The sequence below is a fragment of the Oreochromis aureus genome, linkage group 22, assembly GCF_013358895.1.
Source record: "Oreochromis aureus strain Israel breed Guangdong linkage group 22, ZZ_aureus, whole genome shotgun sequence".
NCBI lineage: Eukaryota > Metazoa > Chordata > Actinopteri > Cichliformes > Cichlidae > Oreochromis > Oreochromis aureus.
In genome coordinates this window covers 36,390,780-36,534,958 of record NC_052962.1, presented here as the reverse complement: position 1 = coordinate 36,534,958, position 144,179 = coordinate 36,390,780, and the positions used below count along the sequence as shown (strand labels likewise).

The following is a 144,179-nucleotide window of genomic DNA, read 5'->3' as shown; positions in this document are numbered from 1 at the left end:
ATCAGTGGAGTCCAGGCTGAAGATGCAGCAGTTTATTACTGTAAGAGTGCTCACTGGTTGAACAGTCAGTATCTGTTCACACAGTGAAAAACAGTCGTACAAAAACCTCCCTCAGTCAGACTGAACAGAAACTGAACTGAGTGCTGCAGCTGGAAGATACTGCAGAGACTGATACAGTTCACTGAGGACACACACACACACACACACACACACACACACACACACACACACACTTTACCATATTCTCCATGTTCTTTAAAGCAACCATCAAATGATTTCAATATTTTAAACCCTGTTACAATTTCCATGAATGAATGCATCTCGACAAAATTAAAGACAGTCTTTCTATGTGGAAATTCCAAAGACAGCAAGACAAAACACGAGTGACCAACTAACCCTACTATACCAACATGAACACACAGTATATAAAAGAATTCTGGGTAAGCTCCTAAACTGCTGATTCATGATGCTACCTCCTGTCAGTCTGGAGCTGACTTCACTCTGACCATCAGTGGAGTTCAGGCTGAAGATGTAGGAGTTTATCACTGTCAGTAGCATCACAACTACCCACTCACACAGTGAAACAACACTGTACAAATATGTCTGTGAAGGTTCTCAGTCATCCAGGTCATCGTAGTCAAAGGAGTTTGCAAAGAAAAGCGTCTGGACTTCTTTAAGTTGCTTGAAGACGTTTCACCTCTCATCCGAGAAGCTTCTTCAGTTCTAAGGTCAAATGGCCAAGAGTCCCAGATTTAAACCCAGTGGGAGTATCCCCCCAAGGAGGGACAAAGGACCCCCTGATGATCCTCTAATCACATGCGCCAAGGTGTGAAAGCGGGTGTGGGACACATGGACCAGTACCTCCTCTTTGACTCCCATCACCCTCTGGAACACAAACTTGGAGTAATTAGGACCCTACACCACCGGGCAGAACTTGTTCCCTCTAAGCCTGAAGGGATAAAGAAGGAACACACACACGTAAAGGAAGCACTGAAAACATGTGGTTATCCTAACTGGGCGTTCATAAAGTCAGCAAAGAGGCACAGAAAAGAAGATCAGACACCAGCGAGGGAGGATAAGAAAGACAGACGCAACAACATTGTCATCCCCTATGTAGCCGGTGTATCAGAGAAACTCAGGAAAGTTTTCTCCAAGCACGACATCCCAGTGTACTTCAGACCCAGCAACACACTCAGACACAAACTGGTTCACCCGAAAGACAAAACTCCAAAACACAGACTGAACAACGTGGTGTATGCTGTACAGTGCAGCGAGGAATGCCCAGACCTCTACATTGGAGAGACCAAACAGCCACTTCACAAGCGCATGGCACAACATAGAAGAGCCACCTCCACAGGACAAGACTCAGCAGTCCATCTGCATCTAAAGGTCAAAGGTCACTCTTTCGAGGATGCCAATGTTCACATTTTGGACAGAGAGGACAGATGGTTTGAAAGAGGAGTGAAAGAGGCCATCTATGTCCACTGTGAGCGACCATCTTTGAACAGAGGCGGTGGTTTACGACACCAACTGTCTGCCATCTATAATCCAGTTTTGAGTTCCCTCCCAGAGACCTTTAACGCCCACTCACATCCTGGGCCATCTGACCTCAGGAAATCACATGATAGGGTGGGGCCAGGTTTCACAATGAGCTCACCTGAAACCCTGGCTGATTAGGTCCCACACCCACTTTCACACCTTGGCGCATGTGATTAGAGGATCACCAGGGGGTCCTTTGTCCCTCCTTGGGGGGATACTCCCACTGGGTTTAAATCTGGGACTCTCGGCCATTTGACCTTAGAACTGAAGAAGCTTCTCGGATGAGAGGTGAAACGTCTTCAAGCAACTTAAGAAGTCCAGACGCTTTTCTTTGCAAACTCCTTTGACAACACTGTACAAAAACCTCCCTCAACTGGAGAGGCCGTTGTTCTCCTTCACCACAGGGCTCCTGCTCTCCTCCCAGCTGATGCTGCCACTGCCATCCACCTTCCAGGACAGACTCCAGTCTGAGGGGAAGCCCTTGTTGGCCAGACATGTGATTGTTGCATGTTGTAGCTCCTCACTGGAGGGACCCAACACCTTCAGGGCGGGGCGGGTATCACCTAGGAAACACAAATCAGCTTAGAGGACAGGAACCACAATTTGAATTTCTCCGTTAAGAAGTTTCTGTCAGGTGTTTTTTCTGCTCCACCAGTCATTAACTCACACATTGTTTCACTTCCGTTTAAGAAACCTCTCATGCATATCAGCACAGAGAGAATCATCACACAGTTTGACCTGAAATATGTTCAAACTACACTGGAAATAAAAGAAGCAGATTTGGAAACATTTACAGCAGAAGTTTGACTTTAAAATGTATGTATGTACCACAGGCCTTCAAAGGTGGCTGTAGTTAAACCTTTACTTAAAAAGCCATCTCTAGACCCAGCTGTCTTAGCTAATTATAGGCTAATCTCCAACCTTCCTTTCATATCAAAAATCCTTGAAAGAGTAGTTGTCAAACAGCTAACAGATCATCTGCAGAGGAATGGCTTATTTGAAGAGTTTCAGTCAGGTTTCAGAGCTCATCACAGCACAGAAACAGCTTTAGTGAAGGTTACAAATGATCTTCTTATGGCCTCTGACAGTGGACTCATCTCTGTGCTTGTCCTGCTAGACCTCAGTGCTGCGTTTGATACTGTTGACCATAATATCCTATTAGAGCGATTAGAACATGCTGTAGGTATTACAGGTACTGCACTGCAGTGGTTTGTATCATATCTATCTAATAGACTCCAATTTGTTCAAGTAAATGGAGAGTCCTCTTCACACACTAAGGTTAAATATGGTGTTCCACAGGGTTCAGTGCTAGGACCAATTCTATTTACATTATACATGCTTCCCTTAGGCAGCATCATTAGAAGACATAGCATAAATTTTCACTGCTATGCAGATGACACGCAGCTCTATCTATCCATGAAGCCAGGTAACACACACCAATTAGTGAAACTGCAGGAATGTCTTAAAGACATAAAGACCTGGATGGCCGCTAACTTTCTGCTTCTTAATTCAGATAAAACTGAGGTTATTGTACTCGGCCCTGAAAATCTTAGAAATATGGTATCTAAGCAGATTCTTACTCTGGATGGCATTACCTTGGCCTCCAGTAACACTGTGAGGAACCTTGAGTCATTTTTGACCAGGACATGTCCTTCAATGCACATATTAAACAAATATGTAAGACTGCTTTCTTCCATTTGCGCAACATCTCTAAAATTAGAAATATCCTGTCTCAGAGTGATGCTGAAAACTAGTTCATGCATTTATTACTTCCAGGCTGGACTAATGTAATTCTTTATTATCAGGATGTCCTAAAACTCACTGAAAAGCCTTCAGCTGATCCAAAATGCTGCAGCAAGGGTACTGACAGGGACTAGAAAGAGAGAGCATATTTCTCCTGTTTTGGCTTCCTTCATTGGCTTCCTGTTAAATCCAGAATTGAATTCAAAATCCTGCTCCTCACATACAAGGTCTTAAATAATCAGGCCCCATCTTATCTTAATGACCTTGTAGTACCATATCACCCTATTAGAGCACTTCGCTCTCGCTCTGCAGGCCTACTTGTTGTTCCTAGAGTATTTAAAAGTAGAATGGGAGGCAGAGCCTTCAGTTTTCAGGCCCTTCTTCTGTGGAACCAGCTTCCAGTTTGGATTCGGGAGACAGACACTATCTCTACTTTCAAGATTAGGCTTAAAACTTTCCTTTTGCTAAAGCATATAGTTAGGGCTGGACCAGGTGACCCTGAATCCTCCCTTAGTTATGCTGCAATAGACGTAGGCTGCCGGGATTCCCATGATGCATTGAGTTTTTCCTTCCACTCACCTTTCTCACTCACTATGTGTTAATAGACCTCTCTGCATCGAATCATATCTGTTATTAATCTCTGTCTCTCTTCCACAGCATGTCTTTATCCTGTTTTCCTTCTTCACCCCAACCGGTCGCAGCAGATGGCCGCCTCCCTGAGCCTGGTTCTGCCGGAGGTTTCTTCCTGTTAAAGGGAGTTTTTCCTTCCCACTGTCGCCAAAGTGCTTGCTCATAGGGGGTCATATGATTGTTGGGCTTTTCTCTGTATTTATTATTGTGCTATCTACTGTACAATATAAAGCGCCTTGAGGCGACTTTTGTTGTGATTTGGCGCTATATAAATAAAATTGAATTGAATTGAATTGAATTGAATTGAAAAATGATTAGAAGTCTAAATCATGGATGATATATACATATATATATATATATATTTCCAAATCACAGTTAGAAATTACAAAACTAATAACAGGATGATGAACTTGTTTCTTGTATATAATAAAAGTTATTTCTGTTTCACTTTGACAGAAGTAAAGATAAAAAAAAAAATATTAATGTTGCAGAGCTCATCATAATTAGCCCTGTCAAAGAGGGCAAACATCCACCCTGAATCTATTTAAAATAATTAAACTGTGTTTATTAATAAATATTAGGTTTTTTTCTTTACTTGTTAGAATGCTTGAATGACAGAAATGTATTTTTTAACTTACTTCCAAATTCCAGTCTGGTTCCTCCACCGAACGTGTACCACAGTGATACAAACTCATTGAGCCGCCGTACAAAAACCTCTGACTGTAGAGAGACACGGCTCTCTGACTCTGAAACAAACAAACTCAACAAAATAATTCACTCCTTCCTTTCCAGTTTTACCAACTAATCTAAAAAAATGAAATTATTGCAGTGCTACACATTTAAAGAACATAGATTTTTATTTTGAATATATGAGTTTTGAAAATGGATGAAGTGGATTTTTGGGGGATTTCTTCCTCTGATGATATCAAATCAATCAATTATGAAATCATCAACTTCAAATGGAATTTAAAACTTGATTGAAAATGTGTCAGTATAAACTGAGACCTTTTTGATTCTCAATTTTTTTTTTTTCATTTTTCACATGTTATACTGTGTAGGTTAATTGTAATAAGTCCATAAATACTAAAAAATACACAAAGATATATTTGCCTCCAATAAACTGAAATATATATACATTAATAAAAACAATTCTAGTGTCTAGTTGCCACTGAAAAGAACAGCTTCAGATTCTCAAAGAATTTGAACTCTACTGGAGGGATGAAGCCCTTTCTCCCAAATCATGCAAACGGAGAGCTCTGTCTAGCACATCAGCCCAAAAATCTCCTTGACATTTAGATTAAGCTTTAATCATTGTAAAAACATAATTTCACATAATTTCCATCCTCATTAAAGCATTAACTGATCCCTAGTGTCAGGGGCTGGGTCTGTGACCCAGTGTTTTGAGTTTATTTAGTATTTTTGATTTCTTAGGTTATATTAAAATATGTAAAGTTCTTGTAGTGTTATTCTTAGTTAGGGTTTAATTGAAGTTTAGCCTAGTTGTGTTACCACCTAAGTCTCCGTGTTTGTGAGTCTTTTCCTGTCTTCCGTGTTAGTCTATCATATGTTATCATGTCTATGTCTCTCCAAGTTTCCTGTTTTACTTTGAAGAGTCTAGTATTTCCATGTTCATAGTGTTTTGTTTTACTTCCCCTGTTGCATCGTTATGTGTATTCCAGTCAGCTGTTTTCCCAAGTGTTTCCACTTTCCCTGATCACCTCCTGTGGGTATTAGGTCTGTTTTCCGTCCCCCACATCACGTCAGGTTAAAAGTACTTATTTCATCATTCTGTTCAGGCCATGTTCATGTTCATGTTTTCTCATCATAGTTTCTTGCATGCTCCTACTCAGAATCATATTCATATCACTTTGTCATAGTTGTCAAAGGGGGGGGGGGGTAGCCAAATAAAGGGCTCACCTTTTGTTTAAACTTCTCTCTTCTTCTGTGTTTGCACTTGGGTCCACTCCACAAACACACCGGCTGCTCAGCAGTGACACATAGTTCCTCCTGTCATCTTGGAAAAGCTCACTCAACTCAAGATTGAAAAGTTTAATGAGAGTAGTGATCACTCAGAACAAATATTTGGTTTAAGTCTTTATTCATGAAAAGGCTCTACATCGTCCTCTGCATTCTTCAGTAAAATATTGGCTTTTTTATATTTATTGATATGACACTGACAGCATGAGAAAGCTTTTGAATATTCAACAGCTGGAAAATCTTTGGCTCACAAAATCGATTAACGAAAGAAAGAGTCATCTTTAAAAGAGCAAAACAGACAAAAACAACCTTTTTCTATTTAGTTTTGTTAAACGTCAGGATAGGATCAGAGAAGAGAACATTTTACTCAGAGAGCTGATCCAGACTTTCTGTATTGGGGTGCTGGTCCTGCAGATTGACATGATGTCTTTATTAGGTTATGGATTGGCAGTGGTGTGTGGGATTGTAGTATCAGGGCTGATACATTTTCAGGAAAGGTAACAATTAATGCATTTATGTATATGTTTCAATAATTATTTATATTCATAACTACAGAAGCATGAGTCATCACACACTCTCTGAAAGTAAATGATGGAAGAAATTGGAAAAGAAAAATTGGTCAAGTTTAACCTTTTAAACGCAAATTGATAAAACATTGTGGAGATTTGGATACTTCAGTAAATATACATGTTCCTGTGTGCTGACATATCTTTAATTAGTAAATGCAAATTGAATGAATAAAAATACAAAGTAAAACAAAAAAGCACTGCACTAACTAAAGGATGAACGTGTCACATGACACAGGATGACACGATGAGGAAAGATGACTGACTCTGTGTTTGCATATGTGTCCTGCCTCTATGCTCTCAGCTGTTAAGAGGCCAGTGTTGATCAGTGGCTGTCCAGGCCTTTCAGAGCCACTCACACACCAGCAGCACAATGATGATGTCACTGACTCTACTGCTGGCCACCCTGGGGCTCCTTGTTCAGGGTGAGACTCTCTGTGAAAACTTTGCTTCAGCATGCAGCCAGGTTCACCACAATGATGTTCTGCTATGATGGAGAAACTCTGAAACAAGCAGCACTGACCTTCTTCCATCTGTTCTCCATGTTAAACAAATGACCCTTTAATGTTTGATCATCTTTCTCTGAGTTCGATTTGTCTCAATAACTCTTCTCTTCTTTTCCTGTTTTCAGGTTCATCAGCAGAAATCATCCTGACTCAGACTCCTGAAGCTCAGTCTGTTGTTCCTGGACAGACTGTCTCAGATGTAAATCCAGTACATCTATAGGTGATGACATTGACTGGTACCTTCAGAAATCTGGAAAAGCTCCTAAACTCCTGATAGCTGATACTAGAGCTCGTCAGTCTGGGGTTCCAGATTGTTTTCGGGCGACAGCAGTTCAGACTGACTTCACTCTGATCATCACTGGAGTTCAAACTGAAGATGCAGGAGTTTATTACTGTCAGCAGCACAACAGCTTCCCACTCACACAGTGATACAACGCCGTACAAAAACCTCAAACAGCTGAAGAGGAAGTGATCAACAGCTGTACTCACACAAAATACCATAAAGTATAGAATTTTAAATACAGCGACATAACAATCTGATCAGATGGGTTAACATAAACAACACTGAAATAATTTCATTTCAGATTTTAAACATTTGTTTTTTTTTCATATATTTTACATTTGCTATATTAAACCAATTGTCAAAAGTTTTTATCAAATACTTTTTAAAACTTTCCAACTCTTCCGTGCTCTATGTTTTGACAAAAAAGATTATTTTTTTAAATTTAAATTTTCATCTATTTATTTGACATGTAATTATTCAGTACAGAGTCAAATATAAAGCATTTTTAAATGACATAAATGAATCATTACTGGCCTTTGATTAAATATCACTAGTTTACATTTTTGTGTCAAAACATATGACAAAAGTTATGAGTTCAAATGAAATATGCACGACCACAGTTGATTTATTAAATATCAACAGCAGCTGTTTTTTCTAAATCCCTTTATACGTGCTCTTTGATACCAAGAGTAAAATATTTTTATTGTTTTGACTTTTTAAATTCAAATATTCAGAGAGAAAGGTGAGGAAATAATCTGGATAAAAATAAAACAAATGTGGATGTGAGAACTTTGTAAACAGTCCTTAAAACATAAAAAAATGACCTGTGATAACTGAGTGAATTTGTCCTTCAGAACTAATAATTTAACCACTTTTACTATTGTACATAAAGTCAAACGTTTTGCACATATGAAAGATATTTATTATTTCAAAGTCTTAAGGCAGCCATCTACATCGACATTATGGATGAATCTGGAGTGTGACATTGTTAGAAACTGCAGACTGAAAACAGGAGTGTAAAACAATACTTCAACTGGGAACTGGGAACACTGGTCTCTCCTCAATCACTCTAGTGTGAGGAGGCCTTGGCTGACCTCACAGAGCCCACCTTCATCCGCAGGTTTGCATTGAATTCAGTGAACTGTCTTTCTGCAGCACCCTGGGACTCCATAAGTTTCTGTCAGGTGTTTTTTATTTTTTTTTATCTGCTCCAACAGTCACTCACTCTCACATTGTTTCACTTCCCTCTCATGCATCAAACCATCAAGTTTGTATTACTTGGAAACAGGTAAAGATAAGAAGTCTTCATTAGTACTTCACATAGATTCCAATCATTCTTTTTTGAATTACTTGTTTCCGATATGTCCAGGTTTAATTGTGAATAGTATTATTTAATTCACTCCACCAGTAAAAGTGTCACGATCCAGGTGGGATTGGATTTCGTTTTCTTCTATTTCTTGACATTTAAATCAAATCATTAAAAGGCTAAATATCCTCTGCCTCTAAAACCCATTAGAGTTCATCAAAGAGCATACCATGACCAGTTCTGACACCAACAAAAAGATGGAGGAGTTCCTAAACGTCTCATTAACTATGCTAGCACTCTAGAATCAGGGATTTCAGCTCGTTTTACAGGCAGTGGATCAAACTCTGACTTCACTCTGACCATCAGTGGAGTCCAGGCTGAAGATGCAGCAGTTTATTACTGTCAGAGTTATCACTGGTTGAACAGTCAAGCTGTGTTCACACAGTGAAAAACAGTCGTACAAAAACCTCCCTCAGTCAGACTGAACAGAAACTGCAGAGACTGATACAGTTCACTGAGGACACACACACAAAATATAATTCATGTGCTTTACACCACTTTTTGTTTCTGTTGATTTTTCCCTGCTGAAATACACATTTCCAAAATCAAGAACCGAAAAAACTGAAAACATATTTTTATTGAGGAAGCACTTCTTTTTACTAAACCATGTAATCCATTATTTTCTCAGATGGTTGTACAAACAATAACGATATTATGTCATATCCATATCATGGCAGACAACATATGCTCAAGTGTTGGGTTTTCTTAGTTATATTTTGTAGGGTCTTAAACCTACAATGTGAAGTGCCTTGCATTCATTTTGCTGGCACCATACAAATAAACTGAATTGTAATGAATATAATATCAAGCCCTACACTTCTGCCTTTATATACACTTTATCCAAAATACTGGCTCACACCACCAAATCAATGCACAAAGCAGGGTCCACAAGGACATGGATGAGCGTGTGTGGTGTGAAGGAACTTGACTGACCTGCACTGAACCCTGACCTTGCTTTGTGGACTGAGTTCATTGATTTGTAGGGTGAGCCAATACATGTGACAATTAAAGTGTAAGTAGCTGAAATAATTTTTAATAAACAGGTAAAAGAAGGAAAAAAAATCAAAACTGTTGCACTCAAAAAACCTATTGGACAGAGAAAGCTTCTTGCAAGATGGTGAGAGAGCTCGTCTTCATTGTTGTTCGTCTTGTGTAAATGTCCAGAAAGCATGGGCCATGGATCATCTGTGGAGACACAGATAACAACACATTGTTCACTTAAATTATACAAGAAATTCACTATAAATGGCAACAACAGTTATCTAATTTGAAGTTTTCCACTCAAATTCAGTAAGCCGCTGGAGGAAAGTTGTGACATGAGGGTTAATGTGAACAACCTTTGGCTTCACAGTGGTCCCAGTCTTTCTGCTTGTCCCAACCTTGGAGGTACATTTTGTTCCCTCTTCAGGGTTTATCCTTACAAAAAACCTTAAAGCATGCCACAATAAATAGTAACATACAGTAACATTGAGTTGTGATGTGAAATAATGAGTTACTTAGTTATAATTTATTTATCATCTATCACTGTTAGCTCACTGTTCAAACATACCTCTGAATTAGTTCCAGTGTTGCACACGCTGACTCCTGGTATTCCAGGTTCAATACATAGAATGAACCAAAGAAGACATCGCATCAGCAAAGGTGTTCTCTTTGTCCAGCTCAACAATTACACGCCCCTCTGCACTCATCATCCAGCTGGTGGCGGTCATTGAACTTTGTCCTTAAATGTATAGGGGCAACATGTTGTCATTATGCAACATAAAAGAATTTCAATACTTCACTTCTTCACACTGTCTAGATAGTCATAAAGCAAATTGCTACGTACAGTTAATTATCAGTGGCCTTATGTACATAAGTCCATTTTAACATATTATAATTGTACATAATTGGGAATTATTCTGCACATTAAACACACCTAACAAAGAGTCAGCCCAATTAAATTACCGGAGATGAATCAACTGTATGGTTAATTTGGAGTTTATAGTTTGTGCTGCTGTTAAACTTTACAGTATTGACTTCAGTATTTCTGCTGTTGGTGTAGCTAGACTACCATGTTGATCAGTAATATGTAATGTGAAATTTGATATTGTTACTTTGCTGGATTCACTGAGACACATGTCCAACAACCTTGGTTTATAAAGGAAATTACAGAAATTTGAGCTAAATAAACAGAGACTGGATACCTGTGTCCACGAAAAGCTCCTGTGCCAAACAGAAACTGTAATATGGTCTAATCAGCTCTATTTCATAAATGACTTCTTACCAAGCATAATCAGCCTCGGGGTGATTGGCAGGTTGCTCTCTGCTTCAAGGGACATACTGGTAGATGTTTCCTGCCAGAAAAAGGACCAGGACATTTTATGTAACAAACCCCCCCCCCAAAAAAAACAGGACAGCAAGCAACAGCATTAAACCTAGAGCTGTATGAAAAAAGCTTACATCTGCTGAGACAAAGAGTGAGTCTTCGTCTTCCTTGTAATACTTCATCATCAGAAGTATGGCTGCTGTGCCAACCTTGTTGTTGGTCAAAACTTCCTCACTTTCTTTCTGCTGGATGAGTGTCCTTATACCAAGGTTCCATTTGAGCTTCTGGGTGGAGAAATAATAATAATAATGATAATGGATTGGATTTATATAGCGCTTTTCAAGGCACCCAAAGCGCTTTACAATGCCATTATTCATTCACGCTCACATTCATACACTGGTGGAGGCAAGCTACGGTTGTAGCCACAGCTGCCCTGGGGCAGACTGACAGAGGCGAGGCTGCCATATCGCGCCATCAGCCCCTCTAGCCAACACCAGTAGGCGGTAGGGTAAAGTGTCTTGCCCAAGGACACAACGACCAGGCCAGAAAGGCCGGGACAGAAAGGCCGGGGATCGAACCGGCGACCTTCCGGTTACAGGTGCGCTTCCCAACCCCCTGAGCCACGGTAATAATCCTTCTGCCTTTGGTTATGAGGGCCTGACCTAAGCGCTCACTGATATCGATGCGTGTGAGTTTGTAAAAGTGGTTCGAAAGACCTTTCCGAGTAAACAAGAATGGCCACTGCTCCTGAATATCAGCTACTGAAAGTGAGGGACAACTGTTGATAAGCTGCCGCTGAGAAATACATGAAGTCATCCACATCAGGTCTCTCCACAGCTCCAGGTCCTTGTGAATTAAAAATTGTTAACATGATGTGTTTTTTTTCCTCTAAAGAAGCTGGCGTTTCCCCCTCAGGAAGTTCAACTGGCTGCCAATTAATACAACCATAGCTATCCACAAGGCATCTAACTTTTTTAGGTGAGGTTGCACTACTGTTGGGACTGCAGTCTTCCTCATTCCTGGTTCTCTTTGTCTGACGAAGTCTATGTGTTGTATTATCTCGATTAACATGTTCAACTCTAGATTTGATGCTTCTTAGTAGTGAATAATGTCCACAACCCAGTCTTTCTCCCTTTTCAGTATAATCTGCAAATGTTTGAGGGCATCTGTTTACAATGATTTTAGCAACTTCTTCACAAGATGCACGTTTAGGGTTCCTGCAGTGAACTTGCATGGCCTCCACAACAATTCTAACCATACTTCTCCTGTCCTCTGGATGAGCTGTGTCCCAGGACTGCAAAGGAACTACAAACTCAAGGTCTTGCATTGAAAAGTTGTAACACAAAAGTTGTCACAATTTCCACCCTTAGTTGTACCACTACCAATGAAAGGTTAATGGTGTTAGATTTAGTGTCTACTTTTGATTATGTTTTCCGTGTTAATTATCTACCAGACAATGTGAGCCCCAAAACGGTCTTCAATATTATACTGTCAAAGTACATGTGTAGTATGGTGAAGAGAAAAAAAAAGCTAATCAAGCTAATCACTCACATATGAGTTGTGAGGAATTGAGGTGTTATTTTTCTGCCATTTTTATTATTTCATTTTGTTATTTCTAGTTTCATTATTTTGTTATTGCTATTGCATCATAATCATATAACAAGCATCTGCATTGACACATTTATTAATAGTGATATTGCATTTAGATGTTTAAACATATTGGCACCCAATTAAGCTTTATTACAGGTGCAGTTATAACCACTTTAAACTGTTGAGTTGGATTTAAAATCTTAAATGTTTATATGCAGACTGCAGTGTGAAAGAGTAACTCTGTGCCAAAATAAGACAGGAAGTTATATGTTTTTGAAGTTACATGCTTTGCAGGAAGTGAAACCAAAACCAGAGTCTGAGTGAAAGTTATTCTGAGGAGCAGTTTCGATGATGCTGTTATCTTTTATACTTTTATATCTTTTGATTAAGCTTTTAGTAGAGGTTCTTCATTAAAACATTTATTCAGTAGAGTACACATACATAGTTTCGGTTCGGTTATTGCATACACGAGAGCGGCTTCTGTCTCTCTGTCTGGGGAGAGGCCAGGAGCTAGTCGGCGAGGTGAAATGGGGTGCGATTGTGGTTAGCACATAGACACACACGTAACCACACACACACACACACTTAGAGAGGTTCACTTGTAGGTGAAAGTTTAACCAGGTTTTGCTTGTGGCTGGAAAATTGTGCCTGCGTACGTGACTGTTTGATGAAGAAGCAGGTGCACGAGGCGAGAGCTGAGCGGGCTTGCGGGAAACCACCGGGGAGAAGATGGAAGCCAGTGTTCTTTTAATTGTGTCACAAGTTGTCAAACAGAACATTTGTGGTTTTGTGATGACGCAATGAGGGGGCGTCACTAAATATACTCTGATGCATATAAAATTGTATTTTGAAGTCTGGGCGATGAGACCTGATACTGTCGGCGTACAGTGTTCAGCTCCCACGCTGCGTGTTTCATTAAAATCATCGTCCGACTTTACCTTCTGGACCGGTGTGGTTACTTGCATTCCGCCTGTATTTACTTCCCTATATTTTTGAACCTTAACAGAGTCTATGAGTGACCTTCAAATCATAGACTCAAGTCTGTGAGTTGTACAGAACCTACACAAACCTTCTTTAAATGCAAGAAGTAGTTTACGTATTTGAATTGGTGTGAGAAAGGGTTTGAGATCTTCCGCCTCCACAAACAAAAGATCACTTTTTTGTTGTACACCAATGACGTCCATCAGATGTTGTACAATGCAGATTATTTTCTCTCTGTCTAGTGCCGGCAGGACACTTGTGAGTTCCTCTTCAATTTCCATCCCTGAAAAAGAATTAAGGTGTAGGGGGACAACAAAAAGGCCTGCCATGTTATAAAGTGGTAGTGGGTAATAATCCATCAGACTGTCAGCATTTACACACACACTTCTTTCTGTAGGGCAACGCAAGCAGTGAAGTCCAAGGTCAATGAGAAGTACTGAGTGATGCAACTCGAGCACAAAGTACAATTCAGAATCGTTAACAAGTATAACAGCTATCTTCCCAAAAACCAAGCCGTCATCAGTGTCATCTACAAAGGAAACATAGCCTTTGACATACTTGGTACCTTTGTAGACAACTGCTGACACATCCAAAGTGGTCTGATTAGTGCAGCCTGCTTTTGCCGCAGCTTCTTGAATGACAGCGTTGTAAAGATGATTATAATTACTTGCTTCTCCAGTGATTTGAACTGTAGGCGGAAACAGTTGGCCCACTGAGAGGTAGGACTGCAGTAACTGATGCCGTTCTGTCAGAGTCTTGCATAAGTTGACAAAGTTGTGCACTGTTCTTGTACATGCTTTGAAATACGAGTGCTTGCTCTCAAACCTAAGGGTCCACAAACGAATGAGTGGTCCAAAGTGAAGGATAAGCTCTGCATAATGTAACAAATAGTGATGTTTAGCTTTTAAAGCTTTGTCAGGAAACCTACTGTGTCTCAGATGTATATAGTCCTCTATCAGTATCTTTAGGTAGGCAATGTCATTGTGACTTATTTTGGGGGCACATACAAGATCAACAATGTCTCTAAGTTTAAGGCATAACTGCCAAACCTCACTATCCACAGGATGTTTTATCTTTTCACCAATGTACAGAGGCTGCTGAACCCCCCAGCCTCTGCCCTGTTTTCACCTCACGTGGCTTACTTAAAGCATCACTTCCTACGTGTTTGAACTGGACAATTGCTCTGTTTAACTGGTTGTATGTGAAATGCCCTTCCACTTGCACAAGGGTATCAATATATAGCGACAAGTCACTGGAAAACACTTCTTCAAATAAATCATGGCCCAAACATGGAAGTAACCCAGAGCACAGATGGAAATACTTCAGTGAATTAAACACAGAATCAAATTTAATGCCATTCACAACCGAGTGGTCACTTGTAGAGAGGACCTGAACACTGTCTTTATAGTTATCAGCTGTTCTTTTTTGTCCAAGTGATAGTGGATCATTGATAAAGCTTTCCCTGTCAATTAAGCAGTATCTGCAAAAATGTTTGCTGCAGCTGAAATTCTCAGTGAAACCACCTACACAGTGGGAGCCCAGATTGTCTCCTAAGATGGCTATCAAAGCTGCCTTCATTATGGTTCCATCCTCTATCAGAACCCCTGTCTCTTCCATGTCTTTAAGGTCTGCAATAAGACTGGAAAAAACTTTGTTATGGCCAAAAGTTTTGAAGTCAGTGTCCCTGCAAAGCAGAACAAGTTGCATTGCATCAACAGAGGACCGGTTGTGTGGTAAGATCTCACCTAGAGTCATGTGCACTGCCAGGATTTTATGTTTCTTTTTGCCAGACCCTAATGGATTAACCACTTCAAATGGATCTTGGTAGTGAATGAGTGAAAGAGATGATGGATAGTGCTGTAAAAGTGCATTATCCTTGACATTTTGACCGTCTGACACATCCTCTAAAACCATGTCTGGTGATCGGCGCAGTTTTGACTGTTTGTACTGTTCCCGTATTGTGGGTTGTCTCAAGAGAGACTTCAGTTTTTCTTTAATTGGCACATACTGAAAATAACGCTGTTTGCCTGTACTGTCAGATCCTAAAAAAATTTGAGTGGGTTCCACATAACTGAAATTTTCTTTGAAAAATGTCTTCCTTGTTTTGTCAGATCTCAACACACCTTTATTGTACAGTGTTAAGAGATCATTCTGTGAAAGTTCTTGAATGATGTTATCCACTTCTGCTTGCGGAATATTAAATGCAGACAGTTTGTCAGACAGTTTTGCCAGAACATCGTGCATTGCACAGCTGTGAAGATCCTGAAATTCCTCTATGGTGCACTGTATAGTGCTGGTTGGCAAGAGCATTTTAGCCTGCATTTTTAAATAAAACAAAGCCAATCGATATAGAAATAAATCTTCATCAGTAGTATTGTGCTGTGAATCCCTGTCTTCTAGTAGATTAACTGTGTCCTGTCCTTGTACCGGCCATTTACCATTTACCATTCTCTCAAATAAGTGAAAAAACACTTACCTTCAGACTGATTAGCTGGTGTCAATCCAACTTTAATGTTTCCCATGTCAGTCAGTATTAGGGAAAAAGTGTTAAGTTTAGATGTTTCATTTACTTTTGAGATACTCCCGCATTAATTGGATGAGAAATTTGGAGTCTAGCAGAGTTGTCACGAATAGCATACGATCTTCAGATATAATCCAATCAACTGTGCATTTAACCTGATTGAACTCCATCCAGTTACCTCTGACTACTTCTAAGTTGCACATCTTAACGGTCCGTAAATTGTCTCAGTTGTTCTTCCACCATCTCATCATCACTCTGTGCTGCAGCAAACTGGGACTGTGGCACAGAATAGTTGATGGTCATGTTGTTCTCCTGCTTTGCAGCTTTGTTTGAGTCTGAATCGCATCTTAAATGTGCACAACTAAGAAAAGCAGATCAATATTTTCTTCTTGTTATTTAATGGTGGTTGGCAACCAGCGAAAGGAGCATTAACCGCCTCGATCAATATCTTCTATCCGCCATTGTTGTTTTGAAAGTGAATACCCGACGTGTGCGCCATACGTCACGTTGTACGTCAGGTAAAGGTGTGGTGTCGGCTATGGCTCTCCCAATGAGATGTGTAACAAGTGCTACACACACCTGTCACATAAAACGGTTTAAAAACGTAACAGTCGCTTTAAAAACACAACCCAACGCGCTAAACATGAACAAACAGAAACACCCGTGTTACATTATCATGTATATCCAGGACATCTCTTCTAAACCAAGATGAAGTGGTGCTACAAAGAAATTATTTCTATAGGAGAGTGCATTTAATAGCAGTCTGGCCTGCCACAAAATGCACCGCTAAAAATACAGTTTCTGCTTGTCCCAGAATTTATTAAATTTGAGAGTGAAGCTGTAGGACTGATGCTGGTTAGTGGTGTAGGTTTCATGGATGTGACACCTGAACTTGTGTAAAATGACCACCAGAGCATATTCCGAGACTTCTGGTTAGTTCACTGTAGTTAGGCAGAGGTGTCTTAAAAGTACCACCTTATACAGAAAAAATGAAGTTCCAGTATAAGAAAGAATAAGAAGAGAAAAAAGCTACACCCTGCTCAATGAAGTAACTTTTAAACATTAGTCTAAATGTAACATATAGAAAGGAAATCAGTCTAAGTATACGTTACCTAGTAAGTATACTACTAATGCTTCTTGGGACTAAGATCTAGTGGATGAAACTGTGTTTTTGCATTAAGACAACGTCATCTGTCAGCTTGGAAGCTTCAGTGAGAAACTCATGTGTTAATTGTGATAAATTATAACGAACTCTTGAATTTATGCACTGATATTATCTCAGTCACTGATGCTAACTCATTAGCCTAGCAAGGTGAGCACCACAGAACAGTGATCAGCAGTGTGGCCGGTGGACATAATTTACAAGAAATACCTAAAATTGATATTTTTCAAATTAAATCTGAAATTATGCACAACATAATATTTATTACTAAATATGGAAATTTATAAAACAATCAGAAATACTGAAAAAAAGCTGCAAAACAATTTAATGGCAATCTCTGCTTCTACCTTTTTTTTTTTTAACCTTTCTCTCAGTCCTGGCTGTGGTTGTATCTGCATTAATTTTCTTCACTTCAGAGTCTCCTGAGATGAAACCTGCTCTTGCCCTTCCTTCCCTAAATGAAGCTTTATCCTAGAACAACTCAAAACTGGGAGAAGACAGATTTACTGGCCTCTCTTTCACTACATTACCATCTACTCCAGAGTAGAGCTGGCCTGTTTGGTTGGTGCCACATTGGATAAACAAAGTGGTCTTTATGTGGACAAACTGATCTCCTGGCTCTATCACTGTCTGCCTCTGGCTTCTGGGGGCGTTACTGTGGCTTCCCACAAACACAGAAAATCACTTTCTCACAAACACACCACAACAAGCTTGTTGATTTATGTATCTGTGCATTTTCATATTTTTGTGTTCCATGTGCTCTATGTTTTGTTTTTTCTACAAGTTGCAGTAGTTACATCCTCCCCCCTCCCCTTCCTTTTTTTTCTTCTTTGGCCTGTTAGCTCAGAAATTGTCATGGAACAGATATCATTTTAGAACTGAAATAACACCAATAGAAATGCATAAAGAGATAAAACAAACACATGAGCAGTGGCGGTCCTAATGTGTTTGGCACCCCGGGCGAACACTCCCTCTGCCCCCCCCCGCCGACATATACACACACACACAAACACACACACAAATGAAGAGCGACAGCCATCATAATTCATCATACAATGAGAACAGGACAAATCAACAACTGACACTGACTAATTAATATTAAAATCTGTAACATAATGTATTGTTTGGAGTTTAGTCTGTTACTGTTGCTATTTTTACCATTTCTTCTTGGAGCAACTGTAACCCACATCATTTCCTTCGGGATTAATAAAGTATTCTGATTCTGATTGTTTCAGGATGACCTGCCATTATCCAATGACACATCTGCTTACCTGTATCTTGACGTGGGTCATGTGACAGGGAGTAGTTGATATGGGTTACACTCGTTTCTCCTCCTCTTCTTTTCTCTTTTTTCTAAACTGAGCACCTGATGGCTTTGAACTTTTCTTTTACATCAACCATTGGTTTTAATTTTGCACTCCAGTATGAACACAAATCCACCAACTCGAGGATCACCACAACATAACCTAATAGACCTGCACCTTAGTTCACAGATTCGCTTTGTCTCGGGTTTATTTCTGGGATTTCACACAACCCAGGATTCAAATCATGAATACATAATGGGCTTGGATTTATAACAATATGAATGAAATGTGCTCTATTTGGAGCAGCCGGCCCCTCCCCTTTCGACGGGTTGTGTGTGAGACTTTAAATCATCAAACTGTAAATTATAAATTTTAAATTGTTATTGATCCCTTTAACCCTGGTCCTAAAGTGTATATTTATTTTCTTAGTCTTCTTATAAGAGTAAGAAGTAAAAAGTACAGACATTTGAGTTAAAATGTAGTTAGTAAAAGTAAAAAGTAGAAGTACAGATATCTAAAAATTCTTCTTGAGTACAGTAATGAAGTATTTGTACTTCGTTACTTACAACCTCTGCTTAATTTCAATTTGTCCAACATTTAAAAAAATGATTGTTGGGTCTGTGTTTCCAGAAGCCTCGCTAGTTTAGAGACTTATTCCTCATGAAGAGCGGAAAACAAGACAGAACATCTTCAACCGGCTTTTTAACCCACTAACGAGGGAAGTTTGGGTCAAAACCAGCTCGTGGAGCTCACGCTCCTCACCTGACTCCAGCCCAAATCCTTCAAAGAGCAGCTTCCTCGTAGCCTTTTTATTGACATGACAGTTACAATACACAATACAACACAACACAAGCACCTCCCACCGTAAAACACCCCAATGGTTCTAAGACAAGGGACTATGTGTGTGTATGTGTAAGCACCTGTATGTATGTGCAAGAATGTGTGTGTGTGTGTGTGTGTGTGTGTGTGTGTGTGTGTGTGTGTGTGTGTATGCATGTGAGAATGTGTGTGTGTGTGTGTGTCATGGGGGTGCGTTTGTGTGACCTCCTGCTGACCAAAAGGGTCATAAAAGCAGGAAGCTTCCAACAGAAGAAACAGATCTTCCAGATAGAATGTATCTACAATAAAACCTCCCCCACAGAGCGGCTGGAGAGGTGGTCAGACACAAAGGAATGTCTTGATCCTATAGACTGAACTAAGACTTTACAAATTTAAGAAACACAATGGTAAATGGTAAATGGCCTGTATTTATATAGCGCTTTAATAGTCCCTAAGGACACCAAAGCGCTTTACATATCCAGTCATCCACCCATTCACACACACATTCACACACTGGTGATGGCAAGCTACATTGTAGCCACAGCCACCCTGGGGCGCACTGACAGAGGCGAGGCTGCCGGACACTGGCGCCACCGGGCCCTCTGACCACCACCAGTAGGCAACGGGTGAAGTGTCTTGCCCAAGGACACAACGACCGAGACTGTCCAAGCTGGGGCTCGAACCGGCAACCTTCCGATTACAAGGCGAACTCCCAACTCTTGAGCCGCGATCGCCCCCGATCATGGCTGACAACATTCAACAATTAGACTTAACAATGATTTTCATCCAAAGGCATTAAGAGAAATTCCTCCTCTTCAGAAAATTCTATAATCAGATTAATCAACTCTGTGTTGGAGTCGGTCAGATGATTTCCATAGAGAGGCACTTTGCATCAGCAGCACCATGCTCCAGTGCTCTGGGAGAGTTTATAGTCCTGAGAGCTGAACACTGGATGACTGACAGCTGTCCTTCATCACAACAGAAGCCACAGAAATCCTCCTCATCAAAAACATGACTTTGATCTGCGTCCTCATCTGGACTCTCCTCTGCTGCTGCTTCACAGGTAAAGTCCAGAGAATCAAACTCCTCTCCTCTATCAACATCTGTCCCTCTGAAATGAAGCCCACAAAACCATGAAGTTGCTTTATGTTTTTGTCTCTATATCCTCAGAGTCCAGAGGACAGATCACAGTGACTCAGCCTGGAGCAGTGAGCAACTTGATCTAATGACTTTGGAGAAAACCAGGACGGGTCTCATCATGGGTCACATGCAGGTTACAATAATCTGTCACCATATTTTGCTGCCTCTGCTACACCCAACAGCAAATATCATCACAAAGTCCAACATGATGCAGCTACAAACAACTTGGAAACTATTAATAGCAGAAAGCAGCTGGTGGTGATTATATTATTATTTTTTTAAGTTTCTGATGTGATACAGCACATGTGATTCTCTCAGTCAAAGTTACTGAAGGAGAGATTTTCAGTGTATGGAAGCATCACTGCTGAACCTGAAGGATGATTATCAGACAGAAGAGCAGCTGAATGGAAACACATGAAAACCACTATTTGAAGACCTCAGTTTTTATTTGAAGTATTAAAACCATCAACAGTGCCACAAGCATGAAAACATGAAAACTATCAAAGCAATACAGACACAGAGGGAGCAGACTGAGAGAAGCTGCAGACTAAAGCCAGTATCAGAGTCCCAGTGAGTCAGCTCAGGACTGGGAACACTGGTCTGTCATCAGAGTCTCTGAGAGTGGAGTGTGGGAGCCCTGGGTGGCCTCACAGGTCACAGAGCCCACCTTCTCCCACTGGTCTGCAGGGAGCCTCAGGGTGCTGCTCCAGCTGTAGTGGCCGTCATTCTGCAGCGCCCCGGGGCTCCTGCTCTCCTCTCCACTGCTGCTTCTTCCATCCACCTTCCAGGACAGCCTCCAGTCTGAGGGGAAGCCCTTGTTGGCCACACACATGACTGTAGCCTTCCCCTGCTGCAGCTCCTCACTAGAGGGCGCCAGCACGGTCAGGGAGGGGGGGACTCGACCCACTGCAGAGAGAGAGAGAGAGAGAGAATAGATGTTAGAGAAACTGGGAGTTTGGGTGAAACTGCTCTCCAGTTGTTTCACTTCCCTCTCTAAACTTGGTAACTATGGTAACAGACAGGCTTCACTGCTGAACTATGGCAACAGATGAGTTTCAGTACCAAAGATAAAAATATTAAAGCATTTCTTTGACTTCTGATGTTCTCGTGTGTAATCTCTGTGAACTATTTCTTAGTTTTATAATTAGAATTAAAATAATCAATGAATTAATTTCTCAAAATTTTATCAAAACTCAAGATTTCAACATTTTATATATTAAACAGGTAAAAACAAACTTATTTTTTCTGTATTTGGGATCAATAAAAATTAATTAATGACACATTACATCTCATAAACTGAGCCCACCTCGGTCAGCATAGGTAACCATATTGCAGTGTAGTCATTTTAAATAGATAAATAAAATTGATCACAAAATATTTGCAGTTACTTCAGCAAAAGGTTAAAACATGGAATCAAAAATGTGCCATCTATGAACTGTTTTTGAAGATTCTAAAATTCAAAAACAAAAAAGTTTTAAAAAATTTGAGTTTCAGTGACAGAAAATGCTCAAGAAAATTTTATTGTGAAAGCATAACTACATAATAAATACATAATTATTAATTTATCTCTTAAGTGCATAATTGTGAGATAAATGAAGCATTTATATAACATTATAAAATCAAGATTAGAAATATATAATTTAGCTCATTAATGAGTCAAATGTACTTACAGTTAACATTCAGTCTGGTTCCTCCACCAAAAGTCCACCACAGTGATACAAACTCATTGAGCCGCCATACAAAAACCTCTGACTGTAGAGAGACACGGCTCTCTGACTCTGAAACAAACAAACTCAACAAAATAATTCATTGTTTGAATAATTTTATAAACATAAAAACTGAAACAAGAAACGATGCAACAATTTTCCAAATTCACTCTTTTTAAAATATAATTTGAGGCAAATAGTTCAGATTTCTATGAAGTGAATTATTTCATATAATGTTTCACATTTAACTAAAGATTTTAATAAAATTTTGATTTATAACTTTGTACTACATTTCCAAAGACATTTTGTGAAATAACTACGTTTGGAAAACAAGAAACATGAAAGAAATGTTTATTCTTTTCTAATGAAATTATTGTGAGATCTTAAGGAACATTTCTCCTCTAAAATCAGGTCAGATTTAAACAAATCAGCTTTCACCTTGTTAATTATGCTCCACAAAACATTCTTTGACATATTTCTCAATATTATCATGAAATGATTGATTTATTGATAAACAGCATCATCAGACTGATCCAAGTCTGTGTTGGAGTCAGTCAGATCATTTCCATAGAGAGTCACTTTGCATCAGCAGCACCATGCTCCAGTGCTCTGGGAGAGTTTATAGTCCTGAGAGTTGAACACTGGATGACTGACAGCTGTCCTTCATCACAACAGAAGCCACAGAAATCCTCCTCATCAAAAACATGACTTTGATCTGCGTCCTCATCTGGACTCTCCTCTGCTGCTGCTTCACAGGTAAAGTCCAGAGAATCAAACTCCTCTCCTCTATCAACATCTGTCCCTCTGAAATGAAGCCCACAAAACCATGAAGCTGCTTTATGTTTTTGTCTCTGTATCCTCAGAGTCCAGAGGACAGATCACAGTGACTCAGCCTGGAGCAGTGAGCTCTGCTGTGGGAGGATCTGTGAACATCAAGTGTAGGACCAGTCAGGATGTTTATGGCTCTAACCGTTTACACTGGTACCAACAGAAAGATGGAGGAGTTCCTAAACTGCTCATTCGCTCTGCTAGCACTCAACAATCAGGGATTCCAGCTCGTTTTACAGGCAGTGGATCAAACTCTGACTTCACTCTGACCATCAGTGGAGTCCAGGCTGAAGATGCAGCAGTTTATTACTGTAAGAGTTATCACTACACCAACAGTCAAGGTGTGTTCACACAGTGAAAAACAGTCGTACAAAAACCTCCCTCAGTCAGACTGAACAGAAATACTGCAGAGACTGATACAGTTCACTGAGGACACACACACACACACACACACACACACACACACACACACAGATATACATTGAGTGTATTGCTGCAAATTAAGAAACCAGTAAATACTCCGAACACACTGAAACCATCAGTAGATGCAAGCATTTGAATCCAGCCTTTGTTTCCTATTTCCCATCATTGTTTAGACTCCACTTTACTAAATTGCTTTATTGGAGCATAATTGTAAAATGTTTTTTAACCAAACTCTGTGCTCCAATAAATTATGTTCAGTTCTTTAACATGATTTGTCCTTATCAAAGTGAAATGTTTTGATTAGTTTGAACTTCAAGTCTTAAAGTTTAAATTAACATGAATGAAATGAAGAGCTACAGAAAATCCACATTACTGCTCACAGACATTCCTACATGATAGAAAACAAATAAGTTTAGAGTTCAGAGTTATCCCAGCACACATGTGTTTACACATTTTAATATTATTTTACCTCAGACTGAATAAAAACTGAACTGACTGCTGCAGAGACTGATGGATTTCCTCCAGATTTACCTTAAACACAGTCATGCCAGGACATCTGACTGATGCCTGCTGCCTCTCGTTCTCTGAGACTCTCACCCTTTGGCTCTGGGCGCCCCATCTGGGTTCTTCCTCCTTCTCCTGCTCGGGGTCCGACTGGCCTGAATCTCCTGGATCTTTCTCTGTTTGCCTCTGACTCCTTGGGGGCATTATTGCACCTTCCCACCCTCAGTATTGTCTACATTTTGTAATGTACACACACACACACATAGAGTTGGATGTCTCGAGACCGGTCTTGGTCTTAAGACCGGGTCATTTTTTCAGAAGCCCGGGGTCTTTTGGAGTGTGATTTGTTTCATAGTTAGATGCCTGACTGACAACTGTATAAAACAAAAACAACACACGAAGCACATAGCGCACCGTCGTAAATTCCCCCTAATTTTGGTATGATCCGAGCTCAGGCACTAGCCGACTGAGCACAGCACCCATGTGAGCGAGGGGGGAGAAGCTGCTGCCTACGAGTTTTCTGCAGACAGACGAGAGCTTAAGTTTGACCAGGTACCAAAGCAAATCATTCATACTGTACAAATAATGTAAATATGACGGTGTATCACAAAAGATTGATATCAAACTGATCACTTGACCCATATTACGTTACTTGCTCTTTGAGTGAATCAACAAATAGCGAAATGAAAAGCCGAACAACAGTGCTGTTTTTTAGAGAGTCTTAGCTTACATGTGTATTAGTGATGCGCGAATCATGAACGAATCGTTCAATACTCGAGAATCACTTTACTGACTCATGAATTATGATTCACAAGCCCAACTGTCTCACTGACTCATCCCTGTTGCTGTTAGCAAATTAATTTCATTAGTGTAGGTTTGCTTACAATAACCAGTCCGCTGTAACTGTATGCCAGGCGTTTATTAACAGCCAACATGAACGTCTTGTACCTTCATAACAGGAAGTACATATATCACAGCGAGAACCACCGCGACACCTGCTGGAACTCTCCGTAACAGCAGCAACAGCAGGCAGTAAGGACAAACATAACATTGCTGTTGTCTACATCCCCCTTTTCAGTTTTTTTTTCTTAGTATTGCACTTCTCAGGCAAACCCAAACCAAACAACATCACCGTAACGTAAGAACTGTTCAGGATATGGATTACACAAAAAAAAAACAAAGGTTCAAATGTCGAATAAAATTTACAGCAATCATTGTCATAACTGCTCCAAATATGCGATAACATAACACAAGATAAAACACATTTCAAAACAGAAATTACAGCACCAGTGTGCTTTTAATCCACATATTTACTATTTGGCTTAGACACTCTACCAGATCTGGTTCGGTACAAGTTGTCATCAGAGCGTACTTGGCATTTTGTAGGTGTTATCACCTGTTCTGCCTGTTTTGTGCCAAGTTGTGGTGGGTGAAATTGAACTTGAATTGTTTCACGTTCGTTGGTTTGTGTTTTGTCGAGCTCAGTTTCATCTGCTTGTTGAGATGCGTCCAGTTCGTTTTGTGTTGTAGCAAGCTGTTCGGGTTGAGACTCGCTCACCGGCAGAAGATGTTGTCTGTTGCGCCTGTATTCTTTTCCACCCGACTCAATGACATAAGAGCGAGGTTCAGCACATACCTTACTTACAACTCCAATCTTGTCATGTCCTCTCTGTGTTTGTAATCTCACCACCTGGTTTGGTGTTAATGGACTGAGCAGCTTGCTGGACTTGTCGTAGTGCTGTTTTTGAATTTTACGCTTTTATGTGAGTTGGGTTTTGATAGTGGTTGTCGCTTTTGCTGTTGGTGTAAGCAGTTTTCTGCACACAGGAAGGGTTGACTGTGTTCGCCTTGATAGCAGCCTCTGTGCTGGTGAACCAAGAATGTTGTCTTGTGGCGTGTTGCGTAGATGTAACAGGTTTAAATAGAAATCAGTTCCATCTCTTTTTGATGTTTCGAGGAGTCTTTTAGCACTCCGGACAGCTCTTTCACTGAGTCCATTTGACTGAGGAAACTCAGGGCTGCTTGTGACATGCACAAACTCCCAGTGTGTGGCAAACTCACGAAAGGTCTGGCTGGTAAACTGGGTGCCATTGTCTGAGTACAGTTTTTGTGGTATCCCATGTACTGAGAAGTGGCGTTTGAGTTTGTTGATGACTGAGGCAGCTGTTAGGTTTTCAAGTTTATCTATCTCAAACCATCCAGAATACGAATCCACGAGCACAAGGTAGTGGCGGTTGTCCCATTCGAATATGTCTGTGGCTGTGATGGACCAGGGAAGATCAGGAATTGGGTGTAGTTTCAGGGGTTGTTTTTGTTGGTGAGATTTTAGACTGTTGCAAATGCTGCATGATTTGACTTTGTTCTCAATGTCAGAGTTTATTGTCAACCAGAACACACTGTCCCTTGCTCTCCTTTTTGTAGACTCCATGCCTGGATGTCCCTTGTGTAGTTCCTGCAGATAGGTGTCATGTAGTGATTCTGGAACGATGGCTCTGTTGCCTTTCATAATGATGTTGTTGTCGAGGATTAGTTCATCGTGGTAGCTGAAGAATGGTTTGATTTCTATAGGTACACTACTCACTTGTTTTGGCCACCCCTGCTGGACGTAACGAGCAAGTGTCTGTAGAGTAACGTCCTTCGAGGTGTGTTCGGCAAGCTCTTGCAGGCGTCTTGGTGAGATGAGCTGAAGTGACATAACCTCGAAGTCGCGCCCCTCTTCCTTTAAAGGTTGCTAATCCAGCGTTGGTGTGCGAGAGAGTGTGTCTGCAATGTAAAGGTGTTTGCCTTTCTTGTACACCAGAGTCAGGTTGAACTTTTGTAATCGTAGCATCATACGCTGTAGCCGTGCCGGAACTGTGTGGAAAGGTTTGTTTTGGATTGTGACCAAAGGCTGGTGGTCAGTTTCAATCACCACTTGCTTTCCATAGATGTAGTCGTAAAATCTGTAACATGCAAACACTACAGCTAGTAACTCCTTCTCTATCTGGGCGTACCTTTTTTCTGTTGGAGTTAAAGTCCTTGATGCATACGCCACAGGTTTGTCGTCCTGAAGGCATGCAGACCCTAGACCATGCTGGGAAGCATCACATGTGAGAGTCACTGGCTTGTGCATGTCATAGTATTGAAGTACTGGTGGGCTGGTGAGGCACGCTTTAAGTTCGTCGAAAGCATCCTGCTGATATTGAGTCCAGCTCCACACCACATCCTTGTGAAGCAGCTGACGAAGTGGTGCTGACAGTTCACTTAAGTTTGGGATGAACTTGCCCAGGTAATTGATCATTCCCAGGAAACGTTGGAGAGACGTCTTGTCCTCTGGTGGTGGCATTTCATTGATCGCGGAGATTTTAGTTGGATCTGCCTTTAGTCCTTCGTCAGTGAATATGTGTCCCACATAGCTCACTTCTTTAAGTCTGAACCTGCACTTTTTTGGATTCAGTTTGAGGTTTACTTGTCTGGCCCGCTCCAGAACTTTTTTCAAATTTTTGTCGTGCTCCTCTATTCCTTTGCCTCCCACTAGGATGTGTCCACAATCACTGCGCTTGGATATCCCATGAATATCTGTTCCATGGCTCTCTGGAAGACTTCAGAAGCGGTGTTGATGCCAAAGGGCATCCTCAGGAATTTGAATCTGCCGAAGGGTGTTGCAAATGTAGTGAGGAGAGATGAGGCAGGATCTAGTTTAATTTGCCAGAAAGAGCTCTTTGCATCCAGAACTGAGAAGATGGTTGCTCCAGACATCTGAGCAGCTACTTCCTCCACAGTTCGCATGGGATGGTGTGGTCGCATTAGTGCCTTGTTCAGATCCCTTGGATCAATGCAGATACGAACATCGTCAGTATTCTTTTTGTGTGTTGTGACCATGTTGGATACCCATTCTGTGGGCTCCTCCACTGGTTCAATGACTCCCAAGGCCTGCATTCTTTGGAGTTCCTCTTTAACTCTTTTCTGCATAGGAACAGGAACGCGCCGTGGAGGGTTGACGACAGGTGACACGTTTGGAGTGAGTTTCATTGAGTAGGTTACAGGTAAGTCACCGACTTCATCTTTAAACAGGTCTGCATATTCGTGAAACACTTTCTGCGCCAGTGTCTCATTCTGATCTGTGTCAACATGGTAAACTTCCTTGCTGAAACTAACCAGTTTCATTCACACACTGTCCTTTAATCCGATGATGGATTGCACATCGTGTTTTACAACTTGGAATTGCAGGTCATATAACTGTCCAGCTAGCTTGCACTTGAGAGTAACTGTGCCTGTGGACTTGATCTTCGTGCCTCCGAAAGCAATGAGATTTACCTGTTTTCGTGACTTGGGTAGGGTTTTGTTGTTGCAGATGTTTCTGTAAGTGTCTAGTGAGATTACGTTGCACTTTGCCCCAGTGTCTACTTTTAGTTTGAGGGTCTTTTCAAAAACTTTGACTGTGCAGTATCCTTCTTTAATGTGATTGTTCTCGCCCTCCGTTGTTAGGTGCTCAATGCAAAATGTCTCATCACTGTCTGGGTCAGTATCCTCTGAAATTTGGTTCACTTGTTTGCCTCTTTGACGTGGTTTTGCTGATCTGCATTATTTTTTGTAATGATTGTATTTTTTGCAGACATGACACTGTTGTCCGAAAGCAGGACATTGTTCCCGTGTGGCTGGATGCGAACCGCCACAGTTTCTGCAATTTTGAATCTTCGTTAGCGGCTTATTTGTTTTCCTTTTGAACTTGCCATATTTAATCTGTACAGTGTCCACACTAGCAGATGTAATATGCTTTGGCGTAGAGAGGGCTTTACTATGTTAATCTGTGAGCTCGCTTATTTGGCATATACGCACCGCCTTGGCAAGAGTGAGTTCCGTCTCTTTAAGCAGGGAACGTCTGTCACTGTCACTGGTTATGCCACATACTAATCTGTCTCTGATTAATTCGTCTTGTAGCGCACCAAAGCTGCAAGTTCTGGCCATGTTCTTTAACGTGCTCACATATGCTTCAATGGTTTCACCGGGTTTCTGTTGTCTTTTGTTAAAGTTATGCCTCTCCATTATGACATTGGTCTCTGGGTTGCAGATCTCTCTGAACTTTCTCTTTAGACATGCGGGGTCTTCCCTCGATTCCGCGGCGACTTCTACCACGCCTTCAGCTGATATGACTGCGGGGGCATACGTGAATGATGGCTCTCTTTCAATAGCCTCTGGTCCCGCCAGATTGAGGAGTATATAGGCATTAGTCTTAGCATTTTTGTCACTGTGGGCAGCGGCGATAAAGATATCATATTCACGCTCGAACTTACGCCAGTTTTCAGCGACGTTGCCGTCAAAGATGAGAGGATCTGGGCGCCGGAATCCGTCCGCCATGTTGTGCGGGGATTGCTTTTTTCATCGTCCTTGCCGGCTCCCTTTTTCTTCTTGGACTCTGCAAGCTTTGTAGTAAATCCCACTTCTGACACCATGTAGGTTTGCTTACAATAACCAGTCCGCTGTAACTGTATGCCAGGCGTTTATTAGCAGCCAACATGAATCAGAATCAGAATCAGAATCAGCTTTATTTGTCACGAGCAGGTTGCCCTGCAGTGAGATGGGACCCCCCCCCCCGACCTTACACACATTACACAGACATCACATGGGGTTACAAGTCAGAGATCGGTAGTGTTGCAGAAAGAACACTGAAATGTACACAACAAAGGGATGGTACAAGAGGAAAAAAAGAGACCTCCTCTCATGCTGTGCTTCCATGGCAGGACAGCACGGGAGCAGGAAACAAAAAAACTCCTCTGCACAAAAAAAGCACATGAATAACCACAGCACAACATTATGAAAGACACGACAAGCCACAGGGTAGGGTAGGGGGATATCATGACACAATAAACACAGTGTGCACATCTGATCTGGGACTGCTGCAACCTTTCGACTGCGCCGCCAGCTAACCCGGTGTCCACATCATGGGGGAGGGAAGCATCGAAGATGTTGGGAGGGGAGGGGGGATCAGTGAGTGCTTATCAGTGTAAGTGTATGTGTCTGCATGTCCATAGTTCAGCAGAGACACTGTCCTTCGCCCTATCAGGCTAAGTAAACAGTCCTCCAGCCGATCCAGGTGGCCTTGGGATGGGAAGAATAGTCATCACAGTCGTTATCAGGGAGTAAGTGTTCGGCTCCAGCCTGTGGTGATGTCCGCATTTCGATATTGGTTTTGTTGATTTTTCATGCGAGCAGGCCAGGAGAATGTCAAGCTGCTCTTTAAAGGGTGTCAATAGCATTCAGAGACCAGTTGATCAAATCCATAATTCTTTTAGGTTTTAGAGAACGACAGTGAGAGACTGTTCCAGGGAAAGTAATGCACACGAGACAAGACAAGGACACAGAGGCTAAGCAGGGAAGATAAGGGTAAGGAGGAGAGGAGAAAAGTGCGACCGCCTTCGCTGAGAGCCAAAGATAGTCTTGTACCTAACAGGAAGTACATATATCACAGCGAGAACCACCGCGACACCTGCTGGAACTCTCCGTAACAGCAGCAACAGCAGGCAGTAAGGACAAACATAACATTGCTGTTGTCTACAATTAGTAGAAATATATCTAGCTTATAATTAAAATTCTGGAGAAAACCACAACATCCAGTATCTTAACAAAAACATTTCTGCTCTGAACTGGAAGAAAAAACCCTGAGTAGAAGCTCACATCAAGACAATAGCTCCTCGGTTCACAGTAGCATCGCTCAGCTAGCATGCTAACAGCACATTTGAGGTACTCACCCCCTCCCTTGCTGTGCTGAATCATAGAGCGAACGAATCACTCACTCACTCACCCCTGTCGCTACCCGATCTGTACCGGAAACCCGATCGGTACCCCGCATGCGCAAATCTTACGTCACTTCCTCTCTTTGCCAGCATTGCGACATTCAATATATTTGAATGATACAGTTAGTGCCCAGTTAGCTCCTAGCATTTCTCAACAGCTCTGCCTCCTTTTCGACTACCGGGACATTTAAACAATGGATAATCCGTATAGAAACAAATTCATGCTTTTCTCCTCAACAGACAGCGTCCCCCGATTGAACAAAAGCTCCGTAAAATAATAAGAATGGCGCCTAATTACAGACTTAATAATACAGACTTTGTAATAGGTCACGTGAAGATTCATCAGCCAGATTAAGTGTTTACTGACAGTGATAGCGGACATCATCATCACTATTCCAATCAATCCTCTCCACACAGACAAGCATAAACACACTTGACTATCGCTAAATCAAATTTAACACGCATTTGAAATGACGCTAATTCAGTTTATAACAGGGTTCATTCGCTCGGTCAGCAGGTGGCGATATCCTCGTACACTGGGGAGTAAACTGCCATTAAACGAACAGAAGAAGAAGAAAACATCTGCACATGCGCTGTACGGATCGGGTAGACCCGATTTATGCGGTCGGACTGTGCACATGCGCGCAGTAAGGATCGGGGAGTCCTGATCCGTAACTATCTTTTTATTTTTCGTTTTTGTCTACATTGTACTGAAATGCTTCATTATTGCAAACATTTGAAGATATACTTATTATTCTTAACATCTTAACAGATACTCTGACCCGTAACTATCGTAAAACGCTTCGACCGGAAGTAGACACCTTTCGCGCATGCAGGGTACCGATCGGGTTTCCGGTACAGATCGGGTAGTGACAGCCCCCTCCCTCCTGGCTCACAGCTTCTTCTTCTTCTTGGTTGGCAACCAATGTTAAGGCGCATTACCGCCCCCTGGCTCACAGCTCAGTGGACATTTAGATGAGAAAATATATATTTGACACATTTAAGGAAAATACTAATAAAATAAAAATAAACAATATAAATGTTCCTTTAGAATTTTTTTTTTTTTCTATAAAATAGTTGTTTTCTTTTAGAATCACTCATTTTAGCTGTAGGATATACATGAAAAGAGAAAAGAAATTAAGTTTGAGTGAAAATGTACATTTTTTGCATTCTCTGGTCAACTGACTCAGTGAATCAAATGACTCAAAAAACCCGATTCACTTTGGTGAGTGACTCATTAAAACTCGATTCAGTAAAAAGAATCAAATTTACCGTCACTAATGTGTATTTATTTCATATTTTCAGTTGTTACCCTCCATGGCTAAATAAACTCTCTAAATTGGTTTCAGTTGTGTACTGATGAACACAACAATGGACATAAGGAGCTTCTTTCAAAGAAGAAACTCAGGTAGATGCTATTTTACATATTATGCTTTGTATGTTGTTCAGTATATTTCTATGCAAAACAAAAGGAATTTCAATACACAGCAGTATATTCACAGTTGAAACTGGTCCAGGAGCTCTGCTGTAGGAGGAGATGTGAACATCAAGTGTAGGACTTAACCAGATGTATGTATATGTAAAATGTCCTCAAGTGATGTTTTATATCATTTGTTAATATTTATTTTAACATTTATTCTGAAGCTAACTTTGTTTCTTATTGAAAATTTATGTAAACATTATTTTACTGACTTTTTTCTGGCACACTGAGCAGAAAAGTAAAGATAAGAAAGAAATCTGTTGAAGTAAAAGAGGTTTAAGTTTGACTTACTTCCAACATCCAGTCTGGTTCCTCCACCAAAAGTCCACCACAGTGATACAAACTCATTGAGCCTCCGTACAAAAACCTCTAACTGTAGAGAGACACGGCTCTCTGACTCTGAAACAAACAAATTCACCAATATGAATTCTTTAAATCATAATTTCATAACATATTATTATAATTATGAAATAAAAATGAATGGAACACAATAAAACCATTTTCCAAAAATGTAATTTGCATTTATTTTAGAGTTTGCAAAACTATATGTTTCTGAATTTCTGACACAGTTTTGGTCCTCAGTAACCAAAAGGTTATGGCTGTGATATATTGTGTATTTTAGAGTTTGAAAAAATCTAAAATAGTGCTGTCAGCGTTAATCTTGTTAAAATGATGTTAACGCCATTTATTTCTTTTTCGCTTTTTTTTTTTTTTACAGCACATTGTGTTGTGCGTTTTGACCATGGTCAATCAATCTAGTGCCGTGTCTCCTGAACAGCAGCCGTCCCCAACACCCATGAGAGTTGAGGCTCGGCTGTGAAATGTATGGTTTTCAGGGTTTTTATCGTTAAGTCAGTTTCCCTGGGTCTTTTCCCGTGTTGTAGTCGTGTGTCTTATTTTGAAAGAACTATTTACGCGTTACCATAGCGACCAGAGAGCATCAAGAAGCAGAGAGGAGGATGTTACTGTTAATGTTGTTGGCGAATTTCAGGAGGATTCTGCTATTAAAGTTACACAATTACACAGCTGAATTCACGTTTATTATTATATTTACAAAATACCACAGTTTTTGTCTTGGTCGTATCATTTTATTTTGTTGTATTTATCCGCGACACCTTAAAGGCCGGTCCGTGAAAATATTGTCTGACATTAAACTGGTCCGTGGTGCAAAAAAGCTTGGGGACTGCTGCTGTACAGCACAGGATGCGTTTAGCTTGTCGAATTTATATAAATCTATGATCGCTAGCAGTGTGACGCTGTGCTTTACTGTATGTTTGTAAGTTTTCTCCCCAACAAAAACACAATGTCGACGAAACGTTTTGCACGGTTTTATTTTATAATACTGGACTTATGCTTCTATGAAGGTGTGAACCTTAAGAGTGTTTTTTTTTAAAAAGGAGAAAAGTGTGAAAATGTTCGTGCCTGTCTAAGAAAATTGTATGAGGCATGTAGTGAGGGGTTTTACAGTCTTAAAATATCTACAATAATTGTAAAAAATAAAGTTTGCTACTTTACGGGTTATTTGTAGAATGCAACACCAGTGATAAACGAGGGACCGCTGATTATTAATAGTCTGGGACATTTAACTGATTAGCATCAACATTATTATGCACTGTTATTTTTGTTCAAGGACAGCAAAAAATATAAAACTCTGTCTCAGCTTGTTCGTTGCCAAAAATGGCCACCTTTTGTGTATGTTCACAAAATGCTGTAAAATTTATTAAAACATTTATCGACTTGACTGTTTAAATTAGCACCAGTCCTTTTCATCAAAAAGGAAAATTGTATCTACATTCTTATTTTTTACTCTTTAAATTTAAAAGTAGTTGTATAAAATGCAATCAGTTTATCTAAGAATCAGATTGTACATATTAACAAAAATTTCCAAGCCATCCTCAATAATGAAAGCAAAATGGTGTGGATCACAAGAGCTGTCAAGAAATGTGGTGAACAGGAAAAAAAATATTTAATGAAAACACACTTTTTTCTCTCGCTGATGAATGCACTGAACTGTACAATGTGAAAAGCAACTTTTAAGTCAAGAAAGAGACTGCAGAAGTGCTGAACAGAAGTGCATATTTATAACTTGAGGAATATTTAATAACAACATACCTTTCAAAGGCATTTTTAATGTGTCCATTTATATGCCTCTCAATCTTTGCCCTGACAGTAGGGCTGAAATTGGGGCACAAAGGGCAGTGAAACAGCAAACACCTGGTGCATTCCTGCAATTCTGGCCTGGAGGCAGAATTCCAAATTGATATGTGCATCTAAAACAGAGAAAAACAGATAAACACCGTATATACATTAAAGTTCAGGTTTTAGCAGAAATGACACGTTACAGTTAGCAAAAACTTTACAAAAACATAATTTAGACACTTACAGACAATTTAACAAAGGCTAACTAATCAATGTTACTATTTGTAACATGTTGCATGATAGTAATGTTATTATAGTAATGATGTTACAGATAGTGAAAATTAGTGACGTGAATTTGTTCAATAACAAGCAAAAATCAAATATATTTGAAACTGACCACTAAAAGCAGAAATGTCAAAAACACACACATTACTAAAGTTTAGATACCTCGGAGGTCTGACCGCTCTTGTAACGCTAACAGAGTGCCAACATAATCAGTGTAAGCAAAGTAGATGATTCCTAGAATTATATAATTATTAACGGCAAATTTATACATGAAAGACTCTGTCCCAACCTTTACGATTCACTTGCAAGGCTTCCACAGTTGATGATCCATGCAGGAACGTATTTCCGCCTACTGTAGAGGTCATGTGCTTCCGGTAACTGTGGAGGTCGCAATATGGCGGTCCCCAGTGGCTGCAGCCAGACCCATTTCTGTGCATGGGGCTGGACGCTGCTAACACGTTAACGAGCTAACTGCGCTAATGCTTTGAAGCCGTGCAGCCCCACGCACGGGGCGATCTGCGTTAACTCGCTAAGAGAGATTTGTGGTGTTAATGCAGTTGTGGCGTCAACGTCATTTAACGAAATTAACGCTAACAGCACTACTCTAAACATTAAAATGTACTTTCAACCTACATTCACTAAACTTCAAACTGTATCAAAAAGCTATTTTGTGTGTACTCCCAAGAACAGGTTAAACACGATAATGAGCAGTTATTACACACTACATCACAAAACATGTTCAGGGCATGAAACTCAAGTCTGTCCAGTGTCACAGGTTTTCCTGTTATTCTACAAAACATATACAAATGTGAAGTTAAAACAGAGATGAATGATTCTGAGCTGTGGTCAGGTTTAACTTTTGCATCCTGTGGTCAGCATTGTACATCATTGTGAATCACTGAAAGTGTGTTTAACTGAGTGAGTTTTCTAAAAATCTAAAATAAGTTTTACAAATTGTACCTTTCCTCTGAATATTTTTAAAATGTCCTTCACTTTTGAGGCCCTGTTTACATGTGCAGGGGTCTTTTGGAAAACAGACTTTTCTATTTATTCTGTCCTGCTTACATGTTAACAGCACTTTAGTCCGAGACAATCCAATACAAAAAGCACATGGCTCAAAAATCTAAAGAATGATAATCAATGAAGTTTCAGTGAAACTCCGGAGGATGACCCGGAGGTCGGCAACACAATAGCCCATGATCAAATAGTTGTGGGGGTCGAGAGCTTAACAGTACTCTCGACCCCCACAACTCTGGGGGCAATCAGGAGGCCTGTGGTGGTGAAACAATCCTGGAGATGAACTGCAAACAAAGCGGTGACGTCGGTGAGGCCATGGCAGAAAAGCCCCCAGTGGCTTGGCTACACACACTCTGCGTAGCTGCATAGCATTGGCTTGGCAGTTGTCGGGCACTCCAAATGTCACGGCAGCACGAATAGTAGAGCTGCTGGCGACGGATTTGTAACTGATAGAACTGCAGGTGAGCAGTCGCGAAGACCTCTAATGGAGACAAAGCAGAAACGGCAGTCGTGCAGTCCACTGGTAGTGGGCAGTGTAATCCAACAACTCCTGGACTCGGATCGTCTACTTGGCTCGGACCAGATAGCAGATCAGCGCCGAAGCCGACGGGATCTCCAGCAGCTCCGAATTGCCGTGAAAAATCACCTCTATGGTGTTTACTCCCACCAGCTTTGTCCACACATCCGAGGTGCCAGAGATGCATGCTCACAGGTTCCAGAGACGGTGACACCCTCCTCACAAACAGCATCCACTGGGTCCATCTTGCGTCAGATTAATCTGTCACTGCAGGGTGTGCCGGTGTTTTTTTTAAACAGGACCCAAAAGCAGATGATGACAGAGGAGTTGCAAATTGTGTGGAGTGACAAATTGTGGTGGGTCTGAGGGGTCTGACAAAATGCTTTTGCCATTATGTAATCTGTAACTTCCACATAGTATGTTGATCAGTGTGATTTTCAATGATTAAACTGTAATGGAGACGAGCAAACATATTGGCAGATCTGAGAGGAAAAACCCTTTGTTATGAAAATGATTTTAATCTTTTATACATGATTACATTTGAGCTTATTAAAGAGCTGTGGCTCCTGGTCCAGTGAGGGTCAGAAACTCTTGGCAGGCATTAATGATCAGCCAATACAAGGTGAGGAGGACAGGAGCTCTGAAAGGAATCGCAACACACCTGCTTACATGACATACGCCTAGAGTTATTTTTATCTTTTATTACTTATATCCTTTAGAGCTAAGATTTAAGTTTTTATCATTTATCCCTTATAGCCTTTTGAGTAAGTTTTAAGTTTCATTTGAGGTTCATTTCAAGTAAGTTTCCTTCATGGTTTGAGTATCATCATTTGAGTGTGACATTTAGTCTAGAAGTCACACATAGTGTATGAGCGCAGGCCTTGTGTCTGGCGAGGGCGAGAGTTGTGAGGTGAGCCGGGTGCAGGAGAGGTCATGACACGCACACAGCACTCACTCACACACACACACCTACACACACACACACAGTAGTAGACTCATTTTAGTAGGTAAGAAGTAAGATGTGTTTTGCTGTGATCGCAGATTGTGTCGGCGTATTGTCAGATGGTTACAGGAAGTGCACCAGATGTTCTGGGAGATAAGTGTAATGGAATTTCTTTCACTTATGTATTAATCACGTTATTGTAATGCCTTGGTGATTTTAACATGTCTGACACTCATACTGTAAGACAAATGGTGGGGGTCTATTTAGGAAGTTGGGGGAAGCAGACAACTCCACAGGAGGGAGAGTCTTTTGTCTCTTCGAGGACTCTGGGAGGTAGCAAGGGAGTGTGAACCTTAAGGTGTGAAACAGCTGTGTACTGCCTTTTGTTCCTGGAGAAGGTATTTAACTGAGAGCCATGCTAGGCTCAGTGAGACTCTGCTGACCCTGCCCCGTGGTCATGCAGGCTCTCCATCAAGCTTGGTTGTCTGTTCTTTGTGTGTTTTGATTAAAGAATGTTGGCTACCGATCACCGCTCATCTGCAGGCTTTATTTAATGGAAAACTTCCACAACATAAGAATGCGTTCATGGTGCGACACCGGGATGGAGATGAGACGTAATGTTCTTTAAACTATGTTAAAAGTTAACGGAACATTTTGTGGTTTAGGTTGACGTAGGCTGTACTGTGTCTGCTTTGCAAAAGAGGGGCTTTGTTGTCTTACCCTATAAAACCTTTGTCTAATTATTGTAAGTTCAGTTCCATCACTGATTTTGCACAGTGTTGAACTCCGCGCGTGTAATTCAATAAATCTTCGCTTTGATCATACCTTCTGGACCAGAGTTGTTATTTGCTTGTGAGCCCTCCGTACTCCTTTCTCCAATTTTTGAATCCTAACAACAGACGACCTGACAATGACATTGTCTGAACATGAGCTGTGTGGAATTTAATAAGGACCCAAATGCAGGCAGCTGAGATGCAGGGAAGTTTTTATAGAGAAGGTGGAGATACAAACAGAAACGGCAGAGGAGTGGAGAAAACTAAACAAAACCTGAACTGGAAAAAAAACCTGAAGTGCTAACTGGTGACCGAGGGAAACATAGAACACGCGGGAGAAACACATGTTGACACAGGGAATAAACGCAGACAAACTAGCAACAGGCAGGAGAACACACATTGCTTTAATACATACAACTGTAATCCCGGGATGGGAGACAAGAGGGCAACACACCTGGGAGACATCAGAGCTGACGAGACAGGGGAAATGTAAGTGAACTTAATACAACGAACAAACAACACAAGACTCAAAATTAAATTGAAAATAAAACAAAATAAAACAGGGAACACGGCCAAAAAATACAATAAACAACGAAATAGCACTAAAATACACAAAACACTGGGTCTCAGAACCAGTACCATGACAGCGATGCCCTAATCCCATGGGGCACGTGGTCGTCTGCGCACCCACTGAGCTTAAACTGGCACCCTGCACAGTCCAGACTGGTCAACACTAATATTATATTACAATGTGGGGCTCAGGTTTGTCTTGAAATATTTTCTTGTCTTCTCCTTCAGCTGAGATGTTTTTTTAAGAGGATTACAGAAAATGTCCTATTTAAAAAAAACAAAAATACCTATGTGTGATTGTAACCTAAGACACAAGAAAGAAAAATAAAGTTTTTATTCACGCAAAAATATAATTATGCAAAATCTGAAATATCTTTCCAACTAAAAATAAAATCAGTTGATTCACCACCAGATCAAGATAAAAAGAAAATAAGTTTTCATAGAAGGCGGAAGAAATGTTATTTTTGAAATAATTTACAGTGAACATCATCAACAGCATCATCAGACAGATCCCACTCCCTGTTGCAGTCATTTCCATAGAGAGCCACTTTGCATCAGCAGCACCATGCTCCAGTGCTCTGGGAGAGTTTATAGTCCTGAGAGTTGAACACTGGATGACTGACAGCTGTCCTTCATCACAACAGAAGCCACAGAAATCCTCCTCATCAAAAACATGACTTTAATCTGCGTCCTCATCTGGACTCTCCTCTGCTGCTGCTTCACAGGTAAAGTCCAGAGAATCAAACTCCTCTCCTCTATAAACATCTGTCCCTCTGAAATGAAGCCCACAAAACCATGAAGCTGCTTTATGTTTTTGTCTCTGTATCCTCAGAGTCCAGAGGACAGATCACAGTGACTCAGCCTGGAGCAGTGAGCTCTGCTGTGGGAGGATCTGTGAACATCAAGTGTAGGACCAGTCAGAATGTTTATAGCTCCAGCTATTTATTCTGGTACCAACAGAAAGATGGAGGAGTTCCTAAGCTTTTCATTAAGTATACTAGTCAGAGAGAATCAGGGATTCCAGCTCGCTTTACAGGCAGTGGATCAAACTCTGACTTCACTCTGACCATCAGCGGAGTCCAGGCTGAAGATGCAGCAGTTTATTACTGTCAGAGTCTCCACTCTCTAAACAGTCAGTATCTGTTCACACAGTGAAAAACAGTCGTACAAAAACCTCCCTCAGTCAGACTGAACAGAAAGTGAACTGACTGCTGCAGCTGGAAGATACTGCAGAGAGTGATACAGTTCACTGAGGACACACACACACACACACACACACACACACACACACACACACTTGCTGTATATCTCTTAAACAACTACCATAATTTTTCACGTAGCTTGGAAAAGTTGAAGAAAGTCTAGAGAATCTCCTCTCAGCTTGCAAAATGATGATAAAGAAAGCTGGGCCATGTACTGAAAAAAGCTTAGCTATGACCTTTGAGCTCAGCTTGAAAATACTGAAATATCTCATCAACTTGGCTTAAAAGAGTAAAATACAGTGTAAACAGCATTGTTGATAAAAAAAAATCATTTTAAGAGTAAATGTAGCGAGTTCTTTCATTTTATTTTTATTAATCTTTGTTTTATAATGTCAGAAAAAGCTTATATTATAAATACATTAATTATAAAAAATGTTTATATTTAAAAAGCTTATATTTTATGATTTCAAAATGTTTGTATGCAGTGCCACTAATACTCTTGATAAATAAACATTTTGAATATCTTGTAATTTATTAAACATTCCCAGAAAACAACTTAATACAGCACAATTCAGTGTAGATACAAGTATGGCATTGTCTTGATTATTATTTGCTCATTGCTGTGATGAACAAGTTAATCCATTAACATGTAGTACAGAACAAAGTTACGGAGAGACAGACTCAGACTCTCTGCTTCCATAAAGTAACTGTTGGGTCTGTGTTTCCACAGGCCCCACTAGTTTAGAGACTTATTCCTCATGAAGAACACAAGACATAACAGAACATCTTCAACCAGTCTTTAACTCGCTAACAAGGGAGAGCTTTGGTCAGAACCAGGCAGTAGAGCAATGCTCCTCACCTGTCTCTAACCCAAATCCTTCAAAGAGTAGCTCTCCTCGCAGCTATTTATTGACATGACAGTTACAATAGACAATACAACACAACACAAGCACCTCCCAACGTAAAACCCCCCAATGGTTCTAAGACAAGGCACTGTGTGTGTGTATATGTGTGTGAAAGAACTTGTGTGTGTGTGTGTATGTGAGAATTTGTGTGTATGTGTCATGGGGGTGCGTTTATGTGACCTCCTGCTCACCAAAAGGGTTATAAAAGCAGGAAGCTTACAACAGAGGAAACAGATCTTCCAGAGGGGATGTATCTACAATAAAACCTCCCCCAGCACAGAGCGGCTGGAGAGGTGGTCAGGATCAAAGGAATGGCTTTGATGCTACTGCTTGAACAAAGACTTTACAAATTTAAGAAACACAATGACAACATTCAACAATTAGACTTAACAGTAACCTTCTGTTGTGATTTCATAGCAGCTCTGATCTCCTTTAAAACACACAAGTTAAACATGGACACTAGCACATTACACTGACTGAGTTATCAGACTGCAAAATGTTACAGAATCTGACATTTTGTTATTGAACTCATTAACACAAATGAAAAAAAACCCCAAACATTTTATTTAAACAAGCGAAACCACATACTGCATCTATTAAACAGCATGGCTTCATAGTAAAAGTGTACAGATGGTGCACTGGTCTACCTGCAGTCCAGCCCTTTCTTTCTCCGCAGTTCTTAGACTTTAACACTAGAATTACTGAGCCTTTTTTCCCTGGTGCAAGTCCCTACTACTAGATTTACTGGCCTGCGCAGATTTGCGTAAATTCCCCCCGACCTTAACACCTCTTGGCACCCCGCTGAGATTTTCACAGGTCGTCAGCTCCATTGTTCTCCTGCTTTTGTTGTGCAAACACACCTCCCCAACCCCTAACCATGAGAGAGATTCAAGTTTTTCCTTCCCTGCAAGGCTGCTTTCCTTCCTTACCTGCCTGCATGCCTGTCCATAAACATATATATACAGAGTTGTACATATATTTATATATTTATATAGCCACACCTTATATAATATGCATAAAGTCTAGTTATACACACAGACACATCTATATCATATATACACACACACACACATATATATATATATATATATGTGTGTGTGTGTGTGTATAACTATGTATATATATATATGTATTGTGGAGAAGGAAGTAGTATGTTTTGTTATTTTGATTTATTATTTTGTTATTATTGGTATTACTGTCATTACTGTTGCATCATAAACATATAGCAAGCATATGTATACAAGAAGTATTGATACAAGAGGTATTGATATTGCATTCAAATGTTCAAATATATTGGTATCATATTAGTCTTTATTACAGGTCCAGTAAGAACCACTTTAAACTGTTGAGTTGAATCTATAAACCGAAATGAGACAGGAAGTTATAGGCTTTTGAAGTTGCAGGTTTTGCAGAAGTGAAACCGAAAGCAGAGTGAGCGCAAGCCAAAGAGTAGGGTGTTTATTATGCATTTATCTTTGATTTAAGCTTTTAGTAGAGGCTTTTGATTAAAACATTTATTCAGTAGATTACATATATATTTCCAGTTAGGTTATTATATGTAAGGATGAGCCTCTGTTCTGGTGAAAGGTCAGAAGTGTAACGGGTGAGATGTGAGAGCATTTAAGGGCGAGACACACATACAGACACAAATAGTGAGAGGTCATGACACGTACGCAGTACACAGCATGCACGCGCCCCCGCACGTGCACACACACACAGACTCATTTAGTAGGTAAGAGTTTATAACTGCAAAGTTTGGGTGCGTACGTGGTAGTCCAGGAAGTGCATCAGATGTCCCAGAAGATAAGCGACAGCGAAGGCGGGCTGACAGGAAGCACCTGGCGTTGACCCGAAGAAGATGTTCTGTTTTAGACTATGTTAAGAGTCATTGTGGTTTTGGAGTGACGTATGCTTTGTTTAAATCTGCCTAGCAACAGAAAAGGGGGCTGTACTATCGTAACCCTATAAAACCGTTGTTTGAATATGGTAAAGTAGTTCAATACTGATTGGGTTGTTGAACTCACACATGTGTAATTCATTAAAATGCCGTCTAACTGCACCACCCGGCTGGATCTGTGGTTATTTATGGATTCCTCTCTCAACATTGAACCCTAACAGTATATATATATATATATACATATGTATGTGTGTTTATGTATATATATATATATACACACACACACACACACACACACACACACACACACACACACACGTAGATAGATAGATATGTGTGTGTGTGTGTGTATACATACACCAATATTTTTGAATACACGTGTCCATATTTATGTTTCCAGATTGTTTGTATAGTGCACTTTCTATAATGTGCTCTGTCCACTTTTTTGCAATGACAATGCAGATTTTCCACTTGTGGGACAAATAAATGCAGATTTGCTGTGTGTGTGTGTGTGTGTGTGTGTGTGTGTGTGTGTGTGTGTGTTTGTGTGTGTGTTTGTGCAACATTGGCATTTGTTTACTTAGATCCAAGGCAGGCCAAACCTCTGTGTTACAACCTACATACAAAAGACAGACATTCACAATATATGGGTACACAAGTCTGTTTTATTTCAAAGTCTTTCAAACTTTGAAGCGAACCTTGTAGGGAACAGCTGTTCCCTACCAAGCATTCTTGCAGCTGGCAACAACGGTCGTGCATTCAGTATAGTTGTGACTTCCGCAAAAATGTGGTCAAAATCTCATGAGTAAGTTGAAGCATTTCTATCAGGCATTTCTGAAAGTTGTAACACAGAGGTTTGGCCTGCCTTGGATCTGAGCAACTCTGAGTGAGCAAATGCAAATGTGCCAGGCCTCAAGGACAATGGGTGGTTTGCACAACAAAAGCTGTGGGAGAAACAAGCTGACGACCTGTGAAAATCTCAGCAGGGGTGCTTAACACCTCAGGACTTGCACCAGAAAATAAAAAAGCCAGTAATTCTAGGGGGTATTGGGTTTAGGGAAGTTACGCAAATTTGCGCAGGATAGTAAACCTAGTGTTAATAGACTGTTGTTAAAAGAACAGATTATACTACACAGTCCTGAACATGGCCCAGTCCCAATTTTTGTTTAGATGAGGTTTCAAGTGGATAACTGCTTTGGCCAACAATGAAGGCAACGCCTGCTTGAAACTGTCAAAAGACAGACTGCAGACAATCCTGTCAACAAAATATTAAATAAATTCTCACACATTCCTTAAGACTCTACAAGACAAGCAGCACAAGGAGGATTAACAAAAGAGTTAAAACTGCTAAATAAAGTATGGGATCTGTCAAACAATATCCGGAAAATACTTCATGATGACAGCCTCCTGAGAGTTTAAGAATCTTGTAGTACAACATATGACACCTGTTTCTCTTTCATCCACCTTCACTCAGCTCTCCTATATATCTGTCTGATTGGTTGGGGAGCTGAATTATTTAGTCAGAGCTCAGCTTTACAGTTAAGACTCTTGATTATTTTTGAGAAAAGCAAGTTCAGCCATCACAGGCATATGATTAGAAGAACAAAGATCAGAAATGTCAGTGCCACTGATGATATGAGAAATGCTAAAGTCATACAGAAAGCTATTACTTCAAGTTATTCCAGGTTTTTAATTGATTATGAGTGTAGTTTTCACACAATGTGTCACCATTACACCTCAATTCTTCTTTAATAAAAGGTGATATAGTTTAATATGTTGTGATGTTGTTCATCAGATATTGTATTTAAATAATTTTCTAACAATGAAAATGTTTTTTTTATGTGTGTCCTAGCATGTAAAGAATTAGAGCTGAAGGTGAATGTACTTTCTTTGATATCATCACCTAATTTTATTTTCTGAAATGACAGCTGTTAACTACAAAAAGCTGAAAATGTTACATTTGGTGAGTTTTAGCATTAACTGTACGTTACATATTAACCTGTGTAACGCAAACACATTTCGAGTTCTTGTTTTCAGTCAGGTGATTTCCATAGAGAGGCACTTTGCATCAGCAGCACCATGCTCCAGTGCTCTGGGAGAGTTTATAGTCCTGAGAGTTGAACACTGGATGACTGACAGCTGTCCTTCATCACAACAGAAGCCACAGAAATCCTCCTCATCAAAAACATGACTTTGATCTGCGTCCTCATCTGGACTCTCCTCTGCTGCTGCTTCACAGGTAAAGTCCAGAGAATCAAACTCCTCTCCTCTATCAACATCTGTCCCTCTGAAATGAAGCCCACAAAACCATGAAGCTGCTTTATGTTTTTGTCTCTGTATCCTCAGAGTCCAGAGGACAGATCACAGTGACTCAGCCTGGAGCAGTGAGCTCTGCTGTGGGAGGATCTGTGACCATCAAGTGTAGGACCAGTCAGAATGTTTATAACAACAACTGGTTAGCCTGGTAACAACAGAAAGATGGAGGAGTTCCTAAAGTGCTCATTTATGATGCTAGCACTCGACAATCAGGGATTCCAGCTCGTTTTACAGGCAGTGGATCAAACTCTGACTTCACTCTGACCATCAGTGGAGTCCAGGCTGAAGATGCAGCAGTTTATTACTGTCAGAGTGGTCACTACCCTAACAGTCAGTGGGTGAGCACACAGTGAAAAACAGTCGTACAAAAACTTCCCTCAGTCAAACTGAACAGAAACTGAACTGACTGCTGCAGCTGGAAGATACTGCAGAGACTGATACAGTTCACTGAGGACACACGCACACACACACACACACACTGTATATCTCTTAAACAAATACCATCATTTTTTGCATAGCAAGGTAAAGTTGGAGAAAGTCTCGAGAAACAATCTCTCATCTTGCAAAAAATTATTTCTCTGAAACGAAACTGACAAAACCATGATGTGTACAGTTATGATAAAGAAAGCTGAGCAGTGTATTGAAAAAAGCTTGGCTATGACCTTTGAGCTCTGCTTGAAAATAGATCCGTGAAGGTTCTCAGTCATCCAGGTCATCGTACTCTAAGGAGCCACCAAACCTATAAAATGTCTTGGGGGCAAGACATCATTCCCTCTCACTTACACGAGGATGAGGATTACAGTGTGGAAATAAGTGTGCGGTGTGTCAAAAGTCAAACTGTTATCCATTGTATCCTCCCTGGTGAACTTTTTATCCACAGCGTTACTGTGAGCAGTGTTACGGGTTCGAAATTGAGGATGAGAGTAAAACAATGATGGTCCAGAAGAAGTCGTTCAAACAATTGATTTTAATGAATGCACGCCGCGTGGAGAGGTGTAAACTGCCAAACAGTTGTACATCTCTGCCCAAAATACACTCTAGATTGCTTTTATAACATCAGGGTATTGTAACGCCCCTTCTTGCGTTTACAAGCACATAATTTGCATGTACAGAACATTCATGTATTTTAAGAATTAAATGCAAACACAGAGGTTCCTCCTTGTGGCATACTCTTCCGAATATGGTGATGACCTAAGGCCTTTGAGGTCACCATGGACTGGACATCCTTCCATCACCTGTAACTAAGCAAACTCAAATACCACAAGAAGCTGAATACATTCAGGCCTTTGCTCAGCTACTATTTTACTGTAACCATGTACTCAGCCTATGAGTTATGATACATATATTTAACTCAATCATTTTAAAGTAGTTATAACTGCACCTGTAATAAACATGTTAATATTTGATTATGATAACCCCTATAATATAAATTATAACATAATGCCAGCAGCTTCAATAAACACTTTGATGAAATGATAATTCCTGCAATGATAAGATGATGGTTATGTAAAATAATCCCTGTAATTCTACAATTCCCTCTCTTGACGTCTTCCAAAGACGTCACTACACCATTCCCAGGTCCACTACCTTCGCTCTGACCCTCTCTAGCCGCCCCTGACTCAGCAAATCCGACAACAACCTCATGTCCTCTAGGTGGTCCAGCAATAAAACACCAGCTCCCACTTGAAAACACTTCATGCTTAAGTGGTCTCTGCTCCTTTTCTGGGTCCCTCTCTAGTGGAAATCTTCTCCTGTAAGGGATAGAAAACAAACAACCTTTCTCTGCTACACCTTACTAACTTACTGTGTTCATCTCAGGTTCCTGTCATTATTCAAAGTTGGTTCACAATATCATATCAGGCAAAATCACAAACCCTACTGCCACGTCTGCTTTGTTAAGCTCTTCAGTTAGACTCTGTACCGGTTTGCCAATCTGTGTGTACATGTCTCTACACTTTTAATGTCTAAATGCACATCTGGATGTATGTGCACTTGTATGTCTATCTGCATCTATGAGTCAGTGGTTTTTCAGAAAAAAGGCGTTAAAGTGAGAAATGTTTCCTGACTATTAACTCCTGATACTCAAGGAACTTTCCTGTTTGCCGAACTTCCTAGGTTTGGCCTTTTACACTTTTACTAAAGAAATTTTAACAGAGCCCAAAGAGATTTTTATTTTACTCCTGTGCTTGACAGGTTAAGCGAAGTTGTTTTTTGTTTTGTTTTGAAATTTTTCCTTCTGTGTGTGTGTGTGTACATAAGTAAGAATATAATAATCAACATAAGATCCCTGGTTTGCAAATGATTTTCTGCCCCCGCTGCAGGGCAACATCCTACATCATTTTGTGGTGAGTCTATGTTGGCTAGTTTAATGCAAATATGTAACAATTGCTTCATTACATTGCCCACTCAGAGTTGCGCAGTTTCAAAGTATGTGGAGAGTGTTTTCACAGTTTAAACATAGGTTACTCACATTTCTAGCCTGATTATTTCCCAATAAAAGTGAAATCAAACATTGCATTTGATTTCACTTATGTATTATCATGTTCTGGGCTCTATCCATTATATTAACTTTATTCAATCTCAATACTCTTTATGTGTGTGAGCAACGCTTTTAGTTTTATTAAACACAACCCCAGTAAAATGCACCCCATCCCCATGTCAGCCTAAATCTCCGCTAAAAAGCACACTTCAAAGTTTTCTATCTGGATTTACGCCTCTTTTGGCCTCAAGCATATACATAACATGCCAAGGTTACTGTTAATGCCCGTTAGACAAGTTTCCATTATCTACAACATTTTGTTTCACCCGGCTCACCCTCACACATTTCCTGTTCACTTATTGCATATTTATCTTTAACACCATTTACCTCAGTAGTTGCTAAGCAGAAACAAAGCAACCTGTGGTCCACCTTTACCCTGTAAAATAAACCCCTGTCATGTTTGTGTCTGTAATCATGTTTTGCATTCATTCATTACACTCCCCGCCATTCCTGCAAGTTAGGAGCTGTAAAGTTAAAAGCTACATCAAGTCCAGGCCTTTGGCCTGGCCTATATATAAATCATGTGTGTTTGTAAGCGTGCGTGCAATTAACCTGCTATGTTCTCATCTTCTCTCAACATGTATCACCTGGACACTCTCACCAGTGAAGCTTAAAACCTGTTTGGACGGAACATCAACTCTAAACAAGCACAGTTATGCATTGTGTATAAAATTAACTCAACCTCATGCTAACCTACATAAGTACCTGTCTTAAGAGAGACCTCTGCACAGCTCAGACGCCAGTTGCAAGAGCTCTCTAACATTAGAATCATCAGCTGTGACTTATATAGTGTTATTTCGGTACTTTATACTTCTTTTGGTGGAGTAGCATCAGGAGAGAAGCTCCAGAGAGGCATCTTCCATGTTAAACACTAAAATATAACAAAAGAGATCTCCTCAACGTGTTGTATATTTTTAATATTTCCTTATTATTTTGTCATAAAATAAATCAACCAAATAACTTAAGCTGTGTGACAGCACCTTGCGTTTACGCCAGGCTGTGAACTGCCCTGAAGCTACACCCCCTTTTACCCCATTTACTTTCTCAATCTTAGTTTAAACTATTCCTGACCTTCTCCTTCTCTCATCTGATCATCTCAAGTACGTCCTGTACCAAATTTGCTTCCTCTTTTCAAGTCCCACATTTAATTACAAGCTCTGATACATTTGCCCTATATTGCTGTCTCGACGTGTTTCCTGTCAACTTAACAGAGTTATTCTCAAAACTCAAAGCTGAAGTTCCCCTTTTCTAAGTCTGTATGTTCTACAAGAGAGCAAGCCGGTAAACAAGTTTATCATCACAAAGGTTACTAGGTAAAGGTCACGTAGACATTTGCTTAGTAACCCTAAAAGAGCACATTTCATGTAGCTAATCGCATATATTAACACCCCCCTTTTTGTGACACATCTCATGTGTTACAAACTCAAAATCCTTCACTCAGGTTAGGCAATTAAAAGAAAAGTTTAGTCCTATCACATTATGTATAAATGCTCCATAACTTCAAACCTGTGTTTAAGGAATGAAATCAAATTAATCATCATGTCAAATCCTTTCTTGGCTCCATCCACAGCCTGCATCCTTGAAACGTCCTAGAAACAAAAGCCTGTGTGTTAACCAGAACATCACCTTTTATACTCAGTTTCTCCACTTATGATCCAACCTGTGTTATAACACAAAATAAACTTACACAGAACAGTTATTAATCATGTGTCCCCTCCGTTCATGGTAACTTAAGTTACATCAATGTTTCCCTTTTAGCATTTAGCATTCTATAATGTAATAACATAATCCAACCCCAGTAAATAATTTTCTCAACGCACACATCAATATCCCAAAATCAGCATCCCCAGATTTAAGTCTCCCACTTGTCCTGTTTGTCAACCTTTTATTTATTTCCCCTCTCGGTCCCATCACTCACATTCACACACATGCATTCACACATGATATTTTGCTGATCTGCAGCCCTCTGCGCACGTCATCAGATGCTCCACATCAGCAAAATGAGCTCAATCATTTGTTTTATTTCGTTTTCCTTTTTAGGAAAATAGTTCGCTATACTTTTGACTGGATTGACTCGCTGCAATCATTTTTAGACAGGGACTCGCCGCCACTCAGTCTCTGATTATAATCAATTATAATTCTGTAAAGCCCACCTGATTTTTGTACTTGGTAATTTTGTCAGCGCCGTCCGTTCACTGTCTTCCAGGCCTACTTAGAACAAAAATGAAAAAAGAGAGCTGATTATTAGCTCATCAAAGTACAAAACAAAATCACCTGACAGGTTTTTTTCTCTAAGTGCACTGTTACAAAAACTATGGGCCCCTTTAGACATGTCCATGTTTATCAAAACTCCCTCTCTTGAAATAGAAACAACAGCCTCAAAAATCTAAAACAATCTTAAATTTCACCCATTCAACACACCGAAAACCTCGCCAAAAGCTACACCGTTTCGTACACCACAATAACCCCGGTTAAGCACATCACCATACTCAGATTCAGCCTAACACCTTACAACAATGTGTCAACACTAATTTATAGACCTCCTAATCAAATTTGCACCTCTGAACAATCTACCCCTCCTTTAAGGCCTCAATCACACACACACAGCAAGCTCCTCTGTCCACATTCACACGAGCTCTCAAACTTTTTCCATACTCAGCCATATCTCAACAATTTAACTTGGCAAAAGAAATACATGTTTAAACTTTATCACATTATTGAATTATTTTCATTTTCTTTCTATACTAATCACTTGTTTTGATCACTCAGTGCAAAAGCACTGCTAAGTCACCCTTTTAAACTAGTTTAATCAGTTTATTCAACATTCACACCATTCTATCACTCATACAAGTAGCAAGCCGATCTTCATTGCGTATGTTTGTGTGTGCTATTTTGCATATATGGCTTCACAGTCTCACAGACACTTTCCCATTCTCCAGTTAAAGAGTCAGTTTTCTCCGTCCCCCAATCACTAACCCAAATTTTACTTCCCCACCTTAAATCACAGCCCTGCTGGTCTTCCACCACCAGTTAGGGCTTGCTGTCAGGTTCCTGGACACTGTAAACAATTCAACCAGAAACTTGCCTTAACATATCCATTCATGTTAACCTGTAGTTTCATCCGACTCCTGGATCTGGAGAATTGGTCCAGGTCTGCTTGCCCCTAAAAATAACAAACTAAAACATTCTCATTATTATCACGGACGCCTAAACGACCCATTTCTCTTTTTCTAGTCAAAAATACCAATTATGCCATGTATGTAAGCGTGTTCTTCCTTGCGTTATGTGGTCATGTAAATGCAGTGTAAGCTGTTTTCTTCATTGCATGCCAGGTGATCATCTTAATTAAGTGTAAGCAGTTTCTTCATTGCATGAGTGTAAGCTGTTTTCTTCATTGCATCCTTATATATTCATTGCATTTTCATGTATTCATATTTAATTTATGCATCTTTTCACTGAGCTCTAGATTCAAACTATCTCACTTCTGATTCATTTCAAAATAATCTCATGTAACAATTGGTATATGTGTGTTTTCTATTCATTAATATAATTGTCAGTTATTTTGATTATCTTTACCTTTTGTATTGTTTACCTCTTTGTTGTGATGTGGTGGACATCCCTAAACTATCCCGAGTTCAGGGTTCAATTTCAATCCAATCATCTCCTATCTTCTCGCAGTCAAACTCGTCCAGCTTCATCTCTCACTGGTCCTTTTTCATTCACAGTGTCCTGTTCGGGCTTCAGAGCCCCAGCAAACACAGTGTGTTTCTTCTGTGTTTTGATCTTTCAGTATTTCCTCTTCCTTCAGTCTTATTTTCATTTGCTGTGTTTTCTTCTGCATCCATCTTTTCAGTCTTTTCTTCCAAGATTGCTCCAAGCTTGGCAAATATGACAGTCAGTGCCTTCAAGCAGACATATCACGCTGTTCTTCACCAGCATGCATGTTGCATCACGTGCTTTCTTCCATGCTGCTGGACTCATCAGTCGTTGTCAGTGTTACTGCTTTCGCCTGCAAGGTCTTTTAGCTTCCATTACTTCTTCACGTCCACGATGTTCTATCGGTCTTCATCAGGAAATTGACTGTCCTTTACGTGTCTTCTCGGGGTGAAGGACAAAGTGAGAGCTCACGCTGCACAATTTCGAGCCAAAGACTGGCTTATTTTCTCCCAATTCTTTTAATCTACTTTTCTGCTGCTGAACTCAAGGTTGCAAAGTTGAAAGACGCCCACCTGTATTGACACACTAAACCATATAATTAGTAATATATGCATTTTTTCTTAAAGGCTTCATTTGCTTCATGTGCCTAGAGTTAACTCATCTATCTCTCTGTGTTCTTTCTGTACACACTCAGTTCCTTTTATGGGCATGCATTTCCTGTCCCAGACACACACGGTTTCCTGTTTCTACAGCTTCTGCAGAGACTTACTTTTAGTTTCACAGTCTACAAATAATCAGTAATTCTACTCACAGTAATTTAATCTAAGAGCCTTTGTGTTTTGAAACTAAAAAGAGGAAGGAACAGCGCCCAATTTAAACTGCGCGTGTTGTCACTCAACAACACACACACAGAAAATGTAACTGTATATATTATCTCAAACTGAAACAGAACCCATCTAAAAATCCTAAAACATCTTACTTCGACACCCCAAAACACACATCGCTTACAGACATCTTTATTAATTAACTTATCTCAAATTCAATTTCAGTTCTTCGAACCCAGATAACGGTCTTAAGTATCAACAGTTTATGTATCCTATCTCAAAACCCAGCAAAAGTCATACAGTCATGGCAAGAAATAAAAGTTTACTTACAATATTGTAATAAACAACTCCAGCGTCTTAAATACAGGCATCAGCCATGTGTAGCAGTCTCTATAAACTTCCTATCAGTCTTACACAGTTTTACCTAGTACAGACACGTGTCAAGCAAACCCCATACTCATATTCTACAGTTATCATGAAATACTTATCATAATCAACAACAGTCACACAAATATAATAAACATAAACTGCATTTCTTCCCTTAAAACACAGATTGAAGTCGTCCTTAACCCTGGCTCTGCAGTCAGTCATTAGCCACTCATTCGTAAACAGGAAATGTCACTCTAAATAAGTCACAGGCATCTCATTTACATAGACACAGACACACTCTCAAAATAACCAGCCTGCTGCAGTGCTCGTGGCAGACAGAGCCTATATACAAACATAAAAATTATAACACAGAGACGTCTGATAAATTAAATAATATTTACAAGGCCTTAAATTGCACAACCTACATAATTTAGACAAAATTTGAATTAACCCTCCAAGGGACAAACTCCAAGTTTTTGATAATCAATGACCCAGTATCAGGTCCAACCTGTGTCTGGTCTAATTGCTAAAGTTCCTAAGTCAATTTAAAAGCGTCCAACGCCCAAGGTCCAACCTTTATTACCCAAACAAAGTGCAAACACCGTTCCAAACGGTCAACTGATCCAATCAGTAGCTATTTTGGACCGTCCTCAGTTGTCCACGATTGCCAATCGAACTATCCCGTCCAACGGAAAATCCTGGTCGTCACCAGGAAATTGGGAGCGTCACCTCCGAACAATGCACTTTCTTAGAACTTCCCACAGTTCCGTTCTAGAATAATTTGCATGTATTTTAAAGACATCCTACGAAACCACAAAACCGACTGTATTGATGTCCAAGCCCAGCTTTATATTCAATTATAACTGTATGACCATATACAGATTTCAAATGACCTATTTCCTAAATTCAGTAGTCCAACTACTTTAAATTCTCTTTCCTTAGCAGTCCAACTGCATTTAAATCCTCGTAGCAGTCCAACTGCTTTTCCTTTAATCAGTACTGTCACTTAACCTTACATTATCATTACTTCAACTTCAATTCTCATGAGATTTTCACCAAAATCAAAACAGACCCTTACCAGTAATTTTCAGTGAGTAGACTTTCAATTTTGTCAGAACCAATTCAGCACTGTTTGGAAATAATTCAACAGGTAGTGCCTTACCTTTGAATAAGCCGGCTTATGTCCACTCACTTCGACCACTGACTCGTGTCTGCCTGTTTGAGCACCTTGGACCCTCTCAGTCTCAACCTCCACCTTTTCTCCCTCAACCCTCGGCCAATGCACCAAATGTTACGGGTTCGAAATTGAGGATGAGAGTAAAACAATGATGGTCCAGAAGAAGTCGTTCAAACAATTGATTTTAATGAATGCACGCCGCGTGGAGAGGTGTAAACTGCCAAACAGTTGTACATCTCTGCCCAAAATACACTCTAGATTGCTTTTATAACATCAGGGTATTGTAACGCCCTTCTTGCGTTTACAAGCACATAATTTGCATGTACAGAACATTCATGTATTTTAAGAATTAAATGCAAACACAGAGGTTCCTCCTTGTGGCATACTCTTCCGAATATGGTGATGATCTAAGGCCTTTGAGGTCACCATGGACTGGACATCCTTCCGTCACCTGTAACTAAGCAAACTCAAATACCACAAGAAGCTGAATACATTCAGGCCTTTGCTCAGCTACTATTTTACTGTAACCATGTACTCAGCCTATGAGTTATGATACATATATTTAACTCAATCATTTTAAAGTAGTTATAACTGCACCTGTAATAAACATGTTAATATTTGATTATGATAACCCCTATAATATAAATTATAACATAATGCCAGCAGCTTCAATAAACACTTTGATGAAATGATAATTCCTGCAATGATAAGATGATGGTTATGTAAAATAATCCCTGTAATTCTACAGCAGTGACAGATTTCACTTCTTGGGCTTCGATTTTGACCCAGGTGTCATCACCATATCTGTACCAGTGGCTGGGTACTGTCCCTTTAAAAAAAGAAAAGAGCCTTTCTTCCCACTTCCTCCATGTAAAGGTTGGCTACAATCAGTGACACCGGGGAGCCCATGGCACGTCCATGTTTTTGTCTGTAAAAACCCACTATCCTAACAATCAATGGGTGATCTCACAGTGAAAAAGGACTGTACCAAAACTTCTCTCAGTCAGACTAACGAGAAACTGAACTGACAGCTGCAGCTGGAAGCTACTGCAAAGACTGACACAGTTCACCGAGGACACACAGACACACACACATACACTTTGCCATATTCTCCATGTTCTTAAAATCAATCATCACGTTTAATTCCATTACAATCCCAACTCTTTATCTGATTTCTCTGAAACTCAAAAAGGAGCCAAAGTGGAAATGTTAATGTCTAAAATTTGGGTCATGACCTTTGATTTCAGGTTCAGACTGGGTCAAATGACTTCACTGTAAACCCTGTTAAAATACTGAAAAATATAACAGCCTCAGAAAACTTGTGAATCTCTTTAAAATGAAAGACAACCTTCCTAATGGAAAGTCCAAAGTCAACAAGACAAAGCATGAGTGACCAACTAACCCAACTACACCAACATGAACATGCAGTATATAAAAAACAAAACCTATAAATTTTGTCTGATGTACATTTTAAAGCTGGATTTGTCTCATTAATACTTGTTTTTCATATTTCCAGCTTCATCAGCAGAAATCATCCTGACTCAGACTGTTATAGCTCAGTCTGTTGTTCCAGGACAGACTGTCTCTATCAGATGTAAATCCAGCTCAGTGATGACATTGCGTGGTATCCAGGACCACGTGTTACTGTAATCCGATTATTTTTTTCAAGTAACAGGTAAAGTAAGGGTTTACTATTGAAAAAAAGTAATTAAATTACTGTTACTTTCCCATAAGCACGCTGTGTTACTGCGTTACTAAACCGTGATTTTATTTGTCAAAGTGTCTCATGACAATGACATAAGCATGTCCGATGTCTGTGGCAGCAACAGACATGTGCAGATCAACAATGGATAATATGGAGTACAAGCATGTAGCGTTTAAAGCGTGGAAGTACTGACCTTACTTTGAGTTTGAGTCCGTAAAGAGTGACAAAAACAGCGTCCACTGTACACTGCGTGGGAAGAAAAGTTCTTTTTACAGCGAACAAACCCCTAAACTTGTGAGCAAGCACCGAGCACACTGCCACGGAAATGTGACATTCACAGAGAAACCCCCGGATCCTCCCACTGACATGATCGCTGTGGCACCGGGCAAACCTGCACCAGTCCCACTCCTGCTAAACAGGTGACAATAGATTTAAGAATGACTCAGTGCTGCTGAATCATTGATTTTATTTATTTTCTGCTGTGTTTTACTTGCATCTATTTGAAAGAGTGAGTGTAAACACAAAACATTATTTTATTTTATACGCTTGAATATGCAGAAAATAGGTTTAAATGTTAAACAAATTTCTTCAAGTCAAAGACTGTGTGCATAAAATTAAAAGATTAAAACTAATAAAACAAGTTTTAAAAGAGACTTTTTCATTTGATTTAATTTTATATGATGGATTATGCTGATGAAATAGGATTGGGCTGAAAATTCTATTGCTTTATTACATTTTCAGGTTGTGTATCATGGTTTTCAAAAGTAACTAAGTAATAACCAGTGTTGGGACTAACGCGTTATTAAGTAACGCGTTACAGTAACTACGTTATTATTGTGGTAACGAGCACGGTAACTAGTTATTATGCCAAAACCAGGAACGCGTTACTCGTTACTGGGATTTAGATAGGCTCGTTACTCGTTACTTCGTGTGGTGGATATCGCGGAGCTTCCACAGATTCAATAACATTAGCAAGTGGTGGAAGCCAGCAGGTGGATGAAGGAAAAGGGAGGCAAGAGGAGAGACCCGAGGCGGCCGCCGGTCCGAGTGTCAGGTGAACTGAACTTCAGGTAAGAAGTTATGACCTGCAGTCTATCTGGGTCAGATATAAACCAAGTTTAGGTGGAGTTTATTTTCGGTATGCTGACATTTTCGTACTGTGTGCTAGCTAGCATGACGGAGTTTCTGTACAGCTGGGTGGGTGCTATGTTACTGATGTTGAACTTTATTTTGTTCATACGGTTAGTTATTAGAGTTGCAAAACAGAATCGTCTGGTATTCAGAGAAAATATTACGCGTTTCGTACTGAGGTGAAAAGGAACACAGTTTGTCCCGGACTTCAGCTACAATGAAAAAGACACAAAGCTGAAGCTGCACAGCTGCCTCTTCTTCTCTCATTCTCTCCCGTTTCTACTTCAATCATGAAACTGATCAATGATCAGCTGATCGGCTTTTCTCTCTTGTTTATTTATCGCCCACTTTGCGCCAGAAAGAGGAAACCAGCGGATGTCGCGTTAAACAACAGCAGCACGTTTAAGCTTGATCAGCTGTTGTTAGAATATATTTAATATTAATTTCTAGTATCAGCTGATGTTTGCTGGAGCCACAGCTGTAAAGCTGCTGGTCATGATATCAGTTTGTATATCTGGTGAGAGGCAAACATGCAGATGAAACCAGGAGATGTCCTTACTGAATCATCAGAGCTGAACAGGTGATGGAGAAACAGGTTTACCTTTTAGGTGACATGAATGAGTTGAAGTTATGAACTGTTTCTGAGAGACAAATAACACCAGGATCCTTTTCTACGTAGCTGACAGCTGGTAACTGTGCAGGGGCGGGTCTAGCAAAGTGTTGCCAGGGGGCCAGGTAGGGCATTAACAGGGAAAGGGGGGACAAGGAAATACTTTCTTATTCTCATTTAAAATGTCTAGCTTTTAAAAAAATAATTATCTGAGTCTTACAACAAACGATTGATAGATTGATACATATATACCATCAGAACAATGTACATCACTGTCACAACAGTGTTTGTTTTCATTCAAAGTATTTATGATTTTTCCTATAATGGTGGGCGGTCTCTAGTCAAAATGCCCGGGACGATTTTTTGTCCCAGTCCAGCTCTGTATGCAGCTCATCTGCAGTCTGGTGTTACCTACATCTTCCTATTCAGAAGGCAGAATTTCCAAGTTCTGAGTACAATCAAAAGCACCACGACTGCAGTTTTTGTGTTGGATGTAAAAGCAGGCTAGAATCATGGCGGCGGTCAACGACGGTCCAGGCGTGATTTTCTCTCGTGGAAATGTGCACATTATTTTTCCTTTCTATTGGTAGGTGGCACAGTGCACTTGTGGCAAGTAAGCAAGCTAGAAGACTGGGAACCTTGCTGGGTATCCAGTTACGGAAGCAACACATTAACAAGAGAATTCTGAGTAAAACCAAAGTTACTTTCCCTAGTAACTAGTTACTTTGAAAGTAACGAGTAACTTGAAGTAACTGAGTTACTTTTTTAGAGAAGTGACTAGTAATGTAACTAAGTTACTAATTTAAAGTAACTTACCCAACACTGGTAATAACGTATCAAATGCTAGGGTTCAGAAATTGAAGGAGGAATACAAAATAATGACCACTGATCCGGCCAGGTGCAATTAGACGAAGATTTAATGAATACACGCAGCGTGGAGCCAACACTGTGCAGATTCAGTGTTGAACTGTCTCACAATAGTCAGAACAAAGGTTTTATAGGGGTAAGATAGTACAGCCCCTTCTTTTGCAAAGCAGACACAATACAGCATACGTCAATTCAAAACCACAACTGTTCAGTTAACTTTTGACACAGTTTAAAAGAACATTATCTTCGGCTCGAACCCAGGTGCTTCCCCTCAGCTTGCCTTCGCTGTCGCTTATCTCTGGGACATCTGGTGTACTTCCTGGAACAGACTAACACGTACGCACCCAAACTTTGCAGTTACAGCAAAACACATCTTAACTTCTTACCTACTAAATGAGTCTACTTACATGTATGTGTATGTGTGTGTCAGCTTCTGCTGCCCTTTATTTCACCCTTCACTTCATCAGCTAAACCTTGTAACCTTTCCACCAGACAGAAGGCCAGCACGTACACAACTGAAACTATGTGTGTGTATGTGTGTCTCGTCCTTAAATGCTCTCTCATCTCACCCTTTGCACTTCCGACCTTTCACCAGAACAGAGGCTCATCCTTACATGTAATACCCCAATTGGAACTATATATGTAATATGTTGAGTAAATGTTTTAATCAAGAGCCTCTACTAAAAGCTTAATCCAAAGATATAGATACATAAAAGATACACGCAAAAAAATCAACTAGGGCATGTGTTTGATTAACAAAGTAGTAATATGTTTACATTACATGAAGAAATCATTTTTATAAATCAAAGAAAACTTCGATGAGTTAAATTCGTTCATGGCAATCCAATGAGAATGAGGTCCATCAAACCAACGGCTCTGATAGTGTCATGTATTGCGCATGCTCCACGCCCACCGGATGCGGAAAGGTCCGTTGAGAAGTTAACGAGCGCGCGTGGAGTTACTTCTTTGGCATACCTGATAGTGAGGTAAGTAATTCACATATTTCTTGATATATTTATTTAGGTTAGTGGTGTGAGAGATAAATACTAGTAGTTAAATTTTTTTTTACCTGTGTAGTGTGGTGACTTAGGAGTTTTATATATAGCAGGGAGTGTGTAGAGCCAAACATTTTTCAAATGTAACTTTTTGATTTTTTAAAAAACTTAACCGGAGTCGCTAATTGTTGCAACAGAGCAAAAACTGCTGAGGTTACTTTGGTAAGTTCGTTTTTTTGGTTTCTGTCAACTTTGAATGAGGTATGTTTCATGGTTATCTGCATGGTTAGGACTGTTTTTTTTCTCTGGAGTTAGCTAACTTTGAAGAGCGAGAAAGCCGCGTAGAGCCGTTATGTCTTCGCTCCGTGAATGACGGGTTACTTTCTGCTTAACTGGAGTTGGTGATTGTTGGTAGCAGTGGTAAGACTGACCGACATGGTTTTGGTGATTTTTATGAGTGTTTTATGATGCTCTATCTAAAATTCCTGTTTTTGTCAGTGAAGTTTAGTGGCGGGCAACCGCATTAACTGGATTGATGAAAGGTTTAATTCAACTAAACCAGCGTTTAGGGGAGTTAATAACAAGGAGTAGGATAAAATCTGTCACAATAATTGCATATGCATTTTCTTTTTTTGTAATATATTCATTTAGTTTTTGAATTCAGAATGATTTAGGTGGATAATTGTTCGGGTTATAGTTTCTCTGGTGCTCTGCATTAAGGCTGACTAACGGTGCGTTCACACCGAATGCGATAGACGCCCCTAGCTGATCGTGTGCACATTTGCACCTCGAAGCGTGTCCAGCGTGAACTGGTCGAGCTTTAAGATATGCAATTTTCACGCGTATGAAGAAGAGATCTGGAAGGAAGTAGTGCCAGATGGTATGTTATTAAAATGGCAGCTGTCAATCTAGCGTTTGAAGTAAGAGTCTCCCTTCTCTATTTGCTGTGGAGAGCAGTGCAGTGCGTAAAGGACGTCCTCACCGTACCTGGGTCCATCAGGTCTCTGATTCGGCATTTTGGGCCTCTTGTCCACAAATGGACAATGAGATTTGAGGCGAAACATAGTTTTTTTTAAACAAATTGCTCGCCATACAAACTGTTTTAAGAACATACTTGTTACACTTGCCAAAAAACATCAGCTCGTGATTGCCTCTGACTTGCACTCTTCTGACCATAAGACACCTTTAATGGTAAATGTTGGCTCATCAGTACCAGTTGATGTTCTGAAAAGTGATATCGCAGTAGCTATAAAGCAAAGATTACCAGATGAAACTGATGTCCATATTACAAAAAGCGTGTCATACAATGGCATGAACTACAGCACAGGAATGATAGTTGTTCATTCATGGGCAATTATTTGGTTTATGAGAGTTTGCAGAAATTCTGCAGATTTTTATTTTGCATGGCAGAATATACTTTTTGTAAAAAAGTTCTCTGCTTGGTAGAGCACTTCAGAGCTTTTGAACTTGACATGTCACATGTGAGAGGTGTCTCTGATTGAGCATGGGGAACTACTCGATGACTACCCGTTAGCTGCCTATTCAGTGGGAGGCCTGCGTCTGGTTACTCTGAAGAGACACACTAACTTGCAGGGTAAACAGGAGTGATGTTTGTAAGTATTTTCCCCTATATCACCTGGCACAGTAAATAATACATCATACTTTGCAGACCAATTGCTACTTAATTTATTGAGAGTAGATTTCTTTTAAGCATCTTATGCAAGAATTGTCATTAATTAGAAGAATGCAAGACAAATCTGGAAAATGCACTATTCACTTTTCCTTCTCCAGTAAAAAAAATTCCTAGAAGCCATGGTGACATCATCAAATTATCGTTGACATTGGGATTTGTTACACACACTCACACAATAGTCAATAAGTACATCTTTATTTATTTTTTAAATATTTTATATTTGTCCAGGTCAACATGATGGCCCAGCCCATAAGACTGAGGATCATTCTCGGAGAAGATGATGCCAGGAAACTAATTTTACCAGCTGGGATATCGGACTCCATTGAGGAATTGTGTCAGGAAGTAAAGACAAATTTTGGAGTGCAACAGGATTTTCGTCTTCAATATCAAGATCCTGATTTCGGAAATGAGTTCGTAAATCTGACTCACGATCTCTGAAATTAATGATAAAGCAACTTTAAAGGTTGTATACTTGGATAGTGTGCAGTTGCAAAGTTTTACAGAAGATGAGGGAGTGATGTGTCAACCAGTGCGAAGTCCAACACATTCCTTTTCAAGCTCTTCAGCAGACACAGACAATACAAGGCCCGTTTCATCGTCAGGTTCATCACCGTCTACAAGACTGTCAGTGTGGCCAAGTGTCTTCACAGTCCCTCGTTTCAGGTATGAGGCTGAACTGCAACTTGAAAAGGCCAATGCTGAGTTCATTGCTGGTGGAACTCATTTGACCCCTCACCAAAACTGAAATCCCACCTTTTAGAAAGGCTGGGTGAAGAAATAATAAAATTTAAAGTCTATCCAACTGACAATGACCTGAATGAAGTTGCAGAAGCCCTTGTCAAACAGCATCCTTGTCTGAGGGAGCAGGGATCCTTCAATGGCTGTTATGGTTGGAAAATTAGCCTCAAGTATAAAATGGCCAATGTCCGGACCAAACTGAGAGGCCTAGGCTGTGCTGAGGTGTTGGTAAATTCACTAAAGAACAAGGCCCAAGACAAAAGTCAGGCAGCATTGAATGTGAAAAAGCCTAGAAGAGCAGAAGTCAATTACTGTCCGCAGTATCCAAAAGGAGAAACTACTGACAGCCTGGAAAAAGAGAGAGATTGCACTGCTTTCAGAGGTTCAGAAGAGAAACAATGACAATATAGTGACAATGAAAATGCAGAAGACTTTTTCGTACAGAAGGCAAGAAGTTATTCAAGGACAGCCCTTCATTGCAGATTTTAAAAGCAGATGGCCAGCTCTGTTCACCGAGAAAGAGGTGCATGTCCTATATGTCTAGCTTTATGTCGCAAGAGTGTGTTTATGGTTGACCAGTTATTTCTTGCTTCACTAATATTGACATAACATAGTGATAAAACAGCTAATAATTCCTGGCATGTCCTTCCTCTGGTGCATATTGTAAGTGCATTGTTCATGTTTTCAGATTGACAAGGAATTCCTGCATGACATCGACAGTACCGCTGCTATCTAGATTCTTTTATGAGCTAGACTTGTACACTCCACGCATGATGGAGCTCTTTTCGAGGCAAAGGTGGGGTGGCTGGCAGAAAAATGAGACACATCATGGTGGCCATCTCCAAGGTGGGTTAGATCTGTGCTTAAGAACTTTTATGCCCATAATCTGGCAATTTTATGAGCAAAGATATCTATACATATGGTAGGCAAAAGTCCTAAGAGATTTTCATATTTTATACAAATTATATAAGCATCAGTCTTATATTAATAAGTAAATGATAAAATCGTATGGTTAATTTTGATCAAAATGAAAAAAAAAAACATTAGTGTTTAGTTGCCTCATTTTGTGTCTGATTTGGTTTAGACAGATGTTTCGAGGTGGCTGTAGCTCAGGTGGTAGAGCAGGTCAGCTACTAACCAGAAGGTTGGCGGTTTGGTCCCAAGCTCCTCCAGTCTGCATGCCAAATATCCTTGGGCAAGATACTAACCCCAAGTTGCTCACCGATGCATTCATCGGAGTGTGAATGTGTATGAATGTTAGACAGTAAGCACTAAACCCGGTGGCGCCAGTGTTCGACAGCCTCGACTCTGTCAGTGCGCCCCAGGGTGGCTGTGGCTACAATGTAGCTTACCACCATTAGTGTGTGAATGGGTGGATGACTGAATGTCTGAAGCGCTTTGGGGTCCTTAGGGACTAAGTAAAGCGCTATATAAATACAGGCTATTTAAACAGTTTAGAAAAAGTGATTGGGTGAATGAATTGTTGTATAAAGGCCTCCGAGTAGAAAAACGCTATATAAGAACCAGTCTATTTACCATGTGGCCTTTTGGACTGTTCCAAACCAAGTATTCCTTTTTCAAACTGCTGCCTAAAAGCTAAATATTGTCATTATGGATTCCCTTTTTTTCTTAGGATGACACAATACATACAAGGCGAGCATGCATCCTGAAGTCCTTGTGTGTCTACCTGAATGAAGACCATGAGAAACTTGTGAAGGAATATACGGTGAGTTACATTCACAAGATGTTCTGTGTTATGTAATTTGCTGCAGGAGTTATGGGTAATTTCGATATATGAAATGGTAAAATGTGACACCAGGTGTGAATAAAAGATATTGCAATTGGTCCTTGTTTTGTTTCATGTCAAATTTCTGAGGTGTGAAACCAGAGACATAGAATTTAGTAAATATATCAGCATATTCACGCTGATTGCTGAATTACTTTTTTTTCATATCTAGACTCAAACAAATGTATTATTATATTTTACGTCACAGAACACTGAGGCCAACACTGAAGCCATGGAACAAACTGTGATGGGAGTGTATGTCATACATCAGGAGGGTGCGGAGCCTGGAGATGACCCAGAGAACATCGGTGTCCTGATTGAAGGCGTTGAGGTTCTCACTGGTTTGAGGAGCATTGCAATTGCTTGTGCTCTGTTATTTGGACTGATATACTGTCTGAACCTAAGCTACCCACCGGAGCTCAAATGCACTTTTGAAGTCTTGCAAAGATTATCATGAAGCTGGATGGGCAGAGGTTGTCATCCAAGGCACAGTTCCTAAAAACAAGCTAATGGGGTGAATGAGTTTGAAACAGACTCAGGCAAGCCAGATATTTTTCAAGGTTTCTGCAATGCAAATATGTGTTTACCGTTTAAAAGTTTAAAATTGTAAGTTATAAAATGTTCATATAAACTATGCGGTTTGCTCTGTGGCTATTAGACAAAGATTGTTCGTTCATAACTTAAAGTCTTATACACTTGAAGTGTAAACACTGATTTTTGCCAGATGGGCAATTGTAACAAAGGCAAATGCACACTGGTTTTCATAAATTGTTTGAGTGGAGCAGTTATACTCAAAATTGAATGTTTTCTCCACACGTTAAATAGCATAAAGTCACTATTAATGGATACAGCCTGATTAAATGGAGTACTAATGTATGCAAGCAACATAGTAATGTTGTAATGTTATAGTAATGTTGAATGTTATGTCTGAGCTTTAAATTGTGTTAAAATTCATATTGTTGTTTGCAATGCATATTTTACTACATTTTACGAAAGTTGCTTTGGGGATAATATTTTTTTGTCTGCAAACTATTCAACAGACTTATTTCATTTTTATTATTAGGGTTAGGGTTATTTTATTGTATTTTTTTGTTTCAGTCAGCATGTCTTGATCTGGAAGTTCTGTGGTCTTAGTATGAGATGGTTAAAGGGGAGAAAGCTAGGCTGAACTGGGATCCTGCCAACTGTTTTGAGAATGTTCAAGCAAAATAAAAGAGATGGTTTTGCAAGTTATCATTTATGTATTATGTTTCATTAATTTAATTAAAAGTAATGTTTACATAAGCAATACAAACACTAACTGAAACATGATTGGTGTAAGTACTACAGACATAAATTACATTTGTTCATTCAACAAGATTAACATTGGTGTAACAAACAAATATTTTACTAGTTCATGTAACAAGACTGACTTTTGATGTGCCAAGGTGTTTAAACAATATAACATGAATTTAAATTAATTTAATTAGACTAACTTGGTACAAACATGTTAACTGAATAAAAATCAAATTAACTCAATGTTAATGTTTAAATTATGTTACACTTATAAACATATTTTGTGTTGAAACAACACAATCAATATGGATTAATATAACATGATTTGTTTAGATGGAATATAGGTGGCAAGATAAAATTAAGTTCATCCAATGAATTATTTTTTTGAGTGTACTAAAGATTCATAACCTACTCAAAATACTTGCACTCAGACTCTGCTTTCGGTTTCACTTCCTACCCTGCACACTCTGCAAACCTGCAGTTTCCTGTGAAGACTTTTAGGCCCAGATTATATTCAGAGGTGAGCCTTTTTCAAATAATGCAATGTACTCTGCCTATAAACATTTTAAGATTATAGATTCAACTCAACAGTTTAAAGTGGTTCTTCTTGGACCTGTAATAAAAGCTTAATTGGGTGCCAATATGTTTAAACATCTAAATGCAATATCAATATTAATAATTAATGGAATAGTAATAATGATCATAAAAATAGCAGCAAATAATAGCAGCATAATATTTTACTACTCCTGACACTCCCTCTCTTGACGTCACCACCCCGTTTTCTTGTGTCACTCCTCGGCCCACTCTGCCACCTCTAGATCCGTTAATGGCATCATGGGCACCGAAACCACCATTCCCAGGTCCACTGCCTTCGCTCTGACCCTCTCTAGGCGTCCTCTGACTTAGCGAATCAGACAACCTCAGGTCACCTAAGTGGTCCAGTCATAAACCGCCAGCTCCCACTTGAGAACACTCATGCTTGAGGTTAATCACACCAAAGTATTCGTGAGCCTAAAGTTGGTCAGAGGCAGGAGAGAATAAGAGTGCGAGCAGAGCTCAATCAGCACTCCTCCCTCACCCCTGAACTCACTCACACCCGGTGAGAGAACCCCTGCACTAGTGAATCTCCAGTGGTCTGTCCTTCTTCTGAGTCCCTCTCTTGTAAAAATCTTCTCCTGTAAGGTATATAAAAAACACTTCCTCCCTACTACGCCTTCCCTACCTGATATCCACCAGTTCTCTTTATTCAAACCTGGTTCAACCTAATGTTACTCAACACATGAACCTAATTACGTATCTGGTTTTTGACTTTTATTTCTATATATTATTCAACATTACTCATCATTTTAAAACTCTTAAGGCGCTGCTTTCACATCTCTGCCTATGTTTCCGGTTGCTCCCTTATCTGATCATCAACATCCTGTACACAAAACTGTCGCTGCTGCAAGGAGCTCTCACCTAAAGTCACCTTTCACAAGAAAATCATCATAAGCGCCTATTCTACTAAAGGATCAAAGAAAAAACAACCACTTTAATCAACTAAGTTTAAGCACATAATTAATTACTCCTCAATAAATTTCATCATAGCCAAAAGCTCCCTAGAAACAACTTCTATGTGTTAACACTAACTTCATTTTTTAAAAACTCACATTTCCTGTGTTATTTCGGTTCTTGGTATAGCATTTTATTTCATTTTGCTCCTTTTAATGTAACAATACATTCTAATTATACTTCATCTGGTTCAACCAAAATTTATGCTTTCCTTCCTTTGCTTCTGCTTTAAATCAAGAAACCTTGGTCACTTCGACAAGCGTTTGTTATTCTGTAACTGCATTTTATATAATAAGACTAATTTAGAGCTGCATGTGTTATCTCAATATTTTACATGTCACACAGTTTAGTTACAAGTAAAACTCCTATTCAGTTCCTCTTTTCTGTCACTTGTTATTAGGCCAACTCAAATTCAGTTAAAAGCTAAATGAATTTCAGGCCCTTTGCCTGGAATCAATACTGTCCTGTGTGTTTATGGACTATATGTCTGTAAGCGTGTTCAATCCTTCAATAACTCATATCATCCTCACAGAAGATTGGCTAATCATAGCGCTAACCAAAAGTTTATGACCCTCAAGAGACGACTTTTGAGCCACAACTCCTTTAAAGGCACAGAATGCAATGTGTATGAAATCATTTCTATGTATATAATCTTCAATGCTATTCATCTGGGTCAGTGACACTTTTAACATCCTCATAAAAAGCTCTCCTCCACCCTAGAGATAAATCTATTTAATATCTATTTCTAAAGCCTACATTATAACAACTTATTCTAAAAATCAAAAAGAAACCAAACATTTTCTACTCCTAAAATCTTCACTAATCTTCCCCATTATTATTATTCTCACAGTTTCCCTTTATGTTTTATATACAGCTTCTTATTAACACCGACATTTTATCTTCTCAACACAATTCAGTTCATTTTAATCCTTTCTTTAAAAAATAACCTTTTCTGCCTCAGCGCTACCATATCTAAGTTATCAAAAAACCAAAATAAACGTCATTTAATGATCCTAAAACTTATTTCAATCCCCCCCTTTTTATTTGGACTTCACCTGTGTGTCCAAATAAAACTCAAAATGCGTCACCTGGGCTTAAGAAATTAAAGGGAAAAAAGGTTAGTCTTGTCATCTCTCCAAACACTTTAGCCATCCTCCTCTCAGGTATTTCGCTCCGGCCCTAAAAACCTGTGTTTAAGGAATAAAATCAATTTAATCATCATGTCAAATCTTCTCAAAATCGTTGCTCCATGTAAAGTCTGGATCTTTGGAACTTCCTGGAAACAAAACCTGTACTTTACATTTCATACTCAACTCTCCCCCTTTATGATCCAATCTGTGTTATAACAAAAAATAAAACTTAAAACAAAACAGTTGTCAATCATGTGTTACTTCAGTTAATGGTAACATGAGTTATATCAAAAAATGTTTCCTCTTTAGCATCAAACATTCACCCAACAATATAATGTCATACCATAATCTAACCCCAGTCAGTAAAACAGAAATTTTCTCAAAGCAACTCAAAAATCAGCATCCCCAGAATTAAGTCTTCCACTCGTCCCGCTTATGACAAAAGCAAAACAAAGCATCCCATTTCTCTTCCTGGCATGGTAAATTGTTTGTCCACATTTATTCACCCCCACCTTGGTCCAGTCACTCACATTCACTCACACGCATTCACACATGATGTTTGCTGATATCGCAGCCTTCTGCTCGAATCATCAGATGCTCCACATCAGCAAAATGAGCTCAATCATTTGTTTTATTTCGTTTTCCTTTTTAGGAAAATAGTTCTCCATACGTTTGACTGGATTGAATCGCTACAATCCTTTTAGACAGAGACTCACAGCCAATCAGGTCTCTTTCTCAGCCAATTATAATCTGGAAAAGCCCACCTTATGTTTGTTCCCGGAAATTTTGTCAGCGCTGTTAGTTCACTCTCTTCCAGGCCTGCTTCAAAACAAAAATGAGAAAAAGAGAGCTGATTATTAGCTCATCAAAACACAAAACAAAATCACCTGACAGGTTTTTTCTAAGTGCACTGTTACAAAACTAATGGGCCCCCTTACACATCTCCATGTTTATTAAAACTCCCTCTATTAAAAATGAAACACAACAACCTCAAAATCTTAAACAATCTTAAATGTCACCCGTTCAATACACCGAAAACCTCGTCAAAAGCTGCACCGTTCTGCACACAACAATGGTCCCCCTTTACAACAACGTATCATCACTAAATTATAAATTTCCTGTCCAAATCCGCACCTCTGAACAATCCTGCCCACCGTAATCAATTATCCTGCTACTTTACCATTATATTTGTCGCCCAATAATCCTCCTCAGTCACTGCTCTGTTTCCTCAACTGAAAGTCTCAGACACACAGACACACAGGAAGTGTCTTCGTCACCACTCACTCCAGCTAATTTGCATACTGAGTCATATCTCAATAAGTTAACTTGGCAAGAGAAATACATGTTTAAACCTTAACACATTATTGAATTATTTTCATTTTCTTTCTATACTAATCACTTGTTTTGATCAATCAGTGCAAGAGCACTCCTAACTCACTCTTATAAAAACTACTTTAATCACTTTTCTTCTGTTATTTCCATAACTCACTCCCCTGTCATATAACTTCTTTGAGTCAACTTCAAGCTTTTAAGTCTATTTTATTAACCATTCACACCATTCTATCACTCATACAATTAGCAAGCTGATTAAATTGCATGTGTTTGTGTTCTTAGCCAGGTTTGATCAATGTCTACGCATTAATCCTCATGAGCTTGTCTTTGTCTTCTTAAGGTTAATGCCTTTTCTGTATGTGTGTATGATTGTGTAACTGTTTCTTTTTTTTTCTGAGTTTTCAGACTCCTTCACAATTCTCCACTTAAACAGTCAGTTTGCTCTTTTCCCCAAATGCTTGCTAACCCAAATTTTCATTTCCCAGCTTAAATAACAGCATTCCTTGTCTTCAGCCACAAGTCAGAGCTTGCTTGTGACGTTCAGGAACACACGTCTGTAAACGATTCAACCAGAAACTTACTGAACATGTCCAGTAATGTTAACCTACAACTTTCTTCCGACTGCTGCATCTGGAGAATTGGTCCAGGTCTGCTTTGCTCCTAAAAATAACAAACTGAGACATTTTCATTATTATCATCAGTGCTTAAACAACCCATTTCTCTCTCTCTGGTCAGAAATACCAATTATGTCATGTATGTAAGCATGCTCTTGCTTGCGTTATGTGGTCATGTAAATGCAGTGTAAGCTGTTTTCTTCGTTGCATGCCTTCATTATGTTCTTCATTGCATTTTTATGTATTCATGTTAATGTACACTAAGTGTAAGCTGTTTCTTCATTGCATCTTACTATATAATCCCGTTTATTTCATGCATCTTTTCTCTGAGTTCTGGATTCAAACTATCTCAAAATAATTTCACATGTAACAATTTGTGCATGTGTGTTTTCTATTCATTAATATAGTTGTCAGTTATTTTCTTTCATTATTTTTACCTTTTGTATTGTTTACCTCTTTGTTGTGATGTGGTGGACATCCCTAAACCATCATGAGTCCAGCCTTCAATTTCAACCCAATTATATCCTGTATTCTCGCAGTCAAACTTGTCCTGCTTCACCTGACACCGGTCCCTCTCTTCACAGTGTCCTGTGCGGCCTTCAAAGCTCCAGCAAACACAGTCTGTTTCTTCTCTGTTTTCATCTTTCAGTCTTCTTCTTTGAAGTTAAGTTCCAGTCTGGCAAAATATCACATTCAGCGCCTTCGACTCAGTGCCCCCCAGTCATGTCACTGTTCTTTACCAGCGTCCAGTTTCCCCGTGCATGTTTTGTCACGTGGTTTCCTTCATTCTGCTTCTGGAGTCGTCAGTCAATCTTATTTTCATTTGCTGTCTTGTTCTTCTCCAGTCATCTTTTCAGTCTTCTCTTTCAAACTTACTTCAAGCATGGCAAATATGAAACTCAATGCCCAGTGCTTTTCCACAGTTCTTTATCCCACTGTTCGACTGCCCAGCCTGTAATTCACAGTACATGTTGCATTACTCGCTTTTCTTACATGCTGCTGCTGGTGTTGTCAGTGTTAATGGTTCGATTCCTTTTGTCTGCTGTTGATCCACGATGTTCTGTCGGTCTTCATCAGGAGATTAACTGGCCTTTGAGCTTCTTCTCAGGGTCAAGGACAAAGTGAGAGATCAAGCTGTAAAATTTCGAGCCAAAGACTGGCTTATTTTCTCCCAATTCTGTTAATCTATTGTTATGCCGCTGTACTCAAGGTTCCAATGTTGAGAGAAGTCCACCTGTATTGGCACACTAAAACATTCAATTAATATCCTTTTCATTTTTTTTTATCTTAGAACCTCCATTTGCTTCATCTGCCTAGAGTTTAACTCTCTCTCTCTTCTCTGGGTGCACACTTGTCACAGTGAGTACCTTTTATGGGCATGTAGTTCCTCTCACAACCACCACTTCCTCTCACACAGCAGGCACACATATTTCCTGTTTCTGCAGAGTCTGTCTCTCTTTGTATTTTACAGTCTACAAACAATCAGTAATTCTACTAAATCTTGATCTAAAAACAATACACCTTCATTTCACTCACACACTTTTAAATAGAACTCTTTCAAACATCACGACACTTAACACTTCTTCACACACATCACCATTCTTTAGGTCAGTTTGGTAGCATCCGTCACACAATAATTTCTTAAGTGGGTGTACCAAGTGTATATACTTATGTGTTTTTGAACTGAGAGAAAAAGAAACTCAACCTCTCATAACATCACTCATGCATTTCTTGAATTAAAAGCACTTTCAAACTTTAAAACATCCTACTTTACATCACAAAAGAAATATATTTCACACCTTTATTTATCATTTAAAACCCTTCTACTCACCGCACTCACACACTTCAACTGTGACACTTAAACTTAGTCACTGATCACACATTCACAGCAATTAATTCAAACTCTATTTATACTCTCGTAAGAAGCAAAACCAGCCTCTTAGTTACAGGCATTTAGCAATATTGGCAAACAATAGTCATAACGCTCAATAATACTCCAAACCGAAACCAATCTCTCTGCGCGTCACCACTGCTCATTTGCATTCTCACACACACACCATCAGTGCACATCCGGCAGTGCACTGCTGACACAAAGACTCCTCTCACACAAAGATCTCATATTTTTTATTACAGAGACATCTTATAATTACAACTGCACAGATTTTAGGCCTTTTAGCTCCTACGAAATTTTGATAAATTTAACATAACGGTCCAACCGATCAGTCCCAGACTTTTTGCGCTCAATTCACCAGGCCAGTCCCTGACTGTCCTGTCCAGATTTCTAACCCTAACTCAATTTGCCCATAGCCAATCAAGCGCAAATAGGGGACTTGAACCCCTAGCAATTTCGAAGGTTCCCAAGTTCTTCCCGGCTGTCGACCATACTATCCCTACTCTTCAGGGTAGGTCAAGGGTCAACGTCCTGCCCAGGCGCAAGCGTTACCAAGGAGAAAAGTGCGCTTCTTAAGGGTCCCAGACTCCTCGTCCTAAAGTAATTTAGAATAATTTGAAACAACAATCTACACCCAAAACAGGATTAAGATTGAGGCAGATCTCCCGTTGTGGACATAGGGGACTTCAACCCACAAAAATGACCATCACACGTAGACCAAATGACCAACGGGACTTTAACCCACACAATGACCAACTTCCCTATCACTCTAAGTTCACTTAGCAGTCCAACTGCTTGGCAGTCCAACTGCCTTAACTCTCTCAGCAGTCCAACCGCTTTAAAACCTCAGTACTGTACTTTATCACTTTCATTATCCTTATTTCAATTTCCATTCTCATGAGATTTTCACCAAAATCAAAACAGACATTCACCAGTAATTTCAGTGAGTCGACTTTAATTTCGTAATGTCCAATCTGGCACACTTTGGAAATTCAACAGGTATGTGCCTTACCTTTGGATAAGCCGGCTTGTCACTCACTTTCGACCACTGACTCGTATCTGCCCGTCTAATCACCACGGACCCCGGATCTCTCCGTCTACACCTCCAAAATCCCCCTCAACCACCGGACGAGCCCCCAAATGTTAGGGTTCAGAAATTGAAGGAGGAATACAAAATAATGACCACTGATCCGGCCGGGTGCAATTAGACGAAGATTTAATGAATACACGCAGCGTGGAGCCAACACTGTGCAGATTCAGTGTTGAACTGTCTCACAATAGTCAGAACAAAGGTTTTATAGGGGTAAGATAGTACAGCCCCTTCTTTTGCAAAGCAGACACAATACAGCATACGTCAATCCAAAACCACAACTGTTCAGTTAACTTTTGACACAGTTTAAAAGAACATTATCTTCGGCTCGAACCCAGGTGCTTCCCCTCAGCTCGCCTTCACTGTCGCTTATCTCTGGGACATCTGGTGTACTTCCTGGAACAGACTAACACGTACGCACCCAAACTTTGCAGTTACAGCAAAACACATCTTAACTTCTTACCTACTAAATGAGTCTACTTACATGTATGTGTATGTGTGTGTCAGCTTCTGTTGCCCTTTATTTCACCCTTCACTTCATCAGCTAAACCTTGTAACCTTTCCACCAGACAGAAGGCCAGCACGTACACAACTGAAACTATGTGTGTGTATGTGTGTCTCGTCCTTAAATGCTCTCTCATCTCACCCTTTGCATTTCTGACCTTTCACCAGAACAGAGGCTCATCCTTACATGTAATACCCCAATTGGAACTATATATGTAATATGTTGAGTAAATGTTTTAATCAAGAGCCTCTACTAAAAGCTTAATCCAAAGATATAGATACATAAAAGATACTAAAGATTCATAACCTACTCAAAATACTTGCACTCAGACTCTGCTTTCGGTTTCACTTCCTACCCTGCACACTCTGCAAACCTGCAGTTTCCTGTGAAGACTTTTAGGCCCAGATTATATTCAGAGGTGAGCCTTTCAAATAATGCAATGTACTCTGCCTATAAACATTTTAAGATTATAGATTCAACTCAACAGTTTAAAGTGGTTCTTCTTGGACCTGTAATAAAAGCTTAGGGTGCCAATATGTTTAAACATCTAAATGCAATATCAATATTAATAATTAATGGAATAGTAATAATGATCATAAAAATAGCAGCAAATAATAGCAGCATAATATTTTACTACTCCTGACACTAATTACTTTTGAAAATAAGTAATCAGTAAAGTAATGGGATTACTTTCTTAGAGAAGTAATCAGTAATTAGTAACTAATCACTTTTTTCAAGTGACTTGACCAACACTGGTGGTATCTTCAGAAATCTGGAGAAGCTCATAACTGCTGATTCATGATGCTACCTCCCGTCATTCTGGAGTTTCTGGTCATTTCAGTGGGAGTCAGTCTGGAACTGACTTCACTCTGACCATCAGTGGAGTTCAGCCTGAAGATTTAGGAGTATGTCCGATTGGCCTCCCTGCAGCTGCGGAGCCTGGGGCGGTCTGCTTGCCTCCACCCCGGGGGAAAGGGTCACATCTCTTGGGTCTGGGTGCCGTTTCCCCCTCTGGGGGCGAGGGTACCTGGACCCGGGGCATAGAGTATGTTTGGAGAGTATGATTGTGTGTACATGTCTATGTATGTCTGTCCCTACGTTGGGTGAGTGCTGAGTGTTTGTATATGTGTACATGAGGGTGGGAAAGCATGTTTACGTCTGTGTGTGCCTGTTTGTCTGTGTCTATATGTCAGGTCGGGTCTTAGACTCCACCTCCCTGGGTACCCCCAGGCCCTCCAAGTGTGGAGGCCTATCTCCCCTCACCACACTCCCTGCTGGTGACTGATGCCCCTCAGGGGTTGGTGCATTGGTGGTTCTTGGTGTCCGGGGCTGGGGGCTCAGGTATGCACCAGCTCACTCCCGGTGGCTACTTGGCGGGGCCTGGTGCCTGTCGCTCGGTCAGGCCTCTTCCGGGGCAAAGGGGGCCCTCGGGACTCCGGCCTCGGGGCCTGCAACTCGGTTCGCAGGGTCGCAAGAAGCGTGTGGAAAAACCAAGGCGCAAAATAATTGCCCATGAACTGAGAAAAGTCAAGCGTGCAGCTGCCAAGATGCCACTTGCCACCATTTTGGCCATATTTCAGAGCTGCAACATCACTGGAGTGCCCAAAAGCACAAGGTGTGCAATACTCAGAGACATGGCAAAGGTAAGAAAGGCTGAAAGACGACCACCACTGAACAAGACACACAAGCTGAAACGTCAAGACTGGGCCAAGAAATATCTCAAGACTGATTTTTCTAAGGTTTTATGGACTGATGAAATGAGAGTGAGTCTTGATGGGCCAGATGGATGGGCCTGTGGCTGGATTGGTAAAGGGCAGAGAGCTCCAGTCCGACTCAGACGCCAGCAAGGTGGAGGTGGAGTACTGGTTTGGGCTGGTATCATCAAAGATGAGCTTGTGGGGCCTTTTTCGGGTTGAGGATGGAGTCAAGCTCAACTCCCAGTCCTACTGCCAGTTTCTGGAAGACACCTTCTTCAAGCAGTGGTACAGGAAGAAGTCTGCATCCTTCAAGAAAAACATGATTTTCATGCAGGACAATGCTCCATCACACGCGCGTCCAAGTACTCCACAGTGTGGCTGGCAAGAAAGGCTATAAAAGAAGAAAAACTAATGACATGGCCTCCTTGTTCACCTGATCTGAACCCCATTGAGAACCTGTGGTCCATCATCAAATGTGAGATTTACAAGGAGGGAAAACAGTACACCTCTCTGAACAGTGTCTGGGAGGCTGTGGTTGCTGCTGCACGCAATGTTGATGGTGAACAGATCAAAACACTGACCAGAATCCATGGATGGCAGGCTTTTGAGTGTCCTTGCAAAGAAAGGTGGCTATATTGGTCGCTGATTTGTTTTTGTTTTGTTTTTGAATGTCAGAAATGTATATTTGTGAATGTGGAGATGTTATATTGGTTTCACTGGTAAAATAAATAATTGAAATGGGTATAAGTAGTAATATACCTGTACTTATTTTGCCCCCCCCCCCACCCACCCACCCCCCACCCCCACACCCCACCCACATCCCCCCCCTATCCCCTCCGCGTTCATGTGTGCGCGTGAACGGACTTTCCACGTGCATGTGCGCGTGAACGGACTTGTGAGTTCAGAGGTCATATGTTTTTACATGTGTTTAATAGCGTTTTATTTAATGAAACCATTATGTGTTTTAATTAAACTCTTTTTTAAAGGATTGTATAGGTCTCAGAGTTCTGTTATTTAGACATAGATGATTTAATTTAACTAGTTTAGGGGTATTTTGCTTTTTTTCTTTAGTGCTCTGAAACACACAGAGGCTAATAGTTTTAAACAGAAAGTTTTTCACCTTCTAAAAAACACATATGCACTGTAACAACCCCCAATGTTCCTTTAATGCAACTAGCCCTCTAATTATCTACTAGGCACAAACACACATAGATGATTTAACTGCATTCGGAGCATTTTGCTTTTTCTTTAGCGATCTTATCATGTCAGAGGTCCAGCGTAGTCAGGTCCATCGGAGCCACCAAAGGTTTTCTCATCTTGCCACTGACCATTCAAACAGGTTTTCACCTGTTGCTTACACCCCCACACCTTTATCTCTGCATCTCAGAGGTCAGCTGAAACAAACCCATCCATCCATCCATCCATCTTCATCCGCTTTATCCGAGGCCGGGTTGCGGGGGCAGCAGCCTAAGCAGAGAAGCCCAGACCTCCCTCTCCCCAGCCACCTCCTCCAGCTTATCCGGGGGAACACCAAGGCGTTCCCAGGCCAGCCGAGAGATATAATCTCTCCACACACCCCACCTATATAAAAAGGCCCTAATCAGGCACACTAACCCTTTACATCAGCCCTTGAGAGCATAACACTTCGTTCATCAGCACGAGCATTTTACTTTTAATTTAACTAGTTTAGGAGCATTTTGCTTTTTTCTTTAGTGCTCTGAAAAACACAGGGGGTAATAGTTTCAAACAGAATACCACAAACAGCAGGCATTCCTGCTCTGATACTTCAGATTCTTAACTCTGCAACAGTTAGACAGAGGGGGGGTTACAGTTAGACCCCCTACAGTCAGCAGAAGAGGTCATCCTTATCAAGACCATCTCAACTGTACATCCATAGTTTTCAATACAAGCAGTCTCCTTTATCTTATGTCAGAGGTCCAGCGGAGCCACCTTACTAATGACCATCCGATCCACCAAACAGGTTTCACCTTTTGTTTACACCTTTATCTCTGCATCTCAGAGGTCAGCTGAAACAAGCCCCACCTATATAAAAATGCCCTAATCAGCCACACTAACCCTTTACAACGACCCTTGAGAGCATAACACTTCGTTCATCAGCACGAGCATTTTACTTTTAATTTAACTAGTTTAGGAGCATTTTACTTTTCTTTGCCGCTCTGAAACACACAGAGGCTAATAGTTTTCAAACAGAGTGTCACAAATAACATGTATTCCTTTAGAAATAAACTGTGATACTTCTAAAAAAAAAACAACAACAAAAAAACAAACACATATTCTTTTCCTCATCACTAGCCAATTCACCATTTTATTTAAATATCTGAATTTTCGGAATGATGATCCAAGCGGGACACAGAGGCTGCTAGTTTAACGCACCAGAATGCAAATATAAATAAAAGCATGACTATCCTGAGAGCCTAGCTGCAGCGACACCTTTCTTTCACACGGATGCCTGGATGTGCATTGGAGCCGACTTTGCTACCCGCGCACAGCGTTTCTGACCTACGGGCGCTGCTTATACAACAGAGAAAAGCAACAATACAGAGTGTTTCTCTGCTCCAAGACATCGGTGGGCCTTTCACACGGTAAGCATGTCTGTTATACCCAGCGCATAAATGTCTGTATGTCAGTGCTGATTATACAAACCCTGTTTAAAATGTGACACATATGTTGTCTGAAAACAAATCCTCTAAAATTGCAAAGTTACTGATTTAAAAATATATTTTCGAATTTTTAGTTGCATGACAAACATACAATAGACTCTTGAGCGTATTCACAATGGTACAACCATGCTAAATAAAAGATGCCCAAGCACCAAAGCACTCTAATGCAAGCCTCTAAACTGTATGTTTGATAAGTGCATAAAGTGTACCTCTACCTCTATAGCTGAAAACAGTTTGTATCCGCACTCTGAGGGTCTGTTGAGTTGTTTTTAATATTGCGATTTTTCACGAACTGCAGATGATGAATTTCTCTTTATTGGACATAGTGTCCTTAAGCTATTGTTGCTCATACTTACAGAGTTCCCTAGCTACTTCTTTACTATGTCAGTAAACTTTTTGAAAAGGAAGGTGTTGTAGATTTAAAGAAACATCCTAATTGAAGCAAAGGCAAAAAATTGGAATGAATTTTATGTGACTGTTCATATTAAAGCCAACAACAAGTGAAAATCCAAAACCGACTCCAATGCTTTGTATTAATGATCTCCCCCTCTCTCTCTCTCTCTGCGTGTGTGTGTGTGTGTGTGTGTGTGTGTGCGTCTGTGAGTGTGAGTGTGCGTGCCCTCACAGAAGGAAGGTCACAGCAGGAGCTTTTTCAAACGCGTTTCCAATCATTTTTACAAGAAGTGTAGCTCATACAATGGTATTATTGTATTATTTGCGATACTTTATAAATATGAAACTCTAAAGATTTTGAGTTCATGCAAATTGTGAAACAAGAATCTAAATATTTTGTGTCACAATGATTTCTATAAAAGCATGTTGTTTATGGGGATAATGTAACAAATCTTTTGTGGCCCTATTAATGATCAATGGTAATTGAAGAGGAAGGTGAACCCTGGCTCTGGACATTTTCATGACAAGTGACAGCGCAGACATCTGCTAATGAGAGAACATGTTTTATCATCATAAACACTGTGATATGAAGCATCGTTAAAGTGTCACTTCAGTAATGTTGACTCATGTTTTTAATAGATGTCTTTAAAACACTAAACTTTAATTTCTGTGGTTTATTTTAAGTTTACAGAATATAAAATGTGGTTAGACGATGAGTTTTACTTCTCACTGTCCGTGTTATGTGTATCTATTATCATGTATGCTACTTTGCTCTGTGGACTGTAAAATGTTTCATTGTGTTCATGAAATAAACCAGACTTTCACCGTCTGCATCTTTTACTGTTTTTCTGCTTTTGTTCACACCAAGTTTGACAAACCCACAGACATCCAGTGTTAACTCACTAACAATGTGGAGCAGTCTCAGTGTATTTAGCTGCTTTTTCCCTAAACACAACCAACTGAGAGAAACGCCTGTAGGCCTCACTTTGGTCATTTTGAACGTTGAAGGAGATTTGTTCCATAGACACCTTATACTAGTGTTTCCTGCACTTAATCCATCACTACTATGTTCTATTTAAATTCAGATTCCTTTTATAGTTTGCAGTTTCTTTACTAACACATTTGTAGATAAGTTTATTGCTGAACCACACAGCTAGCAGTCTCACTCACTCTCTAGGTTTTGAAGTTTTGTGTGTGTGTAATGGTTTAGTCTATCAAACCTTACCTTTTTCTCCCCAATATCACAACAGTATGACTCCCAAAGTACGGATCAGTAAACAACCAATGATTCTAAAGCCAGAACAGAAAGATACAGTTGGACGATGCATGATTGCATTTTTATGACGCATAGTAAAACTACCCCCTCTTCTTCTCTGTGTTATTGTTGTTCTCGTGTGTGTGTGTGTGTGTGTGTGTGTGTGTGTGTGTGTGTGTGTGTGTGTGTGTGTGTGTGTGTGTGCCTTAGAAGTCAAATAATACATTAGCCACACTTAAAAAACAAAAACATCTGAATTTCATTTAGAACTGAGATTTTAAGTTGTAAGCAGAAATCTTATGCTGAGCCACAAACATGTTTCCCCACTTTCACAACGCTGAGGTGTCAAATCCACAACCCCAACAGATGGTTTGTTACACGCGGGTGTGAAGGGCAAGCTTTACTCACACAGCCTCACACACAGTAGATTTTTAAAGTTTTTGGGGACGATGGTTTAGCCACAGATGTAACTTCTACTTTTGATAAAGATCACTCCACCTGTTTATTTCTTAAGAAATTAAGCATCTTTATTAAGCTCTCATTTATACATGTCTACACAATAATAGACACTGTGTGCTCTGTGACATTATAGTCTTCTACTTCAGCGTTCATTGGTTTGCATTTTAAACTCCCAACCTTTCAGGTTGTTATGAACGACTTATATCTCTAACATTTTGTGATATAAAAGTGAACCATGTGGGTTTTTAAATTTTCTGTGTGACGGAATGACTTAAGACACGAGTTATTTAAACAATTCTAAATGACAGTGTGATGGCCATAGTACTTTATGCTGGGCCAAATATGTTAAGGATAATGTTTATCAATGTAAAATTGCAAAGAACCTTTGAATAGATTATAACATTTTGTAAACAGTTACCTCAGATCCTGTACTGTCAGCCCTATGTATGTAAGCTAAAACTTTCCACAGTACTTCCACTTAAGTAACTAAACACATAAAGTCACCCTTACCAATAATCCACTGCTCCTTGAAAAAGTAGCACAAACAGACAACTGACTCAGCAATGATAAGTAGAGCTATCCGAGGATGAGACTCAAGCGGATGAAAATTAAAAGTTTTGGTTTTTGTGGCTCGGAAAATTAAAGAAAGTATGTTTAATAATTCAACAAGACCCACACCTTCAACACATGTACATTCAAACTTTGGAACAGGCTCAACATTGCTGCTTGTTCAATAGTTTTTATCCGTTCGAAAAAGTCATTTTACGGCTTTAATATTTCCAGCTGATAAGGAGAATGAGTGCATTTCATCAAATGGGCGTCCAAAGACTTTAAACATCCGCTTTGTCTGTGAAGACAGTATCAAACTACAGAGCATTGTTTTTACTAAAATTCAACATTTTCAGATGAAAATGTGGCTGCTTTTTTCACTGTAACATCCCCCCTCATTGCCATTTTTAGGATATTCTCGATGATCCCATTTTTATCATATTTATGCTTTTGGGACTGAGGGTATCTAATACGTACGTCGTCACAGTGTATTGTACTACCAACTGTGAGGGTTCTGCTTTTGCTTTGAGCAGACTGTTTTTATTTTGTCTCGTGAGTGTGTGTTTTTTCAAACGAGATCCTCCTCCTCAGTTTGATTTTGTTACCACAAACTTTGTGTAAAGTTCACAACAGAGCTAAAGAGATTTAAACACCCCAGTTTAAGGAGGCATGGGTTGGACCAGCTGCACAGGACAGGTGAAACAGAGAGTGTCCGGGGAGATGTGCAACAGAAGCAGAGGGAACATTTTACAAGATGATAAATGGCACATTTAGGTGATTAAGGATTGTTGACAAGATTAAAAGACACGGCCGTCAGAGTTCAACAACATTACAGTTTGATTAAATAAAAAGTTTTAAACTACACAAGGTTCATTTTCTCCTCTGATAGTAATCATATTAAACATGTCAAGAAAGAAAGAGTACAAAGAAAAATAGTAAATGTGTGTCTAATTCAACTCTTCCTGTGAACCTTATATGGTGAACCTTATATGGTGATGGCCAGAGGGGCCGATGGCGCGATATGGCAGCCTCGCTTCTGTCAGTCTGCCCCAGGGCAGCTGTGGCTACAACTGTAGCTTTCCTCCACCAGTGTGTGAATGTGAGAGTGAATGAATAGTGGCATTGTAAAGCAATTTGGGTGCCTTGAAAAGCGCTATATAAAATCAATCCATTATTATTAATGTTATTATTATTATTATTATTATATCATCCCTTAATATGTTCGGTGTTACAAACTTGAAGAAGCAGAGAAAAGATCATCAGACATTAATCTAACCAGTTTTCAGCCTTTATTCATATTAAAAAGTTGAAATCTTCCCTGCTAGACCGAAGTGCAGCGTTTAACACCGTTGACCATAACATTTTATTACAGCTATTATTAAATGGAGAGGCCTCTTCACACACTGAGGTTAATTATGAAGCTCCACAGGCTTCTGTGCAAAGACCAGTTCTGTTTACATTATACGTGCTTTAGAAGACATAGCGTACATTTTCACAGCTATGCATATGATACCCACTTTTATTGGTTAAACTGCCGGGATGACTTAGACACATAATGAGCTTTAATTTTCTGCTTCTAAGTTCAGATAAAACTGAGGTTATTGTAATGGGTCGTAAAAATCTTAGAAACACTGTGGCTAACAAGATCCTTACTCTGGACGGCATTGAGCCGCCTGTTGTAGTCATTTGGCACATTATAAGTAAAATTGAAGCACACAATCCCGTCTCACAACATCAACATTTATTTATATACAAAAATAAAAATGCTTTTTTACAGAAAAGAATTGTAACTTCATATTTTATCTACGATTATGTGGGTACATGTTTTAAAAATGCACTAAATGTTGGATACATTGTTTGGTAAAATGCAGGTTACACGTTTTAAGAAAGAAAAATCAGTCTTTCAGAGAAAACATTAGCAGCCTCCTTTGTAACACTCTGCGACCAACCGTAGCTGTCTGATTTTCACCATGTCCAACCCTACCAGATTGGTGTATGCCTCGGCTATGGCGTCAAAGACTTTCCTTTCCGATTTCAGTTCGTGCAAGAGAGTTTCCGCCACCATGCGGACTTTGACGTCGTCCAGTTTGATGTTGCGAGCAAACAGAAGCCGTTGAATAGATGGAATGAAACGTGGGGTGAGGAGTCTTTTTCTGATGCTGTGATAATTTTCAGCGTAAAAGTCATCCTCCAAGACTTGCACACACTTGTGTTGTTGTTTCTGGCGGGGTTGATCGGACTTACAGCCGTTGCATTCGTCAGTGAGGTACCTGTTGATTACTAGGTTGACTAGATGATACATCGCGGTTTTCACGGTATCGATGAAAAAAGAAGATGCCCAACCGTCAAGCTCGTTGGCTTGCTGCTGCTGCTTCTCCAAGGGACGATAGTAACCGGGCGTGTCAGGTACTATTGTGCCCTCGGCCGCAGAACTTTCGTCCTCCTCAGTGTGGCGCAGGGCTGTAGAGGCCATACTTCTGGTTTTTGAGCTAAAAAAAGGTTTGAAGGAATGAGACGGCGGTGTTCTTTTTAAAATAACAGGAGGGGGCGTAATCTGGAAGTGGGTTGATCTTAAAGGGTGCGGGTAGGAGTGGCAGCAATTTTCATAAACCGCAGAGTTGGCCACTGTGTCTCTCTAGCAGTTGCAACTTTGGAAAAGAACGGTAATTCTCATCTGTTGGGCTTGAAATTCTCCATGAAAATGGCATCTTCCAGCCCTTCTGCTCAATCAACCATCAAAGTGGCAGAACTTGGTACATACATGGTACTTGGTACTATCAGGGATGCTGGGCAATCTTTACTCTCTGAAGAGCCATCCACGACCCCTACATTTGAAGATTGGAGTGAAGACGCACCGTGTTCACCAGTGTCAGAGTGGAGCCCACCCCCCTCACCACCGCAACTGTGGACTATGGACACTGACAACGAGGAAGATTTTTTGTATTTCGGCGACTCTCCCGACATTGATGAGGTAGACTGGGCATGGCCACCCTTCCAAGGTCCTGAGAGATTACGGGAACCACTATGGGATAATGATGAGGACTTACCCTATGTACCCGCGTAATCGTTGATAAAATATGAAGTTACAATTCTTTTCTGTAAAAAAGCATTTTTATTTTTGTATATAAATAAATGTTGATGTTGTGAGACGGGATTGTGTGCTTCAATTTTACTTATAATGTGCCAAATGACTACAACAGGCGGCTCAATGCCGTCCAGAGTAAGGATCTTGTTAGCCACAGTGTTTCTAAGATTTTTACGACCCATTACAATAACCTCAGTTTTATCTGAACTTAGAAGCAGAAAATTAAAGCTCATTATGTGTCTAAGTCATCCCGGCAGTTTAACCAATAAAAGTGGGTATCATATGCATAGCTGTGAAAATGTACGCTATGTCTTCTAAAGCACGTATAATGTAAACAGAACTGGTCTTTGCACAGAAGCCTGTGGAGCTTCATAATTAACCTCAGTGTGTGAAGAGGCCTCCATTTAATAATAGCTGTAATAAAATGTTATGGTCAACGGTGTTAAACGCTGCACTTCGGTCTAGCAGGGAAGATTTCAACTTTTAATATGAATAAAGGCTGAAAACTGGTTAGATTAATGTCTGATGATCTTTTCTCTGCTTCTTCAAGTTTGTAACACCGAACATATTAAGGGATGATATAATAATAATAATAATAATAACATTAATAATAATGGATTGATTTTATATAGCGCTTTTCAAGGCACCCAAATTGCTTTACAATGCCACTATTCATTCACTCTCACATTCACACACTGGTGGAGGAAAGCTACAGTTGTAGCCACAGCTGCCCTGGGGCAGACTGACAGAGGCGAGGCTGCCATATCGCGCCATCGGCCCCCTCTGGCCATCACCATATAAGGTTCACAGGAAGAGTTGAATTAGACACACATTTACTATTTTTCTTTGTACTCTTTCTTTCTTGACATGTTTAATATGATTACTATCAGAGGAGAAAATGAACCTTGTGTAGTTTAAAACTTTTTATTTAATCAAACTGTAATGTTGTTGAACTCTGACGGCCGTGTCTTTTAATCTTGTCAGCAATCCTTAATCACCTAAATGTGCCATTTATCATCTTGTAAAATGTTCCCTCTGCTTCTGTTGCACATCTCCCGGACACTCTCTGTTTCACCTGTCCTGTGCAGCTGGTCCAACCCATGCCTCCTTAAACTGGGGTGTTTAAATCTCTTTAGCTCTGTTGTGAACTTTACACAAAGTTTGTGGTAACAAAATCAAACTGAGGAGGAGGATCTCGTTTGAAAAACACACACTCACGAGACAAAATAAAAACAGTCTGCTCAAAGCAAAAGCAGAACCCTCACAGTTGGTAGTACAATACACTGTGACGACGTATTTATTAGATACCCTCAGTCCCAAAAGCATAAATATGATAAAATGGGATCATCGAGAATATCCTAAAATGGCAATGAGGGGGATGTTACAGTGAAAAAAGCAGCCACATTTTCATCTGAAAATGTTGAATTTTAGTAAAAACAATGCTCTGTAGTTTGATACTGTCTTCACAGACAAAGCGGATGTTTAAAGTCTTTGGACGCCCATTTGATGAAATGCACTCATTCTCCTTATCAGCTGGAAATATTAAAGCCAGTAAAATGACTTTTTCGAACGGATAAAAACTATTGAACAAGCAGCAATGTTGAGCCTGTTCCAAAGTTTGAATGTACATGTGTTGAAGGTGTGGGTCTTGTTGAATTATTAAACATACTTTCTTTAATTTTCCGAGCCACAAAAACCAAAACTTTTAATTTTCATCCGCTTGAGTCTCATCCTCGGATAGCTCTACTTATCATTGCTGAGTCAGTTGTCTGTTTGTGCTACTTTTTTCAAGGAGCAGTGGATTATTGGTAAGGGTGACTTTATGTGTTTAGTTACTTAAGTGGAAGTACTGTGGAAAGTTTTAGCTTACATACATAGGGCTGACAGTACAGGATCTGAGGTAACTGTTTACAAAATGTTATAATCTATTCAAAGGTTCTTTGCAATTTTACATTGATAAACATTATCCTTAACATATTTGGCCCAGCATAAAGTACTATGGCCATCACACTGTCATTTAGAATTGTTTAAATAACTCGTGTCTTAAGTCATTCCGTCACACAGAAAATTTAAAAAAACCCCACATGGTTCACTTTTATATCACAAAATGTTAGAGATATAAGTCGTTCATAACAACCTGAAAGGTTGGGAGTTTAAAATGCAAACCAATGAACGCTGAAGTAGAAGACTATAATGTCACAGAGCACACAGTGTCTATTATTGTGTAGACATGTATAAATGAGAGCTTAATAAAGATGCTTAATTTCTTAAGAAATAAACAGGTGGAGTGGTCTTTATCAAAAGTAGAAGTTACATCTGTGGCTAAACCATCGTCCCCAAAAACTTTAAAAATCTACTGTGTGTGAGGCTGTGTAAGTAAAGCTTGCCCTTCACACCCGCGTGTAACAAACCATCTGTTGGGGTTGTGGATTTGACACCTCAGCGTTGTGAAAGTGGGGAAACACGTTTGTGGCTCAGCATAAGATTTCTGCTTACAACTTAAAATCTCAGTTCTAAATGAAATTCAGATGTTTTTTGTTTTTTTAAGTGTGGCTAATGTATTATTTGACTTCTAAGGCACACACACACACACACACACACACACACACACATACACACACACACACACACACACACACACACGAGAACAACAATAACACAGAGAAGAAGAGGGGGTAGTTTTACTATGCGTCATAAAAATGCAATCATGCATCTTCCAACTGTATCTTTCTGTTCTGGCTTTAGAATCATTGGTTGTTTACTGATCCGTACTTTGGGAGTCATACTGTTGTGATACTGGGGAGAAAAAGGTAAGGTTTGATAGACTAAACCATTACACACACACAAAACTTCAAAACCTAGAGAGTGAGTGAGACTGCTAGCTGTGTGGTTCAGCAATAAACTTATCTACAAATGTGTTAGTAAAGAAACTGCAAACTATAAAAGGAATCTGAATTTAAATAGAACATAGTAGTGATGGATTAAGTGCAGGAAACACTAGTATAAGGTGTCTATGGAGCAAATCTCCTTCAACGTTCAAAATGACCAAAGTGAGGCCTACAGGCGTTTCTCTCAGTTGGTTGTGTTTAGGGAAAAAGCAGCTAAATACACTGAGACTGCTCCACATTGTTAGTGAGTTAACACTGGATGTCTGTGGGTTTGTCAAACTTGGTGTGAACAAAAGCAGAAAAACAGTAAAAGATGCAGACGGTGAAAGTCTGGTTTATTTCATGAACACAATGAAACATTTTACAGTCCACAGAGCAAAGTAGCATACATGATAAATAGATACACATAACACGGACAGTGAGAAGTAAAACTCATCGCTCTAACCACATTTTATATTCTGTAAACTTAAAATAAACCACAGAAATTAAAGTTTAGTGTTTTAAAGACATCTATTAAAAACATGAGTCAACATTACTGAAGTGACACTTTAACGATGCTTCATATCACAGTGTTTATGATGATAAAACATGTTCTCTCATTAGCAGATGTCTGCGCTGTCACTTGTCATGAAAATGTCCAGAGCCAGGGTTCACCTTCCTCTTCAATTACCATTGATCATTAATAGGGCCACAAAAGATTTGTTACATTATCCCCATAAACAACATGCTTTTATAGAAATCATTGTGACACAAAATATTTAGATTCTTGTTTCACAATTTGCATGAACTCAAAATCTTTAGAGTTTCATATTTATAAAGTATCGCAAATAATACAATAATACCATTGTATGAGCTACACTTCTTGTAAAAATGATTGGAAACGCGTTTGAAAAAGCTCCTGCTGTGACCTTCCTTCTGTGAGGGCACGCACACTCACACTCACAGACACACACACACACACACACACACACACACACAGAGAGAGAGAGAGAGGGGAGATCATTAATACAAAGCATTGGAGTCGGTTTTGATTTTCACTTGTTGTTGGCTTTAATATGAACAGTCACATAAAATTCATTCCAATTTTTTGCCTTTGCTTCAATTAGGATGTTTCTTTAAATCTACAACACCTTCCTTTTCAAAAGTTTACTGACATAGTAAAGAAGTAGCTAGGGAACTCTGTAAGTATGAGCAACAATAGCTTAAGGACACTATGTCCAATAAAGAGAAATTCATCATCTGCAGTTCGTGAAAAATCGCAATATTAAAAAACAACTCAACAGACCCTCAGAGTGCGGATACAAACTGTTTTCAGCTGTAGAGGTAGAGGTACACTTTATGCACTTATCAAACATACAGTTTAGAGGCTTGCATTAGAGTGCTTTGGTGCTTGGGCATCTTTTATTTAGCATGGTTGTACCATTGTGAATACGCCAAGAGTCTATTGTATGTTTGTCATGCAACTAAAAATTCGAAAATATATTTTTAAATCAGTAACTTTGCAATTTTAGAGGATTTGTTTTCAGACAACATATGTGTCACATTTTAAACAGGGTTTGTATAATCAGCACTGAGATACAGACATTTATGCGCTGGGTATAACAGACATGCTTACCGTGTGAAAGGCCCACCGATGTCTTGGAGCAGAGAAACACTCTGTATTGTTGCTTTTCTCTGTTGTATAAGCAGCGCCAGAGGTCAGAAACGCTGTGCACGGGTAGCAAAGTCGGCTCCAATGCACATCCAGGCATCCGTGTGAAAGAAAGGTGTCGCTGCAGCTAGGCTCTCAGGATAGTCATGCTTTTATTTATATTTGCATTCTGGTGCGTTAAACTAGCAGCCTCTGTGTCCCGCTTGGATCATCATTCAAAATTCAGATATTTAAATAAAATGGTGAATTGGCTAGTGATGAGGAAAAGAATATGTGTTTGTTTTTTGTTGTTGTTTTTTTTAGAAGTATCACAGTTTATTTCTAAAGGAATACATGTTATTTGTGACACTCTGTTTGAAAACTATTAGCCTCTGTGTGTTTCAGAGCGGCAAAGAAAAGTAAAATGCTCCTAAACTAGTTAAATTAAAAGTAAAATGCTCGTGCTGATGAATGAAGTGTTATGCTCTCAAGGGTCGTTGTAAAGGGTTAGTGTGGCTGATTAGGGCATTTTTATATAGGTGGGGCTTGTTTCAGCTGACCTCTGAGATGCAGAGATAAAGGTGTAAACAAAAGGTGAAACCTGTTTGGTGGATCGGATGGTCATTAGTAAGGTGGCTCCGCTGGACCTCTGACATAAGATAAAGGAGACTGCTTGTATTGAAAACTATGGATGTACAGTTGAGATGGTCTTGATAAGGATGACCTCTTCTGCTGACTGTAGGGGGTCTAACTGTAACCCCCCCTCTGTCTAACTGTTGCAGAGTTAAGAATCTGAAGTATCAGAGCAGGAATGCCTGCTGTTTGTGGTATTCTGTTTGAAACTATTACCCCCTGTGTTTTTCAGAGCACTAAAGAAAAAAGCAAAATGCTCCTAAACTAGTTAAATTAAAAGTAAAATGCTCGTGCTGATGAACGAAGTGTTATGCTCTCAAGGGCTGATGTAAAGGGTTAGTGTGCAGGTATATTACTACTGGTATATATTTGTTTTTTGTTAAGTTGCCTAATAATTATGCACAGTAATAGTCACCTGCACACACAGATATCCCCCTAAAATAGCTAAAACTAAAAACAACTTCCAAAAACATTCAGCTTTGATATTAATGAGTTTTTTGGGTTCATTGAGAACATGGTTGTTGTTCAATAATAAAATTATTCCTCAAAAATACAACTTGCCTAATAATTCTGCACTCCCTGTAGATCTCACCCTGGGTCAACACACCCGAATCAGTTCATTGCCAGGCCTCTGGAGAACTTCAAGACATGTTGAGGAGGTCATTTAGCTATTTAAATCAGCTGTTTTGGATCAAGGATACATCTAAAACCAGTAGGACACCGGCCCTCGAGGCCTGGAGTTCGACACCTGTGATCTACACCTTCAACTTTCTTCAGATGTTAAACAGGAACCAAACCAAAACTTTAATTAGAAAAGTGAGAGGAATAAACTACATAACAGAGCAGATAAGAGAAATGGAAACACTGGGGAGGCTATACTACTACTACTAATAATAAAAATAACAAAATCACCACAAGGTCCAACGTGAACAAGACCTGAAACATATCACGAGCATAACTGTAAAGTCAAAACAGGAATCTAAAAGCAAACACAAGACTCAAACAAAGTTCATAAGCACTAGCACAGTAATGAAATCAAAGCAGGATTAAAAGTGCAACTCTGGGAACATGAAAAACTCAACAATGATCATCTCCTCATATCACAAGAAACAACCAAGGTCCAAAAAATATAACCTGTTCCTTTAAATCAGGGGTCTCAAACTTAAATGAGCTGTGAGCCACTGCTGGCACTGTCATCTCACTGAAGGGCCAATTTAGTGTTCAAGTAGTCAAAAAACACCAACCAAACAAGAAAACACCACAAATATTTCTGAAAATGTAGTGTTTTTTATTTTTTTATGTCAAATATTGTTTAACAAGACAAAACTGCAAACGTGAACGCAGTTTTTCTCACTCTTAACAAACTGAAGCCTTTCATTGAACTACAAAGTAAACACATTGGTACTGTCTTTCTGGTTGTTTTAAAGAACTTATTTTAACATTGCACTCAACAGCAAACAAACCCTCCCTAACAAAAAAAGGAACTTCAAGGGCCAAATTGTGTTGTAATTCTTCATGTTAGTAAACGGGCGCAAGTTTCAGACCCCTGCTTTAAACCATCATCTGATGAAGAATTAAAGGTGATTTTGTGGTTGGTTCTACTCCACTTTTAAATGCACAGAATTCAAGGGCCCTTTGCACATCTCATTAAAAATGATAATAAAATTTTCTTTGTACCTCAAAAATGCATCACTGACCAAGAATTATTTAAGGATTTATGATTAAATATTCAAGGATCTGTTTTCACAGTGATGAAAGGGCTCTATTCTGTTTATTTGTACTGAAAAACTAAACTTTTTCATTTCAGAAGCTGATAATTATGAAAGCAAAACTGTGCAAAGAACAAATACTTACATGTCCTTGATTCAGATGATTTCCATAGAGAGGCACTTTGCATCAGCAGCACCATGCTCCAGTGCTCTGGGAGAGTTTATAGTCCTGAGAGTTGAACACTGGATGACTGACAGCTGTCCTTCATCACAACAGAAGCCACAGAAATCCTCCTCATCAAAAACATGACTTTGATCTGCGTCCTCATCTGGACTCTCCTCTGCTGCTGCTTCACAGGTAAAGTCCAGAGAATCAAACTCCTCTCCTCTATCAACATCTGTCCCTCTGAAATGAAGCCCACAAAACCATGAAGCTGCTTTATGTTTTTGTCTCTGTATCCTCAGAGTCCAGAGGACAATATACAGTGACTCAGCCTGGAGCAGTGAGCTCTGCTGCAGGAGGATCTGTGAGCATCAACTGTAGGACCAGTCAGGATGTTTATAGTAATTGGTTATCCTGGTACCAACAGAAAGATGGAGGAGTTCCTAAACTGCTCATTTACTATGCTAGCAGCCGAGTATCAGGGATTCCAGCTCGTTTTACAGGCAGTGGATCAAACTCTGACTTCACTCTGACCATCAGTGGAGTCCAGGCTGAAGATGCAGCAGTTTATTACTGTCAGAGTGGTCACTACCCTAACAATCAGTATGTGTTCACACAGTGAAAAACAGTCGTACAAAAACCTCTCTCAGTTAGACTGAACAGAAACTGAACTGACTGCTGCAGCTGGAAGATACTGCAGAGACTGATACAGTTCACTGAGGACACACACACACACACACACACACACACACACACACACACACAGAGTGATAGAGTGAAAATGTTATTGTTGCTAAAGGAAAAAAAAGTTGGAAATATATCTACTTTTTTTAAACCGAGTTGATAAAAAATATTATCAGAACAAATCATTTATGACCTTTGACTTCTGCTTCATACCAGCTCAAATAAATCTCAATTTCTAAATATCGATCATTATCAAAAATCATATTTCTTTAAGAAAAAAAATCTAACACTAAATGAACTCACCAAAAGTCAGTGAGTCATAATTATCTGCACAATTTAGCAAATACTTCAAATAGAAACTTCCAAAGACCTGTTGACTTCCTATTTATGTTTTTTGATTATTAATATGATTCGTTTCATTTATTTTCTGTTTTCCAGTCGCATCTCTTCGTCCCTCTGTTCCTTATGTTCTGTCAACCCTTTTCTCTGAGTTATTCTCTGGTTTCCTGTTTTACTTTGATTCTGTGTTCTGTTTCAGTGTATTCTGTTTTGCTTCCTCTCTGTCTCGTCATGTCTGATTAGGTTCAGCTGTGTCTGCCTCCTATGGTGTATTCCCTCGTTACCTTCTGTGTATATTAGTATGTGTTCTAATAATAGCACTGACACATGTTCACATTCCTCAAATTGAGTTATTAATATTTAAACAGGTTATAGTCAAAGGTCAGCTGCCTATCTCAGAGTTAACCAACTCTGACTTTAAACTTAGGAGTTAAAACTGCTTTGTTCCTGAATGCAGTTGAACAAATTGAGTTGAGATGGAATCTTGAGCTCTCAGTTTGAGAACAGATGAAGGTAAATTTATTGAACCATTTACCTCGACTTAAGCACATACTTGTGTACTGAACAGCCCTCGTCAATGGATGTCAATACCAGTATTTGACAGTAACAGGTGAGCCTCAACTTTAATTTGTAAAGAGACAAGACACCATGAGAACTGACATTACAATACTTTTATTTTACAAAAGTCAGCGTATTTCAGTTCAAAGTTTGTTAGGCAGCTATTGCACATTTAAAACAAAAAAAATAATAAAAAATAATAAAAAAACAACAACACAAACACAACGCAGCAACAAGAAACTATGCAGTATATTATAACCGAATACTTAAACATGAATGCACAACAACCTTTCAAAAGAACATTTCTAGATGAATTGTTATTTTCCTTCCAATACTTGAAACATTTTCTGAACATCACTGTTTGGTGCATGGCTTGTTGCATGCATACCCCACTTGTCTTAACTGGACTATAAATACAACTACATACAATGAACAGTCACATTTGTAAAAACAAAAAACTTTCATACTAAACACTTTTAAAATGTACAATTTTGAAGAAGCCCAAGACCAATCCCATTTAAGAACACTTAGAATAACACAACTTCATCCCAAAAGGCCACAGGTTTTAACCACAGCTTTCCAGCATCAGTTCATGTAAATGCAGCTACAGCTTTCCACATCCCAGGGATCCTTTTAATGCAGTGTTCATAAGATCTTTAAATTGATCCTCGTATGCAAAACGTCTCGGAAGATACAGGGATAAGCTGCAAATCGATGCGTATGGGATGCGCCACATCCCCGACTCCTGATCATAAAAGTCTATGTTGCAGGACTGTGGGAACCCCAGTGGTGGAAGTAAGTCAGCCCCAGTTATAAAGACCAGCAGCTCTTCAAACGTGTGGTCCACCTCTTGCTCTGTTAAAATACATGCAAATAGTAAATAAACCGTAATGTGTAGGTTCATGAATAAAAGATTTATAATCAGTTACACTGACTGTTATGTAGAGCGGTTGCATTAATGACAATTTAGGAGTCAAAAACAGGTTGTTAGGCAAAACCAATATTGCGAAGCATCGTATAATGAAAAAGCAAAGCAATCCTGCCCTCCTAAGACACAGGACATTAATTTTTGTCCTCCCAGTCGGAGACCTGTATGTCAAGGACCCTTGACAGGTATTCATATACCTAAATGCCAAGAGAAAGAAAATATGTGTGTCCTCATTAGGATAGGGATTTATGTTGGTGTGAGAGACTGTAGCCTACAAGTTCATATTGTTAAATGATAATTATGACATGGTGTGTTTCAGGTGATTTTACAGAAAAAACACACACCAAAATAACGTACTGAATACTTTTAACAAAAAACCCCTCTGTATATTAAATTACTTCTTAAAATACCTACCCCAACACTGATCACGAGAATAGACTAATTCTTATGCAGCGCTTTTCTACTCCACCTGCACAGTCAGTGTGTTTTATACAACAAACTGCAACATGCTGAAACATTTCATTACACAGCATGCAATGAATTTGCATATATGTAATGTCTTTAATATCCTGCTTAGTAATGGCAGTTTCTCTCAATTCCCCTTTGCACTTACTCTTTAAAATATACTTCGCTTAACTTCATGTATTGAAAGTGGCTTAATTCTACTGACTCATATTGACTACAGATAGCACACTGGTTTCCAATTAGAACCCTGGAAATCATTATTTAGAGTTTAAAATTGACATCACCACAAAAGTAAGACAAACACTCGGTTCTTATTTAATGTAGATATTTTTTTATTCTTTAAAACTTTAAAACCAACTTTAAACAAAGCAATTAAAAATGAGAGAAGAAATTAGATTTTTTTAAAAAGCTACAGATTGCAGACTGAAAGTAAGACCAGCATGAAAGTCACAGTTAGTCAGGTCAGGACTGGGAACACTGGTCTCTCCTGAGTGGCTCTGAGACCAGAGTCTGGGAGCCCTGGGTGGCCTCACAGGTCACAGAGCCCACCTTCATCCAGTGGTCTGCAGGGAGCCTCAGGGTGCTGCTCCAGCTGTAGAGGCCGTCATTCTCCTGCACCACGGGGCTCCTGCTCTCCTCCCAGCTGATGCTGCCACTGCCATCCACCTTCCAGGACAGACTCCAGTCTGAGGGGAAGCCCTTGTTGGCCACACACATGAGCGTGGCCTTCCCCTGTTTCAGCTCCTCACTGGAGGGACCCAGCACCTTCAGGGCAGGGCGGGTATCACCTAGAAAACACCAATCAGCTTAGAGGACAGGAACCACAATTTGAATTTCTCCGTTAAGAAGTTTCTGTCAGGTGTTTTTTCTGCTCCACCAGTCATTAACTCACACATTGTTTCACTTCCCTTTAAGAAAGCTCTCATGCATATCAGCACAGAGAGAATCATCACACAGTTTGACCTGAAATATGTTCAAACTACACTGGAAATAAAAAAACAAAACAAAACAAAGATGTGTCAACAATTTTAAAAGATGTTAAGCTTCAACATCATCAGTTCTTCATAATAAACGGCTTGTTCTGGATAAGAAACTCAATACCACTACTTACCTCATGTGGGGTTTTTTTATTGCTTACATTGTTTTAAATGACAGTTTTAAATGATATGATACAATAAGAACACCAGAGATCTTTATCTTCACTCTGTGCAGTTTAACTTGAGGACAGTAACATTTAATTCATCCTAGAAACATTAATGGTGATGTAAACCAAGAAAATAATCACAGGATTATTACAGTTTATATTATTTACACATCATTGTCTTTATGTCAGAAATATCAACATAAAATCTGAGCAAAGCTGATGGAGTCAGCCTCCATGATATAACTGTAGTAAAGCTAAATAAATCAAGCTTCTTTAAAAACAGTATAAACTTACTTCCAACATTCAGTCTGGTTCCTCCACCAAAAGTCCACCACAGTGATACAAACTCATTGAGCCGCCGTACAAAAACCTCTGACTGTAGAGAGACACGGCTCTCTGACTCTGTTAGACTGAACTAAACCTACAAGCCCTCAAAATACAACTTTATCATCAGAACTAGAAATAATAATTAATACTATGAAACATCCCAGATTTTCATTGGAAATAGTCCTGAATGTCTGAATATTAATTTCGAAAGCTGACTTTGTTTCTTAGGACAAAATTTCTGAATAAAATAATTAATCAGTTACACAAAAAGTTTCCTAGCCTTTCATATTAAATGAAATTAAAGAAAAGAAAAGAAAATTACATTTAAAAAAAAGCTCTAAGTCTGACTTACTTCCAAATTCCAGTCTGGTTCCTCCACCGAACGTGTACCACAGTGATACAAACTCATTGAGCCGCCGTACAAAAACCTCTGACCGTAGAGAGACACGGCTCTCTGACTCTGAAACAAACAAACTCAACAATATGAATTCTTTAAATCATAATTTCATAAGATATTAATATTATAATTTTTACATAAAAATCAACGAAACACAATAAAACTATATTCCAATAATCCAATTTGGTCATTTACATTCTACAACTGTTAAGATACATCACTTTAATGCTTCCACCTTCTTTCGCATAACTCTAAACATTAAATTTAATTTTCAAGCTACAATCACAAAACTTAAAACTCATCAGGTAAGAGTCACGTGATGGAGCGTTTGGGAATGGCCGCGCCATAGAGAGTCTCTGACCCCCGTCGACCCTACATTAGTTTTAAAACAAGGTAAACGCTCCCAAATAATATATTTCCTCACTGCGGTGACTTTCTAGATCAGTGTCCTCGAACTTATTGAGAGACATGGCCACAGGAACTAAGAAGAAGAGCGTGCAAACACGAATCTCCACGGTGGCGGTGGGGGAAAGTAATGCTAGCAGTGCCAAGGTTAGCCCTGCTAGCCAAGAAGAAGGGCCAAAGATGGATATAAGCGGCCTGTTTGCCGAAATGACTAAGCTTGGAACTATCCTAACTAGTGTTGCGGCCGATATATCTCACATCAACTCAGATATGGTGGAATTTAAAAACGCTATAAGTGCAATCCAAATACGGATGACCGAAGCTGAGGGCCGCATTTCAGATGTGGAAGACAAAATGAGGAGCATAACAGAAGATAATGGCAAACACGCTAAAAAGCTTGAACAACTTTGGGCCCGAGTAGACGACCAGGAAAACAGAAACCGCAGAAAGAATGTTGGGCTTATCGGTCTGGAAGAGGGTCTGGAAAGTGGTGGCAGCATAAATGATTATGTGATGAAGATACTCGCAGATGGCCTAGGTCTACGAGGGGAGGAATATGAGCTGGAAAGATGCCACAGAAGTACGAGACCACGCCTGGGACATGGTCAGCCACCTCGAATCGTGCTGGTGAGATTTCTCCGTTACACTGCACGACAAAAAGTTATCATGACCACTAAGCAGAAGAAAGGAATACTGTGGGAGAACTGTCGCTTGTCATTTTATGAAGATATGACCGCGGAGCGAGCGGCGCAGAGGAAGCTTTTCTCCCCAGTAATGAAGAAGCTATGGCAGCATCAGATAAAGCACACCCTGGCACATCCAGCAAAACTTCGATTAACATGAAAAGGCCAGCAGAAGAGCTTTGACAGCGTTGAGGAGGCAGAGAAATTCATGCGTGAGAACTTTCAGGAAGTGGTGGAGTAAGGGGTTAGTAAGCTAAATTACGTGCTTGGGAGCGCATCGTTAATAATTTCATAAGACGGGGGTGGGCTCCCTGGGGTGTCGCCGGGACAGCAGGAGGACAGCAGTTCACTGCCCATGGGACCATCACGGACCAGAGACGGTTTTGCCCACGGGGCTTTTGCGCTGTCATGTTCCTTTTTTGGACGGCGCTATTTCTTTTGTTACGTTCGATGTTTTTTATTTTTTTTTATTTTTTGGTAGAGATTCTATAGGTGAGGTACTGTTCTTGTTTAAACTTATGTTCTGGTTCAAGCAGGGTTATCAGCACAGGTTAAATGGTTATGGGTTGGAAGATATAAGGCTTATAGATACCTTAACATGGTATAGTCATGGGGAATGTGGATGTTAATATCGTGTCATGGAATATAAATGGCTGTGGCACACCAGCCAAAAGAAAAAAAGTGCTTAGCTATCTCAAGTCTCATAATGCTGATATTGCATACATCCAGGAGACGCATTTTGCGAATGAAAATGAAGCATTGAAATTAAAAAGGGATTGGGTTGGGAAAGTATTTCATAACTCAAGATCAAGCAAGAGTTGTGGTGTCATGATACTTATTAATAAAAGACTAAACTTTGTATTATTGAAGGAAAGCCGGGATGAAGACGGGCGAGTGTTGGCTCTGCAGGCTCTCATTAATGGAGTTCAGGCTGTCCCTCTCCCCTTCTGTTTTTCTTTTCCTTCCTCTTTCTTTCTCCCTTTCCTATCCCTTACTCATGTCTGTCCCATCTGTAACAACTGAAAATAAAATAAAATAAATAATAAAAACAAAGGTCGATCAAATGGACCAATGCGGCAATGCCATGATGATCCATTTCGCAAAATAAATCCATTGGGTATCCTTGTTGGTCTTCAGACAACAATTCTGACTGCTAAAGAACCAAAAGGGACAGGCACAAAAAAAAAAAAAAAAAAAGTAAACCTCAATATAAATATAAATAACCTGGCTGTGATTGAACTCACAGCCAGGTTATTATTTATTTCTATTGTGTTTAAAAGTTGCACAACTGAATTTCAGGCACTTGAAAGCAGAAGAAAACAACAAGTTGATTATTTGTTGAGAAAATAAACTCTAGAGTGGCTAATTATTTACAAAAAATCTGACCTAGTTTAATTTTTAAACAAATACATTTGATTTTATTAAACCTCACAAAAATAAAATCCTGATTTCTGATGTCATTCATTAGTGGGAACCTATAAAGCTCACTTCCAGCTCAAGATTTTTATTCTTAGACTCCACTGAAGTTGATTTACATCATTAACACTTTTAAATAAAGCTGATTCATTTTATATTCTGCTTGTTGCAGCCTCTCAGTTGATCCTCTGTCTCTAAAATAACTAATTATCTGTCCTGAATCAGTCTTATTAGGTAATGTTCAAATAATGTTATCATCCCAGTGTTTTCAGTGTGGGAGAAAGTACTCAGGGCCTTCAAGTTACACACTATGAAAGGCAGCAACAAGTTTAATATTCAGAAACCTAAAGTATGTATCAGCAGCAGAATGGAGCTAAAAATAAATGTTTGTTTCAGTTCTATGAAGCTTTGAGTATTTTGGATTAGTAGCACTGCTGTGTTTGTTGCATCATATTGCTGTAATTGTTTATATGCTATATATATTCTGAGGTAAGTTGATCTATAGTGTTACATCATATTCTATAAGGATGTTATGTGTTTGTATACTTTCTGCCCAGTTTGACCCATTTAGCAGAAGTCAGCCTGTTTAAGGCTCTGATATCTATTCTGTATGACTTAAAGCAGTTATGACATGGTCTGATTTTCTCACCCAATAAAGGAATATTCAATATATAAGTCTACTCTTCATTCTATCAGAAACAGTTTTCACAGCTCGTACATTTTCTTTTCACACACATATATAAGCATTGAGCCAAATTTAGTAATGCCAACATATTAAAAGAACAATGTTTGTCTCTTATATATAATACATCTGTATATACACTGTCAGGGATACTTGTCTTTGAGTGAAGATTTAAGGTGATAGGAAATATAAATAACTGCAACTTGAATCTTTGACCCAGAGTTCAAGCTCATATGTACACACACACACACACACACATATTTATATATATATATATGACAATACATATAATATTGTCCATATTATATTAACATTACCACAGTGAGATGACTTTAGTCTCATGAACAACATTAGCTAATTATTATTTACTAACTAATCTTAAATGACTGTTCAGTACAGAAATGAAGCCCAACTATCATGTTTTACAGTCCTGTGGTCTCAACTAATCAAAGTGATGTCATGACAAAAATGAATGAACAACAAAACATTTTTTCTCCTTCATTTCTGTCACACAAAGCTGTATGAAACGTTTCTCGCGGTTAGTATCATGGTTGCTAGGCAACCTGAACAGCGCGACGAAGGCTAGACCGTCCCATTTCACAAGCCTCTCACTTCCGCACTTCCCGTACTTGTAGTACGCACCGTACGTAGTACGCGTAGTGTGCGTACTTCAAGCGTGCATACCCTGAATTGGGACACAGCCATTGAGTTTTTCACCACCATGTCGCCAATCACATCAGGTATTTTACTGCTGTGCAGGCTGTGTATTATAACAGCAACCTTTATGGTTAAGAAGCTAAATAGAACTTCAAACTTACGGACGAAGAACCAGATCACATAGATCACGTAGATCAGACAGTAGCAGAAAATCCTGCATCCATTCTTACACCAGCTCAATGCCCAGAAGACAGGTATGAATCCACAGGAAACCATAAAGAAAGGGAGGGAGGGCTTTCCGGGACAGTCATTAATGTACATGCATCCTACAGAGCACAAGTATGTAAACAAAGACGACCGTCAAGTTGTTGTTACACAGTTCATGTTACTTGATTTTTCAAATTTTGCTTTCAACACATAAAATGAATTTAAATAAATTCAGTCTGAATATAGCACCTCTCTCACTTACCAACTATCCCCTGAACAATAAACATGAGGAGGAAAATCCCATAGATACACCCTGAAGGAAGGCAGATATGGTTTCAGTTGCAAAATTACATCATTACATCATTACATTGCAGATGTGTGCAAAACTGTTCAAAATCACTTTCTTACTTATAAATCGAGACATCCAAGTGTATTGAGGTCTATCGCTCTCTGGCATCGTGGCTACTTAGAAATGAAACCTACAGAGACGCAAAAGAAGCTGTGAGACAAGCTCAGGATGTCTTTAACTGTCAGTGCTCCATTATAAACAAACATTAACAAAGATAGAAAACATCATCCGCCTCTCCGCCACCACCTTAAGGGAGTCCAGCTCCATCCCCACAACATTACTGGCCTTACGAATCAGTTTATCGCGTCTGTCGGCATCTGCGACCCTCAGCCTGCTCTCCCAGCATGCAACAGCATAGATAGAGGATCGCACTGGCCACAACAGACTCATAGAAAATCCTGAGGATACAGGGTCTTATTGAGAGGATTGGCCATGAGGATTCACTGACTTAATCATACATTGGGCCATTTACTCAGAAAATTGTTTGTGTAACAATGATATTACCCGAAATAAAAACTACAAAGCATTTTTTTTTAATTGTTTTGGACGTTTTAACTTTTATGTTCAACAAAACAATAGAAAGCAGGGACAATGATTGCTGGAAATCCCCTCACAACCCCTGTTTTTGTTCAAAACCATAAACCTATCCCTAAACAGGAAGAGCGTCTTGTTGCAGTACGTATCCATGCTTACTGTCTTATTGTAGTTGGGTTCATAGACGGAGTAGATCCACACATTTCCTTAAAGACAGAGCAAAAATAAAATGTTTAATATAGCAGTAAAGAGTTTCATGGCCAGTGTGCATTCATCTGATTCATAAACACAATGCTGACAAATTATCAGAAGTGGCAAAAGTACAGACATTTCTTACTTAAGTGCTGTATTAGTGCATATACTTGCGTTAAAAATTACTCCAGTAAAAGTTTAAGTACTGAAGCAACGTTTTTTACTCAAGTAAAAGTAAAAACGTACAGGGGGTAAAAGTAAATACTTGATTGATAATTGATGTATTGTATACTGTCGTGGACGGTTGGGATTTAAAAACATACCTGTTAGTGGAAAAATGTGATTAGACAGGGTTGATTGTGCTGTGAAGAAGCTTGACATGTGAATTATGTTGTAAGGAAAGCTGTTTGGCAAATAAATATAATTATGTTCCACTATCCATCCATCCATCTTCATCCGCTTTATCCGAGGTCGGGTCGCGGGGGCAGCAGCCTAAGCAGAGAAGCCCAGACCTCCCTCTCCCCAGCCACCTCCTCCAGCTTATCCGGGGGAACACCAAGGCGTTCCCAGGCCAGCCGAGAGATATAATCTCTCCAGCGTGTCCTGGGTCTGCCCTGGGCCTCCTCCCGTGGGACATGCCCGAACACCTCACCCAGGAGGCGCCCAGGAGGCATCCTTGTCAGATGCCCGAACCACCTCAGCTGGCTCCTTTCGATGTGGAGGAGCAGCGGCTCTACTCTGAGCCCCTCCCGGATGGCCGAACCTCTCACCCTATCTCTAAGGGAGAGGCCAGCCACCCTTCGGAGGAAGCTCATTTCTGCCGCTTGTATCCGCGATCTCGTTCTTTCGGTCACTACCCACAGCTCGTGGCCATAGGTGAGGGTCGGGACGTAGATCGACCGGTAAATTAAGAGCTAAAAAAAAAAAAAAAAAAAAAAAAATGGAGTTCAGGTTGTTCTGTGCAATATTTACGCCCCAAACAGGGATGAACCTAATTTTATGGATGAGGTTAACAAGATGCTAGGGAGCATGAAGGGTCAGATCTTGTTAGGTGGAGACTTTAATAATGTGATGGATGAATATATTGATAGAAGTGCCATTAATGCAACTTCAAGTACTAGAACTGGGACAGCGATAGATGCTTTAAAAGAAGATCTCAGTGTGGTAGATATTTGGAGGCTGTTTCACCCTATGGAAAGAGAATACACCTTTTACTCTCATTCGCATAAGACATATTCCCGAATAGATTATTTTTTGTTTTCTAAATCATGTGTCAATTTAGTAGTAAACTGTGACATCGGTGTAATTGCTTTAACGGATCACGCACCAGTAGAATTGCACATAAATCTAAATGTCGAAAAGAACAGAACGGGTAGGTGGAGACTAAACTCAAGCATATTGCAGGACGAAAAATTTGTATCAACCCTAAAAGAGGATATAAGATATTTTTTAGAGGTGAATGTTGGATCTACGGACAGGCTGGCCATTGTATGGGATGCTTTGAAGGCATTTATTCGTGGAAAGTGCATAGGCTATAGTTCTAAGAAAAATAGAGAAAATAAGGAAAAGATAAAAACTTTGGAGGAAAATATAAGTAAATTGGAAAAACAATTAGCAGGAAAATTTGATGATAATAAATTTAAAGAGATTTGCCAGCTTAAATATGATCTTCATGAAATTTATAACAAAAAAGCAGAGTATGCCCTCTTTCGTCTTAAAACTAATTTCTATGAGAATGGTGAGAAGACAGGCAGGCTATTAGCCAGACAACTTAAGCAAATGGACAATCAGAATGTTATTACGGCAGTTAAAAAGGATGATAAATTAGTTACATCTTCTTCAGAGATCAACACAATTTTTAAAATATTTTATCAAGATTTATACACGTCCGATAACAAAGTAAGTATGGATCTGCTGAGTACATACTTTGATAAAATGAAAAAACCAAAAATCTCACAAGAGGGTAGGGACAAATTGGAAACTCCACTAACTGAGGTAGAAGTAAAAGAAGCTATCCGTGCAATGAAAGCTGGGAAGTCACCAGGAATAGATGGATTCCCAGCAGAATTTTACCATAAATTTATAGATTTGCTATGTCCTTTTCTAACTGAAGTATTACATGAAGCCTTTGAATTTAGACAACTCCCTGCAGGTTTTAATCAGGCAGTAATATCACTAATTCCAAAAGGCGACAAGGATTTAACTGATCCAGGTAATTACAGACCGATAAGTTTAATCAATGTGGATTGCAAAATTCTATCCAAAGTTTTAGCAACAAGGCTGGAGGTTGTAATACCACAAATTATTCATCAAGCTCAAGTAGGGTTTATCAAGAATAGATCTGCTTCTGATAATATGAGGAGATTACTACACCTGCTGTGGCTGAATAGAAATAACACAAATCCTGTATTGGCTATATCTTTAGATGCACAGAAAGCTTTTGATAGGGTGGAGTGGAACTTTCTGTTCACAGCCCTGGAAAAGTTTGGAATAGGTGACAACTTTTGCAGATGGATTAGAACTATGTACTCTGGTCCAGAAGCAGCTGTATTTACAAATGGGGTACTTTCTCCTTTTTTTAGTATTTCCAGATCAACACGTCAAGGATGCAATTTAAGCCCATTGCTATTTATAATATTTTTAGAGCCATTAAGCTATTCAAATCAGAGAAAATGCAGAGATTAAAGGTGTATTTGGGGGAGGCAGGGAACACAAATTATTCCTGTATGCAGATGATGTGCTGGTATTAAACCAAGACCCAACTAATTCTATCACAAAACTATTAGAGGTGATTAATACATACTCAATGTTTTCGGGGTACAAAATTAACTGGCATAAATCAGAGGCGATGCCAGTTTCCCAGGCTTGCAGTCATAACTTAATATCGGGCTTTAACTTTAAGTGGGTGGACAAGGGAATGAAATATCTTGGAATTGAATTGAACCCCAATATTGAGGATATTATGGCTAACAGTATGGGAAAATTATTAAACAAGATTAGTAAAAACTTGGGTAAATGGAGTAAACTAAATTTGACATTGTGGGGAAAAGTGAACACAGTTAAAATGGTTGTGGCACCACTCATCAACTATTATACAGGAGTGCTGCCTATGTGTATCCCGCGACGGATGTTGCAAAGCTACAATAATATGATAAAAGATTTTCTTTGGAAGGGTGGTAAACCCCGTATTAACATAAATCAACTGTCCCAACCTAAGAAAGAAGGGGGGCTAGCCCTGCCCAATATAGAGTATTATAGCATCTCTTTTGAAATGGCTAGATTAGGCAAACATTGGGCAGAGAAAAACAATATAGATTGGATTTTAATAGAACAAGAGCTTGCATCTCCATTCACACCAATTGATATTTTATCACAAAAAGTGAATAATCACGGTAAGACGCAAAACCCTATTTTGAAATTTTCGAAAATGGTATGGTTGGAGGTGCATAAGAAATATAAACTTGTGCCATATGTACAGAAGTATGCCCCCTTGTGGTATAATCCTAAAATTAAATTTGGTAAGCAGACTGTTTACTGGACACAATGGCTGAGAAGAGGTATCAGAACTGTTAGTGACCTATTTGAAGGGGGTGTTTTCATGTCGTATGAGGATATTAAAAATAAGTTTTGTTTAGAGGGTAACAGTCATTTCTGGAAGTATTTGCAAATAAGAAACTGTTTAAAAGGAGGAGTTACAATAACATGTGAAAGTAACCCGATAGAGAATTTTATGCTACTACCCCCATTTCTGTGCACAGCTGCGAAATGGTATAATATTTGCCCATGGATTAAAAATAATATAAATAAGAGCCTGAAAAAAGCATGGGAAAGGGATCTAGGGCATACAATGGATGAAGGTACATGGGATTCTATATTGTCGAACAATGGATTATACATTAGGGAAGCCAGGGGGAAATTTATTCAATACAAAATTCTTAACAGATACTATTATACTCCTTCAAGGCTGTATAGAATGGGGACTGGTAGAGATGACTTGTGTTGGAAATGCCAACAAGCCAAAGGTACTCTGATACATGCCCTCTGGGAATGCCCGCTGGTTTTTCCAGTTTGGAACACTGTACTGAATTATTTGCAGGATTGGACACTTTGTAACCTGCCCAGATCACCTAAATTATGTTTACTAGGAGACAAAGGAGAGGTGCCGCAGTTAAATAAACACCAGTTTAGAGTGTTAAGTACTGCATTGGTAACATGTGCCTGTGTCATTTTGGAACACTGGAAGGACTCCAATACTCCAACGCTTAAAATGTGGAAAGACAGAATGATTGGGAATGTTGCATGCGAAAAGATGCTGGGAAAAATACATCATGTGACGGAAGCTGCGGTGGAACAGTGGGACAATTTTTGCACCTACATGTCTACCTGACTTGGACATTTGAGCTTAATACAACATATGTTAAAACCTCACTGTTTTTGTTTTGTTTTGTTTGTTTGTTTGTTTTAATTTATTTATTTATTTATTTTTTGTTTGTTTGTTTTTGTTTGTTTGCTTCTTGCTTTTGGTTGCTGCATCTTTGTATTTGCTGTTATAAAATGCAAAATCTAATAAATACTTGAATTATAAAAGAAAAAAAGAAAAAAACTCATCAGGTCAAACCTCACAAATGCATCAAAACAGTTTTATGTTCTCTCACAAACACTTAGTGTCTTCAGATCATGCACAGAACCAGCTAAAATGATAATACTGCTGAGCATTACACACTACGTCACAAAACAGAGCATGAAACTCAAGTCTTTCCAGTCTCACAGGTTGTCCTGTTATTCTACAAAACATATAAAATGTCAACCTAAAACAGATGAATGATTCTGAGCAGGGCCGTGCAGAGATGTTTGAAGGGACGGGTGCTCAAAGTTAAAAAGGGGCACATAGAACCAGGCTGAATAACAACAACACTGTTGCTGTTGAGGGGTTGCTGCTGCTCCTGCTGCAGATAGTGATGGAGAGCAGGCCTGTGTTGCTTTGAGACTGTAGACATTAAAAAGTCCACAGGAGAGATGGTAGCTGATTAAAGAAGTGTTATGAGATGATATTAAAATGCAAAGATTGGTGACAGCGCTTGGAAGCATTAAACAGCAAAACTGCGGGAAATAAACTCGGCTCTGCCTGTGAGTCACTCTTCCATCTCCTCATCTCATCTGTCACTCTCCACTTGCTGTACATCTCAGAACAGGGCACACTCTGGTATTTCATTAATCTATTATTTAATTATCCAAAGTTAAAAGCTCATGCACCTAATCCAAAATAAAGTAATGATAGAAAAATGTTATAGAACCAAAACATTGTGTTTATTATTGTTTATATACTTGAGCACCTCTGCTTGCAACAACTGGTACAGGTGTTATTGTTACCTGTGCTCTTTTTAATCCAGCTGCTGAGGAATCTATTGCCTTTAACAGCCTTACACAGCTCCCTTTGTCACTGTTTCCTCCTCACGTCCTTACAAGACATGTTTGTAGTTTTCTCTGGTCCCCTCCCCAATCAGACCAGGAGTGACATGTTTAGCCGCATGTTCTCCTTAAATTGCTGGCTGTCTGAGTGGTGTCCCAGAAACGATGTGGGCTTCATAGATAATTGGCAAACCTTCTGGAGGACACCTGGTCTTGTTAGGAGAGACGGCATCCATCCCACTTTGGATGGAGCAGCTCTCATTTCTAGAAATATGGACAAATTCATTAAACCCCCAAAATATGACTATCCAGAGTTGGGACCAGGAAGCAGAGTTGCAGTCTTACACGCCTCTCTGCAGCTTCTCTCCTCCTGCTACCCCCAAAAACCCATCTCCATTGAGACTGTGTCAGCTCCCAAAAGACAAAAACAAACTAAAACCAGCAATAAACAACTTAAACATAAAAATCACAAAGAAAGAACAATACAGTATCCACATCTGAACCAAAGAGTAAAACAGTGAAATGTGGATTATTAAATATTAGGTCTCTCTCCTCCAAGTCTCTGTTAGTACATGACTTAATAATTGATAAACAAATCGATTTACTCTGCCTTACAGAAACCTGGTTGCAGCAGGATGATTATGTTAGTTTAAATGAATCAACACCCCCGAGTCATTCTAACTACCAGAAATCTCAAGCACAGGCCGAGGGGCGGTGTGGCAGCAATTTTTCACACCAGCCTATTAATTAACGAAAAACCAAGACAGACTTTTAATTCATTTGAAAGCCTGATGCTTAGCCTCGTCCACCCCAGCTGTAAAACTCAGAAACCAGTCTTACTTGTTATCATCTATATCGTCCACCTGGGCCTTACACAGAGTTTCTCTCTGATTTCTCAGACTTTTATCTGATTTAGTGCTCAGCTCAGATAAAATAATTATTGTGGGTGATTTTAACATCCATGTAGATGCTAAAAATGACAGCCTCAACATCGCATTTAATCTGTTATTAGACTCAATTGGCTTCTCTCAAAATGTAAAAGAACCCACCCACCACTTTAATCACACTCTAGATCTTGTTTTAACATATGGCATAGAAACTGAATATTTAACAGTGTTTCCTGAAAACCCTCTGCTGTCTGATCATTTCCTGATAACATTTACATTTACAATAATTGATTACACAGCAGTGGAGAGTAGACTTTATCAAAGTAGATGTCTTTCTGAAAGTGCTGTAACTAAGTTTAAGAATATAATCCACCCACTGTTATCATCTTCAATGCCCTGTACCAACATAGAGCAGAGCAGCTATCTGAACGCTACTCCAACAGAGGTCGATTATCTTGTTAATAATTTTACCTCCTCACTACGTACGACTCTGGATACTGTAGCTCCTGTGAAAACTAAGGCCTCAAATCCAAAGTCCCTGACTCCGTGGTATAATTCTCAAACACGTAGCCTAAAGCAGATAACTCGTAAGCTGGAGAGGAAATGGCGTGTCACAAATTTAGAGGATCATCATTTAGCCTGGAGAAATAGTTTGCTGCTTTATAAGAAAGCCCTCCGCAAAGCCAGAACATCTTACTATTCGTCACTGATTGAAGAAAATAAGAACAACCCCAGGTTTCTCTTCAGCACTGTAGCCAGGCTGACAAACAGTCAGAGCTCTACTGAGCCAACAATCCCTTTAACGTTAACTAGTAATGACTTCATGAACTTCTTCACAAATAAAATTTTTATCATTAGAGAAAAATTACCAATAATCATCCCACAGATGTAATATTATCTACAGCTACTTTTAGTACCATCGATGTTAAGTTAGACTCTTTTTCTCCAATTGATCTTTCTGAGTTAACTTCAATAATTAATTCCTCCAAACCATCAACGTGTCTTTTAGACCCCATTCCTACAAAACTGCTCAAAGAAGTCCTGCCATTAATTAATTCTTCGATCTTAAATATGATCAACCTATCTCTAATAATCGGCTATGTACCACAGGCCTTCAAGGTGGCTGTAGTTAAACCTTTACTTAAAAAGCCATCTCTAGACCCAGCTGTCTTAGCTAATTATAGGCCAATCTCCAACCTTCCTTTCATATCAAAAATCCTTGAAAGAGTAGTTGTCAAACAGCTAACTGATCATCTGCAGAGGAATGGCTTATTTGAAGCGTTTCAGTCAGGTTTCAGAGCTCATCACAGCACAGAAACAGCTTTAGTGAAGGTTACAAATGATCTTCTTATGGCCTCTGACAGTGGACTCATCTCTGTGCTTGTCCTGCTAGACCTCAGTGCTGCGTTCGATACTGTTGACCATAATATCCTATTAGAGCGATTAGAACATGCTGTAGGTATTACAGGTACTGCACTGCAGTGGTTTGTATCATATCTATCTAATAGACTCCAGTTTGTACATGTAAATGGAGAGTCCTCTTCAGACACTAAGGTCAATTATGGTGTTCCACAGGGTTCAGTGCTAGGACCAATTCTATTTACATTATACATGCTTCCCTAGGCAACATCATTAGAAGACATAGCATAAATTTTCACTGCTATGCAGATGACACGCAGCTCTATCTATCCATGAAGCCAGGTAACACACACCAATTAGTTAAACTGCAGGAATGTCTTAAAGACATAAAGACCTGGATGGCCGCTAACTTTCTGCTTCTTAATTCAGATAAAACTGAGGTTATTGTACTCGGCCCTGAAAATCTTAGAAATATGGTATCTAAGCAGATTCTTACTCTGGATGGCATTACCTTGGCCTCCAGTAACACTGTGAGAAACCTTGAGTCATTTTTGACCAGGACATGTCCTTCAATGCACATATTAAACAAATATGTAAGACTGCTTTCCATTTGCGCAACATCTGTAAAGTTAGAAATATCCTGTCTCAGAGTGATGCTGAAAAACTAGTTCATGCCTTCATTACTTCCAGGCTGGACTACTGTAATTCACTATTATCAGGAAGTCCTAAAAACTCGCTGAGAAGCCTTCAGCTAATCCAAAATGCTGCAGCAAGAGTACTGACAGGGACTAGAAAGAGAGAGCATATTTCTCCTGTTTTGGCTTCCTTCATTGGCTTCCTGTTAAATCCAGAATTGAATTCAAAATCCTGCTCCTCACATACAAGGTCTTAAATAATCAGGCCCCATCTTATCTTAATGACCTTGTAGTACCATATCACCCTATTAGAGCACTTCGCTCTTGCACTGCAGGCCTACTTGTTGTTCCTAGAGTATTTAAAAGTAGAATGGGAGGCAGAGCCTTCAGTTTTCAGGCCCCTCTTCTGTGGAACCAACTTCCAGTTTGGATTCGGAGACAGACACTATCTCTACTTTCAAGATTAGGCTTAAAACTTTCCTTTTGCTAAAGCATATAGTTAGGGCTGGACCAGGTGACCCTGAATCCTCCCTTAGTTATGCTGCAATAGACGTGAGGCTGCCGGGGATTCCCATGATGCATTGAGTTTTTCCTTCCAGTCACCTTTCTCACTCACTATGTGCTAATAGACCTCTCTGCATCGAATCATATCTGTTATTAATCTCTGTCTCTCTTCCACAGCATGTCTTTCATCCTGTTTTCCTTCTTTCACCCCAACCGGTCGCAGCAGATGGCCGCCCTCCCTGAGCCTGGTTCTGCCGGAGGTTTCTTCCTGTTAAAGGGAGTTTTTCCTTCCCACTGTCGCCAAAGTGCTTGCTCATAGGGGTCATATGATTGTTGGGTTTTTCTCTGTATTTATTATTGTGCTATCTACTGTACAATATAAAGTGCCTTGAGGCGACTTTTGTTGTGATTTGGCGCTATATAAATAAAATTGAATTGAATTGAATTGAATTGAAAGTTTGGACATGTTGCAGAATAAATATATGTTATTAGTGCTTATTTTCTGATTATATTGTTTTATGTACTTTTTAATAAAGTCTTTTATAAAGCAAGGCCAACTGTGAGAGAGAATTAGGTCAGAGCATGACAGGTCGCCTTAGCAACCAAGGCTTCAGTAAGGGGAAGTTACGAAACAGGTAGTTTAGCGCAGAGCTGCAGAGGCATATTAATAAAATACAGGAAACCAGACAGAAAAAGCGGAACTAGTAACACAGAAGGAGTTGTTTTTATCGAAACTATGTGTGAGGTGTAAAGGACCAAAATAACACCTATATGAGACATATTTTTGGCTTCTAAGCTAGAGATTTTGCAACTGGCCTTTGGGCTGTGTGGGGTCTCTCTCTTCCGGAAGATGATTGAATAAAGAATTATAAATGTTTTGACCACTCCTGAGTCGGGTTTTCTCTGTTCTATCATGGGGATGAAAAAATCAGGTTTAATAGACAGTAATATATGATGAGTAATAATTTAAAAAATCCATACACATAAAACACACACACACACACACATACGGTGACATTTTATACCTTCTCCAGAATACTGTATATACTACGGCCACAAGTTTTCATCATGATGCTGATCCAGAATCCTTCCCTTATTATTTAATTCTAGTGCTATAAGTGTCCTGGTCCTGGGTCATGTGACCCAGTGTTTTGTGTTAATTATTATTATCTTATGCTTTAGGTTATTCTGGTTATGTCTTTTGCTATGATTTCTAGTTCCTAGTTTGGTTCCCATGCTCCCTCTGCTCCAGTTCAGTCAGGTCTCAGTGTAAAGCCTGTGTCTCTTAATCTGTGTCTTTGCACGTGTGTTGAGTTTCCTGTTTTATTGTGAAGGTCTGTGTCTTATGTCAGTGTGTTCAGTTTTGTGTCCTCCCTGTCTCGACTTGCTTATTAGGTTCAGCTGTGTCTCCCTCCTCTGTGCTGTTTCCTCATTTCCCTTTGTGTATATTAGTGTGTGTTCTCCAGTACTCATCGTCGATACGTCCGTATTTCTCTCCCCATCACGCCCTGTGGTTCTTCCTGTCTGTTATCCTGCAAGTATGGTTTTGAGTTTTGTTTGTTAGATTTTTCCCAGTTTAGGCTTTCTTAGGCTACGTTCACACTGCAGCTCTTAATGCTCAATTCCGATTTTTTGATCAAATCCGATTTTTTTGTCTGCTTGTTCACACTACAAATAAAATGCGACAGCAAGTGCTCTCTAGTGTGAACGCTGAAAGCCCGCATGCACAAAAGAAGATGTCACACACAACGCGCTCTGTTTAGACCCAGAGCAAACAGTATTGTTTGACTGATGGCCCTTAATATAAAGACTTCGGACTTTATGTTTCCCAATTTTTGCTTTAAATTATTCTGTTATTTACATAATAATGTAAATAACCTAATAATGATCCTTATTGCAGTTTTAGAGAGGCGGTGCTTCAAAGGATAGTTGCAGATTTCTGTCAGAATCTGCAGATTATACAGTACAAATAAAATGTTCACGTTGTCTTCCCAACAGTTTCACTAACATCTACACTTATTGGCCTGGAAGAGTTCACGATGTCTTCTCCGGAGCTGATAATTGGCGTCTGTCTCGTGTCAGTGACGTAAAAGACGGATTTAATGCGACATGACCGTTCAAACAGCAGTCGCTTTCTAAAACATCGGACATGTATCAGATTCAGTACCACATACGAAAGTGACCCAGATCGGATTTGAAAATATCGGATTTGTGCCGTTCACACTGTCATACCATGATCGGATATGGGGCGCATAGGGTCAGAGAAGTCGGATTTGATGCGCTTTCGCCTGCAGTGTGAACTTAGCCTTAGTTCTGTCCTTGCCATCCTCACTTTTTTTGTGTGTTTTCACCTGTTGGAATAAAAGCTCACTCGCATCACAGCCTGCGCCTGAATCTTGGGTCCTTCATTCATAACACCATGCGGCTTGCCTCGCAAACCGTGACAATAAGAGTAAAGTGAGACTAAAAAATTAAAGTAATAAATATAAAATAATGTATTTGTGATGATTCAATTTTTTTGACTATCCACTCTGTGCATAAGAAATGTTTAAACTGTAGAGATACAATCATTTTGCTGCTGTAAGATTAGCATTTTGTCATGTTTGAAATATTAATCTAATATAATGTGTTTCTGGCACTTGCCCCCCCCCGCAACTTTGTGTCTTTGTCACATTGTCTCTGTATCTCTTTGTACAACTTTATGGTGACAAAAAAAAGGCTTTCTATTCTATTCTAACTTGCCTGTTTCTGTCAATCAGATCATTTCCATAGAGCGGCACTTTGCATCAGCAGCACCATGCTCCAGTGCTCTGGGAGAGTTTATAGTCCTGAGAGTTGAACACTGGATGACTGACAGCTGTCCTTCATCACAACAGAAGCCACAGAAATCCTCCTCATCAAAAACATGACTTTGATCTGCGTCCTCATCTGGACTCTCCTCTGCTGCTGCTTCACAGGTAAAGTCCAGAGAATCAAACTCCTCTCCTCTATCAACATCTGTCCCTCTGAAATGAAGCCCACAAAACCATGAAGCTGCTTTATGTTTTTGTCTCTGTATCCTCAGAGTCCAGAGGACAGATCACAGTGACTCAGCCTGGAGCAGTGAGCTCTGCTGTGGGAGGAACTGTGAGCATCAAGTGTAGGACCAGTCAGGATGTTTATAGCTCTAACCTTTTAGCCTGGTACCAACAGAAAGATGGAGGAGTTCCTAAACTGCTCATTACCTATGCTAGCACTCGACAATCAGGGATTCCAGCTCGTTTTACAGGCAGTGGATCAAACTCTGACTTCACTCTGACCATCAGTGGAGTCCAGGCTGAAGATGCAGCAGTTTATTACTGTCAGAGTTTTCACTATCCTAACAGTCAGTGGGTGTTCACACAGTGAAAAACAGTCGTACAAAAACCTCCCTCAGTCAGACTGAACAGAAACTGAAGTGACTGCTGCAGCTGGAAGATACTGCAGAGACTGATACAGTTCACTGAGGACACACACACACACACACGCACGCACGCACACACACACGCACACGCACTCACACACACACACACACGCACGCACGTACGCACACACACGCACACACACGCACGCACACAAACACACACGCACGCACGCACGCACGCACACACACGCACACACACACGCACGCACGCACACACACACGCGCGCACACACACACACACACACTGTATATCTCTTAAACAAATACCATCATTTTTTGCATAGCAAGGAAAATTTGGAGAAAGTCTCGAGAAACAATCTCTCATCTTGCAAAAAATTATTTCTCTGAAATGAAGCTGCCAAAACCATGATGTGTATGATTATGATAAAGAAAGCTGAGCAGTGTATTGAAAAAAGCTTGGCTATGACCTTTGAGCTCAGCTTGAAAATAGATCTGTGAAGGTTCTCAGTCATCCAGGTCCTCGTACTCTAAGGAGCCACCAAACCTACAAAATGTTTTGGGGGCAAGACATCATTCCCTCTCACCTACACGAGGATGACAGTGTGGAAATAAGTGTGCAGTCAGTTATTAATACTATTCTTCTATCTGGGTGTTGTTGGGTCTGTGTTTCCACAAGCCCCGCTGGTTTAGAGACTTATTCATCATGAAGAAAACAAGACAGTCAGCGATCGATTGATTTACTTGCAAGGGAGGCCTCGTCGGTGTCTACCACAAAATGACCCCAACGACGGCCTCCGCCTGCTGCCTTTTATTGGGAAAACAGTTCACACAATACAATAGTACCTCCCCTCGTATACCCCCCTTGGTTACAAAGACAAGGCACTGTATGTGTGTATGTGTGTGTGTGTGTGTGTGTGTGTGTATGCAGGTAAGAATGTGTGTGTGTGTGTGTGTGTGTGTGTTATGTGAGAGTGTGTGTCTGTGTGTGTCTTCCTGATCACAACTGTTTCTACAACATCCTGGTCATAAAGAGGGTAGTCTCCCCCACACCCAATGTATGGTTCACCATGGATAACACAGTGAAGCCATACAAAGGGCAGGAAGCTTACCAAACATCAAACAGAATCTTCACAAGGGATGTGTAATAATCCTCCCCCAGCACAGAGTGGTTGGAGAGGTGGTCAGGGACAAAGGAATGTCTTGATCCTATAGATTGAACTAAGACCTTACAAATTTAAGAAGCATAATGACAAACATTCAACAATTAGACTTAACAGGTGTGTTTCTGAATATTTTGAACATGCTGTAGTGGAGATTGATTTCTAAACTGCTATTTATTTCAAAGATGAGAAAAAAAGAAACATCCCTAGTTGGCTAGTAGGGATGGGTATCGTTCAGGTTTTATCCGATACCGGTGCCAAACCGGTACTTTTGAAACGGTGCCGGTGCTTAAACGGTGCTCGAACCCGTGCTTAAAGAATGGAAAACACAAACTTGTCCTAAAACCTTTCATTTTTAGTTGTTTTTTTGTAAAAAGATAACAATATTAGCCTTTTCTGCAGCCATAGGGCATATATGGTCTCACTCTTGGCTGGAAGCAGTGCTTAAACAATGGAAAAAACACAAACTTTGTCCAAAAACCTCTCATGTTTAACTGTTTTGTGTGAAGGGAGTATCTGCCATCAAACAAGAAGACAGCCGCATGTAACTACGACGGTGTTTGCTAGTTCACCTTACACGCATTAATTTAATAATGTGGTTAGCGTACTCAACGTTAATTACACACAAACAACATTAAGCTACTGACCCAGAGAAGAACGGCTGCTGCTGCCATCATCATCCGTCATCATTTTTGCTACACTGACAGGGCTAGGGGCCAGGACTCTCCTCTCCGAGTTCTTGGGGGATGTTGCTAACTCCGGGTCCGATAACAGGCACCACACCCGCAGAAGATGTGGTCGGTGTGAGGTCTCGCAGCAAGCTATCAAATACGGTGTATTTCTCGGCTTAAAAAACCCCCGCTATGCGTTGCCAGCCATTTCATCAGATTCGAGGTGTTACCTCCTTTGCACAGTATCAGCTTAAAGCACTTGTTGCAGGCTGCTGAGTTTGCATCTTTTGCTGTGAAGTACAGCCAGACTTTTGATCGCTTCGCCTTCGGCATTTTTAATCTGTAACTCTGCTCTAAAAGAACGTACCTACCTGGGCACGCCTACTATCCTTGGAAAGGTAAAATGATTGGCTAGAATCTAAAGTGTATCACAACTCAGGGGAAAAAAGCGCTGAAATAAAGCACCGAAATGTGCGCCGCTTTTCGGTCTGGTTACTACCTTTTATGTCAGAACCGGTGCCATAATGGCACCGGATACCGGTACCCATCCCTAGTGGCTAGGTACTGTCCCTTTAAAAAAGAAAAGAGACATGTAAAGGTTGGCTACAATCAGTGACACCGGGGAGCCCCTGGCACGTCCATGTTTTTGTCTGTAAAAACCCACTATCCTAACAATCAATGGGTGATCTCACAGTGAAAAAGGACTGTACCAAAACTTCTCTCAGTCAGACTAACGAGAAACTGAACTGACAGCTGCAGCTGGAAGCTACTGCAAAGACAGTTCACCGAGGACACACAGACACACACACATACACTTTGCCATATTCTCCATGTTCTTAAAATCATTCATCACGTTTAATTCCATTACAATCCCAACTCTTTATCTGATTTCTCTGAAACTCAAAAAGCAGCCAAAGTGGAAATGTTAATGTGTACAATTTGGGTCATGACCTTTGATTTTACGTTCAGACTGGGTCAAATGGCTTCACTGTAATCCGTGTTAAAATAATGAAAAATATAACAGCCTCAGAAAACTTATGAATCTCTTTAAAATGAAAGACAACCTTCCTAATGGAAAGTCCAAAGTCAACAAGAAAAAACATGAGTGACCAACTAACCCAACTACACCAACATGAACATGCAGTATATAAAAAACAAAACCTATAAATTTTGTCTGATGTACATTTTAAAGCTGGATTTGTCTCATTAATACTTGTTTTTCATATTTCCAGCTTCATCAGCAGAAATCATCCTGACTCAGACGCCTAAAGCTCAGTCTGTTGTTCCAGGACAGACTGTCTCTATCAGATGTAAAGCCAGCTCAGGTGTTAGTGATGACATTGCGTGGTATCCAGGACCGCGCGTTACTGTAATCCAATTACTTTTTTAAAGTAACGAGTAAAGTAAGGGATTACTATTGAAAAAGTAATTAGATGACTGTTACTTTCCCATAAGCACGCTGTGTTACTGCGTTACTAAACCGTGATTTTATTTGTCAAAGTGTCTCATGACAATGACATAAGCGTGTCCGATGTCTGTGGCAGCAACAGACATGTGCAGATCAACAATGGATAATATTGATTGATTGATTTTATTGATTAGCATACAGAATACAAAATAAAGATTACCAAAAAGCAAAAAATCATGAGCCAAGGCTAATCAAAAGGTATTGGCTGAAGCATTTGCTTATTATGCCAACCCTTTTAACAAAAATCTTTTGCATGCAGCTCCTGTACACAGGGCTCAAGCAAAGAAGAAAAAAACAAAAGCAAAGCAAAAAACAAACAAACAAACAAACAAAAAAAAAAATTTCCACAGCAAAACAATCAAGAGTTTCAGAATTATTATTTTTGCTCTTTTCATTCTTGATTAATATATTTTCTAATACTCTATTTTTAAACATGTTTTTAAACAAGAAAATGAACGACACCTTTTTAAATCACTGTCATAACTATTCCACAGGTTAACTCCTCTAACAGAAACACATCTTTGCTTTATGTTTGTCCTTATCTTGTTTGTTTTAAAGACATCTGTTCCCCTTAAGTCATATTGACTCTCTCTGACTTTAAACAGCTTCTGAATACTGCGGCAAAGCAAGTTATTTTGTGCTTTATACATTATCTGTGCCATTTTATATTCGACTAAATCATAAAATTTTAGGGTATTCAGATTAATAAACAAAATGTTAGTTGGTTCTATATAGTTTGATTGATTTATAATTCTTATAGCTCTTTTTGTAACTTGAAAATAGGAAGAGTATTTGTTTTATATGCATTACCCCATATCTCCAGACAATAAGTCATATATGGAAGCAACAGAGAACAATAAAGTGTGTATAATGATTTTTGTTCAGGACATGCTTTGTTTTGTAGAGAATAGCAATGGTCTTTGACATTTTTGTTGTCACATGATTTATATGAGACTTCCAGCTCAGCTTATCATCAATTATCACTCCAAGAAATTTATTTTCATACACTCTTTCAATTTCAATTCCATTAACCCTGATTTTAGATACATTTTTCATTTGTCTAGTGCCAAAAATAATCAATTTTGTTTTCTTTATATTTAACGATAACTTATTTACATCAAACCAGTTTTTAATATATTTAACTCCTTTTCGCTGTAGTCAGAAGCTGTTCTAGGTCTTTACCTGAGCAATACAGAGTGGTATCATCAGCAAACAATACACATTTTAACAGTTTGGAAACACTACATATGTCATTTATATATAATATGAATAATTTAGGGCCCAGCACAGAGCCCTGAGGAACACCACAAGATACCTTCAACTGATTAGATTTTACATTATTGATTTCAACATATTGATATCTGTCATCCAGGTAACTTTTCATCCACTTATATGCTATCCCTCTTATACCATATCTCTCTAGTTTATTCATTAATATAGAATGGTCAATTGTATCAAATGCCTTTTGTAAGTCTATAAAAACACCAACAGTATATTCCTTGTTATCTATTGCATTAGATATCCCTTCTACAAGTTCCATCACTGCCATCGAAGTGGACCTTTTCATTCTAAAGCCATATTGGTTATCACTTAGGAGATTATGCTTCTCTATATATTTATCAAGTCTATTAACAAATAACTTTTCTAAAATTTTTGAGAACTGTGGGAGTAGTGATATTGGCCTGTAATTGGTAAACTGACATCTCTCTCCGTTTTATGGATTGGAATAACTTTTGCTATTTTCATTTGTGAGGGAAACACACCAGTTCGAAAGGACAGATTACAAATGTATGCGAAAGGGTTGCACTATATATTCTATAATACTTTTAACTAACATCATGTCAATACCAAAACAGTCAGTGGACTTTTTATTTTAAATGTCTTCACAATGTTAATTATTTCTCTATGAGTTACAGCACCAATAAACATGGAGGACACATTCTGAGTAATATGTTTATTTAGGTCATTATTATTTCTTGACTCTGGAATTTCTTTTGCTAAATTAAAGCCAACATTTACAAAGAAATCATTAAATTCATTTACAATGTCTTTAGTTTTATCAAGCACAATATCTTTTATCTTTTTAAAATAGTCTGGATAATTCTTATTTTTTGAGCCCTTTTTGATTATGCTATTTAATATCCTCCATGTTTCTTGTGTGTTACTTCTATTTTGCTCCAATAATTTGTGGTAATATTCTTTCTTACTTGTTCTTATAATATTTACTAATCTATTTTTATATAACTTGTACTTTATTTCAGCATCTTTTGTCCTCAGTTTTATGAATCTCTTATATAGATTATTTTTCATTTTACATGCATCTTCTATCCCCTTTGTGATCCATGGCTTATTTGATCTGTGATGCTTTCTAGTGATTTTCATTAAAGGACAATGTTTTTCATATAGTGAAATTACAGTTGATAGGAATGCATCATATGCACTACTTGAATCTTCATTTGCAAAAACCTCATTCCAGTTGTGTTCCTTTAAGTCCACCTGGAGGGCAGCAATGGCTCTTGTTGTTCTATGTCGTATCATATCAAATGTTTGATTCTTTTTTTAGTTTTAATCCCAAAATAATTTTGAAAAATTGCAAAAACAGGAAGATGATCGCTTATATCAGTTATAAGAAGTCCACCTACTATTTCATGGTCAATTTTATTTGTGAATATATTATCTATCAATGTAGCTGTATCAATTGTTATTCTACTTGGTTTTATAATTACAGGAAAAGGGAGTTACTATACATTGTATTGATGAAATCTGTTGTTTTCTGATGTCCGTTTGGGTTTAGCAAATCTATATTAAAATCACCACAAATTATTTGCACTTTTTATCATTTAGGTTGCTAAACATAGCAGCAAGTTTTTCATTGAATGTCTCAAGGCATGATCCTGGTGTCCTATAGATGCAACTTATAATTATATTGCTAGCTTTTTCAACATGGATTTCAATAGTAACACATTCCATTACGTCATCTATGGTGCTTGACATACATTCAATCAGACTACATTTCAAAACTTTATCTACATATAAAGCAACACCGCCTCCTTTTTATTCACCCTGTTCATTGTAAATAATTCGTATCCTTCCAATCCCATTTCACTAACTTTCTCATTATCGAGCCATGTTTCTGATATTGCAATTATATTAAACTTTTTAACTTACTTAAACATTCCGTAATTTTAGAAAAATTTTTATACAGGCTTCTACTATTGAAATGTATGACCGACAATGCCTTTGCCATTTTAATATTCATATTAAATTGGTCATCTGTATAGTACTCACAAGTACTATTATTGTTATTGTAGAAGTAATTATCTGGATCAATGTTAGTTTCAGGGTCATGCATGTTGTGCTCTGCATAGTTAAACGTTTTGAAGTTCATCTTCTCAGCGTGTGTGGCAAAATAACCTCCTTGACAGTCCTTCTCATAATCAAAGTCTTCCTCTTCAATATCTCTGAATGGAAACCTATAATCTGTGTCCAAACATGTCATTTATGTGTTTTTGTTGTTGTTTTTCCCATTGTTTTTGAGCCATAAGGCCAGAAACATTTTCCATACCCATTGTTCATTATCCAGTCGTCACTTTTCCAATAGATTCCATAGTAGATTCCTGATTATTTATATTGCTCTAAGTCTTTGAGTTCTCTTATCATCACAACTTTCGCTTCTTCTGGATTGCCATTTAGTCTTATCATTACTTTGCAGTTCCTCGTCCATGTCGCTTGTATCTTATTTTGTTTTCTCAGGCTGCGTGCCTGTCTTGCAATTTCAGCAGTCTTTTTCGTTAAATGTTCATTTAAATACACACGGTCCCTTTTAGCTTCTTACCCTGTTTCAGTAACTCAATCTTTGTTTTGCGACTCACAAACCGAAGAATAATTGCTGGCTTTGTTTTACTGTCTTTTCTGGGGAGCGTGTGGCATGCTGCGATATGATGGCTCTGAATACTTACATTCTTCGTTTGAAGGAATTTTATCACTTGCTGTTCAAGCGTTTGCAGCTCCTCTACCGGGCATCTTCACCATCTTTACCTCCGCCAGCTGTTACTCTGGCGTAGGTTCGATGTTGCGTCTCCAGTCCACTTATGACTAAGTCATCCATTCTTGTGTACTGTTCAAGGTCCTCGAGTCGCCGTTCCAAGTCGTCTATTTTCTTGTCCTTCTCCTTTATCAAGTTTTTTAGTTGTTTTATTTCATCCATTAGGTCATGTAACATACCTTGTTGTTTAGCCACTTTGCTCAGTTCATCAGACATGAAATTAAGTGATTTCCTAATCTCCTCCAACTCCTCTTCAACTCCTGGGTTTGCTTTTTTAGGCGGCATTTTGAAAATGGTGAGATTGGTATTACCTTGTGATGGCCCGTTGAAGTCACTGTCGATTTACTTGTTGGTGCCTTGCTAGAGGAGCCTGGGCCCAGCGGTTGCTGGAGGATCCCGGGCCTGGTGGAGTAGGAGGATCCTGGGCCTAGCAGCTGCTGGAGGATCCTGGGCCTAGTGGCTGCTGGAGGATCCTGGGCCTGGTGGAGCAGGAGGATCCTGGGCCTAGCAGCTGCTGGAGGATCCTGGGCCTAGTGGCTGCTGGAGGATCCTGGGCCTGGTGGAGCAGGAGGATCCTGGGCCTAGCAGCTGCTGGAGGATCCTGGGCCTGGTGGCTGCTGGAGGATCCTGGGCCTGGTGGCTGCTGGAGGATCCTGGGCCTAGTGGAGCAGGAGGATCCTGGGCCTAGCAGCTGCTGGAGGATCCTGGGCCTAGTGGCTGCTGGAGGATCCTGGGCCTGGTGGAGCAGGAGGATCCTGAATATGTAGTGCGGGAGAGAGTACGAGCATGTAGCGTTTAAAGTGTGGAAGTACTGACACTACTTTGAGTTTGAGTCCGTAAAGAGTGACAAAAACAGCATCCACTGTGCACTCTGTGTGGGAAGAAAAGTTCTTTTTACAGCGAAAAAACCCCCCTAACCTTCTGAGCAAGCACCGAGCACACTGCCACGGAAATGTGACATTCACAGAGAAACCCCCGGATCCTCCCACTGACATGATCGCTGTGGCACCGGGCAAACCTGCACCAGTCCCACTCCTGCTAAACAGGTGACAGTAGATTTAAGAATGACTCAGTGCTGCTGAATTATTGATTTTATTTATTTTCTGCTGTGTTTTACTTGCATCTATCTGAAAGAGTGAGTGTAAACACAAAACATTATTTTATTTTATATGCTTGAATTTGCAGAAAATAGGTTTAAATGTTAAACAAATTTCTTCAAGTCAAAGACTGTGTGCATAAAATTAAAAGATTAAAACTAATGAAACAAGTTTTAAAAGAGACTTTTTCATTTGATTTAATTTTATATGATGAATTATGCTGATGAAATAGGATTGGGCTGAAAGGTCAATTGCTTTATTACATTTTCAGGTTGTGTATCATGGTTTTCAAAAGTAACTAAGTAATAGAGTAATAAATTGCTTTTGAAAATAAGTAATCAGTAAAGTAATGGGATTACTTTCTTGGAGAGGTAATCAGTAATTAGTAACTAATTACTTTTTTCAAGTAACTTGACCAACACTGGTGGTATCTACAGAAATCTGCTGATTCATGATGCTACCTCTCATCAGTCTGGAGTTTCTGGTCGTTTCACTGGGAGTCAGTCTGGAGCTGACTTCACTCTGACCATCAGTGGAGTTCAGGCTGAAGATGCAGGAGTTTATCACTGTCAGCAGCATCACAACTACCCACTCACACAGTGAAACAACACTATAAAAAACCTCCCTCAGCTGGAGAGGAAGAAACTGAGAAGAAGAAAATTGGAATCAACAGCTGCTCAGAGACGTAAACTATTTCATCATTTAATAATAGTTTCAATTCTAACATTTGCAGTTAAAACATTTTACATATTTTTATTAAGCTTCTGATAAAATGAGACCAATGCAGACTGTTTTGAGAGCTATAGAAGTCTAGATTTATAGGGATTCAGCTTTATTATTTCAAATCCAGCCAGCATAACATATGAGTCAGTTTAATGAGTTAGACTCGTTTTTAAAAACTACAGTACTGTTTCAGTTTTATGCAGCATTTATAAATGTATGATACCCATTACATCCAAGCAGCTTGTGTTCTTGGTGTTTCAAATCTCTGTGCTCTTCTGTCATTCTGACTTTCAAAGGCTGATTCATGTGATTATATAAATCTCAGTGTGAAGGTGCCTTTAGTTGATTGGTGGAGAATATAAAAGGCTCCTATGATTTTATTGTACAGATTTGTTACCTAAGTGGAGATTACATATCAGATGTCATGCCATGTGTTTGTGTGTTTGTGTGTGTGTGTGTGTGTGTCCTCAGTGAACTGTATCAGTCTCTGCAGTATCTTCCAGCTGCAGCAGTCAGTTCAGTTTCTGTTCAGTCTGACTGAGGGAGGTTTTTGTACGACTGCTTTTCAATGTGTGAACACATACTGACTGTTAGGATAGTGAGAACTCTGACAGTAATAAACTGCTGCATCTTCAGCCTGGACTCCACTGATGGTCAGAGTGAAGTCAGAGTTTGATCCACTGCCTGTAAAACGAGCTGGAATCCCTGATGCTCGATAGCTAGCAGCATAAATGAGACGTCTGGGAGGGTTTCCATCTTTCTGTTGGTACCAGTGTAAATAGTGATAGCTGCCATGATAAACATTCTGACTGGTCTTACAATTGATGCTGACAGTCTCCCACAATCTCCCGATCGGCACCCACACAGCAGTTTGCTTGTGGTGGTGTGGCTCCCACACACCAATAGGACATTAATATTTGAAACTGGTATACTTATCACCTACATGTCAATAATAAATGGATGCCTCCATCTGCTAATGAAGCTGTATCTCATGGTGAGATTGTTTCATCTGAGAGTCTAAAGTGCAGGATGAACTTTGAATCTTGGCTTGTATATATGTGACAAATATGTCACTGCATATGATTTAGATGTTATGTATATGCAGTTATGGACACATATGATTTACTCATGAAATCACCTCATGACTTCTGAATTTTTACATTGAGTCAGTTTTTTGAGCCTCAAATTTTTCCATCCATCCATTCGCTTTCGCTTATCCTTCTCAGGGTCGCGGGGGGTGCTGGAGCCTATTCCAGCTGTCATAGGGCGAGAGGCAGGGTACACCCTGGACAGGTCGCCAGTCTGTCGCATGGCCAACACACATGGACACACAACCATTCGCACTCCCATTCACTCGCACATTCACATCTATGGGCAATTTGGATTAACCAATTAACCTATTCCCACAAGCTGCATGATTTTACCCAGGTAGTACCCAGGGAGAACCCACGCAAACACGGGGAGACCATGCAAACTCCACACAGAAAGACCCCGGCCTGATGGTGGAATTGAACTCAGGACCTTCTTGCTGTGCGGCAACAGTGCTAACCACCAGGCCACCATGCATAATACAAATTTATATTTATATTATTTAAAATAAAATTCATTTTTTATGTCGAGCTGTATAATATTTAATGATTTTATTTTTATATATGTTAACATGCAGGTCTTACTGATAGGTCTGTCTATCGCTGGAACAATCATAGACAATTCTACTGCAGCTAGCAAAGCATGGAGCACCAGGCAGAACACTTTGTGTCATCTCTTGCACGAGGGAGATGACAAGATCAAGCGCTGTTCCTGCTGCTTGAACCCCAGTTACTCTCAGTCAGCTCCCCCGTAGTACAGCTCTTTATTGTGGTCACATGAATGTGCATAGGTTCATTAACATATATCTTACACAGGCATAAATGTGAACAAAGAGTACCGTCTGTGTGTACGTGTAGGTATGTGTGTGTGTGTGTGTGTGTGTGTGTGTGTGTGTATCAAGATATGGCCCTGTGAACGCCTCCTTAAAAGCTGGTGCCAGGAGTCCAGCGGTCCACCTAAACAAAAGGCTCTTATACTTAAACAGATACAGAGTCGGTGTCCTCCCATACTATATATCAGAAAGACAAGATACGACCTCTCTCATGACCTTAGGATGTGTGTGCATGCCAGAACACTCTGGAAGGCACACAGAGTCTTTGCAGTCTACTAAGGATCAGACCTCTATCATTATACAATTGATTATATACCTCTAAGCATATATGATTATATGATAGAACCCCTTTTTTATGGCCTCTATCAACCCTCATCACCTCACTTCAGGCATTCTTCCTGTGGGGGGAATACTTATGACTCCTCTATTATCATTTTTATCTCTGCAGAAAACCTTTCTCAGAAAGGGTATTGGATCCAGTTGTTTTACTGCTGTTATGATCCCACCTGTTGAATCACTTTAGCAGTCTTGTAGAAGTGGTCATGATGCAAATCACAACAACAATGACACAAAGGAAGACCCTCTTCAGATTTTCAAAGTATGGTTAACACAGTGACACAGCATTAGGTGATGTTCATAGGAAATTGCCGTCGGTCATTCCCCATCACCACCGTAGCTTCTGGTTTCTGTGCTGCTCACAGAATCATGATGCCATCCTTGAATTCCCTCTGGGCTGTCAATTCGAGCTTGGCACGCTCCCCTCACCGTCAGATGCCCCTCTGTTGTCCACAATCTCCTCTTGATGATCCCTGGAAAGCCCAGTGGCATAGCTCTCGTTCCACCGCAGCTTTATGGTTACTGCTGTAGTAACGTCAGCGTCTTTTGCATATTAAGTTTGCCTAACTCCTGGCTCTGCCTGGAGCCTGCATCCACACTATCATTGCCTGGAAAACAAAATCTGTAAGTTAAATCAACCTTCACACTTGCAAACAACTGGAGGTCATAAGAGTAATAAAGTATTCAGCATCACAAAGACAAGTGTAATATGCAGTTTTTCTTTTCTAATTTTCCCCAAATCATGAATCATCCCATGTATTTATTCCACATTACTGTAATCAGAAACCTTCCTTAAGTAATGTCACTTACTCGTTTCATCACTATGAGCACAACAGGATTCAGATAATGAGCCCAACATTAAAAATTTCCTCTACTCATTGCACATCTGCTCTAACATCACTTGTCTGTCTGTGCTGAATCCTTCACAAGCACTCTTAGGGAAAAACAAATATTAGCCTTGGAGCATCGTGGAGCTCAGGCCTAGGTCAACAGGTTCCAGAGGTACTGTGAAAGGTAATTGATAGGTTTGTAGCTTAACCCGATTCGCTGGAACGTTGAAGACAATGTAATTACACAGCAAAGCAAGACACAAGTAGGCAAGTTCTTTATGTTTCCGTGCACGGGGAGGCCTGTCTGGAGCCAAGTGTCGTTCCACCCACTTGACCTCCGTCAGACTCTCAGCCAGGTTCCCCATAGCACTCCTTTTATTGTGGTTACATGAATATGCATAGGTTCATTAACATATAACATCTTATATAGGTATACATGTGAACAAAGAATACCTTGTGTGTGTGTGTGTGTGTGGAGGGGGGGGGGTGTCTTCCTGACCCCAGGAAGGCTCCCCAAAGCCGCCCATCTAAACAAAAGGCACTTATGCTTAACCAGATACACAGTAGGTGTTGTGGTGGATTTTTGTGTGATATGTATAACTATGTAACTATATACACTATATATCTAAGTGCACTGAACATATATATTTTAACTTTCATGTAGAGTCTTAAGCGCAAGACATTTTGCTTCACCGAGGTTAATTAAGGTGGTACAGTAACAGGGCAGTTAATGCTGTTGAGAGTTCGCCTGAATAACTCACTCTCCAGCTCCGGTAACTAACCTTCCCTAATACACACTCAACGTCTTTCATGCAGCACAACCAAAACAGTAACATTGAAACAGAGATCCTGAACACATCACAATAAAATATCATACAATATAATCACACACACACACACACACACACATACTTTGAACCCACAATATATGAGAAAGCATGTAACCTATGTAGTATATGTTATCCACTTGCTGTATAAGATTTAATAATTAGGATTAATGTGTGACCTTTGACCGTGTCATGACCTATTGTGATAAGCCAGAGCAAGGGGTAGCCGGAGTCCTGACTGGCCTTTGGCCAAGACCTTGGCCGCTACCTGACCCCTGCAGCTGTGTTGGGCGTGTGGGAAAGTTACCCAGCAGCAGGGGGCGGGGATACTGGTCCCTATATTAGGGGACCAGAGGACACCCCCAGGGCTCTGTCTGTGCTTAAGGCTGTACACCCCGGGGTTTTGCTTTGCTTGCTTTCTGCTATGTAATTCTCTTGCTAAATGTCTGTATGTATTTTTCCTGCTGTTCATATGATTCAGTGTATTAAACTCTGTTCCAAGAATTCTACTCTTTTACAGATCATCTTTTTGAGTGTCTTGATTTTAATTGGATCTAAAGAGGTTGGATCTCCACATCGTTGGTGGGAGAAGGTTATCAGGATGGCTTCAAAATTTGCGACCACAGTGTCCTCCTATACCATAAAACAATAAGACAAGGCACGGCCTCTCCCATGCTCCCAGGATGTGGGTGTGAAAGCCAGAGTGCTCTGGAATGCACACAAAGTTTGCAGACTATTAAGGATCAAACCTCTACCAATCTACAACTAATTATAAAACTCTAAGCGTATATAAGTAGATATTTCTAAGCATAAATGACAATCAACAATACAAAACCTAACAGTAATAAAGTTAACCATCTGTAACTGAAAAGGAGTGACACTGGTTTCAACACAGTATGTGTCTCACATTGTATACACATTCTCACAGTAATCTTCAACATTTTCCCAACAACACAGTGTAATTGGATCACCAACACATAGCCTGTAAACACAGTTTCCTTCACATAAAAACCAGTAATCCTGTAGTTGAAAAACATTAACCAATGGTGTGTCATGCTGTAAATCACATGATTAAACCTCTGCTGTAGAAAAGGTGATGTAAATGTTAGTGCAGCGCAGGTGTATGCACACTTTCTCACAGTGATCTCTGCATTGTGAGCAATACAAGGTCATGAATAACACTGGTAAATTCACAGACACAGAAAGTGGCAATTAAAAGGTTAAGTCATGCAACCTACGATGTTGCTGCACATTTCTGTTCCTGTAAAAACAGAGAAACACGCATAGATACATCCACCCTTTTGTCATGTCCGGGTGGAGGTGCAACCTCACATGTTGGCATTAAGTCAGTCAAGTCAGTCAATTCCTGTCAATCCTGTCAGGTCTCCATTTTTTTTATTATTTATTCATTGCTGATAGTGGAATCTGTCGTCGCATTAAGTTTCTCACCGTCAGCAATATGATGCCATTTTAAAAAGAAAAAGAAGAATTTAGACTGGATTACCTGGATTGCCGAATTCTTTTAGACAGGGACTCACTTTCTGATTGTGTCCCAAATAAGTGGCTTTCTCCAGAACCCATTTTAATGTAGAAAAGCTCACTTGCAATGGTTTTCCCGGCATGTGTCGTATAGCGCTTTCCTTTCTAATCTGCAGATCTGCTCTGACGACAGAGATTATCAAACAAAACTTTCAGTGCACTGTGAAAGTATCAAAATAAGACATAAAAAGGCCTTGTTAAGTCATGACACATGCTCCTCATCTCAGGAAGGTAAACCATACCAAACCTAATTGACAGGTTCAACTTTGCAACAAAAGAAAAATCATCAACCAGATTAATCCCAAAACATTCATCCATCAGCCACACACCACACAACACAACCGTATTGTCTTATTAGATATGAGTTTCTTCCCCAGGTCTGTGCTTTTCACTCATTTAGGTCACTAGGGATGGAAATGAAAAACCGGTTCTTATTGACAACCGGTTCCCACTGTTTCAATTCCTTGGAATTGTTTGGCATTTTTGCAAACGATTCCCCTATCGATTCCAGTCGCCCTGAATGACGTCACCACGTTGTGGAGAGTCATTTACCTGGCAGGAAACACGGTGCCTAAGCGGCTCAAATGCTCAAAAGTTTGGTTATACTTTACGAGAACGGATGACAACAGGGCAATTTGCAATACTTGCAAAGTAGATATTTCATTTAAGGGAGGAAACACTACGAATATGCAAAAGCATTTGCTCACAAAACACGCGATGAACTTAAATGAATGTCATGTCTTTAATTCCGCTCCGGACTCGTGAATCTCGCCCAGCAGCAGCGGTATCGTTTGCACGTCCTCTCCCGTTAATGCGGCAGGTAAATAATCAACTAACAGTGCATATTATGTTAGCGCGAGTTTGGCTGGCTCAGATGCTGGCAGTTCTCACTGCAGCCTATCGGTAGCGTCTCCTTTCAGGCCAGGAGAGACGAATGTCACCAAGCAGTGACTAAGTTTGTGGTCAAAGGCTTGCACCCATTTGCCACAGCAGATGCCCCGATTTTCGGTAAGTGAATATGTTTAATTGTAGGCAGGGACATTACTGGATATTCTTGTGTAATTGCTACAGAATAATTTATGTTATGTTAAGAATATTTATTTTATTATTTTACATTTACAATTTTTTTTTCCTGGGGACCCTGTGACACCCCTTTGAAGAGCCGTAGGCTGTGGATCTCTTAAGATCTCACTGTTGGGTTTGTAAGGCCATGTTACTCCTAAATTTCTATCTTGTTCAAAGAGAAGATATAAAACAAAGTTCTAAGCTAATCGACCTTAGTGTTCTCCTTTTTTTTAAAAAAGAATCGATAAAGAATCGAATCGTTAAACAGAATCGAAAATGGAATCGGAATTGTAAAAATCTTATCAATTCCCATCTCTTTAGGTCACAGACCTGACCATTTTATTTAGCTTTCCTTTTTTTCCATCTTGAAACATGTGACATGTCGTCGTGTATTTCACAAAACAAGTTTGTTCTTATGTATTCAGAGGTGTGTATCTGGGTGCAGGATTCACCCATACATCAGAAACAGGAAACTCTGTCCTTCAGAGTCTCCACTCTAACAGACTCTAATACATCCTATTCACTTGTGTTATAATCCAGTCACCTTTCCCTAATCTAATAACAATCAACTAATTTGCATATCAGCTCATAACCCACTAAATTGACAGGACAACAGAAATACATTTGCAAAATATTATCACAAAAGAGAATTTCCTTCATACAGTAAATTACTTGTGCTGCACCAATCAAGCAGAAAACATCTCACAATTTACTATATTAACTACTACATTTATTGGCTGATCACTGGTTGGTCAAACCAGAATCTTTTTTCCTTTTACAAAAGTTAAACGGTTGTCCTGCAACCTGTTATCAGCAGTGGATAAATTCGACATTTGATAACAAAACCTGTCTGTTAAGTTTTCCCTGCTATAATTTAATCATTTTTCCTAATATACTATTAGTCCCCTGGTCTCTTTATTACTTTTCATCTCTCTAAGTGACTTGGACAAGACGATAAACAGAATCAGATGCTTAAGATGGTGTCTAATCTTCATGAGCTTTATTGTATTTGTAAGTGTTAGTATGGTTAATGCATTTTCTGTTTGTGTGTGTGATTTTGTATGTCTCTCTTTGCAGTGTTTCAGACTCCTTCTCAAGTTTCCCACTTAAGCAGTCAGTTTTCTTTTTCCCAGGTTTCTAACCAAATTCGATGTCCCACATTAAATAACAGCATTCCTCTGTGTCCTCACCTATTCCATCTAGCACTTGGTCTCCTCTCTCACTCAAAGCAGTGTAGCAGCAGATCAGCTTCGTCCTGTGCAACTCCCCACTGTCTCTTTCATTGCCATTCCACTCCAAACATGGCAAATGTCAACCTCAGACAGTCTCCTCAAAGGTCCTTCACGCACAGTGAAACACAGTGCTATTCATCCAGTCAGTCAGGATAATGGGTTTTCTCTTCTTCTCTGATGCCGTTTGCACACACTGCTGCTGCACACACTCTCTCTGCTCAGGAGTCTGCTGTCTCTTGGACTGACAGTAAATGTACTGTTTATAAGATTTGGGGAAACCTGCAGTCAGCTGAGACTGAAGAAGTCACTTGGATGAGTAACAAAACTTTTCTCCCACAAAACGCTACGTCCAGATGAACAGAATCAACTTTTGGAGATTTACTTAACTGGATGATTGAGCATGTATCAAGACGAAAATCAGGCTACCAGTGACATTGCATCACCCCCGTTAACAAAACCTCAGTGGCTTCAAGCGTAGGCTTAGCCTCTACAAGAACATTTGAACTTTTTTCTCCTTTTTTTCTTGTTTGTTTTGTAAGGAACTAACTCTGTAACTGAACAGCTCCACTCTCCTTTCTACTCAATCCACTCTACAACAACAGTCTCCTGCTTCCCTTTCCAAACACTCTTACAGATTCATCCATATCCTGGGGCATGAGGCAAGATCAGCAAATTCCGCTTTCTTTTATGTAACAAAAGTGAACAGGCGTTACAAACATCGCTGAGATTACATCAGTATATAAAGCGCATGTGTGGCACCCCTGTGAGGGAATGACCACATTAATATTATTTTGTGCAAAACACTCATGTAACGGGACATTTTTCATTACTATATGTATTTATTTTCAGTTTCTTTAAAAGGATGGAAAATCCATGTAGCAGGAATTCATTTTATGTTAGAAAGTAGTGAGGGCGGAACTTTGGTGGTTGCTCCGGGGTTTCGGGGTGCAGTAAGTGGAGCCCACCTTCCGCTGCTTCCTCAGACACGTTCTGGAGGAAAGCAGAGACGCATCGTGTCTTCCTTACTCCGCTCTTCACCTGCTTTTACAGGTCGGTAAATGGTGCTCGCACCGAAAACTTTGTTTATTGTTACCATGGTTACCCACGTTAACGCGAATGAGAGAGTTAAGGCGGTCCGCCCGAGTTATTTATATGTAAACACGGGAGAAACCAGAGGAGTGTCCCGTGCGGCCGCATCGCGAGCCCGCTCGTTAAGTAGAGCGCTCGTGAAGCAGAGTCAGTACGCTCCTATGCTCTGTGCAAATGTGTTGTAATGTTCCGATCAAACCAGTTCTGTGAGATGTGAATGTTAATAGTTATGTTAAAGTGACTGAGTAGATTAGCTAGTGTAACACAAGCACTCTGAGCAACTCTGTGTAGCTAACAGAGGCATTCACAGTTAATTAAATAAGCTGGGTTTCATGATACACTAAATAGTGATTTTGCCAGTAAATTACTGAAGGAAACAAATGTGATGTATTTACTGATGCTGTTATTGAATATAACTGTTTAGCCAGTAAGACACTGTAGAAGACAATGTGATGTGTTTATTGATATGGTAAAGGAATGTAACTGTTATGTAAAGAAGTGTGAATTTGAGAAACTGAACCAGTTACAGAGAGTATATTTCACTGAGGTTGTGAAATAAGTAAATGTAATTGATGTGAATGAGGAACCAACTGATTAGTATTTTGAAAGCTCATGTTTAGTGTTATATAGCATTTATTTGTGTAAAATAAATCAGACTCAGACACGTTCTGGAGGAAAGCAGAGACGCATCGTGTCTTCCTTACTCCGCTCTTCACCTGCTTTTACAGGTAACATATTTGTCATCGTGGTCTTCATCTTTGGGACCCGTAACACATGAACTACTGAGCGGGGATTTGAAAGTGGGCGGGGCTTTGTGTCATGGTCTGACAGACACTGGGTTAGATGTAGCCAGATGGGCTACTCGCCTCTCTCTTCCTTTCTCTCTCTCCCTCTCTCACTTGCTTTACCATCCTCTCTCTTTCTTTCGCTCTTTTAAGCGGTCGTTCTTCGCTGTCACGTGACTGGGTTAATTGGGAACCCACCTGCACATTGATTGTAGGGCAGCGCCGGTCCATATAAAGGGAAGCCGCTGTTCTAAGAAACCGTCCTAATTTGGCAAATCGTACTGTCTGTATTATAATTTCACAGCGACTTTTGACTAATCCTAACCATAACCATAAGAAATATTAACAATGGGTTAAAAAAATGATGTAAATTTGGGGTTTGTGTTATGTGCATGCACTGCGCATGTGCAGAAACAACGGGTAGGATGGTTTTTGAGGTAGGATAGATTCCCAGAACACCGGTTTTCTTCTGGTTTATTCCTCCTGTGCTTTTGGCAAAATGCAGCAATAAATGCTGACACACTGCTAGGGATCAATACAGCGAGTTGATCAGATCGCATGACAGCTACAGGTAGGCTCTTGCTTGACCTCCAATTCCCTCGGAGTATCGGAATTTATAGTAATATTTTTGCGGCCCCGTTGTAGCACGGCCATTTCTCTCTTTTTAGTCCAGCCGTCACGGAGAGAGGTGCTCGAGATATTTCTAGCAGCACAGTATAGGACCTCCGTTCCTGCGGTCAAACTATTTTTATTCGCTCAAACTAGTCGCTGTTTCAGGGTTCCTCCTCAGTGGTGCTGCTGTCTTGTTTATTGCCTTTGTGTACTGTCTTACTGTTTTGCTCCTGCCGTTTTGTCTCGCCTCATCAGGGCTTTCGATTTTTGTTTTTAGGTGGGCTTACCTTTCTTGGTTTGCCTGGTTTTATTTAGCCCATTCTGGACTATTTTCTGCACTTCCGCTTCCATGGCTGGCTAGAGCGACCTTCCGCTGTGTATTGTGCTGGTGCTAGGAATCCGACATTGCCTCCGCTCTTTGGTCCCAGTTTGCGGGGAGCTGCATGGGACTGTGATTGAGGCTGTGACAATCATAACCAGCACCAGCTGTGGGTTGACTCGCAGAGTACAAGTAATTCCTGTGTGTGTGATTAAAGGTTGAAGTTTATTTTATTTTTTTTGTGATATGTAGCGAGTCTGAGGCTCGGTGTCCTTTTACCCTTTTAACGTGTTGTCCTGTGCTTTTATTTTTAGTGAACGGAGGACGCGCCAGTGGCCCTGGAACTGTAGGTGGTGGGTCGTTTTCACACTTTCCTTTTTTTTGTACAGCACTGGGTGCAGGCTGTAGTGATTTCTCCATGTGATTTTCTTTTGGGTCCACAGCTGCTGTTAAGTCCTAGTTCAATTACTGTTTTATTGTAATTTATGACAATTTCAGCAACGGCGCTACATTCAGTTTTCCTACTGTTTTATTCTTCATTTAATTTCTAGAATTATAAATAAAACTGAGATATTTGTGCCAACCTGCGTCAGTGTGCATCCCTGAACCTGTGTGTGGTTTTGATGGTTATTTTGTCATGATCCTGGGTCTTTTGACCCAGTGTTTTCTATTATTGTAATGTATTTTGGTTCTAGTTTTCTATTTCTTTGGTTGTTGGTTCTGTCCTTCCTCAGTTTAGTGTTTAGTCGTTTCTGCCTGTGTATTCCTGTGTCAAGTCTGTGTTTCTTAGTCTGTGTCTGTGTGAGTTCCTGCTTTATTTTTTAGTGTTTCCAGTTTCACCTCCCCTTGTCTCGTTATGTCCAATTACTCACAGCCGTGCCTCCTTCCTGTTTCCCATTCCCTGATTGCCCTGTGTGTATTTAAGCCCAGTGTTTTCTCATGTGCGTTGCTGGTTCGTCTGTGTATTCTCCTCCGTCATCTCTCGTAGTCTCTCCATGTCTCACTGCATCTCGGTGCGTGTGTCTCTAGGTTTCAGGTTTGTTTTCTATGCTTAGTTTTTCCCAGTTTAGGTTTTATTCAGGTCTGTTTTTCACCTCACTCACCTTTGTTATATTGAGTACGCTCCCTCAATAAAGCTTCCTCACCTCAGTTGTGCTGCATCTTGGGTCCTAACAATTCCATACGGCTCGCCTCACAAACCGTGACATATTTCTCCTATTCTCAAAAGATTTTATATTTCCTGGGGGTGAAATTCCCCTAGGTGGCGTTGTCCTTCCAATAGTGTTATCTAACCCAGCGGTCCCGAACCCCCAGGCCATGGACTGGTACCGGTCCGTGACCCGCTTGGTACCGGGCCGCGAGACTTGAGGCTTGGGTGTGAAATGTATGGTTTTCAGGGTTTTTTATCGGTTTTTAGCATTATAGCGAACAGAAGCAATATTGAAATGTATTAACTTTATTTTACTATAGTATTTTTTCTCTCTTATTTTCTTTGCTAAATGTACCTGTATATTGTTTATATGATCTAAATAAATTAACAATAAACAATTTCTTTTTGTTCTCAGATCAAATAAAACAATTCCATCTCAAATACTTTTTTTTCCACATAATGAAAGTATTTTTGTAGAAATTAAAACTCTTTGCAAGTAAATTATTGTTTTATCATATATCCTGCATAATTTAAAATACTAAAATATTAAAACCATACTAAATATAGAAGAATGTATTAAAACTATCACAGTAAAGCTCCTGTTAAGTAAAGGTGGTATGAATAATTTGTTTTACACAGATGAGTAAAACTTTGGGTTTCAAGTCCTTTCACTCTAATTACCACTGGAGCAAAGCTAAGTTAGAAAAATTAAATGTAATGCAGGGCTGTAGAGTGCGACCAATTTGGTCGCAAGTGCGATTAAAAATAATCTCAGGTCGCACCAGTACGACCAACTATCCGAGTAAAAAAACATAAAAATAATAAAATACTCTCCGCAACTCTGAAACTCTCCCTGTGGTCAACAACTGACACACATTATGTCCCTATCGTGGTCTAAACCAATCAGAGATAATCGGGGTGGGACCTGTTGTGGAAGTTTTCCACTTAAATAAAGCTTGCAGACGAGCGGTGAGCGGTAGCTAACATTTTTTAATCCAAACACACAAAGAACATACAACCAAGCTTGATGGAGAGCCTGCATGACCACGGGGCAGGTCAGCAGAGTCTCCATCAAGCTTGGTTGTATGTTCTTTGTGTTATTCTCAGAATTCTGAGATTAAAGTCAGAATTCTTTTTTTTTTCTTTCCAGTGGCCCTAATCCTCTTCCGTATTTTTGCGCTGATTCTGAGCTGCAAGTTTTGTCTCTCTCCAAGCAAAATTGACTGAATCAGCAGCAAAAGAAGCAACAAACTATGCTTCACATCTGATAAACATCATCATGAATTCCCTCTTACTTTACTGTTTTGTTTCCACCAAGATAAAAATTGCACTTCATGCACAGCTCTCTCTCTCTCTCTCTCTGTACTTCAAGAACAGTTTCCCATCTCAAATCTCTGTTTTCTGCATTATTCCTTCGCTTATTACCCACCAGTCTACCGTTGTTTACAGCGCTGTCAGCCTCAGTCTTTTTTTTCTTTTTTTCTTTTACTTAAATAACTTCGGACAAGAAAGCCTATTTCCTGTTGTTCAATACTGAAGAAATGTAAACTTTTTTAAAATTATGCAAAATTGCAGAATATTTTTAAGATTATCTGCTATAAAAAGCCAGGCCAGGAATATCTCCTTCACGTTTTCTGTTTTTTATTCTCAGTTACTTTGACACATGGGCATTGTTAGGATTGATATTTTTTATATTGTCATTTGTGCTAAAATATATAGATATATAACCATTGCCTTTATGTGTCCTAATATGGCTATCATTATGAAGAAAAAGACAGACAGGCAAAGGGGCTTTCTTTTGTTTACATTTACATCATGTACACTTATATTAAAGTTGGTTGGAGTTTTGAGCCATGGGTGGACATGACTCAAAAAGGGGGGAGAAGATCATAAACAACTTGATCCAATTTCCTTTAAAAAACTTTCTGCAGTGACAACAGGAAAGGAGAGGAGTTGTAAATGTAGATGATTCACCAGGTGACTCTATCACCTCACAGGATGTCTACAGTGAGAAGATTTGGGGGTTTGAAAGGGGTCATAAAGAGGAGTGTTGACCAGGCTACAGCTTTGAAGATAGCTGGAAGCTACATGGACAAACAAAAAACCAACTGATGTGTTTGAATGCCTATGTCTGCATACATTTGGATTGTAGTGGCATATTCTTTTGAGAATGTTGATTCTTGTTTTTGACTGTTGACATTCATTTGTTTCCTTGCAGGATGTAGTTTTCTGTGTGTGAGATGAATGAGAAGTAGGATAATTGCTAAGCACGTTTCGTACATGTATTAACTGTGAACTTTTGCAGCAATAGGAGGTGAATGATGTGAGGAGCTGTGTGTGAATGAAGCCTATACTGAACTGTCAAACACAAGGGTGCATAAGTGGAAATTTAAGTACAAAGTTGACAAAAAGGGGGACTGTTGGAGTCAAATTGTTAAATGTTGTCATTGTGTCACTTAAATGTGTAAGACTTAGTTCAAGCAGCATGGTCAAAGACATTCCTTTGTCTCTGACCACCTCTCCAGCCTGTTTGTTGGTGGGGGAGGCTGTAGTGTTTTATTATAGGGACATCCTATGTGAGGGTTCTGTTTTCTTGGTTAGTAAGCTTCCTGCTTTTATGACCCTTTTGATAAGCAGGAGGTCACACAAACGCACCACCAAACAAACATACACACTCACATACACACACACACGCGCAGTGTTTTAACCTTTTGTGACCATAGGGGGGTTTTACATCGAGTGGTGTTTGTGTTCTCAGAATAAAAAGCTGCAAGGAAGGCTGTTTATTTGAAGCTGGCTAGGAGACAGGTGAGGAGCGTTTAGCTCCAAGAGCCTGGTTCCGTCCAGCCTCCCTTGCTAGCCAGTAAAATTGCTGTTCATCTTGCTTCCTTGTCGTTAACGGGAATAAATTTCTAAACCAGCGGGGCCTGTGGAAGCGCAGACCCTGTGGAAGCACAGAGCAGCGATTACGGCGAAGCTGCTCCTCCGGCACCGATGCCAGAGGCGGCGGGATTCCTCCAGATCACTCGCTAACACTGTGGAGCATCAGCAGTGAGTCACGAATGTTAAAAAGCGTCTGTCGCTTATACACCAACAGGGAGTGGGTTTTCCAAGCTAGCAGGGACACCACTAAGAACACAATACACAAACATTGCAGAACTGAGAGAGAGACGGTGTGCCATAACACCCGGTGCCATCTCTGCATTCTTATTGCCAAAGAGTGCCAAAGCACTTTAAGCACAAGAACAAGATTTTTAGTTAATCATTTACAAATCAATATCGTCTGTATGGACAGCAATTTCCCCCCCAAAAAAGGGCACATGTAAAACCGCGGTGTTAAGCGATGCGGTTGAAAAAATGGGTGCGCCTAAGAAAGAAAGGCGCACCAGTCCAACCAAGGCAAAAAGTTATTCTAGAGCCCTGTAATGTTAAAGATAATTAGAACATGAAGGCACTGCTTAGCTTAACTGAAAACAATTCTGGGATTTGTTTTTTGAACTTTAGCATTACCGTTGAACAAATTAAACACCAGGAGAATAACAAAGTGAAAGATGAAACATCGACCAAATCATTTTAACAATGTTCATGTTTGAAAATATACAGCTTAATAAAAACAGGTTGACTTTATTTGCACAACAAGATCGTGTGAGTTGATAAGAAGGTTCATTTTTGGTATAGAGGAGTTTATTTGTTTTGGATGTGAGCAATGCCAAAACAAGAAAACAGGTCCTTATATTCCCCAATCATCCCAAACAGAAAATGAAAAGTAAACCAAAGACGAGTTTCTAAGCAATGCTCTTAACCAGGAAAGTGTTTCAACAAAAATCGCCTTTCACTCCTTAACTGCTGCAATGTTTACATTTTACTGTTTAAAATGACTATTTACAGTGCACAAGTTTACTCTCACAAATTAAACCCTTTTTGGGTGAAAAAAAGATGGAGGACCTGTACTACTGTGTGTGTGTGTGTGTGTGTGTGTGTGTGTGTGTGTGTGTGTCCTCAGTGAACTCTATCAGTCTCTGCAGTATCTTCCAGCTGCAGCAGTCACTTCAGTTTCTGTTCAGTCTGACTGAGGGAGGTTTTTGTACGACTGTTTTTCACTGTGTGAACACCCACTGACTGTTAGGATAGTGAAAACTCAGACAGTAATAAACTGCTGCATCTTCAGCCTGGACTCCACTGATGGTCAGAGTGAAGTCAGAGTTTGATCCACTGCCTGTAAAACGAGCTGGAATTCCTGATTGCCGAGTGCTAGCATAGGTAATGAGGAGTTTAGGAACTCCTCCATCTTTCTGTTGGTACCAGGCTAAATGGTTGTTGCCATGAACATTCTGACTGGTCCTACACTTGATGCTCACAGTTCCTCCCACAGCAGAGCTCACTGCTCCAGGCTGAGTCACTGTGATCTGTCCTCTGGACTCTGAGGATACAGAGACAAAAACATAAAGCAGCTTCATGGTTTTGTGGGCTTCATTTCAGAGGGACAGATGTTGATAGAGGAGAGGAGTTTGATTCTCTGGACTTTACCTGTGAAGCAGCAGCAGAGGAGAGTCCAGATGAGGACGCAGATCAAAGTCATGTTTTTGATGAGGAGGATTTCTGTGGCTTCTGTTGTGATGAAGGACAGCTGTCAGTCATCCAGTGTTCAACTCTCAGGACTATAAACTCTCCCAGAGCACTGGAGCATGGTGCTGCTGATGCAAAGTGCCTCTCTGGAAAATGAACTGACTGACTCTAGCAGGACTTGTTTAAAAAGAGTTTTCACAGTATATTTGGAATGTGACTCAACTGAACACTGTAGAATTCATAGACAGGTAATAAATAAAGAAAAACTCGACCCCTACAATGAAGTGATGTGAAAGCTGTGTAAATTTGAACAGATGTGTTAGAGCTCACGTTTATCCTCCAGTATCATCACCATCATTGACACCGAATGTGGGGACATAGTCAAAATCGTAATTATAATACTTTTAAATAAAAAAAACTGGAGAATCCGTCCCAAAGAGCACTGAAGCTTTTATATTCGGTGTTAACTCAACAATGTAAACAAACACTTTTTTAGTTTTCGCTCCTTTGTTGTGACATATCTCACTTTGTTGATTATATTTCCATGACATTATTCTGCAGTGACAAAGTCTGCAGACATGATGAGCCAACACCTTTTTAATTCCCAAGCAGTTGAGGGAGAGAGGACATTCAGTGGGGCACTGATACGTGTCTCTAAAGATGAATAGCAGCCCTCTTTAAATACAGTCAAACAGAGGCATTTCCACAGTTGTTGTTTACACCCTTGACCCCTCCAAGAGAGGGAGAGAGTTTACAACTTTATCTCCTCTTTCAGTGTCACATAGAGACTGCTCCTTCCCTCTTCACCACATCCTCAAAGACCTGATTAACAAAAGACTTCACCACCTGTTGAATTCTCCCCCTCTGGGTGTCACCAACTTTCTCACGATGCCTGACTTTGTGCAATAGAGTAAAAGCTGAATGCTTCCCCACATGTGAACCTTGAAGTGACCCAAAAGTGATATTACTAAAACATGTGACAAATTCATAAAATAAAAGAAATTTCCAGCACATTTCCACTCTTTGGATTACTCTGCTAATCACATCAATAACAGACATTTCTTTTCTGACATTCTGTATATCACATCAACAACATTGTACACTCAAAGAGGTTTCACTATATGCATCCTCACTTCACTATTCTCCTCTCCACCCTTTTGTTCATCTCCAATCATCCTCATAGCCTAAACTTCCATATGCAAAAGATAACAATAATGATAAAAGGAAAAAAACTTCCCAAAAATATCAAAGCATCTGCTTTGTCAGTTCCTACTCTAGCTCACCCTGTTATTTTAGAATGTTTTCTACCAACTTCACTACCCAAGATGGTAAAAATAGCTAACTCGGTGAAAACACGTTATTCAAAAATGTCTTAGAGACTAGGTCTCTTAGGTCATGTGAGCAGGGTTTACCGGCTGGTTTTAAAGGGTTAAAAGAGCCATTGTGGGGAAGACACTGGGACTCTCTCTCGCACTGCTTTTTCGCTTCATTCACGTAAGCCTTGTGCTTACACTGAGCAGAGGAGGGAGGGGTGGTGGTTACACTCACAGTAGCACAGGGACAGAGTGGGAGGGGAAGAGAGAGAAAGAGAGCCAGGCACAACAACGTCACATTAGAAAGGTATAGTAATCATCCACAACTATTTTCAGTTGCAGATGATAAAGGACTCAGAAAGTTTATTCATGCAGGCCCATATGACAGAGAATATGCATCTTCTTTTTGTTTTCATATTTTAATTTATATTTAATTGTGTTGTGGTTTGCAGTGTTTTGTGTTGTTTCACTTTAAATTTGTTTAAAAGGAAAAAGCTGAAAATTTAAATAGTTAAAAGTTGAAACGTGAATAGTTGGTTTTTGTATTATATGACTTATTTATTAATTTTTATCTGGAGTGAATAAATAAAAGTATATTTACGCATACCACTGCATATATTTATATATAAAGATATATAAATAAAACCACTTTTTTTTTTACATTAGTAATTCCTTTTGTGCATAATTTTATATTATTGTTAATAATAAATCAATTAAAGCAACAAAACAACCTGAAGAGCCGGTTCTCTAAAAAGAGCCGGAAATCCCATCACTATCATGTACGAGTCAGACTTTAGTGACTTTGACACTGGTTTATAAAATGTTGCACTTTCTTCCTTCTTTATGTGGTTTGGACATATTTCAGTGCTGTTATTTCTGTGCTGAGAGGGAAGCGAAACAATGTGTGAGTGACTGTTGGAGAAGAAAAACATCTGACAGAAACTGTTACTTGTTCTCTAAGCTGATTGGTGTCTCCTAGGTGATGTCCGTCCCACCCTGACGGTGCTGCCGCCCTCGAGTAAGGAGCTGGAGCAGGGGAATGCCACGCTCACATGTCTGGCCAACAAGGGCTTTCCCTTCTGTTTGCTGTAAATTGTAAAGTGTAAATTGTGTTTGCTTATAAATAATTTGTATTAATATGTATCATGTTGATAACAATAATGATGATGTTTGTAAATAAAAATATTATATTTATTAATCATGTAATTTATATAATAATGTAATTTTCCTGCACCTGTAATAGACATGCACATGACGTCCAACAATGACCCAGTCCAAAGTTTAAATGTTGAACGTCAGACTGACATCCAGATTGGGTCAGGGTTGGAGCGATGGACCCAACATAGACCCGATCTGCATGTTTATCTGATGTCCACTGCTCCCTTTATGGGTCACCACAGTGGTCATCTTCTACATCCATGAACAAACTCTGAGATCTTCCACTTTCCCTCCTGCCTAGAAGCTTCATATCACCTGAGCTTTCTTAGGTGTAATCATTCTAATCTTTGATGTTCTCATTTATAATCTTATCCATCCTGGACACTCCTAATGGAAATCTCTGCCACCTCCACCACGGCCTCCTGTCTTTGAAATTTGGATCCAATTTTTTTTTAAATCATTTTAGACATTTCTGCTTCTTTTATCTGATATTTTTAATTAACCGTTTAAACAGAAATATGTGAAATAAATACAATGTCTCCTTACAAGTTTGATGGAGTTTGGCAATCTGTTGCCAAGGTTGCTGAGCTTCGAGAGGGAAGTGAAACACTGAACAGTTTCTCTTTCTTTCTCTGCAATGGGTGCTGACATCCGACAGTGAGGATACAAGGCTACAGTCCTGTGTCCTGTGCCATCCAAAGCAATGGACAGTGCACACAGCAGATGAAGAAGAGAATGTAGGCAGGGTGGAGTGGGTGGAGACAAGTGTCAGGGATGATTTGTGACAGAAGGAAGATCTGCTATGATATATGGTTAGGAGACGAGGGCACTGACAAAAAGACAGCAGGCTGATTTCATGGTGGCACAGGTGAAGATGTTTAGCTTTTCACTGGGAGTGACCATAGTTAAGGTCAAAGGCCAGTGATGATTCATTCATGTGTTTTAGAAAATGCTTTATATTTGACTCCATACAGAATCATTAAGATTCAAGATTCAAAATGTCTATTGTCATGTGTACAGAAGAAATAGCATTTCTCTGTGCAATGATATTCTTCCTTTGCTGTCCATACACAAATACCAAGTTAGGTTACAAAAGGATACAAATAAGACGAGATATTAAGCTTAATAAGTTAAAAATAAGGATAAAAAAATAGTTAAAGATAAATAAATAAGTACAAAATATGTAAATGAAAACAAGTGAGGCGTGCGGTTGTCAGTGTAAAAGGATGTACAAAGTACTTGGTGTGCTAATTGTCCTGATGTGCAAATTGCAGTTGAGGTAGGTCACCTGTTCAGGAGTCTCATGGCAGTGGGGAAGAAGGAGTTGTTGAGTCGAGATGTTTTGGATTTCACACTAAACCTTCGTCTTGAGGGCAGAAGTGTAAACAGTCCGTGTTGGGGGTGTGTGGGGTCTCTAATGATGGAGGCAGCTCTCCTCTGGACTCTGCGATGGTAGATGCTCTGCAGAGAGGGCAGCGGGGTCCTGGTGATCTTCTCCGCAGTTGTTATCACTCTCTGCAGGCGTTTGCGGTCCATAGCAGTAGTGCTGCCGTACCATCCAGTGATGCAGCTGGTCAGTGTGCTCCCCACAGTGCAGCTGTAGAAGCTGCTGAAGATGTTGGCCAGCATACCAAATTTCCTCGGCCTCCTCAGGAAATACAGCCGCTGCTGAGCCTTCTTGACCAGCTGTGTGGTGTTCAGTGTCCAGGTGAGGTCCTCACTGATGTGAACGCCCAGGTATGTAAAGCTGCTCACCCTCTCCACTTCACTCTCCTGGATAAACAGCAGCTAGTGAGGCCTCTTCTTCTTCCTCATGTCCACTATCATCTCCTTTGTTTTATCAGTGTTGAGGGTGAGGTTGTTTTCCTCATACCATGACACCAGACTGGCCACCTCTCTCATGTAAGCCACTTCGTCCCCTCCAGTAATGCGACTGGTCACTGCAGTGTCGTCCGCAAACTTCAATATGATGTTGTCTTTGTTGGAGGTGACACAGTCGTGAGTGTACAGGGTATAGAGGATGGGGCTGTGAAACTCCAGCGTTTGTGGTAATGCTGGCTGAAGTCCTGATGCCGATCCTGACAGACTGAGGCCTGTCAGTCAAAAAGTACAGAATAAACTGATGAAAACATAACTTAAATTAAAAAAAATATTGCTTTTTAAAAGAACTATCACAGAGCAGGTAAAAGTATTGGAATGTTTTAAAAACGTATTTGATAAAAATGTTTGAAAGAGATGAAATGAAAGTCAGTTCACTTTGGTTTAATATACCAAATGTAAAATATATGAAAAAAACAAATAAAATCTGAAATGAAATTATTTCAGTGTTGTTTTTGTTTTTGAATCTGTTCAGATTGCTATATTGCCAAAATTAAAATTGTATATTTTATGGTATTTTGTGTAACTAAAGCTGTTGATCAGTTCCTCTTCAGCTGTTTGAGGTTTTTGTACGGCGTTGTATCACTGTGTGAGTGGGTAGCTGTTGTGCTGCTGACAGTAATAAACTCCTGCATCTTCAGTATGAACTCCACTGATGATCAGAGTGAAGTCAGTCTGAACTGCTGTCGCCCGAAAACGATCTGGAACCCCAGACTGACGAGCTCTAGTATCATAGATCAGGAGTTTAGGAGCTTTTCCAGATTTCTGAAGGTACCAGTCAATGTCATCACCTATAGTTGTACTGGATTTACATCTGATAGAGACAGTCTGTCCTAGAACAACAGACTGAGCTTCAGGAGTCTGAGTCAGGATGATTTCTGCTGTTGAACCTGAAAACATGAAAAGAAGAGAAGAGTTATTGAGACAAATCGAACTCAGAGAAAGATGATCAAACATTCAAGGATCATTCCTTTAACATGGAGAACAGATGGAAGAAGGTCAGTGCTGCTTGTTTCAGAGTTTCTCCATCATAGCAGAACATCATTGTGGTGAACCTGGCTGCATGCTGAAGCAAAGTTTTCAGTCATCTTTCTTCATTGTGTCATCCTGTGTCATGTGACATGTTCATCCTGCTTTTTTTTCCTTTGTCTTTTTTTAATTTAAGTTTAATTTAGGAAGTAAAGATATTCCAAAACAGGAACATGTATATTTACTTAAGTATCCAAATCTCAACAATGTTTTGTCAATTTGTGTTTAAAAGGTTAAACTTGAACAATTATTCTTTTCCTAATTTCTTCCATAATTTACTTTCAGAGAGTGTGTGATGACTCATGCTTTGGTATTTATGAATATAAATAATTATAGAAAGATTTACATATAAACATTATTGTTACATTTCTTAAAAACGTATCACTGTGGTGATTGCAGCGCAAAGAGGTGAAGCCTCTTTGGGCATCTTTTCATCTTTGCTTTGTGGTTTTAGCCTTTAAATTTATATTATTAACTAGTAATTTAGTGTCAATGTATTTCAGTGTAACAATGAAGTAATGTAATTAGTAATGTAACTAATTACTTTCTCTGGCAAGGACTTAAGTAATTCTCTCCATTACTTTTGAACATGTGTAATACATTGCTTTCTTTGAATAATCACCCGAACACTGCACACTGCACTATTTACCTTCTAAGTCTCTAATTTCACCCTTGATTTTTTACTGCTTATTAATGAATGAAGCAAATATTAAATAAGAACATTTTTGGCTTATTTTGTGTTGTCAAAAAGGTCATACTAGTAGTTAGATACAATTAATAAACAGCATCAAAGTAAAAGATGAAGTAATGTTGCAATTTGTACATTTTCAGACAGAATACACAATATTATTTTCTGCCTTTTAATTAATATTTTTTATATCAGTATTAGCATTATTGCTATTTGATTTGGGGATCAGCCATCTGTAAAGGGTTTGGAGACTCATTGTTTTTGCAAGACTTTAATTATTTTGACTTTATCAAAATAAAAATAAAAATGTACTTGATGTGATTATGCGATTTGGATATCATTGCTTTTGGTGAAAGCTGTGTGTGTGTGTGTGTGTGTGTGTGTGTGTGTGTGTCCTCAGTGAACTGTATCAGTCTCTGAAGTATCTTCCAGCTGCAGCAGTCACTTCAGTTTCTGTTCAGTCTGACTGAGAGAGGTTTTTGTACGACTGTTTTTCACTGTGTGAACACATATTGACTGTTGATAACATGAAAACTCTGACAGTAATAAACTGCTGCATCTTCAGCCTGGACTCCACTGATGGTCAGAGTGAAGTCAGAGTTTGATCCACTGCCTGTAAAACGAGCTGGAATTCCTGATTGCCGAGTGCTAGCATAGTAAATGAGGAGTTTAGGAACTCCTCCATCTTTCTGTTGGTACCAGGCTAAATGGTTGTTGCCATGAACATCCTGACTGGTCCTACACTTGATGCTCACAGTTCCTCCCACAGCAGAGCTCACTGCTCCAGGCTGAGTCACTGTGATCTGTCCTCTGGACTCTGAGGATACAGAGACAAAAACATAAAGCAGCTTCATGGTTTTGTGGGCTTCATTTCAGAGGGACAGATGTTGATAGAGGAGAGGAGTTTGATTCTCTGGACTTTACCTGTGAAGCAGCAGCAGAGGAGAGTCCAGATGAGGACGCAGATCAAAGTCATGTTTTTGATGAGGAGGATTTCTGTGGCTTCTGTTGTGATGAAGGACAGCTGTCAGTCATCCAGTGTTCAACTCTCAGGACTATAAACTCTCCCAGAGCACTGGAGCATGGTGCTGCTGATGCAAAGTGCCTCTCTATGGAAATGAACTGACTGACTCTAGCAGGACTTGTTTAAAAAGAGTTTTTCACAGTATATTTGGAATGTGAC

General features: G+C 39.7%; 1 long non-coding RNA gene, 1 pseudogene and 3 gene segments (V, D, J or C); 4 read left to right on the top strand and 1 right to left on the bottom strand.

Moving 5' to 3' along the window:
* Window positions 1-6,769: 6,769 nt before the first annotated feature.
* LOC116328979 lies at window positions 6,770-7,390 on the top strand (annotated as a pseudogene).
* Window positions 7,391-22,842: 15,452 nt separating this feature from the next.
* LOC116316825 lies at window positions 22,843-23,550 on the top strand. The segment is given in 2 exon segments: window positions 22,843-22,894; window positions 23,002-23,550. Coding segments are annotated over 2 exon segments (375 nt in total).
* A 69,069-nt stretch (window positions 23,551-92,619) lies between these two features.
* Window positions 92,620-143,972, bottom strand: LOC116317924. The segment is given in 4 exon segments: window positions 92,620-93,093; window positions 93,744-93,781; window positions 143,504-143,813; window positions 143,921-143,972. Coding segments are annotated over 4 exon segments (726 nt in total).
* On the top strand, window positions 110,998-111,491 carry LOC120435476. The segment is given in 2 exon segments: window positions 110,998-111,049; window positions 111,157-111,491. Coding segments are annotated over 2 exon segments (375 nt in total).
* Window positions 129,181-131,938, top strand: LOC120435482. Of its 4 annotated transcripts, XR_005609761.1 has the most exons (4): window positions 129,181-129,459; window positions 130,154-130,226; window positions 131,173-131,431; window positions 131,529-131,938. It is a non-coding gene; the product is annotated as an uncharacterized LOC120435482 (long non-coding RNA). The 4 variants fall into 4 exon arrangements; XR_005609760.1 differs by having other exon boundaries at window positions 129,181-130,226; window positions 131,173-131,406; XR_005609759.1 differs by having other exon boundaries at window positions 129,181-130,226; window positions 131,173-131,415.
* Window positions 143,973-144,179: the final 207 nt, after the last annotated feature.